The 143,447-nt window shown below is 43.9% G+C and overlaps 1 protein-coding gene, 2 long non-coding RNA genes and 2 pseudogenes across 4 annotated transcripts in view; 3 read left to right on the forward strand and 2 right to left on the reverse strand.

Moving 5' to 3' along the window:
- LOC137865334 (uncharacterized) overlaps window positions 1–9,883 on the reverse strand; it is a 22,195-nt gene extending 12,312 nt beyond the window's left edge. The window contains exon 1 of one of the 2 annotated variants that reach the window (XR_011101868.1): window positions 9,044–9,883. This is a non-coding gene — a long non-coding RNA (uncharacterized lncRNA). The remainder of the gene's footprint in view (window positions 1–9,043) is intronic. The other variant, XR_011101867.1, reaches the window with a different exon arrangement.
- A 1,640-nt stretch (window positions 9,884–11,523) lies between these two features.
- On the reverse strand, window positions 11,524–16,989 carry LOC137865335 (uncharacterized). The gene is made up of 3 exons (XR_011101869.1): window positions 16,403–16,989; window positions 13,012–13,074; window positions 11,524–12,172 (listed from the first exon to the last, which is right to left on the reverse strand). It is a non-coding gene; the product is annotated as an uncharacterized lncRNA (long non-coding RNA).
- A 423-nt stretch (window positions 16,990–17,412) lies between these two features.
- On the forward strand, window positions 17,413–29,470 carry LOC137865333 (serine/threonine-protein kinase RIO2-like; annotated as a pseudogene).
- A 2,720-nt stretch (window positions 29,471–32,190) lies between these two features.
- LOC137865362 (kinesin-like protein KIF27) lies at window positions 32,191–102,837 on the forward strand (annotated as a pseudogene).
- On the forward strand, window positions 69,134–75,648 carry LOC137865359 (zinc finger CCCH domain-containing protein 11A-like). Its single transcript, XM_068700370.1, has 7 exons — window positions 69,134–69,998; window positions 70,367–70,560; window positions 70,762–70,881; window positions 71,657–71,780; window positions 72,214–72,416; window positions 72,941–73,057; window positions 73,563–75,648. Exons 5-7 carry the CDS (start codon window positions 72,329–72,331, stop codon window positions 73,667–73,669), a joined length of 312 nt encoding a protein of 103 aa, XP_068556471.1. The 5' UTR covers window positions 69,134–69,998; window positions 70,367–70,560; window positions 70,762–70,881; window positions 71,657–71,780; window positions 72,214–72,328; the 3' UTR covers window positions 73,670–75,648.
- Window positions 102,838–143,447: the final 40,610 nt, after the last annotated feature.

The raw sequence follows: 143,447 nt of genomic DNA on the forward strand, positions 1-143,447 counted from the left end.
AACAGGCTGTGAGCTGTGTCTATTTTCAGATTAAAGTTTGCTATAAAAATACGAAGCCAGCATAAGTTTAAAGCCTTCAAATATATTTTGGGTATTTGCATAATTACACTTGCAAATTAAAATTCCACTATTAAATACATATACATACAAGCACACCTTTTTATTACTTTTTTTTTTTTTAATGGATTGGCACTGGACATTTTCTGTAACAAATCTTTAAATGATGTTTAGATGTAGAGCTTAGTGATATGGTTTAGTGGAGGACTTGTTAGTGTTAGGTCAGAGGTTGGAATAGGTGATACTGGAGTCCTCTTCCAACCTAGATGATTCTGTGATTTTGTAAAATATGAATGACCGTGATTTTACCACACTTATTACAAACAATTAAATATCATGCCAAGTTTATTACATCAAGGCACATATCTTTGTTGAAGAAGATAACCACAATGCAATTTTAACATTTAAATGATAGTACCCAGCACCTCAATTAACCTAGTGCTCATGGCACTGAAAGGAAAAAAAAAGACAAAGAACTCCATATGCATCTGCACATTTCTTAGCAAACAGCAAATTAATTCTGAGTGAGCAGTTTTGAAGTTAGATACATCATGCATTTGTGTCTCTTGGTATGAAGTCAGTTTCTCTCGTATGCACGGCTGAGCTACAAAATAAGGAATTACCAAGCACCTGACCTGTTGTATGTCCACACAGATATGGAAATCAAGCTGAATTGTTTGCAGTTTCTATCTTTTCTAGAAACCCTAACAGAACGCAATGAGGATAACACAGGTTTAATTCCTATTTTCCAGACAAATGGCAGTCCTCCCTCTAACATAGTCTATACTTACGGGTTTAGCTTTAGACAAGTGTACTTCAGAGAACTGAAAGGATTGGCCATCTTAATGGTAACAAAGGAATTTCTCAGAATTACTGACCACAGAGATTCATAGGAGCAAAGAGTAAGAAAAGATTTTGTAAAGGTTTGTGTACTCTAGGAGACCACAATCTCTTTGTCCCCTCCCCCCCCCCACCGCTATAGCCAGAATTGCAAATGGCTCTGTAAATGTTATGGAGAGCTTTTCTGAAATCAATTCTAATAGCTTTGAATATAACTATAATCAGATTTTGTTTAAAGCTCTTGATATGTTCTTTGCACAGGATGGCTATCGGGCACATATAATTGAACATTATATAATAAAGAAAAAATACATTGGCTTTTTGTTCTAGGCACTAGTTTCCATGGACTACTTCTCATTGTATATTACCATTTTCATAAAAGCAGCTCCAAACAGTTGCAAAGACTTATATATGTAGTCATTTTTTTGCAATGCCCACAAGCTTTAACATTTCAGTTGTTCAGAATCTTACTGGCCTATGCCCCTTTCCCCAACAAAGGAAATAAGGGCACAAAAATAATTTCTCTTCTTGTTTTCTAATGTCTTAGAACAACACATATTCTACCTACACCTGAAGAGGCAACAAGTCACCAAATTTCAGGAAGCATAAAGCATTTAAGCAGGGAAGTCATGCATACACTATTTGGCATGTGTGAAAACCATTCAATTTCAAACATTCTTATCTGTATGGAGAATTTAGGCACTTCAGCAATTCCATGCAAATGGTCCAATACTGCTTTCACCATGTTCTCTCTTAAATAATGTTAACCTCATTCATCTCCAGAATCACAAAATTGGTGCAGTTTACTAAAATTTTGAATGAATTCTCCACCTATTTCCAACACTTGCTTGGAAACAGAGCTGAGAGTGACACCTTACCAAATATGTTTCATTTAGAAAAGATTAGAAGACAAAACGTAAGTTTACTGCAAGGAAGTACATAAATTTTAAATTAGTTAGAAATATTAGTACACACAAAAAGCAATATACTATTTTGAATAAATTCCTGGTGCATTACTAAGTAACTTTAGGTAAAATCATGTTTATCTAAGAGAAACACGGAATTGCTTTACAGGCAAGGAGTAACCTGAAGAGGGGAGGCTTAGTTTAGATATAAAGAAGAAATTATTTGCTCTGAGGGTGGAGAGGTACAGCAACAGGTTGCCCAGAGAAGCTGTGGATGCACTTACCCACAGAGAAGATGTGGAACACTTCCCCACCCCTGGAAGTATTCAAGGCCAGGCTGGATGGGTCCTTGGGCAACCTGGTCCTTGGGCACCAGGGAGGTGTCCCTGCCCTTGTCAGGGGGCTTGGAACTCAATTATCTTTAAGGTACCTTCCAAACCAAACCATTCTATGATTCTGGGATTCTCACATCCTCTTTCCTTACTACCCTTTTGGAAGTCAGTACTCTTCAGACAGCTGCAGGCCCTCTTTCAACTTACATTTCTGGGAACAAAAACAAATTTTCATGTTGAATTTATGTCTCACTTTTGAGTATTTGGGCTCCTTAGTGTTGTATTTGTAAATATTTCATTTCTCTGAGTTTGCCCTTTAAAAACCAAGGGCATTAAAGATCTCTACCTGTTTACCCATTTAAGTTAAAGCAAATCAATGAAGATTCATAGGATCTAAAGTTCTTTTGTTTTTTCCTAAAATTTTTCTTAATCCTCAATATCAGATTTGTCATGGCAAAGAAATCAATGAAGATACTGGTTGAATGTCAGTACCTAGGCTCTTGGATTATTACTACCATTTTTTTCCCCATAATCCATATTTAGAAAGCTAAAATGTCATATATGACTAGAGTGATCACTCCTATCTACTTTTTTCCCTTTAATACTGTTGGAGAGATCTACAGTTTCCAAAAACTACCTCATCAGAAATTCCTTAGTATCTCTTCCAGACTTCACTGACTCAAGAAACAATGTTATTGACCACACATCTTAGCTTCCTTTCTATTTTCTCTGAACATCATCTTAATTTTTGTAATTACTTTCGTTAGTTAACCTATAGAGCTGGGGTTCAAGCAGATCAAGTTCCTATGTCTAGACATATGTTCCTATGTCTATGAGACTTCCCCCATTCCACACGAACACCTCTATAGTGGCATGCTGACCACAACTAATTAATAATCAAATCCATTCTTCAATGGAGTTACATATCTGGTTATCCCTATTATCAGTATTTATATCTTCCTTTTTCCCTTGCCATTTCTCCTATTACTCTTTTGCTATTTTTACTACATTTGCCATTTTCTTTTTTTAATTCTTCTTAAGTACTAAGTTAGTTTAAAAGAATTCATTACTTCTTCCGAAGTCTCATTTTTGACACTTTCTTTTACTATTTTTCCACTCTCAATTTGAAGATTACACTATTGCAGTGGAATCTATCCACCATGAAGAGCTTGATTTCGTTGAATGTTACCTTGTAGTCAAGTATTCTAAATGAATCTTGAAGTGATTTTTGTTTCTTTTTTAACTTTTATTTATTTATTTATTAAGGGGATTAAAATAATTTCACCCATATAGCCCCAGCACCTTTCCTAATCTTGGGCAATTACTCGTTAGAGCAAATAATTGTCATTTGTTCCAAGTACCAGTCTTTGCTAGTAGTGACATTGTTACCAGCTTACCATCCCCCTCCATACTAGACACCCAAAATTTTCTTTTTAAGTGAAAGAATGTCCTTCTAGAGAATGGAAGTTTTTACCCTGACATCTTTTAAGGCACTGATCCTTTATTTCCGTCTTACTATTCTAATCTTACTAATTACTATTTAACCCCCAAACTACTCTTTCCCATTATGTTTTTGTTTGTTTTTTTAACATAATTTGCAAATTGCTTTCAGCAAAGCATTAAAGATAATGTTATTTCATTAATTTAAAATTAGTCAAGGTGATTCTCATGATATTTTCTGTTGTTCTTATGCACAAATTGCAAAACACAACTTTTATTAGCCTCACACTGAATTACTTAATTACAGGATGAAATCATATTCAGTAATAACAACTAAAGCACTTAGCCGTGTTCAAGAATGAAGTGAAAATCATTTAGATTCTTGCAAGTGGGTTCTCAGAGTTCCAATACATTTTTAAAGATACTTTTATATCACATAAAACGCATTCTTTTATATGATAGGACAATCCATAACAGAAGAAAATGAAGATCTTCATCCACTACAGCACTCTTTACTCTGAAAGAGAATGTCATGCTATAACCATTACAAAGAATTTCATTATTCTCTCAACCACAGCAGCCACCCAGTGGCTACTCTTTTTAATACTCAGACACGCATAAAACCAGGAATTTAGGAGATGGTCAGAACCTGCAATTTTCAGTGATAGCCTCTTGCATTAAATAGTCCTTTTATGTGAAAGAGGAAATAAAGCCATCAACATTTTTTCTTTGGAAGCAGACTCTACACAAACATTCAGAAGAAGAGGAAGAAGAAAAAAACAAAGATATGGATGTAAATGTTGTGAGGCTCTTTTGTCATTACTGTTTATATATATATGTGTCGATATGCTCGAGGGTAGGAAGGCTCTGCAGGAGGATCTGGATAGGCTGCACCAATGGGCTGAGGTCAACTGCATGAAGTTTAACAAGGCCAAGTGCCAGGTCCTGCACCTGGGGCGCAATAACCCCAAGCAGAGCTACAGGCTGGGAGATGAGTGGTTGGAGAGCTGCCTGGCAGAGAAGGACCTGGGAGTGATGGTGGACAGTCGGCTGAATATGAGCCAGCAGTGTGCTCAGGTGGCCAAGAAGACCAACGGCATCCTGGCTTGTATCAGAAACAGCGTGACCAGCAGGGCTAGGGAGGTGATCGTCCCCCTGTACTCGGCTCTGGTGAGGCCGCACCTCGAGTACTGTGTTCAGTTTTGGGCCCCTCGCTACAAGAAGGACATCGAGGTGCTTGAGCGAGTCCAAAGAAGGGCGACGAAGCTGGTGAGGGGCCTGGAGAACAAGTCCTACGAGGAGCGGCTGAGGGAGCTGGGCTTGTTCAGCCTGGAGAAGAGGAGGCTCAGGGGCGACCTTATCGCACTCTACAGATACCTTAAAGGAGGCTGTAGTGAGGTGGGGGTTGGCCTGTTCTCCCATGTGCCTGGTGACAGGACGAGGGGGAATGGGCTAAAGTTGCACCAGGTTAGATGTTAGGAAGAATTTCTTTACTGAAAGGGTTGTTAGGCACTGGAATGGGCTGCCCAGGGAGGTGGTGGAGTCACCATCCCTGGAAGTCTTTAAAAGACGTTTAGATGTAGAGCTTAGGGATATGGTTTAGTGGGGACTGTTAGTGTTAGGTTAGAGGTTGGACTCGATGATCTAGAGGTCTCTTCCAACCTAGAGATTCTGTGATTCTGTGATATATATAAACATATATATATATATATATATATAGTGTCTGTTTGCTTTTCTTTAAATAAGAGACTGTTAATAAGAAGATATATTGTTAATAAAGTTTTAATGGGAAAATATTTCTGTGTGATAGGCTATTTTTTTTCTTTAAACTATAAATCTAGAGAGAAAAAAAAAGTTATTAAATGGAAAAAAAGTTATTAATGGATGTTAAAAGTATCAAGAAATTTAGACCAACAGCACTGACAGATGTTTCTGAACTACATTATAACTCGTTATGAAAGTTTTGCAACAGTTCTCAATCTTGCAGGAACATAAGAGAATTTATTTCATGCCTTATTTAAGTGTCTTTTTGCGTAGGTGCCAGAAAATGGCTTCATATCCAAAAGCTTGCCTGTTTTTTTTAACTGTATTGGTCTAGCTAAAAATGTTACTCTCCCTGCCATTTTTGCCTTGAAGATATCCGTAAACCTTCACAGTTTCAATATTAGTGATTATTAGACACTTTAATATTTATAAAGCAATTATATACAGCCAAAGAGGAACTTAAATAATAAAATTCATTTAAGATGACAAGAAGCATGAAGTTCTTCATCCACATTCTTATGATCTTCCAAATACTCTACTTGAAACCACTTCTTTCCATTTTCTAAGTTCCAAGTTTAACAAAATCTGTGTACATAATGTTTCAATAATGAGGAAAACCTCTATAAAATTCAAAAACTATAACAAATATAAATTATTATCAATGAATAATGCATGTTACTACCAGACAAGAAGTGACAGACGATTACAAAGAAAAGAACCAATACACTTTGTTGTAAATGGCATCGGTTTCTGCTGTGCATACCTAAGTATGTTGGAAGATATATACTTATTGTTACAGGAGTTCCCTCCAGCAATCTTAATATTTGGAAACTGCTATAGTGCACTCTCATTTCAATTGAATGAATGCCATTCTTTGATATTCCTGTATAAGAAACAGAATCAGGAATGATTCTTTGAAATATAAACTTGTGTAATAATTTTGCATTCTTTCACGTTATTACTAGCCTCTACAACTGTATTACTTGTGCTTTCAGTAAACTGATAAAAATTTTTGCCATTTCATCTATAATGATAATGATCTCTAGGAAACAAAATACATAATTAAAAAATCATAAGCTGACCTTCAATGTATGTTTGACCAAAGTCTGGAATTTCTCTTTGAACTGAATCTGATAATTGTGTTCTGTGCTAGAGACGATCACGTACAGTCAGGACTATGCTGCAGCTTCCTTGACACAAAGCTACACAGTCAGTGTCACCAGTCTTCCATACATGTGTAGGACAAGCCCACTTTCTGCATCAAGCTGAGTGAAGGTCTACATGAAGTCTTTTAGCAGCACCTACAGATTCCTGTTTTTTTTTTGTTTGTTTTGTTTTGTTTTTCTCTCAGAGATAGCCACTTCTTTTTGTCACATTTTCTGCTTACTTAAATTTCTTTTTCTTCTCCATCATTATTAGTCCCCAACTTCAAGATGACCCATTTATTTCTGCCCATTTTAATTTGTAGAGGGTTCAGAACCTCTAACTGAGAACCCAGGAATCAAACATTTTGACACATCTACTTGTTGGTTTGACACCTGGAATTTGATATTTAAGTTCAGGTTGAGGAACTGGTATGTTCTCCAAAGCAGACTGCAGGCAACACACAAAAAGTTAATGGAAATATGTAATTTCTTCATACATCATCCCTTCTCATGGAGGAAAGTAGTTACTAACTTATCTTTGTTCAACTCCTTAACCTGAAACTATTTGCTCTCAATAATTTATATTTGACTTTAATTACGTTTCAGTTCTAAGTTCCAATGAATTCTGATAGACCATATTACTGAAAACATTTGCTTAGTGTTTGCATCATTTAACCAAGGCTAGGGTAGATAAATATTAGCTAGCAGTAGGCCTACAGTCCTAATTTTTATTTTTTTTTAAATTCCTTCTGCTGGACTACAGTACTACCTGAAGCTATGACTTCAGTTTTTCCACTGCAACATGCTTAGCCACTGACAGACTAGGCTGTTGTATGGATAATACCCTTGCCAGAATTTTAAACCCTGCCCAGTGAGATTCAATTTTTATTGGACATTGGAATTAATAATGAAATCAGTTCTTAACTGAATTTAGCAAATCCCAAAGACCTTAAATTCTCTAATACTTGTTTTTTTATTTTCCACTTGGAGTTTCTGAAACAAAATGAGAATAATATTAATAAAGTAGTGGAAGTAAACAAAACCAAGCATTAATATTGGATTAATATTAATGATCCAATTAATGGAGCAGTTTGTCATTCACTGATGGATCATCAGATTAGCCATAAAACATGCAACGTGTTACAAAGAAGGGTTCAACATATCCACTATTTAGAATAAACAACTGATGTAGTGTATGCCTCTGTACCTGATGTACGTAGTGTATAAGTGAATGAGAAATTTGGAAGAAGCAATAAAGTAGAGTGAGCCAGAGCACAAGACGGTATGAGAGATGAAGAGGGACAATGTGACTGTGTAAGAAAAAGACTTGGGCAAGCACACAAGACTAAGCATGAAGAAGCACGTGTGAGAAAGACAGAGCAAGAGAGCACGTGCCCATGACTGAACACAAAGGAGCATACAGAAGACTGACGAACAGCAAGTGAAAGGGCAAGAGCCAAGACAATGAGAGACAGCAAGTGAGCCAGAGGTAAAATGAAGAGAGGGCGTAACAGAGGGCACACGGGGGAAGGGGTGCACACCCAATGATGGCATGAGAGCACAACAGAGATACAGAGCACAAGGTCTCTTCTCTGGTATCTCTTTTAAAAATCAGCGCATTATAGCATCCAGATATTTTCTCATATTAGGAAAAATCAGGCAATGTTACCCACATGAGTGATCACCACTCAAACACTGTAACTTCGCATAGCATTTGGCATGAAAGGCAAATTACTGGTTTGGAAGGTGGGGGGGTTAAATCTGACAGCGAGCTAACACACACACAAGTGAAAGAGGAACTCTTCACAAGCTACTTTCGTGTACAAACAAGAATTTCATCACAGTGGAGCAAAAACATATAGTAGCAATAGCACAGGTGTCCTATGATCAGCAATATCAACAATAAAACCACAATCTTACCAAAGACAGGAGAGAATATTTAAGGTTTTAAAAACAGAGTCAAAAGTTAGTAATTATTTAAAAAAAAAGACTCACCCACTCACCTAGTGCATTTTAAATTGGAGAGCAAAGTTAGGAGAAAGACAGCAGCTGTCTCTTTCACCAATTACCTGCCAGTGCTAAAGTACTACATTTGCATCCGCAAAATGCAATGCAAAACTAAATTTTACTGCATTAAGAGAACTGCTTAGTCTATCGCTTCACAGTTCAGAGAAAACATAGAAGACCCAGAACAGAATCTTGATGCACTTCTGTTTTAAAATGCAAGTCCTGACAACCTGACAATGTTTCATGTAGCCCCTTTATCTCAAAAAATATATAATAATAATAAAAATTAAAATTAAAAATCTCTCTCTCATATGAAACTTGAGCTATCCCAGAATGTATTGTTTCATTTCCAGCACACATGAAATGTAACAAGATATTGCACTTTGGTTGCCTTTTAAAAACAGAAGCACAGCAGAACTCAACATTATCCATAATCCTTTCATTCACATATTTCCTCTCACCTCTTTCATTTTTTAATCAGAGAATTGAATTATTATTGGCCTTAAAAGGCTGATACTTTACCACATCTTGCAAAGTACAAAAGCAACTTTACCTTTTCCCTGCTGCAGCCTGCCTTTTGTTCTTCTTAATCTTTAGATTAGTCATTTTTAAAATCTTCTCCACTGTGAAATCAAATAAATACAATTAGATAACATTTCATTTACTGGGGCTAGCATACTTTATTATATTAACATCATGCTCAAATTTTTATTCTAAAGTTTATTTTAAAAAATCCATTATTTCTAATGATAAAAGAACATAAAGTGAAGGCATCCAGTATCTACCACACTGTGTTGGGTTTATGAGGCAAGGTTTTGGCAGAGATTGCCCTCCAGACTGTGGAGAAGACCACAGTGAAGCAGTCCTCCTGCAGACCACGGAGGCCCCTGCAGCAGTTGGTTGTGCTCTGAAAAATGCTGCTGCCCATGGAGAGCCCACACAGGTGTTTTTTTGGCAGAACTGTGGCCCAAGTTGGGCCCATGCCTGAGCAGTCTGCTGCTGGAGGACTGCACCCCACTGGAGCGTTCTTGAAGAATGGCAGCCAGGGAGAAAGGGGAACTTGTTAGGAGGAAGGAGTGACAGAGGCTACCTGTTACGAAGAGACCACAACCTCCACTGCCAGCCTCTCACACCATTCAGGGCTCAGGGTGCTGAGGTGGAAGAGTTGGGAGTGAAGTTGAGCCTGGGAAGAAGGAGCAGGTGAGGGGCAGCTGTTTTTGTTTTGTTTCTCACCACGCTTCTCTATTTTTACTTGACAATAAACTATAATAAATTTCCCCTAGTCAAGGGTTTTTTGGCCATGATGGTAACTGGTGATTTCCATGTTCTTATCACAGGTTAGGAGCTTTTCCACCCTGCCCTGTCAAGGACAGGGTGTGGGAGGCTGGAGGAGGCTAGGTGGGTGTGGTGGTTTTACTCAGGTGGGCAGCCAAGCTCCACCACAACCGCTCTCTCACTCCCCCTCTCCTCAGAAGGAGGGGGAGAAAATACAACACAGAGAACTCGAGGTTTGTGATGAGAAAGGTTTAATTAAAGGGAAAGGGAATGGGCAGGAGAAACAGATGCAAAAGAAACAATCAGTCCGCGCGGAAGCACAGAGAGAGAGAAAAATTATTCTCTACTTCCCATCAGCGAGCGGTGTTCGGCCACGTCCTGGGAAGCAGGGCCTCAAACGCGTAGTGGTTGTTCAGGAGGAACAGCCCCCTCCCCCACGAGAGCCCCCCCTTTTATTGCTGAGTGTGACATCAGGTGTTATGGAATATCCCTTTGGTTGGTTTAGGTCAGCTGCCCCGGCAATATCCCCTCCCCATCACTTGCCCACCCCCAGCCTGCTGGCTCTTGGGGGCTTAGGAGTCCTGATGCTGTGCCAGCACTACGCAGCAATAGACACAACACTGGAGTGATATCAGTGCTGTTCCAGCTACGAGTGCAGAGCACAGCACTGTGCAGGCTGCTGTAGGGAAAAGGTGACTCCAGCTCAGACAGACCCAACACAGTGGGCACCTGGCAGTTGCCACGGTCAAGCTGTTTTACTGGTAAATAATATTCATGGTGTATTTGGGTGACCCCTGAAGAGACACTCCAGAATACAGACCCAGGTCTGTATTTCCATGAAAAATACATGCCAAAACAAGCTCATTTTAAAAATCTTACCCCCTTTGCAGAAACATACCTGTCTCTAAAGGGAAAGAGGAAAAAAAGAAAGAATTAAATGAAGCATTTGCCCTGCCAATAACCATTATTTATTAATGGCAACACCTCACACATAGTCTGAATTAATCATACTGCTTACAGAGTTTGCATTTACTGCAAGGTAAGTTTTAAATTTTTATAGATGGTTAAAATATAAATGTATCCTAAATTCTCAGAAAGTTGCAAGCATAGAGGAGTAATGACTCTAAATTTCTTTACGAGCATTACGTGGGCAAAAATATATGCTGGGTTTTGACTGCGGATTGGATTCTTGTTAGAGAGAATACTTTTCTTCTTTTTTTTTTTTTTTTTTTTTTTTTTGAGCAGAATAATAAGGGTGTATTCTTATAGCTCCCTTTCTACCTCTACAATTACTTTAAAATGTTGTGAAGACTCAGCTTCTCAGCACAAGCTAAATACGCAGTTCTTTGCCAAGATCCCTGTCCATTGTGCATTCATGAAAGCAAACATGAATGCCATTGATCCCAGCAGGAAGGCTTGCAGGCTTGACACACTCTGTGCCAAAGCAAGGGCTCTAATTAGTGATCCTTCCAGATGGACAGTAAAGGCCTTACCCTTCCTTAGGGAATAATAAGACAGGCAATGTCTGAAGTCCCCAAGTAAGCTTTATAGAATAGGGAGCATGCAGAGAACTGCATTAAAGGCACTAAACCAGCCGACACAGGTGACCGAACAGTGAACTGTGCACTTGGCAATGAACAGAAAAATGCCTGCTACACAAGCATCATCTGGTCTTTGGTTCCTCCTGTTTGCCTGAATTACTGTCAGAATTCATAGAACTGTAATGGATGTCGCAACTATTTAAAAGAAAGCAATAGATTTGTTGCAACAGTGATAGTTTTGAATATCTTCAAACCTTTTCTTCAAAAACAATGCTTGTTGACAATATAACATACCAATTCATAACATCACCATTCTTTGCAGAATAATGATAAAAAACTCATTAGCAGTAACAGGCTTTGAAAAATAGGCAGCATGTGTAATTTCAGCACTTCAAAACTGTTCGCAATAAAGTCACTTTAAATTATATTTCTTTATAAAGAAAAATTATCTAAAGGATTAAAAACAGAAAGTCCTTTCATAGTAAAGATTACTAGCACTAGACTGCAAACACTGTAACCAGAGAAAAGCACTTGTACATATATGCAAAGTGTACATCTAGGTTTCTGTATATAAAAGATCTTATACAACTTCTTTTATTGCATTGCTGCTTCAGAATTCTGACAACCACAATATTCAAAACGAGAGTTTCACTGAAAAAGCAGGATCTACTGAAAACAGTGGCTTATTTAAACATACTTTACATATAAGCGCATGAAATGTATAAAGAAGCATTGACATCTTGAAAGATTACAATGCCAAAAATTGCGTGAAGCTACAGTAGAAAAAAAATCCAAATGGTATATGCATATCCATTGTATACATCAATTATCTATCAACAAATTCCCAACGTAGATAAATTCCTCCTCTGTTAAAAAATAAAAATAAAAAAATCATAAGTTAACACTTTCAAAAATAAACTAGAACGTACAAGTTTGCACCCTTCTAATCCAACCACATTTGCTTTTTGAAAGCAAATGCAAATTCTAAAAGTGAAATATTAAAAGTATTTAAAAATGAAAATTTTTCACTTAGAATTATTATCCTACCTTGAGAACTGCAGTTTCTTTAGCCAAGCAAAATGCTTGGTCCTTCTGATGTTTGTTCCATTTTCACATCAAATGGATATTAATTTTAACTACTAGCTTTCACTGAGAATCTTTCATTCTTGAAGAGAAGTAAGAAAATTACTTATTGAAAACAAACAAGTCTCATTTCAAGATAGCAGCTTTTAGCCAATAGTTTTCTGATTTTCTACCTTTTGTTTAATACTGGTTATTCTTACTTGCTTGAAAGACTGCTACATTTCTCTTATCAGCAACATTATATTTTTTCTAAAAATAAGATTGAAAAAAGAGAGGAAGAAAGGCTGTAAACAAAAAGCTGTAGAATACAAAGGCAGTTACAAGTTGGCTTCACAGCTCCTCAAAATAAATACTGAAGGATTATGATTCTGTAACCACAATCAGGATCTTTTTTACATCAAAGCTAGAGAAAAAGTAATGATATTAGTGCTTTGGACTCTAAATGGAACATACTGTTATTGCTGGGCAATAACTGTCCTTGTGCTGAGTGACAAAAAAAAAAGGGGAAAAGGCGCACTTCCCCTCCCACATTCCCTGTATATCTCTAAAAATAAAGGACAGGTGAATATTCAAGGTGAAAATCAATATAATTTTTAAGATAGCCAGGAAGCCTTTAAATTACCTGAAGCACATTCTGTGCTCATTTAAAGAACATTCTGTATGCAGGCTGTAGTAAGAAAAGTATCTGTAGAATTAAGCAAAAGATCAATGAACAAATTTTCAGTGTACCACAAACACAAAGAATCCATAATGTAATAGTTATAAAACAATTGACTTTATGATTGTTTAATATTATCACAGGCTCATAGAGATGTATATTCAAGGTATTATAAGGTTGCATTAAAGAAGGTCACATTAAAGTGAGGACAATAGCTCTGAATCTCAAAGGATTTGGTCTAAGAATGTATTGGAAAACGAGAGATTCATAATAGTTTTTTCAGTCTGTTTTAGCATGTTTTCTAATACCATGAAGTCTTATGACATATTTAAAGTCAGTTTAAAGCTTATTTTTCTTCATTAAGACAATAAAGTGTGTTTTTCCTACATTCATGCTATCTATAGCACTTTGGTTTGCACTTCCGGATGCAGCCCAGCTACTATGCATTTTCTTCTACAATCACTAATGAGGTGGTACAAAAATAAAAATAAAAATCAGGGAATAAATTAGGAGACTAAAATGCAACCTACAGTGAGATGCAATCTACAGGTGGAAAAACATAAAAATTGAGAAGTATGTCAGCGTAAATTCATAGAATCATAGAATCATAGAATATCCTGAGTTGGAAGGGACCCTTAAGGATCATCAAGTCCAACTCTTGACACCGCACAGGTCTACCCAAAAGTTCAGACCATGTGACTAAGTGCACAGTCCAATCTCTTCTTAAATTCAGACAGGCTCGGTGCAGTGACCACTTCCCTGGGGAGCCTGTTCCAGTGTGCAACCACCCTCTCTGTGAAGAACCCCCTCCTGATGTCAAGCCTAAACTTCCCCTGCCTCAGCTTAACCCCGTTCCCGTGGGTCCTGTCGCTGGTGTTAATGGAGAAAAGGTCTCCTGCCTCTCGACACCCCCTTACTAGGAAGTTGTAGACTGCGATGAGGTCGATTGTTAATTGATTGTTAATTGATTGTTATGCTCTGGTAAAAGACGTATTCAAGTGGAGAGAATATCTGTCCAGGCTTGGAGTCAATCATATGCAGTCAGTAGAACCTGGCTCAAATAACAAAACCAGTTTCTGACACTAGGTCCTTACTGCTTCAAAAATGAGCAGCTAGGTTCATTTGATGCTAGACACTGCCCCTCTGGTAGTCTACCCAGGGCCTAGAAGGGACATACCTCCAATCTCTAATGACCTAATAGGTGGGCTGGCAGGAAACTGGCCATCCAGAAAATGACAGGTCCAAGTTTGAGGTTTGATAGGAAGGTTTTGAGAGCTCTCGCTTTGTCACAGCCTGCCAGTTTTCTATGCCCAGGAGAGAGCTCTACTCTTTTTCTTCTCATGGTTTTATTCTCCATCTGAACACATAGAAACTGGCTTCAAAGTCTCAATTCTCCCCACACTGTGATCAAATAAATGAAGTAGTATCAAGGCTCATTCTGATCTCTCCACTCTAATTTATGTACCAGAGCTCTCTAAATGGCATCTGACAGACAAACTCCCTCTGCACCCATGTCTCTGGCTGGACAGCAATTCAAATTCAAATAATAATAATAATAATAATAATAATAATAATAATAAGCTCTCTGTCTTTCCTTCCTTTTTTGAAAACTAAGCAGTTATCACAATGACAAAGAAAAATGACTGCCCTCCTTAAGACATATGCAACCAACAGATGATTGATGATTATAGAATTTGGCTTACAGAACCTTAGTAACCAGTCAGAAGAACTGCCAATGGCATATACATGTATACAATTTTACCACATGGCATCAACTTGTACCCACCTCTGACTGCCACACACCTTAAGTTAGCACCACTCAGTCTGCAGGAAGGGGCTGTTACCTGCCTTTAATGTTAAATGTTTAATGTCTAAAAAACACACTACTGTGTATAGAACTTGTTGGAAGTCTCTCACCAAACATAAGAAACTTAACTAGCTTAGAAAACGAGCCAACCTTTCAGACTTTATGTTTATCCCTACTACTGAGAGCAGTACCACCACGATGAGGCAGAGCTGAGAAGCCTGCATGTGTGGAAAGAAACCTCACTAATGTACTGCACGAGCACTAAGCTTTACATACTGCTCAACATGAGCATTAAAATAATGGTGTGCTTTGCAAGCCCTATAGTTTTTAACAAATAAAAGAATCTGAAAAGCTGAATTAGTAAGTATTTTAGGAAAGACTTAAGTGTTAAATATTCTGTATCACTGAATTAAAGCTGAAAGGTTCCCATGTTATCCACTCTAAAAATATTCACTACCCTGCTTTACAGCCTTTTGGAGGCTGTTTTCAGCTACGATGGGGGAATAGACCCCAGCTAGACCTCACACGTATCAGACAAGCCTCAACTCCAATGCAAATGGAGCTGTCTGACCACCAAATAAGGCTCATGAAGTGACTAAACACTTCCTTGACAAGTGCCAAATACTGATCTAAAATTCCAGATATAAACATGTAGGTAACATAGAGCCACCACTGTGGGCTCTTTATACATAGAGCAATTACTTTTTTTTTTTTTTTTTTTTTTTTTTTTACTAATTCAGACACCTTAGCAATTACCTAAACTATAAACTTTAACGCTCCCACAATCTATTCCCTTTAGGTTTATTACTAATTTTCATTTGAAACGGAACACCTGAAGCAATAAAACTGCTAAGCATTCATATCTATCTTGAGAACAGTAGTTTCCTAAAACTACTATGAAAGAGCCCACTATATGAACTGCACTGTTCAAACCTTACACTAACCTACAGCTTTTGGGGATTTATAAAACTCCTTGCAGAAGAGAATGTGCAGCATTTGTACACTTGGCATGGATTCTGCTATTCATTAGAAAAACTTTATAAACACTGAGTTTTTTCTGACACCACAATGATCATTCATGTACATACACATATACATGCATGCATATAAAATGGGTGAAACCTATAATGCTTAAAAATACAAAAAAATGAATGTACTTATGTGTATTCTTCATGATGTCAGCCAGGTCCTTAGAAGTATACTGACCAGTCAAAAATAACAGTATTTTTTACAGTGCTTATTAACAGTTACATCAGTACAGACTTCTAGAGAAGTTTCATGGTTAAACTTCTGACTTTAAGATCACATTTTGTTTTTTGCTTTTTTGTTTGTTTGTTTGAACTGTTCGTCTGTTCATGCTGAAATTTAAGATCTGATTTCACAAATTCAACTTTCCAGATGCCTTAAGAGCCAAGAATTAAATTCTGGATAGCCTTACTGTCCACTATATTATGCATATATTGAAACAGCCAGCCTCTTAATTAGCTGATTATACAGGGAGTTAACATCCCCTTTTTTCGCATGGAGTTACCTCATTTGGATACTCACGTTGCAGTCACATATTCCTCATGTTTCTAGCAAAAATACTTTATAGACTAGTCCATATAGGCAGCCTATAAGAAGGACTACACGAGGACCTACATGAGAAACCAGAAAATAATTTCTCTGCCATGCCATCTTGCAGGACGGAGGGGGAAGGGACCACCACCAAAAAACACTTCAGTTTCATCTCCTGTTTTCTAAAACACTGCCGCCCCCCAGAGGCAGCGGTTCGCGAGCTGCAGCTCTGTCAGCTAAAATTTGCAAAATTCGAGCAAAATTTGAGCGCCTGAGAAACATTGCTGGGCGTTTTCGCGTTAACCGGTGCAGACAGAGGTAACCGTGATAACATATAATGGAAAACCAGCCTCCGTGAGCAACATCACACCGCAGGTTAGACATGATTTGTTCCCAGGTATTGCTACCTAACCACACACGGCTGGGATGGCTGCAGCTGTATTTCTGCCTCTTTGGGCCCCGGTATTAGTTATGGCAATAACGGGGTGTCACGGCGAAGAAACGTGTCCGCCCCGGGACTCGAACCCGCAACCCCTGGGTCTGGAACCGCCCCGCCCCGCCCCACTGCCCTCTGCGTGCGCACCGAGCGGGGCTGCCAGGCGCATGCGCACTGGTAGCCTCCACCCCCCCCACACACACACGCCCTCATGGCCATGGGCGGTGGCCGCGCATGCGCAGTTGCAGCCGGGGCAGCGCTCTGGGTGTCTGGTGCCGTGGGTGGTGTTCCCACTGGATCGGTCTGGGCAGATACACATGCAACCCCATTAACTCTTTTAGAGTAGAGCGAGGGGTTAAGCTATCACCTTAAGGCTTATTCTGTCTCGATTCGTAGAGGCTTGTTTTGTCTCTATTTTGAGTTGTAAGTGACTTTGCTACTGGCTCGGTATGCGAAGATACATCGGAGGACACGCGTCTCTATGTAGCTGCCAGGACCCAAAACAGGCTCCGCCGGTAGGGCGAGGTAGGGGAGAGGGGGGCGTGCGTATGCGCGGTGTGTCCGCGTGAGGCCGGCCAGCCCTTTGAGGGGGGTGCGGGCGCGGCCGCCATGGGGAAGCTGAACGTGGCCGTGCTGCGGTACCTCAGCGGGCAGCACTTCAGGGTGCTCACCGCGGTGAGACGGGACGGGACGGGGACAGGGGAAGGGAAAAGGGAAGGGAAAAGGGAAGGGAAAAGGGAAGGGAAAAGGGAAGGGAAAAGGGAAGGGAAAAGGGAAGGGAAAAGGGAAAGGAAGGGAAGGGAAGGGAAGGCGCAGCTCCCCCCGCTCCCCTCCTGTCCCCTCCCCGCTGATGCCGCCGACCGTTCCCTCTCGCTCCCCGGCAGGTGGAGATGGGCATGAAGAACCACGAGATCGTGCCTGGCAGCCTGGTGGCGCCCATCGCCAGCCTGAAGCACGGCGGCTGCAACAAGGTGCTGCGGGAGCTGGCCAAGCACAAGCTCCTGGCCTACGAGCAGACCAAAAGTAAGTGTGGGGCCTGCGCTGGGAGCCTCCTCCCGGCCCTCCCGGTTCTTCAGCGCCACAGAAGTGCGGTAGCTTGGTCATTCGGGTATCCGGGGCGTTTGTGAGCCCCGTCTCGCCTTGGGGCTAGCTGGGGAATGTGAACTCCTTCAGCAACAAATGGTGTTGGTGATTTCTGAAATTCATGGATTCGTTCGTCCAAATTCGTGGATAAAATAAATAATTGTTAGCTAAGGTAGTATTTAAGTTCACATAGGGATCAGCCCAAATGTGTTACAGTCTTACAGCAGACAAACTGGAGCGGACTGCAAAAACCTTATACCTTCAGCCAGTCAGGAACGATCACTAAAGTAGTATTTATTCTGTCCCATTCTGTTAGTAGCGTTGGATTTCCTTTAGTCTTGCACTTGCATCTGGCTTTGCAAGCACAATGTGGGAGTCTTCATGAAATTCATCTCCTTTTTGTCTCCATTTTTCAGACCATTAAGGTTTGGTTTAGGTCTTTGAAACAATCCTGAATCCTTGCCGTGTCTCCTAAGTAATCATCTTTCAAAGTAATCCTATGCAATTTGAACCATTGTCACTGCCTGCGTTACCAAGGGGCTAACAAAATGTCTACTTTTTATCCAGTTAGTTTTCAAAAGGCTTGCACGAATTTAAACTTACTGTCAAGTTGGGTTGATACTAGCCAACAGTGAAAATACTATTTGAGTGTTGTGTACCATAAGCAGGAAAAAAAAAAAAAGAGAGACCAAAATGAAACTTCTTTTAAAAGAAATACATGCATAATATGGAATGAAATGTTGTGTAATTTATTTTTTCCTAGCTGTCCAGGGCTATCGGTTAACTAATGCAGGATATGATTACCTTGCCTTGAGAACTCTGTCTTCCCGGCAAGTCATCAGTTCTGTTGGAAACCAGATGGGTGTTGGCAAAGAATCAGGTAATTTAAAAAAGTGTTTTCAGTATATAATTTTTTTTTTAGAAGAAATGGGTCTGTATTTTTGTTAATTTGTTGGAAACTTGGTGAATTTACCTTTGGATAGTCATATCAGTTAATCTGTCAAACACCAAAATTTATGGTCACTTCAAGTTCTGTGTGAGTCTTGACTACATCTGATTTTTTTCACAAGTGTTGTTCCACTTTGACCATTTTGTACAATTCTTGGATGGTTCCTTAAAAGGTATTTTGCAAACAGGTGACAGTTGTCTTGTGACTTGCAAAGAATTTTGAAGCCTTCTGTCAAAAAAAAATAACATCAAATGTTTCATCCCACCTAAAAAAAAAAAAGTAATATACAGTCCAAACTATTGGAGTGCTATCTTGATTTCTCATGCTCATATGTTGATTGTAATTTGGCACAGCATGTCTTTTGACATTAAAAAACGACGAAAAAAAAAAAAGAGGATTATTGGGGACAAATGGTAAAAATGAAACATAGCCAATTGCTAACACTGTTTTAAAGTAAGAGGTACCTTGAGTTTTCTGTCCAGTCAAGAGAAGTCTTTTCTAGTGTGCAATTAAGTTACTTCTGATCCCCTAGTCTGAAATATGTTTCAGATCAGATGGATGGTTCAACCAGATGATCTTGGAGGTCTTTTCCAACCGTAATGATTCTATGATATTCTACTAGTGGAGCAGCATAATCTCTTCACCAATGACTTCTTCTTGTTCAGATTTGTAATACATAATATACAAATTTGGTTGTCTTTTCTGTTAAAAGAAGTGTAGTAGACTTTGCTATTCCAGAAATAGCAGTTACAAGAAGTCAAGTAACCGATTTCTCACTGCACTGTTGCATTATATACCTGTCAGATACCATTTATTTCTCAGATCTGTGCTGCTGTTTTTTCTCCTAGATATTTATATTGTTGCAAATGAAGACGAGCAGCAGTTTGCAATGAAATTGCACAGGCTTGGAAGAACTTCCTTTCGCAGCCTGAAAAACAAGCGTGACTACCATAAGCACAGGCACAAAATGTCATGGCTGTATTTATCCCGGCTAGCAGCAATGAAAGAGTTTGCCTACATGAAGGTAGGTGGTTGTTTGCACCATATTAACAACGATGTAATAGTCTGGAATGTACTTCTCAGATTATCTTCTCATCACTTCATATTTGCAGTATATGTTAGGATGTATGCTTTTTATTTGTTTTTTTTAGTGGACTTAAAGTATACATTTCAGAGAATGACAGTGCTGATGCATTTTGTATACTTTCAAGTGACAAAATCAAACTTTGCCATGGAAGTCGTATGGAACTGAAGCAATTTCCATAAAATTTCAGGTGAAGCTGTCCAGTCATCTGAGTCTTAATAAAGGCAGTGAATAGACTATCGCCATTTCACTTAACCTTGTCTTAGGAAAGACTATATGCTAGGGAAAATTCGTGAAGTATCTACTAGTATTTTAGTCTTGTCAATTTGGATCACTTCCACAAACATAATTACAGAGTATTTGTTAGGTCTGTAAGCGATGAGTTTCAAACTGGGGGGAGAGCACACTGAGAGCAGCCCTGCAGAGAAGGACTTGGATGTTCTGGTGGATGAAAAGCTTGACATAAGCCAGAAGTATTTGTTTGCATCCCTGAAGGCCAGCAGCCTCCTGAGCTGCATCAACAGAGGAGTGGCCAGCAGGTGGAGAGAGGTGATTGTCACCCTCTGCTCTGCCCTTGTGAGGCCCCACTTGGAGTGCTGCATCCAGGTTTGGGGCCCCCAGCACAAGAAGTATGTGGAGCTGTTAGAGTGGGCCCAGAGGAGGACCACAAAGGTGATCAGAGGGGTGAAGCACCTCTCCTGTGAAGAAAAGCTGAGAGTCAGGGTTATTTAGCTTGGAGAAGAGAAGGCTTAAGGGAATGCTAATAGCAGCCTGCAGTACTTAAGGGGGCCTACTGGTAAGCTGGGGAGGGACTCTTTCAGGGAGTGTTGTGATAGGACAAGGAGTAACAGTTTTAAATTAAAATAATGGTAGATTGAGATTAGATACTAGGAGGAAATTCTGTGCTCAAGATGGTGAGGCACTGGCATAGGCTGCCCAGAGAAGCTGTGGATGCCCCATCCCTGGAGGTGTTCAAGGCCAGGATGGATGGGGCTTTCAGCAGCCTGGTCTAGTGGAGGTGTCCATGCCCATGGCAGAAGGGGTGGAACCAGGTGGTCTTTAAGGTTCCTTCCAACCTGAGCCATTCTGTGAATCAAGTGAATGATTTGGTAAACATGGTTAGAGCAAGCTAACAGAGCTACAAAATACTATGGCCTACCTTTAGTTAATCTTTAATGTAGTGTAATACTGGATATTAATATTTAAGAAGAAATTTTTGCCTTACTGAGACTGAGTGTGGATTACCTGACCAGGCCAAACTGTATTTACAAGAACTGTTGAACCTTTTTCTAACACCCTATTCCCAATTATCTGCTGGTGGTTTCTTAAGCTAACAGACCAGATACGATTCTGCTGTTTTTCTATCCCGTTGTGTTTTCCTGCCACCTGCAGGATAACTAAACTCTGGAAAATACAGAAGCATAGTTAGTAGTGAAAGTTCAGATTGCTCTTCCTCCTTAAGCACATGATTTGACTTTTACAGTTAGCAGTTGAATAATGTGTAGGATGCTGCTTCCGCAATGGTGCTTAACTGCTTATCTTATATTTGTAGTTTGTCATGTATGTAATGTTTTCTTAATGGTTATCTTTTATTTTTCAATATGTTGTCTCTTTCCAGGCTTTGTATGACAGAGGATTTCCTGTTCCAAAACCTGTAGACTACAACAGGCATGCAGTTATAATGGAACTCCTTGATGGCTACCCTTTGTAAGTTTGGAAGCTTGAAGTCTGTTTTACAGAAACCCTAACAACGATAGGTTCAGTAAGACAGCAGGGATGACGTTTTTCCTTATCGTGTGAGTCAGTTCTGATCATGCTGAATAAAGCATGAATAAAGTCAGGCCCAGAACGGCTAGGGTTCTGCTTCAGTATATTTGGAGAAATTGGTGAGAGAAGGAAAACTAAAAACATACTCTCTTTGTCCAAAAAAGACTGGTGGAAATAGACTTTTTTTTTTTTTAAGTACGGAATACATCAGAGGAGCAATGTGATACAGAGGTTAGTGCTACAACCATTTTCTACACAGAAATTTTATGTTCTATATGTTATCTATTCAATGATATTCAATATTGATATATTCAGTATATCAAATATTCAGTATTGAGTTGTGTATCCTCCACGTTCTGAGCTCCAGTTCATGATCCATGTTGTGGTAAAGATTCAGGTAGGATTACAACTTGTACAGTTGCCGTTGTAGAACTTCTGTGTTGATTTTTTGGGGGGTGTTTGTTTTTTGTTTGTTTTATTTTTTATTTTATGTATTTGTGTGCATTGAACGCTGTTTTTTGCTCAAGGAAGATTACTTTTCTTCAGTTTTTCAACATCCAGAAACATGAAAAAATGTTGAATTTTGTATGTGAATGAATGGCTTGTTTTGTTTCCATAGCAGAATGCAAAATAGCTATTTCATAGAATCATAGAATATCCTGAGTTGGAGGGGACCCTTAAGGATCATCAAGTCCAACTCTTGACACCGCACTATTTGATACTCTATATAATGTACAGTAACAAAGGTTCAGTGTAATTAATCCCAAAGTATACAGTTGAAGAGTTACATTGAAGAAGTGCCTTTTAAGACTTTATTCTATCCCGTTTTCCCTTTGTTAAATAGTTCCACATCTGTCCTGTAGACAGAAAGCTTTAAAGTTACATGTGGGCATTGCAGGTGAGGCTTACCATGCTATCCCAGTTCTGCAATTTTAACTAAGCATTTCCTGAAGGAGATGCTGTACTAGATGAGAAATTATTTCAGGTGATCAGCATCTCAGAAGATACCAGTTTAGATGACTTCCAAATTCAAAGAACAAATGATATATTTTATGATACAGACCTCTGGCTATAAGAAATGTCACCAATTAATTTTGCTGTTAATATGAAAATATTCAACAGCAGCCTATTACAGAGCTGCTTGAATTCCATTGTGTTTTGTTTTTATGTGCAACTGATATGTTCTCATAACACTACAGTGTTGCATTCAGGCCAAAATATATCACAAATTAGCTGTAAATGACGGCTTCTTGACAGCTCCTGGTATAATAAGACAGCTGCCTATTCTGCTTGTAAAAATAAGGTGATGTCTATTCTGCGCACTTTTGGGGCAAAACATATACTTTGCTTTTATTCTGGAGTTTATGCTGGAGTATATTCTGGAGTGCTTTAAGCTTTTTTTTTTTTTTTTTGGCTTTGCCTTATCCCCAGCTTAGTCTTGAAAACACTTTTTTGTGAGACATTTGAATGGCATTTGAATACAAGAAGACCTAAGTTACCTAAAACAATCCAGACATAAAAATTCGCTGATCCATTGTTTAAATTAGGCAGCATAACCATCGTGTTTGATAGGAGTACAAGAGACAAAGGGCTTTAGTTAAAATGAGGGATTTAACCTGGAGATAGGAGAAGCTTTCTCCCCATGAGGGCAGTGTGGTGGAGATTGCACAGTATGTTTCCATCCCTGGAAACTTTCAAGCCCGCATTGGTAGAGCTCTGATTAGTCTCATCTAATCTCAGAATTGACATAGCTGTGAGCAGAGTATTGGACTAGTAACCTCTGGAGATCCCTTACGACTCAAATTGTGACCCTGTCATTCTCTCAGATGTAACTCGTATGCCTTGTCTATATTTTTAAATTAATTCCTTCAGGGTTCAGGATATTTTCTTTTTTATTTAACTTTCCAGATGCCAAGTACACCACATCGAAGACCCTGCTGCTGTCTACAGTGAATTAATGGATCTAATTGTAAAACTTGGCAATCATGGTTTGATTCATGGGGATTTCAATGAATTTAATCTCATACTGGATAATGATGATCATGTCACTATGATTGATTTCCCTCAGATGATATCAACATCACATCCAAATGCTGAATGGTACGTACAAATGATGTATGCAAAATAAACCAGTTAAGTGCTGATAACAACAAATAGTCAACCATGATTTGTTTTCATAAGCCTGCTTCAAATTCTTTTTCTACTGTTTTCACCATACATTACAAATGCAATTTGTTTCATGAATGAGTAGAAATCTCCTTAGGATAAATGTGTAATTAATTGCTTCTCAGTTAATATTATTTCTTTCAATTAAGAAATGAATAGAAATAATCTGCATTTATGTATGTATACCTACACGTGTACTTTCTCACTTCGAGTCACTGATGGTTATTAATATTCAAATAAAAGGCAAGAAAGTAGAGTAAAAGTTTGTCATACCAGTAGACTTAATTTCCTTGATTATTGCATTTTTACAATTCTGTATTTTTTAAACAGGTATTTTGACAGGGATGTTAACTGCATTAAGGAGTTTTTTAAGAAACGCTTCAACTATGAGAGTGAGCTCTTCCCATCATTCCAAGATAACAGGTAAAAAATGCCATCTGACTCGTAATTCCCCCATGTTATGGTAGTTACGTTGGTTTTCTGAGAAAAATGGATGCCTCTGAGAGATGATTTTAGAAGTGAACAGGGGGAAAAAGAGCCAATTTGAAATATTTTTGTCATTCTTACAGTAAAAAGGATCCATACTGTCTTCACTGGCAGTTACTAAAAGTGGTTTCCAAAAACTGAAGCACGTCTTAACATCTGCTGTCTCCTTTGTCTTACCTCTTGCAGCTAGGGGAAAGAGATACATCCAAATGCCGTAAATGTTACGGTGACGCAGAATTAGTTTCTCTGACTCTTAAAACCATATTTAACAGTCCTGGGGGATCAAGTATTAACTTAGTTTTTAATTTTAAATTTAATTTTCAAAATGCTAGTACATGTGGTGACTGCCTCTTCAAATATTATCTTCAAAATTTTTCTACTGTAGTTTGTCCCTTTTGAAAAGCAAACAATTTTCTCACATATTTTAAGAGCAAAGCTGATTCAGTTAAAAGGGTTTTATATCACTCTGAGCCCTTTCTCAAAGGGGAATTGTCTGTGTGTGTGTCAACATGTCCTTCATCGTTCTGTTTGCACAAGCATAATTTAAGTATTATATTTGTTAAAATCAAATTGTTTGCTTTCAGTAAGTGCTGATTATGAAGATGGAATCATCTTGTATGAAAGTCTGGTTCTGTCAGGCTACATTCTGCTAACTACCCAAAGCCCTGCACTGTAATATGTTACCTATGTTCCAATGGAGTATACTCTTTTTGTTAATAGCATGGTAATTATAGTCTAACTTGATAGTATTTTTAATCCAAAATACAGCATAATGATTTGATATATTAAAAGAAAGCTCACTTCTATTTCTTTCAGGAGAGAGAGTTCTCTTGACATAGAGATTGCTGCCAGTGGTTATACAAAGGAAATGCAGGAAGATGATGAGCTGCTTTTCCCAGAGTGCTCTGATGAGGATGATCATACAACAGAGGAGAGGGAATTTGTAGAAGATGCTGAAAGTAACGCCAACTTCCTCAGCCAAGATAAAGAAAACAATGCAGACTTCATATATGAAGTGGTTTCTGAAAGCATAACCTCTGAAGACTTGTTATCACAGTGAAGATGCTGAAGCCACAGAAAGTAGTGAAAATTCACAAGGACTGAGTATGTCAGAGTTGAGTTCAGCCTTAGAAAAGGTTGAAGGGCAGCCTGTGCTTTCGAAGTCCAGTGAAGATGCAGAGAGTTGTGCACTTGGTTTTTCTGAGCACAAAAGAATACCTGACAATGCTGCTGAAAATCAGACAGAGGGCAGCAGTGATAAGGACAACGATGAATGCCCTGATCTGGTTGACTTGTCAACTTTAAATAAGGAATTGAGACCTTACAGGTAAATACTTATATTTACTGTCTAGTGGTGTGGTGAAATTTTCTTCTTTTTTCTTTATTTGTAGTAATAATGTGAGTAAAAGTTTTTTTTTTTATATTAAAACGCTGCTGCTGCTAAGTAGCTTTGACAAGTGAGTTTATAATTAGAGTGCTCTTTCTCAGCCTCTGCCCCTCATTCGGCTGAAATTAGCAAGAACAAGCTCTTTGGAATATATTATTCAAATATATTTTACTGAACGTCATACCATGTGGCTTTTAATGCCTTTACTGACACACTTGGAAATTCCTTCTTACCTTTAAGCTAACCCCTTCTTATATAAAATTCAAACTATTAGTTTGCAAGCTCCCCATGTACCTGAATGCATATATAAAGTTCATATACCCTGTTTTCTTTTTGAATTTTTCCTTTTTCATGAAATTCTACGCCTAGGCAATGTACAGAATCTGAATTAATCTTTTTAGTGTTCTGAAGCTTCTTTTTCTTACACTACTTTGTGTAGTATGTATGTGGCTATTGCACTATAATCCTTCCTGTCATAAAATGTGTTTTTTGAACTAGTGTTAATATTTCAAATGTAAATGTTCTTTCTGTAGTACTCAAATGTTCTGCTAGCACTTTTGATTGTATATCAAAAAAAATGACTGAAACATGATGCTCACTGAATGGAATAAAACATTAATTTACATATTTTAGAAATGAAGACAGTATGGTTCATATTGCGGAGCACAGAACAAGAACTAAAAGTACGTCAGCCAGCAGTGTTGGGAGCTGTTCAACCATTCCACCGGTAATTATTACTGCTACTGTCTAGTTTACTCTGATACCATCTTAGGACGTAGCTGTTGAAGATATTTTTACAAATACCTAGTTAGCAGTAACTGTCTTTAATTGATTACTACTATGTACATCTTTGGTTTGTAGTTCCATGTTCACAGAAAATAGGTCTGATGCTTTCTACATGTTTACAAGTGAATTATATCCAGTGCTGTACTTCATGTGTTGTTCTTTGCTCTTTCACAAAAGCTCTACTCCGGCATTAGCAACTTTAATTTCATTTCTGTTGCTAGAAATCAATTCTGTTGCCCATAATTAATGTTTTTGTATTTTAAATTTGCATGCGTGAGTAAAGATTTAACTTGGCCTTTTTTCATCTGTCTTTTTAACACATCTCTTACGACATTTCTGAAACATAGATATGAATTCATTGTAGTCATGGTGTCTTTGGCAATATGAATTTGACTTTCAGCATTACATAAATCAATACTTTGTGGCAGAATTTTACATCTTTCTTCATCCCTACTCAGTATACTATCCATTATGGCTACCTCTATCACATTTTAAAGAGTGTGTCTAAATTTTAAATGGAAGAAAGGCCAGTTTTATGCATAAATAAATGTGTTAGGGAACAGCATGTTTGCAAGTTGTGTAAGACTTTTACAGGACTTCGTGTGAAGGAAAGAGAGACTTTTGTTAGTCATCCCTGTTCTTACTGTAGGACATGGCCTTGTGCCTTATTAAGGAGAAAAAGAATTGAATTATGAAATGAAGTAAAGAAGAGCTAGGATAAATGCTAGGATAAATGCTAGGAATCGCCTGGCTTCTGATCCATGCGATACATATTTTTTCCCTTTCAGTTTGCTAACCTAAATGTGTAGGATTTCTTTTTAAATCGCCTATAGATCCCTATTTGAAATTATATTTCTGTACACCAGTAGGTGGTAGCAGTGGTCACTCACTGTAGAAACCTTCCTGATTGTTTAGCGAACACATGTTTTTTCTGTAGGCAGACACATCAAACTTGTTAAAATATTCAAATGGCATTTAAGTACCTAATATTCTGTTCTAAAAGAAAGATAAAAGCAGAAGCAGCTTTCAAGAGATTCAGCCACATAAACATCCTGTGTCAATTTACTTTGTGTAATCTTTCCATTTATATGCTCTTACGCTAAGTAAAATGTTTCTGCCCATTGTTAAATCTTATTTGAACTTTTGAATACTAGAACTAAAGAAAGGATATGCATGATGAGCTATTTGTAACATCAGAACGTGATTGCAAAACTAAAAACACAAAAGGCACTGCAGTAAGACCCACTGAGCTGCTTAGAGCCAATGCCTGTTACTGCTTCTAGCACTTCTCTGTTGTTTATATAGCTTTCTCAATGAAGAAACACATTAAAACATAAGCAGGTTTCCAGATTAAACACACAGAAGGAATTCATATGGGCATGTATAAACAATAGCAGTAATAGCAGTAGGTGCAGTCATAGCTGGGTGACTGTGCCAAAAAGAAAGCCTTATGAGTTACAGACAATAAGCTATTCCAGACAAAATAAAATGTCTTGTTGTGCTTGTACAAATCTTTGTAGGGACTGCTGCAATTTAATTATAGGAAATAATGCAAACTATGCAAAAATTTAAATAATAAATGATAGATTTGTTTATTCATTTTGCTTACAGTCAGGCTTAGGATGATGGAGAGACTAGTGAGACTTGCATGCTGTGGTTGAGCAGTAGTATTTTGTGAATTTACATTTTTTGCATAGTGAAAATATCTGGTATTTGTATTGCAAAGTTTCTTCTAGCGAGCCTTGTATGAACTGTGAAGGAAGTCATCTGTCCACTGAAGTGGGAGAAGTAGAGAAGCCTTCTTTCAGAGCTCTGCCTATAAAAAGCAGAGGATGACAATTGTCTTACTGACAGAAGAAAAACATCAGTGGCCCAGTTTAAACTAGTTCTTACCAGCTTTCCTCAGGAATTTCTTCTGGAATATTTTTAAAGAGCATTCACAGATTTAATTTCCAAAATGCTCTTGTTTAAATACTGAGTTCTGCTAAGCTTCCGAGGAAAGAAAGACAGATCTTATACTACTCTTTTTATTCACATTTTTGATAGTCAACCTGCATGTGGTAAAGCTTAGGAAACTACTATTCAGGTGAATACTATGTAATTACTACAGCATTCTTACTGAAATCAGGATTGGGTACCTGGATTTATTTACTACCTTGTATTTGCATAATTTAGTTGTATTAGTCACAGCAGTTTTTAAACAGTGCCAAAAGAATTCTTTCTGGTTCCTGACTTAACTACCAACTTACTACTTAATGTGCTGACAGTATCATAAACAAAAAACAAGGCAAGAGAAATTGGGGTAAATGCAAAAGAAATGTTACTAGATTGTGGGGTAATTTTGCACCAGCGGGTCAAATTATTTATTTATTTAATTATTTATTTAATTATTTATTTAGGTCAATTGCCAGGGCAGGCCTGGGCAAACTCGAGTTAACCCTGGTGTGGATCACCAGCTGCTCAGCGCATGGTGGTTTTCTCGACAGGTTCACTACCACATGTTCATGTTAGTACTGAGAATACAGTATCATTATGGTAATGTTAGTACTAAATGATGTTCAAAAACTTTTGATACTGAATTGTTTATTTATTTGTAGGAACTGGTGAAAAGGAAGATAAAACGTCAGCTGACAAAACAGCAGAAGTCTGCTCTGAGGCGACGACTACAGAAAGGAGAGGCAAACGTTTATACCAAACAACGTCGAGAAAATATGCACAACATTAAGTCAAGCTTGGATGCAGCTAGTTTCTGGGGATAATTTATCATAGCTGCCACCGAACATGAGAAAACTCACAGTACATACAGCTAAAACAGTTACCTAATAACCAAGCATCCTTTTATACAGTGGAGGAAAAAGTTCTTAACAATACCGTGTATTTTTGGAAACTAATAAACATCATGCTGGTTCCTCTGGTTTTGTTTGCATGATTTTATTTTGTGTTCCTAGTTAAAAATATCGACTGTGATTTAAAATAAATTAGTAGTACTAGGTACGATCATTTAAGTACAGTATTTCCAACAGTATCTTGTTTTAGGTCAATTTTACTGTTTTTGTATAGATTAAGAATCTTCTGATGTGCAGAGGATTCCTCTTTAAAAATTTTCCTTTGTTCCTACAACATAAAATTTAAATGTGAAATTCTGCCCTCAGGTTACAAACAGATATTTGTTTGATTTAATTAAAAATCAAAAGGAAATAAAAACTGATAGCTTTTAACACTCTAAACTTTCTTTTGAACCTGTACAAGGATCATCAAACAACATGATAATGTACATTCTTTGAACCAAGCAATTCTTACTTGTTTTTCCTTTCACTCCAGGATCTTGTATAGATCTTGAAAAGATCTATAGATAAGAGAAAAGGAATAAATCAGTGCTGTAGAGATCTGGCAGTCACTCAGGTTTTGAATTTGGCTGTGCAGTTACCAATAAATCTAATTCATTTAACAATTTACATAAAGTGGTGAGCATTCTGAACTTCTCTTTTTAAAAAATATTACCATGTTTTTTTTTTTTTTTTGTTATTTTGGGTCTCTGAAGACCTAGAAAAACAAGTATCTTGATGTATCTGTGATTTAGGTGAAGAGCCTTCCTAGAGACGTATGACATGGTAAAGTTTGTCATCAACCCATAGTTTGCAACGTTTTAAATCTTTTACTTGGCTGGGGAAATGAGGAAGTTTGGATTTGAGGTTGATTTTTTACTCACACCTGATACTATCTATATTCTACTTTACCCTAACTGAAAATCAGCTTTTAGTCTATTGAGAATTACAGCCTCTGTCCTGTCTTGCAGCATGCTCTGCTTTGAAAGTTTTCAACTTCTGTCTTTTTGCTCTTACAATAAAAAACCTAGTCTTAGCTAGCAGCGGTATACATTCTTAAAAGCATGGCAGGCCAGAGCAGAGATGTAATAGATAAGTGTTTCTTTTAGCATCAAAGCTGCAGGAAGGTCTGGTGACAGAAGTAAGGAAGTCCAATTAAATCTTAAATGTGATTGTTATCAAGGTATGTAGGGCTGTTTCCTGATGCAAATAGCTCTTTTTAGCACGGGCAGAAAAGCAGCCTAATTGAATTTAATTTTATTTCCATTTTAAATGTAAAGGGAAAAGACATATTTTTATGTTTCTACACTCTTATCTGTTAAGGGGTTGTTTCAGTGACTGCTTAATAAGATTTCAGTTGAAGCTCTTTGCATAAGATGTGCACACACTTTTTGGCTTCTAATTTAGAGCTTTTCACAGTGGGTGAGTTCTTTCTGGTGCATGACCTTAAGTCTGTCTTGGTAATGGGTTCCAAAAATATACAAAGCCTGTCCCGTTTGATTGTGCTCCATGAGAATAGAAAGGATGGAATGATGGAAATCCATGCTGTTTATTTTCAAAATGTTCCTTTAAAGCATCCATTAACTCTTTTAAAGGTATTCTAATGGATGGCTGTAAGTTACCATTTTCATTTACTCTGCCAGACGAGACTTTTCAGAGAGTAGAGTAAGTGAGGGAGTTACAGCTTAATATATCTTTATTAAGCCTTTTTTTTTTTTTTTTCAAAGCAGCAGAATTCCTGAAATATCTGAAGTCATCAAAGGTCGCCACAAAGTTTACACATGGGATGAAGTTTAGAGTTCTCTTAGAGTGAACTTGGAAAATGCAGAGGTTAAGACAATAGCATTATTGATTATCTTAGCGAATTCACCTAGCAAGGAATGTGCGGGTAATAACAAAATGGGTTTTAAATGTTTTAGTAAACAAACACAATGTTATTTCATTAATTTGTAAACAAAACATGAAGATAAAGAGTAGATACACCTTGTGCAATGCACACTCTATAAATGAAACAGTATGTACTGAAACTTGCAAGTGATGGAGATAAAAGGTTGCCCAGCAGTTACTGCTGCATCTTTAAAAAGAAAAAAAGAAAAAAATAATTTTTCTTTGGGAAAGACTGTACAGTAATTAAAGAACACACATCCTTACTTTGGGATTTTTTCCAAATCAAAAAGAAGACTTTACTGGAATTGAAATAAAAGTAAGCTGAGCAAAGCAACTATTTTGTACAGTTTATGACTCTTACACAAATGTGTGTGACAGCAATGTATTTACATTCGTGCTTCAAGCTTTTGCCACTGCATCTGTGTTTGCCTTGATTGGAGTGCCTCTTCAGACCTCTGCATATCCCACAGGTCCTTTTAGATGTAAACAGTTTAATTCACTGGTATTTTAATACATTTATTGTATAGGGAGTAAGGAAACTGCTTTTCAGGAAACCAGATTCAAATTGGGTTAACCTAATATATCACAAGTTTAATTTTGCTCATCGGATTAATTTTCTATTTGCCATTAATATCCTTCTTCTCCAGTTACATAGTTACAGGAAGAAAAAAAAAAAAAAACACCATACTTTTTATCGAATTTGTTGTTTTTAAACAAGAGCCTGCATGCTGCTTTCAGGCTATCACGTTTAGTATAGCTTTACATAAGTATTTCCTTATATTTGCAATCTTTTCCATAATTTGAGGGTTTGGGTGAGCAAGAGAGTCTCTTTATTCATTTGGTATGAACCAGAGAGGTCTTTGCCTCAGCACATCGCCAATAAACCGATGAAACAAACTTCTTTCTGGTGATTAGCTTCTCTCCCTGGCCTGTAGGTGGGTGTGTTTAACAGAAGGAAGGAGTAGGAATGCGCCTGTCAGCCTGCCTTTGCAGCTAATTAGCTCAGCATACAGCAAAGATAAGCAGTCCGGGGAGGTGGACCCTGCGGAGGGTCGTGGGGTTTGAGGCAATGCCTGATTGGGAGACGTGGGGAGATTCCTCAGGAATCCAGCGCATCAATGAGCTGCGGAAAGTTGGTGCAGGACTTGCCTGACTCAGGCATGAGGGCAGCTTGTGGCTGCTTTCTGGAAAAGCAGAGCAGAGATGGACAGAACCTTGGAGTCTCTGCAACTTGTAATTGCCCAAGTTCTGCCTCATCGAGACCCTGCCCTGGTTTTTAAAGACTGTAAGTACCAAAGATAATGATTTTATTTCCCTGATAGTGAGTGTATTTAATTCAAATGTCTGTTGTACCCAACAAATTAAGAGAGAGAAGTAATTAACATGCTTGTACATGTATTCGTGTGCATACCACAAACTATCATTATTTTATCTTGCCTATTTGAAGGCAGTGTTGCTGCTTATTTTTTAAGTTTGCATTTCAGAAAACTGATTCACAACTTTTACCTAGGATATTTAATTACATTCTAATAACATGGTAAAAACTTTACTGCTTGACAATTTTGGAAAACTTTATGCCAACTCTCTTTCTGTGGTTAGTTTGTCCTATAAATTACCTTTCTTGACTGTAGTACTGCAAAATATCAAATATTGCAATCTTAAAACATAAGATGTTTTCCTGCAAGTATATGGAATGTGATTTCTCTCCCCCCCCCCCCCCATATCAGACTTGACTATGGATGCACTTTTTAAACCTGGCCAAAACACTTATTTATTCTCTCTTTCTCTCTCATTTTACAAACTATCCCTTGTGAAATGTTCTGAAGTACCTTTCAGTAGATGGCACATAATAAACTGGCCTGATGCATCCCTTGAAACAGAGTTCAATGCAACTCACATCACAGAAATAAGAGTATTTAAATTTGAATTTATGATTTGAGTGGGGCTATGCATGGAACAAAGTGCTATTTAATTAGTAATTTCTTAGAAAATACATCCACAGATTTCATACAATGGAAAAAACCCTCTTCAACAGATCAAATGAAACAATAGTTAAATTCCATTGTTCTCAGTTTTCTTCACAGGTGAATGAGATCTCTTGATGTCATGCCCCCAAATCCGATCCTACATAAACAATTTGATTGTAAAATTAGTATTTTGCTGGGTGTCATTTCAGTCTGAATCACCTAGTCAATCATTTAACATGCAAACAATGCTGGAACAATGTTAGATTTTTAGAAGGGAGTTTTATTTATTTATTTATTTAACATTCACTTCTAATTGTAATCTCCCGTGTGACCTGAGGCACACTGCAGAGACATTTATTTAATCTCCACTTCATTCTTTTGTCAACAGCTGTTAGAGTTAATAAAATCAGTCTCATACAGTCAACTGTTGCCTTCTAAACTTGCTGTAAAAGGAATAAAGACTTAAAGACATGGCTAGTGATGGACCTAGGGGAAAAACCCATGTACATCTGCATTAAACAACTCCACTTGCCAGATTCTTATGCTCATAGCCACACTGAAAAGTCAGAGGCTGACCCAGTAGTTCCCTGGAACTAAGTTGGATTTACTCTTGTAGAAGGATGCTACTCTTGTGTGAATGTAGCATAAGGATCTGTCCCAGAGCTTAGGAGTCTGACATCTGTTTCTCAGGCCATCCTGCAGGAGGTTTGTATGCTGCTGGGTAGGTTTGTATTACTGTTGCAGTCTTGGGACCTCGTGGAGCAGTCTGTGAATGTACACACATCACAGGAACAAAGAATTTGATCGGGGTGCAGTGTGGGGGGTGGGCTCAAGGAGAGGGGCATTCCCTTTCATAAGTTTCCACTGGTAACCAGTTCCTGCAGGTCTACTGACAAGGCTTTTATTGAAAGTGTACGTACAAGCTGCTTGGACAATGCATTTGTGACCACCCACAGATCTAAGGGAGGGAGAGATGATTAAATAGAAACAAAAGTGCGAGTGGATTCGAGTAGTTTTTTTTTTTTTCTACTTTAGATTTTCTGAGGTATGAAAAGAATTTTGAAGGCATTCTAATATAAATTTAACCTATACAGGCTTGAAGTTGCTGTGAGTGTGTGCCACTAATTCTGACTGGTGACAGACATTCATAGTGCTTTGTCTGTAAGTCAGATGAGAATTTACATGCATTCTTTTTATCTTCAGCAAAAAGTCATCTTTAGATCTAGGTGGTGTCCATCTCTGACTTTTAATCAGATTTAAATACAGCAAGCAAGTATTAGACTAGAAAGAACATAGTGTCTCATGTTTCCCCATGGGACCACGTCCACATCTCTTACAAACGCATTACTTTCAGACCTTATTGGAAAGAACAAAGTAAGAATGAAGTCCATTCAGGATCTACTTTGTTGCAGCAGCATCTACCCTTTTCACAATGTGGTGTGACTCAGTATGTCAACAGGACTGAGTTTTGCTAGGGCAAGATGTCAGAGCAAGTCTGCTCATCACTGCTCAGCACCACATACACTTTTTGTTCCCATTCCAACCTAGAGGTCTTGGCTTGCACTGTCCCAACACTTTGTTCTGTTGGGAATGTCTCACAGAGGGCTTTCTTCAACAGCAGCAGGGAGAGACAAGATGTTCAAAAGTCCCTGCCCTCCTGGGTGCAGCTTGCAGGAGCAAATACAGTGAGTGGTGCTGTGCCTGCTGCAGCAGTGCTCCTTCTGGGCTAGCATCTGCCCAGCAGAGGCAGAGATGATGGGATTTGGGAAAGATGCAAGATCATGGCTAGGTGCCCTGGCAACAAGACAGCAGGGATAATCTGTTTCTCACAAGTTCCTCCCTGCCATGAGAATGCTTTATCCTTATAGTGGTAGACAATCTTTGGCAGAGAGCAGGGGTCTGAGCAAGGCCCCGTGGTGCAGGCCTGTCACCAGCCCACCGATGGGGGACGGGGAACAGTGGGCTGCAGAGGGGCTGGCAGCTCCAGCAAGAATGGGACAGGCAAAGACATGGAGGAGGAAGGCAAGAAGAAGGAGCCCAGTGCTCAACTCATGCTACTGCAAGAGTGTTTGCTTTTTGGTGTGTGTGTTTGCCTGAACTGTGCGCTGTATGTAGCTTCCATCCCAGATAACATGATAAAAAGATAATGCTTTCTACCATGCAGACCTAATTAACCCCAGCACTGGTCTAATCCATATGCTGACCTTATTACGACTTCGTTTTCATATAAAAAAATATTATGGTATCAGGTAGGAGTTACGATAAAGCTTGGAAAAAAGCTAAGTACTTCCAGAAAGTCTTTTTAAGCCCTGACTTGAATTTATGGTTCCTAGCTGGATTGCTACTTGGTTGGTTTGTGAACATTTAGCAAAGTGATTTTACATCAGCTGAACAGCACTGTGTCTCCATTTCTTTTTACTGGTAGCAACAAATCGCACATTTTCCTTTGCACGTTTTGCCAGCAAAGATTTCAGGTCAGCAATAGATGGACAGGTTAGACTGTAGAGTTTTTAATAAGAAAGTATGTTAACTTATGGGGATCTGCCCATAATTTTTGGTAGAATCAGCCCAGCTCACTTTTCTTCATTTAACATTGAAATAGATTTGTCAGTGGGTACCATACTAGCTCTCTGATACAAGCTGTTAAATTGAAGTGCACTATAGCCAGAGTAAGTCAGTTGCCTTGGAGAAATATTACAAGATTAAAAGTTTTATCAAACAAACAGTCTTTTCCTTTCTAGATTAATGTTATTATTACTATACTATTCCTGTGCGAATCAGTTATACTTCTGATTATCACAAGAGATTGACCAATTTATAATTCTTTATTGCTATATTCAGATGCTGAAATTATACCAAAGTTCTTATCATTTTCCCATGTAATGCTACATAAGAATGTAGACCAAGCCAAGCTGTTCGGCAATGATTAACAGTTGTCTTCAGACTATCAGCTTAAAAACACCTGACTTTAGTATGTTTACTCATTCTGTTCCAAGTGATAACCTGCTTACTCAATTCATAACGCTGCAGGGATTGACTTTTTGCCTCAGTCCAACGGTGGTGTCAGTGAAACCCTCCCAGTCTCTACCCTTCCTTTCCCTAGCTGCATCTAAATCTGCTGTGACTACAAACATACCAATGGTTCACAAAGCCTACACCATTCTCTGAGCTGCTTGCCTCCAACATCTTCTTCTTTCTTCCTTTACTTGGTAACACGTTCAGAATGGCTCTTGAGGAGGCCATCCAGTTCATTTATTTAATTTTATTTTGTTCTTTTTCCAAATCCTTGAAGTCTAGGAACTGTCAGTCAGTGCTGGATTTAAGGTAGTCATTGCCAATTAAAGATGTTGCTTCTCACAAGTGGAATCTCACCCCACAATCAGATCTTCTTTTCCTGAAACAACATCTTGCTACTTTTTGTGCTTTTTAAGGGTTTTAGACAGAATCACCTAGTAGTCCACTGCTAGATCAGCTCACTCATATAGCATCCAAATCCATCATGGAGAAGGAAAAATGCCCCTGAAGTCCTCTCAGCATATTGTTGGTGTCCCAGTACATGATACTTAATAATGTTTTTATATATATTTAACAATATACCTAATTTCATTAGGTTTAGTAAGGATATGGGGCTTTTTATTTTTGTACATAAACATGGAGAACAGAATAGTATAGCATATGGACCAGAATATCCTAACAAAATCACTGCTAACATGCTAATACATAACATAATATATATGATAAATGCATAGTAAGATCATGGGAAAATTAATTGATATTGCCTACTCACATTTGTACCTTTTTTTTCCTAAAGCTATTATTTATATGTTTAAAAATATGCAAAATAAATCAAAAGAGAAGCAATAAAACCTTCCCTCAAAACAGCTGGATCCCACTCCAGTTGCTGCCTTTTTTTTTTTTTTTTCTAGAGATTTAAACAGTATCTCTTTGCTAGCCTGAGCCCAATTTAACAGCTTCCCTAAGATGTATGCATTAAGTTACAAGCCTTAATAGGCTGCAGCTGGGGAAGGGTGCACTTGTAACTTATGAACTTTGTTTAAACGATATAGTTTTACTGATTATGTGCCATGGCTTGATTTAAGACATGTAAGGGAACTTTACTAGCCTCTCACTGAAGAATCTTCTTTAATAGATTTCATATTACATATTTCTTTCATTCAAAAAGCTTGTATTTTTCTTCTGCATTCACGTATTAAATTAAATCCACGAAGGCAGTTAAAAGGACTTTTAGAAACAGCTGTTTTAAGTTTTAAAATGACAAAGTAGGTGGTTATCTTGTGTGTGTGTTCTTTATACTCCACTCTCTCGGCAGTGAGACGTTGTCAAGTATATGACTCCATTCCACTTCAGTGGCAGAGTCACTTGGCTCCCACTCCGATTTGCCCTTCCAGTCGTGGCCAAAACACCCCCCTCCCAGTTGGCCAGCCTCCTGTTTATGGCATTGTTTGTTTGCCTTGGTTGAGGTAAATGCCTAGCCAGTATTTTTAGCAGTAATTCACAGAAACCTGGTGCTATTTTTCTTCTGGCATCAATGCAGTGCAAACTTACTGACATAATCCAAGTTGGAGAGTTCTGTTTCCCACTTAGAATGATATTTAATTTGACTCACAGACTTCCTTGAGCAGAGGCAAGACAGTTGCTACTGAAAGGTGAGAAATTGTCTGGAAAACAATGTTGTGTTATAATAAATGTGTTATCATTTAATCCTCTTTCAAACACAGTTCACATCAAACTGTATTTCTGAACTCAGGGTTCATTTAGGGTAAAGAGCTCAGGGTTCATTTAGGGTAAATGCAGCTGTATAACCCACATATTTGTTGTTCCACAGAACTCGCAGCCTGTCCTAAATTCAAATACATATATATATAAATAAATAAATAATAAAAAGTCCTTAGAGTCTAGGAAAACTTCAAGAACTCTACCAGGATTTGCACTTGGGGACAGCTTCATTTGGTACAATGCTCAGCCCCTGGGCAAGAGGCTTTTCCAGCTGAGTAAGAAGCAAAGTAGAGAAGAAAAATCATCTTCTCACCTCGTAACTAGGCATTACAGCCAGCATCAAATAGACTGTTGTGGAACCATTAATATTCACAGATGGGAGAGTACTAAAGGAGGGTATATGGAATTCTTGCTCTTGAACTTGGTGATGCACGTACTACTATGAAACTCTAACTGAGAAAGATCTGAGGTATAAAGTGGATAAAATATTGTCTGAATGGGGTCTTGGCATTGCCTACAACAAAATCAATACTGTTAACTAATTCAGCAACTGACAGTGTACAAAATAAATTGTTTTAAAGCATGGATGATTTAATCCTGAAGAAAATTGTTTGTCGTTGCATACAAATACTATAAGCATTATCTTAAAAACTCAACCACATCATAGGCATCTTTCAAAATACGAAAGTCAATTACAATGAGAATGTCCTTTCAAAATGAGACGTAAATTACAGTATTTTGCTGCATTAAACCATGAATCTTGTTGTTTCATTTATGTACTTCTGAAAATTCTCATTGTTTTCCATACTGCATTTTTAGACTTAAGCCAGTTGGATGCCAAATACTGATATACAGCATAGAGACTGAACAACATTCTGCCTAGAATGTTTAGAAATGAAGGCAAACAATGCATGTGATTGCAGGAAAAATGAATATTGAGAGATCTTAATACAACATTAGTAATCATCATATTAGTAATCATTAGTTACTACCTTAGAATAGTAACTTAGTATATTTGATTGTGCATCTGATCATATGTATACATTTTTCACATCTTCCTAAACTACTACAAATCCATGTGATACATAATGAAGGAAAAAAAAAATAATAGTGGCTGTAGTGGCTGTTAGGCATAAATAAAATCTTTTTTTTTTTTTTTTTTTAGTAGAGAACTGTTTTCACACACACCGAATTTTTACAAGTTTAGCTGAAATTGTTTTAATTATATATTTGAGATTGATATGCTGTTTTAATTTAATGATGATAAACATACTGATTCAAGCTAAACAGTTGAGTAAAATAAAATTAATTAAATCAAAACATAAAGAATTCTTGGGGAAAAAAAAGTTTGAGGCTTTGATATCATGGCTGCATTCTGTAGTTTAACCTGATGCATCTTCATGTTCATCACTGTTTTGAGGTGCTAGTTTTGGCTAGGATTGAAAAAATCACAGCAAAAACTGCAGTGATAATTTGATGCTGCCACTACATACATACCACCAAGTATTTCCTGCTACCATCCTCACAGCTAAGCCAGGTTTTATGTTTATCCAATTCAGTACAAACCCAGGCACTTTTAATTACTTAATTACAGAGATATCCAGCTGCACTGTGGGATAGGCACATAGCTTTCATTTGACAGAAATTCTAAACAGAATAAAAATGATGCTGCTCAGCTACTGTTTCTGTGTTAGTCATACACGTATTAGTTTAATCTGTAGCAGCTACTCACTGCTTACTAGTCCTCTGGTAAAATATTGCTTTATCTGTAAAATTTGAGACAGCTTAAGGCATGTTTCAGGATTTCAGGAAAAGAAGGGAAATATATTTCTGTTGGTGTATTGCAGTGAAAGTAGATACCTCTCTATAGCTCTAAAAAGTCTTTTGAATATTAGTTTTCAGAGTGGAAACTTTCAGCCAAGTGAGAGATGCAGGCTGTCTAAATGCTGAATTACCATCGAAAGGACTCATGAACAAGAATGGAAATTAAAACAGAAATTTTACACTCTGAACTCTTAATTTCTGTAAAACTAACAACAGAAGAGAAGCAAGGATCAGACACACAGCAATTTAGGTCACTTATTGCTATCATTGGTACTAAACAGTTTAAATACCTGTTTCTTTTATAGACCACTATACCAGTATAATTTCCTCTTGGTAAGGAAAAGCACGCATGATATTTATGGGTAGTTTCCCCTCCATCAATGAGGGGCATAGGATACTAAAATCTAGGGACTTGGACTGGACAAAAAATGATCATGCTTGGGATTTCCCTGTGCAGCTTTGCCAATTGCATTGTACATCTTCTTAGAAGACTCAGCAGTTTATTACCTACAGAATAATCGATCTCATCATGATGTGGGAGAAATCAAGCTTTATTAAAATTTATTTATTTATTGTTTTACCAAAAGTTGTATCATACAGGCTGAATGATGAGACCAGAAAGAGTACTGTGGGTTACCTACACCACCAAATTCATTATTCCTGTGGACTTTGCATTATTGTTTTTAAGGACTGCACTCTTGGACAACAGTTGTTTCAAAAACCAAAGCACTTTATGGAAACATCCTAAATCAGTGATATTCTTAAAGCTGATACTTTCTGTTGCTATCTATTTCAATACCAGTAAAGGACTGAATGTCACCAATACCATTCTCACACTGAAGCAACAGCTCCTACTGAATTGTCATGTTTAAACTTGGAAATTTTACATTCATGAATTTTATGTTCAAATATCAGTTTTCACTTAATGGGTTTAAAATTAGATTGTTACCCAATGTGTGCATGCTCTGTGGAGCAGAAGGTCTCATAAAAAAGAAAAAAAAGAAGAAAAAAAAAAACACTCAGATGTTTACATCAGTGAGGTATTCAGCCAGAGACCAGTTTCTGAAGGTGGATTACCATTTGGAGTCCATACTGGTAGCAGTTTCCCTGGCTAGTAGACCAGTTTTTCTCCCACATTCATCATCATTTAGAAAAGCAGAAGTCAGTTTCTGTGGTTAAGAGTTCCTCAATATTTCAGTTTTTTCTCACAGCTGCACTGAGACAGTGGTTATCCCAACATGTTTCCTGTTACAAATACAAAATTTATTCAGATAGCTTTCTTCTTTACGGTGAAGCAATATTCCAATGCCATGAGAGTTCTGCAGCTTTAAATGCCCACAATGCCAGAACTGGTAGGAGCCAACACTGCTGCTGCATCCGTGACACCATCCAGTGGCAGACAGCAGTGTGCTCCAAACACCCTGCCTCGCCTCCCCAGAGCTCAGACCACGCCACCCGCACTTCCTCATGGCTTGAGCACAGCAAAAAGGGAACTGGTGATGACCACACTCTGTGTGTCTCCCCTTGTCATGGCTAAATGCCAAGAAAAGCTGTTGTCTGTGAGAGCAGTGCAGCTGCCAGAAGTCAGGAAACAGGCGGTGACAATATTGGAGCTCACATTGCTCACCCTGCAGCAAACAGAGCAATGCCCTGTCCATAGATTGCATGTGAGCTACCACCAGGGTGACACTGTCTCAAAATGGATCACTTCTACATTATTCCACTACTAACAAGGTCAGACGAGATGAAGAAAGAGGAAAATTATACATGTATGAGGAAAATTATCTCTGCCACTGATTCCTGTATGCACTAATACTTGATACTGAACCGGTATCAGTACTCTGAAGGACCCATACTGCTGCCTAGGGCTTCCATACTTCCACTGGAAGGTCCAAATTAAGAAACATACTTCTTACCTTCTGAATTTAAATTTTCAAGTGAGAAATGATGAACATCATACACAGCTGGTTTTTTTTTGTTTGTTTGTTCATTTGTTTGTTTTTGCATAGTGTTGTGGTTTAACCTATCAGGCAGCTAAGCACCATGCAGCCATTTGCTTACCCTCCTCCCTCCCTCTGTGGGATAGGGGAGAGAATCAGGAAAAAGAAAAAAAAAAAAAAAAAAAAAGGAAAGAAAGCCTGTAGGTTGAGATAAAGACAGTTTATTTGGAGAGGGAAAAAAAAAAAAGAAGAAGAAGAAAAAAAAGGAAAATAATAATAATGATGATAAGAGTATTAATACCACTAATGTGTACAAAACAAGTGATGCACAATGCAATTGCTCACCACCTGCTGAACGATGCCCAGAAAGAAAGAAAATTATCTCTAAGCTACACATGGCTCTGTAAAAGGAGTCTAGATAAACTATACTAAAATTCTTTTTGAGTCCAAGCTGAAAAGTGTTGAGAAAACCCCAACACAGAACGTAAAACTTTGGAGTACTGGCTCAATAGTCATGATGTCAATTGGATTTCTGGTTTTCACATTTCTATTTTCACATTAGCCTGCAACTATTATCATCATAATATACAACACCTTTTTTTCCAGCTACTTCATAAAGTTTTGCATTAAAAGTCAGCTGCTTTCCTTGCATGACCATGTGTTTTTGTTTTTGTTTTGTTTTTTTTTGAGAATGGAAAAGAGGAATCTGAGTATAACATTTTCTCATGTTTGAAAGTGAGCAGCTTAATGGCTGCTGTGATATCAAAGTTCCAACACATTGACTTAATAGTACAATATTGCTGACCTGCAATTTATGTACTACAGTAGCCTGCAATCCCAGAAAGTCCAAAATTGCCACAAAATCATATTTTTCACACCAGCAGAGATAATCACAGACATTTTATTATCAATAATAAATGTATCAAGCTCATATGTCTGCATTTCTTGTGTAACACAGAAAACACTAAGATCAAGGACATGTATGCATCCTACATTCAGCATTTTTATGTCTTTGACAGTGAATGTCGTAGCAATATTGCAGGAGTTCTGGGAAAGCAAACAGAAGCAGAAGGCCATATTCCCAAGCGAAGGCATCATTGTGTATGAATCACTGAGCTCCCTGGGCCCACCATTTGTGAGCTATGTTACCTTGCCGGGAGGAAGTTGCTTTGGTAACTTTCAGGTAAGTGTCAGCTTCCAATCTTTGCCAGGGGAATTTTATCTATTTATTTATATATTTATTCAGGAAAATTCTTTTGCCATAGAAGATACAGGACAACTACTTCTGTAACAATGAATACTACACTTGACTTTTCCAATCTCATTCTGTCCCAGCCCTCACCGACTTGAGAGACAAGGTACCTGAAGGAAAACAACACAGAGTTCTAGGAATGATTTTACCAGTCTTGTCTCTGGTTTCCAGTCATATCTACAATGAAGTGAAACATTATGAGTAACTCAAGCATTTCTGTCAGTTGAATCTAAGACCAAGGTGTTTGTAGTTTCTTTCTTTCAGAAAACAATAATATATTTTATGGTGGAGAAATAGCTTAGTATTTTATTTTATTTTATTTTATTTTATTTTATTTTATTTTATTTTATTTTATTTTATTTTATTTTATTTTATTTTATTTTATTTTATTTTATTTTATTATGTTTTCCTTCAAAACAAGGGTCTGATTTGCGATCCGTAAAGTAGAATGACACTGAATTTCTTCCTGGTTCTGTGCTTCGTTTCTTTTAAACCAAATATACTGTGAGGAATTTTGAGGAGGTTTGACCACTGGAAAGGACAACTTGAAACAAGGTTGTCACCCACTGTTGTTCATTCCACCTGGCTGCAGAGCTGCTTAAGCTGGCAGTTGCTTGTGCTACCAGCTGCTGGTAGCTGCTGTCCTTGCACAGCTTACAGGGGGCTACTCACCAATTACATGTAAGTCTAACCTTCAGAAGCTCCAGCTCGTGTTAAATTTCTGTTTTTGTAATAAGTTATGAACAATTCTTAGCTTTTTCAACAAGCAATGCTCTCCATGGGCCGCAGCCTCCTCCAGGCCACATCCACCTGCTCCACCGGGGGCTCCTCCACCCATGGGGGGGCTGCAGCGTGGAGATCTGCTCCATGGGGGACCCATGGGCTGCAGGGGGACAGCCTGCTCCACCGGGGGCCTCTCCCTGCACAGCCCGCAGGGGAACTGCTGCTGCCTGCCTGCAGCACCTCCTGCCCTCCTGCGGCGCTCACCTGGGGGGCTGCAGGGCTGCTTCTCTCACGCTTTCACAATCCTCTCTCCCAGCTGCTGTTGCACAGCAGTATTTTCCCCCCTTCCTTAAATCTGCTCCCCCGAAGCCCACCCAGCAGCACTCCCTGCCTCGGCTCTGGCCAGCAGCAGCTCCTTTTTGGAGCCATCTGGAGCTGGCTCTGCTCTGATGCTGACAAGATGGGGCTGCATTCATTTCCAAACTGTCTGTCATAAAGGCCTTCACCTTTGCATTACATTGAGGCAGCGGTGATCTCAGCCTTATTGTATTGCTCTGCGTAATGTAGCTCCCAAAAGAGATCCCAAGGTCCAGAACAGACATGGAAATAACTGGGGGGTTGTAAGGAAAACAATTGTATTCCATCCTACAGCAACACCAGAGCTGTCTGGAGAGTTTTGTTTCATTTGTTCTGTTCTGTTTTGTTTTCTCAGTAAGGTTTCTTAGAGAGAGAAGATTGAAGTGATCGTATTGCATGCCCATCCAGCCCTCCCCTTTGCTTGTCCAGAGCTTTTACCTTGTCTAGCACGATGCATGAACTTGGTCATAGGCACAGTTGTTTCAAAGACATTCTGCTGCTCGACCTGTTGTGAAAACAGAGAGCTAAGTATTTGGACGAGAACATGCTTCCACCTGCACTATGACCTCCACAACTAGATATGGAGCCATATCAGCCAGAAGGAAGTTTCCTTCACAGCTGCTGCTTCTTACACTATCTGGACTCTTACTTTTACTCTTACTTGCCTTTCCTGCATTAGCACAAAAAAAAATAAAAAAAATAAAAAAATTTGGGAGATTACCTTTGCCATCTGATGTCTTCGTTTCCAGAAACTACACGGAATCACCTTTATGAGAACTGTCCCACACTGCGAGCATGGGTGTTGCAGTCAGGCCAGATATGTCCCTTCCACGTCAATAACCAAACCTGTCAAGTTAAGAACATGGAATTAATGAAAAGGAAATCCTTCTATTTTGATCTGAGTTCACTTTTTTTTTTTTTTTTTTTTTTTTTTTTTTTTTTTCTAGACCAAGAAGAACCAGCAAAAGTCGGGTGAAAAATGAAATGAAAAATGTTAAGGCCAGGCAGCTTGCTCACTGCAAGTGCTAATCTGAAAGCAGATGGAGTGCATCTTCATACACTCCATCCTGAGACACTCCACTCAACAGGCCAGCCCAGCTGATGAAGTGCATTGCTGTCCTGAAGTTTAATGTGATGGGCTACTTTTAAGTCTCTTGTTTATGCTGTAGTACTTGAGGTCTATGGCAGGACCACAGCACACTCTTATTTGTCTACCCTTCTTTCTTGATCGTGTGTGGGAAAGAGAGAACGTGCAGAGGCCCTCAGCCACATGTTGCACCTGTCACTCTGTGCAGCTACATCCCTGAGCCAAAGTACCAAACTTCATGCTTGTGAAAGGACTTTACACAAACTACAGAAATCTAAAATGAAGCATCCAAACACTTACAGAAGGGTGGGCCCTCTCGATGCACCTCAACGTGGGATCCACAAGTCCTCACGTGGTTTCATCCAGCACACTTCTCTGTCCCTCCTCGCTAAACTTGCTCAGAGGCAGCTGTTACCAAGGTGTCACAGTGACATCATTCAATTCTGTTTCTGAAGTCATCACCGTAGGCCCCTGGCAGCGGCAACACAACACTCTCTGTTGCTAATGCGAATGTCTCAGAAACAAGTAGAGAAGTACCACTCTCCCCAAGCTGACTTTAATTGGAGTAGTTCCAAAATTATTCTCTGCCCCCCTACATCTGGGGAAGGTGTGTGAGAAATCTTTTCCTTAAGAAAGGATTACAAGCCAAAAAAAGCTTGCTTCTGATATGTTCCCCTTCCTTTTAGAGCTGTTCACCTTTGATTTCCAAGGAAGAAAAAAGAAAGTGAAATCAACAATTCTCCTCCTCCGAGTTGGGAATATGAAATAAGCCCAATTATTTAGGAAGCCTGAAAAAGGAAACTATACGTGTCCTTGTTAAACACCTTGTTGCTTCTGAAAACTTTTCCAGTACTTTGCAGCTGCAGTGCTTTTCGGTGGGTGGGCAGCCGAGCTCCATCACGGCCACTCTCTCCCTCCCCCTCCTCAAAGAGAAAGGGAGAGAAAATACGATGCAAAGGGCTCAAGGGTTGAGACAAGGACAGGGAGATCGCTCAACAAGGATCGTGATGGGCAAAGCAGACTCAGCATAGGGAGACAGTAAGATTTCCTGCCTAACTACTACTGCTACCAGGCTAGACAAGTGAGAACCAAAGGAAAGAAACCAAAAACACCTTCCTTCCCCCCATCTGAGCTCTTCCAGCTCCTCCCCCCGTGCAGCGCAGGGGAACAGGGGGACTGGACTGGGGGTTGTGGTCAGTCTGTAGCACTTCATCTCCACCACTCCTTCTCGGTCCCTCTCTGCCCCTGCTCCACGTGGGCTCCTCTCCACGGGCTGCAGCTCCGGCCCGGGGCCTGCTCCTGCGGGGGCTCTCCATGGGCCGCAGCCTCCTCCAGGCCACATCCACCTGCTCCACCGGGGGCTCCTCCACCCATGGGGGGGCTGCAGCGTGGAGATCTGCTCCATGGGGGACCCATGGGCTGCAGGGGGACAGCCTGCTCCACCGGGGGCCTCTCCCTGCACAGCCCGCAGGGGAACTGCTGCTGCCTGCCTGCAGCACCTCCTGCCCTCCTGCGGCGCTCACCTGGGGGGCTGCAGGGCTGCTTCTCTCACGCTTTCACAATCCTCTCTCCCAGCTGCTGTTGCACAGCAGTATTTTCCCCCCTTCCTTAAATCTGCTCCCCCGAAGCCCACCCAGCAGCACTCCCTGCCTCGGCTCTGGCCAGCAGCAGCTCCTTTTTGGAGCCATCTGGAGCTGGCTCTGCTCTGATGCTGACAAGATGGGGCTGCATTCATTTCCAAACTGTCTGTCATAAAGGCCTTCACCTTTGCATTACATTGAGGCAGCGGTGATCTCAGCCTTATTGTATTGCTCTGCGTAATGTAGCTCCCAAAAGAGATCCCAAGGTCCAGAACAGACATGGAAATAACTGGGGGGTTGTAAGGAAAACAATTGTATTCCATCTACAGGCTTGGGTGTTATTAACAGAGCTTTGTATACTGAGCTGGTGCTTGGTAGGAGAAAAACCATAAATCTTCCCTGGGAAAGTTGGACCCTCTCAGCTACATACTGCTATGAGCAAACTCAGATGTAAGAACATACTTCAAAAATTGGTGCTCTCTACAAACCGGTTAAGGGTTTGGGACCTGCAGGTGCTGCCTACACCTGTGTGCGTTGCAGTCGTGCCTGTTGCCACTGAGCAAAACGGGGAGAGCTGCTTTGTCGAACGCGGCGTGTTAAAGCACGTGCCGCTGCCTGGAAGAAAAGCACGGACTTCTTCCCTCGTGTGGGACTTCTTCCCTAGCGATCTGTGGTTTACCTGATGGTTTCCCATAAGCTGTGAATGTTTAAAAGAAAAAAAAAAAAAACAAAACCAAAACCCAACCCCAGCGTTGAGAGTGGTGAGGCAGATCCTCACCTGGGGACTCAGAATCAGCGGTGACATCACCATGCGAAGCATTGTGTGCGCTTCGGGTCGGGGCTGCTGCGAGCCTCGCAGCGGGGAGGGAGAGCGGATCCGGGGTGCCTCTGTGTCAGGCCTGTGCCCTGGTGGCTTCGTGAGCACTGAGAGTTTGACTCCTGTGTTCCCAGCTTTTGCTTGCGCACCTGCGGTGTGGCAGAGCCAGCGAGCTGCTTCCTCAGCTGGAGGAGGAAGAGGAGTGACCTCAACGTTGCCGAGGTAAAGCACAATTATTGAAAAGATTTGGCAAAGATGTGGGTTGTAGCAGCGCGGCTGCTGCAGCTGCAGCAGATCCTGGAGTATTGGAGAAGATAGAGAGGGGTTTCTTGGTGAAAAGAATGCTGTTAAAAGTGTTTTCATGCCAGAAATTAGGAGAAACGCCTCTGTTGTTTGACATCCTCTATTGACCTGGCACATTGGCATTACAGCGTACCCTGGCACGCTGTTTGTATGGAAAAAAAAGGTCTTTTAGTCAGGGCAGGCCAGAAACCTGCCTTGGCACTTCCACATCGCAGCAATGCTTACAGACCCTGCATCCTGGCTGCCAGGCCAGGATCTAAATCCGATGGTGCTGTTGGTAAACTGAAGCTCAGGAAGCGCTTCTGGGTTTTTCTGTACTTCCATGTGAATTTTTACCCTCTGAAGATGGTGTATTAAGCTATTTTTGTAACAACAACTAGGTTTAAAAGCAGTTTCAGTTTAACATCTACATGCTTGGGTGTTATTAACAGAGCTTTGTATACTGAGCTGGTGCTTGGTAGGAGAAAAACCATAAATCTTCCCTGGGAAAGTTGGACCCCCTCAGCTACATACTGCTATGAGGAAACTCAGATGTAAGAACACACTTAAATAACACATCAGCAGAGCTGTTGTGCTCCTGACCACCAAAGGCACCTTTTTCCAACACCGTTGTACTGGAAGTTGATGCAGCTGGTTCCATCCTTAACGTGGGACTGTACAGTGCTGTAAAAGAAATATTTTTTCACAGCTTTGGAGAAAGTGAAGCAGAGAAAACCCCACCTAACCACTGATACCTGGACCCCAAACTGCCACAGACTGACAGCGATGCCCACTGGATATCTCCTGCTGCCTTCTGACTGCTCCAGCAGAAGTCCCGTTTGAATTAGCCAGCAGGTCCCTCTGAGTGGCTTTGCTGAAACTCCTGCCGTAGGAAGTATCCTACGGGAGCCAAGTTGCTAAACTGATGTGTGGTTTTCCCTTAACCCCCTCAGCCCTGACTTTGCAGCTCCTGACGACACTGCCAACGTGTGCAGTGTCACCGTGTGCCAACTAGGTGCCAGCTGCCATGGTTTATAGATTGTAAAATGAGTGATTTGGGACTCGTGAGCACTGAGAACAGGTTAGCAATTGCTTAAGAGCTTTACTTGTGTCGCTCTGGGGCAGGGAGATGGGTGAAACATCTTAGGCTTGAAAGTGATTCCCTGCAGAGGGACGTGCTCAGATCTGCACAACAGATCTGTCGTTTTGGTCACCTTATTAGATCCCTGCTTGAGAGGTTGCTTGCAAGAATCGATTCCTCTTCACCTTGATGTGTCAAGCTAAAGACAAATCTGTGCCGAAGCACTGTCTGCTCAGACGAGTGCCTCAGTTCAGGATTGTTCTTGGACAGCTCCAGAAACACCAGGACGATCAGCGCCTTCAGGAACAGATTAATTGGATCTCGAGGCTGTCATAAAACAGGTCCCTGAAGTTTGAAGACTCTTCCAATAGTTTGGGCCAGCAAGGAGCAGCTGTAGCTGGCGGCTGCGGTAACTCGGGGCTCAGAGTCTCAGAGAGCGTGCTGAAAGGTGACCCCCCGCTGGCTGCTGGAGGAAGCTGAGGCAGCGTTCAGCTCTAACCTTTGCCTTCTTGGCTGTCATCTTTGCACTCCTGCTGGCAGTGGGTGTTGAGTGTCCTTCCCCCCAGCCTCAGCACGTGCCCTCAGATGTAGGCAGCGTTTAGCAGCTAGAATTCACTCCAATATAAAGAGTACAAATCATGCGTTTTCTGCTTTTGCTTTGGAACTCTTAGCTTGAGGTTTTCCTGCAGGCCATGAGGTTTCTTGCAGCAGCAGGGATGAGTTCTGTTAGCAAGAGGCTGTTCTGTGCTTTGACTGTGGGAAGATGAATGGTTACCCGTGCACCGTTAAATAGAACTTGACACCTAGCACACCGCACTTGCAGCCTGTGGGGTGCTTTAACAAGCAGGTAAATCAGCAGAGGCTGTTTTGCAGCCGGGGTGATGCTGGGTGATTAAAAAGCAGGGGCAGAACAAGGAGTTTCTAGTGTTTGTTCTTGCTTGTCATCTGACTCTCCACTTCCACTGTTCGTTAGAAAAAAGAACAAAAACAAAACAAAACAAAACAAAACAAAACAAAAAAAAAAAAAACAAGGGGTAAGCATCTTAATATCTTTATTATAAATGGAAGGCACAAAACAGACCAGCTACAGAGACTGTCCAAGAGAAATACTTGGTGCTTTATAAACAAACAAGGAAGTACCCTTAGGTGGGTGTGATAATCCTCCTCTAATGCGTTTTTGGAGTGCAAAAATAGATTTGTTCTTGCTCTTCTCTCCAGGACAAAGGCAGAATAGGCAACTGCAAAGTTAGACCAGGGAGGTCAGTTTGTTCCATACTGAGAAAGACAAGCCTGTAAAACAAACTAGACAGATTTTCTTGGTACTATTCATCTTCCTTCAGCAAAGGCAAAGCTTATGACACTTGTTGGTGTGTGTATATATATTTATCCAGTGCTCTCACAACAAAATTTTGATTTGAAGAGGGCACACAGATCTGATTTTTTTTTTTCTTTTCCAGTAACTAGTATAATAAGCACTGGTATTTTTGTATAAAAACAGAAAAATACAAAACAAAAGACTGAATATTATGTGGTATGCATGACATTAAAAAAAATGGTGGTTTCAAAGCAATATGTACCCTGGTGTGTTTGCCATATCCTAGAGTCCAGCTTAAAGTGCATCTGATCTGTATTGCATTTTGATATTAATCTCTGTGTACAATGTTTTGCATGTAATTTATATAGTTCTTGGGAGAAAAAAAAAAAAAAAAGAATGAATTGTCAGTTAGCTTCTTCTGAGAAAACAGACTCCAAGCAGAGATATTACTCAAATCAGAAGTGGACGAGCAGTTGAGGGGTGGGAAAAGGGATACATATACAAAATTTAAAAATAAATAAATAAATAAATAAAACATGCTGGGGGTGGGGGAGAAGGGAAATGGTTTTGAATCAATAAAGCTTTGGCTGTTGAGCAGAAACAATGCGCGAGTGCATCCAGAGAATAAAATGTGCCCACATGTAACTGTGACGTCCTCAGTGTGTCCACCAGCTTGTGAAATCAATCCCACATCTTCTCGTGGTGCTGGATGAATGGCTGAGCTTCCCATCTGAGCAAGGCAGAGCGTGCAAGTAGGGCCTGCAGGGTGGAAAGAGGGATGGGGCTCAAGAAGCAAGCCCACTGCTATGACAGAGTCCCTATAGGCAGTGTGGGTTTTCTCTCTATGCAAGCCTCATTATTCAGAGGCAGAGTATGGCTTCGTCCATTCAAGGTCCAGAATCAGTTGTCAAATGCTAGCCAAAGCCAGTGGCTCCTGGGCTATGTGACAAACTAACCCTAGAGCAAAAACCCTCCTTGTCCTCTTACCTGGTGCCCTTTCTGCGATGCCTTTAGGGTGAGTCAAGGCTATGATCTCCACCTTCTGGGGCTGGTGTTTGAGCTATGTCCTACCTCAGTGCTGAGACTCTCTTGCCTCTGTAGAGGCCCTTTGCCATGACACGAGTGACGATGAGAACTAAAATCAACTAGCCTCTGAAACGTTCTTGTTCCCAAGCACAGCTTTTTCACTGGATTGCTTGAACTCCTAGTTTTTGGCCGAGAAGCTATTGTTTCTCTGTGCCTTTAATAAGAGGCTTTCTCTGGAGCCAAGTCAGGATGGCAAGATTGAGCTGGGCAAGGCTATCGAGGAGGAAATTCAATCTTCCCAGCTGGGTGTCTGACCCTTGGAGCCCGGGCCAACTGATCTGAAGCGGCTGTAAAAGCTTTATTTCACAGCATCGCTGTCTTCCCTACCCACATTCTAGGCACGGTGTTTCTGCTGACAGCATCTTCCACCTCCTCAGCAGAAGCTGCTTCTGTCTTTAAACATAGTACAGGCTGGACGCAAAGAAAGAAACTGCTAGCGGTGCTTTTAGCTATTTAAATGGGGAGAAAAACAGCCACTGTTTCTTTCTTTGTCCAGGGCAGCCACGAATGCTTGCGTGACGTGGGCTCCTCTCCCACGTCCTTAATTGCCAAGCCGATAGCGGCTCTGGTGACGTGTCCCATGGGTGTCTGCGCAGTGACGGGGCTGCCTCACCCCTGTGTACCCCAGGACAGACATTTGGGGGGCTCTTTGCTGCTACCACAGGGCGCAACCTGCGGGTCCTGGGGCAGGCAGGATGAGTGCTGCTGGGCCCGGAGGGTAGGCCTGGCCTGAGAGGAGACAGTAAAGGAGGCAGGTTTGGGGCTTAAAGCAGGCTTGTCCTGCCCCAGCCTTCTCCAGAACCTGTGTGCCTGGCTCTGGAAAGCCGTGACAAGACATAAAATGACTCGCAGCTTGCCAAGAGAGCTGCGGTGGTGGAGGAATGGCCGCCTCAAGGGGCTGAGGCCAGGCACCATCACGGGCAGGACTCGAGAGAGGAGGCACGATCTTGGCACAGACAGAGAAGGGAAGGGGAAGCACTGCTCTGCTGGCCCTGAGCGGTGCAGCCCCAGGAGAAAAGAAAAATCTGTGTTTCCTTCCGCTGATGTCCACGCTGAAGGTGCAGAAGGGTTCCGTGCTGTTGCTTGGGTCAGCCTTGTTGCCAGGTTGGGAATGTTTAGCCTCCCGGTGCTTCGGTGCTGTTGGGCTGCACTCAGAGTGTGAGCTCTGGGCGTTATTTCTCAACTACTGCGTTATTGGAGCGTACAGACCCGAGATATTCTGCGGATAGGTGATTTAAGCCACGTCAGAAACACCGCTGTGGCATGTGCCAGCGTCGGACGCTCGTTCGACTGATCGGGCGGAGCAGGTGAATTGAATTTGGTGCTGGATGGCAAGGTGGTGTTGGGAGAAGAGCTAGGCTAAGGAGAGCTTCCTCTTGCTCTACCCCTTCCCATCTCAAATGGCCGCTTCCTGGGGAGATGGGTTCGTTGGGAGGTTAACTACAACATTACAGTGAGGATGAGGAATCCTCTTTAGTCCCGTAGGTATTTGCTGCCAGGCGGCAGCGTTGATTTCAGAAATTGTATTTCAAAAGGGAAAAAGAAAGGAAATCTGTATTCTTTGACATACTCTCTTTTCTCGGAGAGTAGATGTAGGAGCTTCAGCAGTGCCCTTCCTCCAGAAACAATTCCCAGTGTCTGCTCAGACACTGAGGAGGAAAATGGAGGAGAGCCACCCGCTATAAATAAAGGAAAGAAGGGGTCATGGATTAAGGGAGAGCCACTACTTCAAAAATTGGTGCTCTCTACAAACCGGTTAAGGGTTTGGGACCTGCAGGTGCTGCCTACACCTGTGTGCGTTGCAGTCGTGCCTGTTGCCACTGAGCAAAACGGGGAGAGCTGCTTTGTCGAACGCGGCGTGTTAAAGCACGTGCCGCTGCCTGGAAGAAAAGCACGGACTTCTTCCCTCGTGTGGGACTTCTTCCCTAGCGATCTGTGGTTTACCTGATGGTTTCCCATAAGCTGTGAATGTTTAAAAGAAAAAAAAAAAAAACAAAACCAAAACCCAACCCCAGCGTTGAGAGTGGTGAGGCAGATCCTCACCTGGGGACTCAGAATCAGCGGTGACATCACCATGCGAAGCATTGTGTGCGCTTCGGGTCGGGGCTGCTGCGAGCCTCGCAGCGGGGAGGGAGAGCGGATCCGGGGTGCCTCTGTGTCAGGCCTGTGCCCTGGTGGCTTCGTGAGCACTGAGAGTTTGACTCCTGTGTTCCCAGCTTTTGCTTGCGCACCTGCGGTGTGGCAGAGCCAGCGAGCTGCTTCCTCAGCTGGAGGAGGAAGAGGAGTGACCTCAACGTTGCCGAGGTAAAGCACAATTATTGAAAAGATTTGGCAAAGATGTGGGTTGTAGCAGCGCGGCTGCTGCAGCTGCAGCAGATCCTGGAGTATTGGAGAAGATAGAGAGGGGTTTCTTGGTGAAAAGAATGCTGTTAAAAGTGTTTTCATGCCAGAAATTAGGAGAAACGCCTCTGTTGTTTGACATCCTCTATTGACCTGGCACATTGGCATTACAGCGTACCCTGGCACGCTGTTTGTATGGAAAAAAAAGGTCTTTTAGTCAGGGCAGGCCAGAAACCTGCCTTGGCACTTCCACATCGCAGCAATGCTTACAGACCCTGCATCCTGGCTGCCAGGCCAGGATCTAAATCCGATGGTGCTGTTGGTAAACTGAAGCTCAGGAAGCGCTTCTGGGTTTTTCTGTACTTCCATGTGAATTTTTACCCTCTGAAGATGGTGTATTAAGCTATTTTTGTAACAACAACTAGGTTTAAAAGCAGTTTCAGTTTAACATCTACATGCTTGGGTGTTATTAACAGAGCTTTGTATACTGAGCTGGTGCTTGGTAGGAGAAAAACCATAAATCTTCCCTGGGAAAGTTGGACCCCCTCAGCTACATACTGCTATGAGGAAACTCAGATGTAAGAACACACTTAAATAACACATCAGCAGAGCTGTTGTGCTCCTGACCACCAAAGGCACCTTTTTCCAACACCGTTGTACTGGAAGTTGATGCAGCTGGTTCCATCCTTAACGTGGGACTGTACAGTGCTGTAAAAGAAATATTTTTTCACAGCTTTGGAGAAAGTGAAGCAGAGAAAACCCCACCTAACCACTGATACCTGGACCCCAAACTGCCACAGACTGACAGCGATGCCCACTGGATATCTCCTGCTGCCTTCTGACTGCTCCAGCAGAAGTCCCGTTTGAATTAGCCAGCAGGTCCCTCTGAGTGGCTTTGCTGAAACTCCTGCCGTAGGAAGTATCCTACGGGAGCCAAGTTGCTAAACTGATGTGTGGTTTTCCCTTAACCCCCTCAGCCCTGACTTTGCAGCTCCTGACGACACTGCCAACGTGTGCAGTGTCACCGTGTGCCAACTAGGTGCCAGCTGCCATGGTTTATAGATTGTAAAATGAGTGATTTGGGACTCGTGAGCACTGAGAACAGGTTAGCAATTGCTTAAGAGCTTTACTTGTGTCGCTCTGGGGCAGGGAGATGGGTGAAACATCTTAGGCTTGAAAGTGATTCCCTGCAGAGGGACGTGCTCAGATCTGCACAACAGATCTGTCGTTTTGGTCACCTTATTAGATCCCTGCTTGAGAGGTTGCTTGCAAGAATCGATTCCTCTTCACCTTGATGTGTCAAGCTAAAGACAAATCTGTGCCGAAGCACTGTCTGCTCAGACGAGTGCCTCAGTTCAGGATTGTTCTTGGACAGCTCCAGAAACACCAGGACGATCAGCGCCTTCAGGAACAGATTAATTGGATCTCGAGGCTGTCATAAAACAGGTCCCTGAAGTTTGAAGACTCTTCCAATAGTTTGGGCCAGCAAGGAGCAGCTGTAGCTGGCGGCTGCGGTAACTCGGGGCTCAGAGTCTCAGAGAGCATGCTGAAAGGTGACCCCCCGCTGGCTGCTGGAGGAAGCTGAGGCAGCGTTCAGCTCTAACCTTTGCCTTCTTGGCTGTCATCTTTGCACTCCTGCTGGCAGTGGGTGTTGAGTGTCCTTCCCCCCAGCCTCAGCACGTGCCCTCAGATGTAGGCAGCGTTTAGCAGCTGGAATTCACTCCAATATAAAGAGTACAAATCATGCGTTTTCTGCTTTTGCTTTGGAACTCTTAGCTTGAGGTTTTCCTGCAGGCCATGAGGTTTCTTGCAGCAGCAGGGATGAGTTCTGTTAGCAAGAGGCTGTTCTGTGCTTCGACTGTGGGAAGATGAATGGTTACCCGTGCACCGTTAAATAGAACTTGACACCTAGCACACCGCACTTGCAGCCTGTGGGGTGCTTTAACAAGCAGGTAAATCAGCAGAGACTGTTTTGCAGCCGGGGTGATGCTGGGTGATTAAAAAGCAGGGGCAGAACAAGGAGTTTCTAGTGTTTGTTCTTGCTTGTCATCTGACTCTCCCCTTCCACTGTTCGTTAGAAAAAAGAACAAAAACAAAACAAAAAAACAAAACAAAACAAAAAAAAACAAGGGGTAAGCATCTTAATATCTTTATTATAAATGGAAGGCACAAAACAGACCAGCTACAGAGACTGTCCAAGAGAAATACTTGGTGCTTTATAAACAAACAAGGAAGTACCCTTAGGTGGGTGTGATAATCCTCCTCTAATGCGTTTTTGGAGTGCAAAAATAGATTTGTTCTTGCTCTTCTCTCCAGGACAAAGGCAGAATAGGCAACTGCAAAGTTAGACCAGGGAGGTCAGTTTGTTCCATACTGAGAAAGACAAGCCTGTAAAACAAACTAGACAGATTTTCTTGGTACTATTCATCTTCCTTCAGCAAAGGCAAAGCTTATGACACTTGTTGGTGTGTGTATATATATTTATCCAGTGCTCTCACAACAAAATTTTGATTTGAAGAGGGCACACAGATCTGATTTTTTTTTTTCTTTTCCAGTAACTAGTATAATAAGCACTGGTATTTTTGTATAAAAACAGAAAAATACAAAACAAAAGACTGAATATTATGTGGTATGCATGACATTAAAAAAAATGGTGGTTTCAAAGCAATATGTACCCTGGTGTGTTTGCCATATCCTAGAGTCCAGCTTAAAGTGCATCTGATCTGTATTGCATTTTGATATTAATCTCTGTGTACAATGTTTTGCATGTAATTTATATAGTTCTTGGGAGAAAAAAAAAAAAAAAAAGAATGAATTGTCAGTTAGCTTCTTCTGAGAAAACAGACTCCAAGCAGAGATATTACTCAAATCAGAAGTGGACGAGCAGTTGAGGGGTGGGAAAAGGGATACATATACAAAATTTAAAAATAAATAAATAAATAAATAAAACATGCTGGGGGTGGGGGAGAAGGGAAATGGTTTTGAATCAATAAAGCTTTGGCTGTTGAGCAGAAACAATGCGCGAGTGCATCCAGAGAATAAAATGTGCCCACATGTAACTGTGACGTCCTCAGTGTGTCCACCAGCTTGTGAAATCAATCCCACATCTTCTCGTGGTGCTGGATGAATGGCTGAGCTTCCCATCTGAGCAAGGCAGAGCGTGCAAGTAGGGCCTGCAGGGTGGAAAGAGGGATGGGGCTCAAGAAGCAAGCCCACTGCTATGACAGAGTCCCTATAGGCAGTGTGGGTTTTCTCTCTATGCAAGCCTCATTATTCAGAGGCAGAGTATGGCTTCGTCCATTCAAGGTCCAGAATCAGTTGTCAAATGCTAGCCAAAGCCAGTGGCTCCTGGGCTATGTGACAAACTAACCCTAGAGCAAAAACCCTCCTTGTCCTCTTACCTGGTGCCCTTTCTGCGATGCCTTTAGGGTGAGTCAAGGCTATGATCTCCACCTTCTGGGGCTGGTGTTTGAGCTATGTCCTACCTCAGTGCTGAGACTCTCTTGCCTCTGTAGAGGCCCTTTGCGACACGAGTGACGATGAGAACTAAAATCAACTAGCCTCTGAAACGTTCTTGTTCCCAAGCACAGCTTTTTCACTGGATTGCTTGAACTCCTAGTTTTTGGCCGAGAAGCTATTGTTTCTCTGTGCCTTTAATAAGAGGCTTTCTCTGGAGCCAAGTCAGGATGGCAAGATTGAACTGGGCAAGGCTATCGAGGAGGAAATTCAATCTTCCCAGCTGGGTGTCTGACCCTTGGAGCCCGGGCCAACTGATCTGAAGCGGCTGTAAAAGCTTTATTTCACAGCATCGCTGTCTTCCCTGCTCGCATTCTAGGCACGGTGTTTCTGCTGACAGCATCTTCCACCTCCTCAGCAGAAGCTGCTTCTGTCTTTAAACATAGTACAGGCTGGACGCAAAGAAAGAAACTGCTAGCGGTGCTTTTAGCTATTTAAATGGGGAGAAAAACAGCCACTGTTTCTTTCTTTGTCCAGGGCAGCCACGAATGCTTGCGTGACGTGGGCTCCTCTCCCACGTCCTTAATTGCCAAGCCGATAGCGGCTCTGGTGACGTGTCCCATGGGTGTCTGCGCAGTGACGGGGCTGCCTCACCCCTGTGTACCCCAGGACAGACATTTGGGGGGCTCTTTGCTGCTACCACAGGGCGCAACCTGCGGGTCCTGGGGCAGGCAGGATGAGTGCTGCTGGGCCCGGAGGGTAGGCCTGGCCTGAGAGGAGACAGTAAAGGAGGCAGGTTTGGGGCTTAAAGCAGGCTTGTCCTGCCCCAGCCTTCTCCAGAACCTGTGTGCCTGGCTCTGGAAAGCCGTGACAAGACATAAAATGACTCGCAGCTTGCCAAGAGAGCTGCGGTGGTGGAGGAATGGCCGCCTCAAGGGGCTGAGGCCAGGCACCATCACGGGCAGGACTCGAGAGAGGAGGCACGATCTTGGCACAGACAGAGAAGGGAAGGGGAAGCACTGCTCTGCTGGCCCTGAGCGGTGCAGCCCCAGGAGAAAAGAAAAATCTGTGTTTCCTTCCGCTGATGTCCACGCTGAAGGTGCAGAAGGGTTCCGTGCTGTTGCTTGGGTCAGCCTTGTTGCCAGGTTGGGAATGTTTAGCCTCCCGGTGCTTCGGTGCTGTTGGGCTGCACTCAGAGTGTGAGCTCTGGGCGTTATTTCTCAACTACTGCGTTATTGGAGCGTACAGACCCGAGATATTCTGCGGATAGGTGATTTAAGCCACGTCAGAAACACCGCTGTGGCATGTGCCAGCGTCGGACGCTCGTTCGACTGATCGGGCGGAGCAGGTGAATTGAATTTGGTGCTGGATGGCAAGGTGGTGTTGGGAGAAGAGCTAGGCTAAGGAGAGCTTCCTCTTGCTCTACCCCTTCCCATCTCAAATGGCCGCTTCCTGGGGAGATGGGTTCGTTGGGAGGTTAACTACAACATTACAGTGAGGATGAGGAATCCTCTTTAGTCCCGTAGGTATTTGCTGCCAGGCGGCAGCGTTGATTTCAGAAATTGTATTTCAAAAGGGAAAAAGAAAGGAAATCTGTATTCTTTGACATACTCTCTTTTCTCGGAGAGTAGATGTAGGAGCTTCAGCAGTGCCCTTCCTCCAGAAACAATTCCCAGTGTCTGCTCAGACACTGAGGAGGAAAATGGAGGAGAGCCACCCGCTATAAATAAAGGAAAGAAGGGGTCATGGATTAAGGGAGAGCCACTACTTCAAAAATTGGTGCTCTCTACAAACCGGTTAAGGGTTTGGGACCTGCAGGTGCTGCCTACACCTGTGTGCGTTGCAGTCGTGCCTGTTGCCACTGAGCAAAACGGGGAGAGCTGCTTTGTCGAACGCGGCGTGTTAAAGCACGTGCCGCTGCCTGGAAGAAAAGCACGGACTTCTTCCCTCGTGTGGGACTTCTTCCCTAGCGATCTGTGGTTTACCTGATGGTTTCCCATAAGCTGTGAATGTTTAAAAGAAAAAAAAAAAAAACAAAACCAAAACCCAACCCCAGCGTTGAGAGTGGTGAGGCAGATCCTCACCTGGGGACTCAGAATCAGCGGTGACATCACCATGCGAAGCATTGTGTGCGCTTCGGGTCGGGGCTGCTGCGAGCCTCGCAGCGGGGAGGGAGAGCGGATCCGGGGTGCCTCTGTGTCAGGCCTGTGCCCTGGTGGCTTCGTGAGCACTGAGAGTTTGACTCCTGTGTTCCCAGCTTTTGCTTGCGCACCTGCGGTGTGGCAGAGCCAGCGAGCTGCTTCCTCAGCTGGAGGAGGAAGAGGAGTGACCTCAACGTTGCCGAGGTAAAGCACAATTATTGAAAAGATTTGGCAAAGATGTGGGTTGTAGCAGCGCGGCTGCTGCAGCTGCAGCAGATCCTGGAGTATTGGAGAAGATAGAGAGGGGTTTCTTGGTGAAAAGAATGCTGTTAAAAGTGTTTTCATGCCAGAAATTAGGAGAAACGCCTCTGTTGTTTGACATCCTCTATTGACCTGGCACATTGGCATTACAGCGTACCCTGGCACGCTGTTTGTATGGAAAAAAAAGGTCTTTTAGTCAGGGCAGGCCAGAAACCTGCCTTGGCACTTCCACATCGCAGCAATGCTTACAGACCCTGCATCCTGGCTGCCAGGCCAGGATCTAAATCCGATGGTGCTGTTGGTAAACTGAAGCTCAGGAAGCGCTTCTGGGTTTTTCTGTACTTCCATGTGAATTTTTACCCTCTGAAGATGGTGTATTAAGCTATTTTTGTAACAACAACTAGGTTTAAAAGCAGTTTCAGTTTAACATCTACATGCTTGGGTGTTATTAACAGAGCTTTGTATACTGAGCTGGTGCTTGGTAGGAGAAAAACCATAAATCTTCCCTGGGAAAGTTGGACCCCCTCAGCTACATACTGCTATGAGGAAACTCAGATGTAAGAACACACTTAAATAACACATCAGCAGAGCTGTTGTGCTCCTGACCACCAAAGGCACCTTTTTCCAACACCGTTGTACTGGAAGTTGATGCAGCTGGTTCCATCCTTAACGTGGGACTGTACAGTGCTGTAAAAGAAATATTTTTTCACAGCTTTGGAGAAAGTGAAGCAGAGAAAACCCCACCTAACCACTGATACCTGGACCCCAAACTGCCACAGACTGACAGCGATGCCCACTGGATATCTCCTGCTGCCTTCTGACTGCTCCAGCAGAAGTCCCGTTTGAATTAGCCAGCAGGTCCCTCTGAGTGGCTTTGCTGAAACTCCTGCCGTAGGAAGTATCCTACGGGAGCCAAGTTGCTAAACTGATGTGTGGTTTTCCCTTAACCCCCTCAGCCCTGACTTTGCAGCTCCTGACGACACTGCCAACGTGTGCAGTGTCACCGTGTGCCAACTAGGTGCCAGCTGCCATGGTTTATAGATTGTAAAATGAGTGATTTGGGACTCGTGAGCACTGAGAACAGGTTAGCAATTGCTTAAGAGCTTTACTTGTGTCGCTCTGGGGCAGGGAGATGGGTGAAACATCTTAGGCTTGAAAGTGATTCCCTGCAGAGGGACGTGCTCAGATCTGCACAACAGATCTGTCGTTTTGGTCACCTTATTAGATCCCTGCTTGAGAGGTTGCTTGCAAGAATCGATTCCTCTTCACCTTGATGTGTCAAGCTAAAGACAAATCTGTGCCGAAGCACTGTCTGCTCAGACGAGTGCCTCAGTTCAGGATTGTTCTTGGACAGCTCCAGAAACACCAGGACGATCAGCGCCTTCAGGAACAGATTAATTGGATCTCGAGGCTGTCATAAAACAGGTCCCTGAAGTTTGAAGACTCTTCCAATAGTTTGGGCCAGCAAGGAGCAGCTGTAGCTGGCGGCTGCGGTAACTCGGGGCTCAGAGTCTCAGAGAGCGTGCTGAAAGGTGACCCCCCGCTGGCTGCTGGAGGAAGCTGAGGCAGCGTTCAGCTCTAACCTTTGCCTTCTTGGCTGTCATCTTTGCACTCCTGCTGGCAGTGGGTGTTGAGTGTCCTTCCCCCCAGCCTCAGCACGTGCCCTCAGATGTAGGCAGCGTTTAGCAGCTGGAATTCACTCCAATATAAAGAGTACAAATCATGCGTTTTCTGCTTTTGCTTTGGAACTCTTAGCTTGAGGTTTTCCTGCAGGCCATGAGGTTTCTTGCAGCAGCAGGGATGAGTTCTGTTAGCAAGAGGCTGTTCTGTGCTTCGACTGTGGGAAGATGAATGGTTACCCGTGCACCGTTAAATAGAACTTGACACCTAGCACACCGCACTTGCAGCCTGTGGGGTGCTTTAACAAGCAGGTAAATCAGCAGAGGCTGTTTTGCAGCCGGGGTGATGCTGGGTGATTAAAAAGCAGGGGCAGAACAAGGAGTTTCTAGTGTTTGTTCTTGCTTGTCATCTGACTCTCCCCTTCCACTGTTCGTTAGAAAAAAGAACAAAAACAAAACAAAAAAACAAAACAAAACAAAAAAAAACAAGGGGTAAGCATCTTAATATCTTTATTATAAATGGAAGGCACAAAACAGACCAGCTACAGAGACTGTCCAAGAGAAATACTTGGTGCTTTATAAACAAACAAGGAAGTACCCTTAGGTGGGTGTGATAATCCTCCTCTAATGCGTTTTTGGAGTGCAAAAATAGATTTGTTCTTGCTCTTCTCTCCAGGACAAAGGCAGAATAGGCAACTGCAAAGTTAGACCAGGGAGGTCAGTTTGTTCCATACTGAGAAAGACAAGCCTGTAAAACAAACTAGACAGATTTTCTTGGTACTATTCATCTTCCTTCAGCAAAGGCAAAGCTTATGACACTTGTTGGTGTGTGTATATATATTTATCCAGTGCTCTCACAACAAAATTTTGATTTGAAGAGGGCACACAGATCTGATTTTTTTTTTTCTTTTCCAGTAACTAGTATAATAAGCACTGGTATTTTTGTATAAAAACAGAAAAATACAAAACAAAAGACTGAATATTATGTGGTATGCATGACATTAAAAAAAATGGTGGTTTCAAAGCAATATGTACCCTGGTGTGTTTGCCATATCCTAGAGTCCAGCTTAAAGTGCATCTGATCTGTATTGCATTTTGATATTAATCTCTGTGTACAATGTTTTGCATGTAATTTATATAGTTCTTGGGAGAAAAAAAAAAAAAAAAAGAATGAATTGTCAGTTAGCTTCTTCTGAGAAAACAGACTCCAAGCAGAGATATTACTCAAATCAGAAGTGGACGAGCAGTTGAGGGGTGGGAAAAGGGATACATATACAAAATTTAAAAATAAATAAATAAATAAATAAAACATGCTGGGGGTGGGGGAGAAGGGAAATGGTTTTGAATCAATAAAGCTTTGGCTGTTGAGCAGAAACAATGCGCGAGTGCATCCAGAGAATAAAATGTGCCCACATGTAACTGTGACGTCCTCAGTGTGTCCACCAGCTTGTGAAATCAATCCCACATCTTCTCGTGGTGCTGGATGAATGGCTGAGCTTCCCATCTGAGCAAGGCAGAGCGTGCAAGTAGGGCCTGCAGGGTGGAAAGAGGGATGGGGCTCAAGAAGCAAGCCCACTGCTATGACAGAGTCCCTATAGGCAGTGTGGGTTTTCTCTCTATGCAAGCCTCATTATTCAGAGGCAGAGTATGGCTTCGTCCATTCAAGGTCCAGAATCAGTTGTCAAATGCTAGCCAAAGCCAGTGGCTCCTGGGCTATGTGACAAACTAACCCTAGAGCAAAAACCCTCCTTGTCCTCTTACCTGGTGCCCTTTCTGCGATGCCTTTAGGGTGAGTCAAGGCTATGATCTCCACCTTCTGGGGCTGGTGTTTGAGCTATGTCCTACCTCAGTGCTGAGACTCTCTTGCCTCTGTAGAGGCCCTTTGCGACACGAGTGACGATGAGAACTAAAATCAACTAGCCTCTGAAACGTTCTTGTTCCCAAGCACAGCTTTTTCACTGGATTGCTTGAACTCCTAGTTTTTGGCCGAGAAGCTATTGTTTCTCTGTGCCTTTAATAAGAGGCTTTCTCTGGAGCCAAGTCAGGATGGCAAGATTGAGCTGGGCAAGGCTATCGAGGAGGAAATTCAATCTTCCCAGCTGGGTGTCTGACCCTTGGAGCCCGGGCCAACTGATCTGAAGCGGCTGTAAAAGCTTTATTTCACAGCATCGCTGTCTTCCCTACCCACATTCTAGGCACGGTGTTTCTGCTGACAGCATCTTCCACCTCCTCAGCAGAAGCTGCTTCTGTCTTTAAACATAGTACAGGCTGGACGCAAAGAAAGAAACTGCTAGCGGTGCTTTTAGCTATTTAAATGGGGAGAAAAACAGCCACTGTTTCTTTCTTTGTCCAGGGCAGCCACGAATGCTTGCGTGACTTACCTCTCCTCTCCCACGTCCTTAATTGCCAAGCCGATAGCGGCTCTGGTGACGTGTCCCATGGGTGTCTGCGCAGTGACGGGGCTGCCTCACCCCTGTGTACCCCAGGACAGACATTTGGGGGGCTCTTTGCTGCTACCACAGGGCGCAACCTGCGGGTCCTGGGGCAGGCAGGATGAGTGCTGCTGGGCCCGGAGGGTAGGCCTGGCCTGAGAGGAGACAGTAAAGGAGGCAGGTTTGGGGCTTAAAGCAGGCTTGTCCTGCCCCAGCCTTCTCCAGAACCTGTGTGCCTGGCTCTGGAAAGCCGTGACAAGACATAAAATGACTCGCAGCTTGCCAAGAGAGCTGCGGTGGTGGAGGAATGGCCGCCTCAAGGGGCTGAGGCCAGGCACCATCACGGGCAGGACTCGAGAGAGGAGGCACGATCTTGGCACAGACAGAGAAGGGAAGGGGAAGCACTGCTCTGCTGGCCCTGAGCGGTGCAGCCCCAGGAGAAAAGAAAAATCTGTGTTTCCTTCCGCTGATGTCCACGCTGAAGGTGCAGAAGGGTTCCGTGCTGTTGCTTGGGTCAGCCTTGTTGCCAGGTTGGGAATGTTTAGCCTCCCGGTGCTTCGGTGCTGTTGGGCTGCACTCAGAGTGTGAGCTCTGGGCGTTATTTCTCAACTACTGCGTTATTGGAGCGTACAGACCCGAGATATTCTGCGGATAGGTGATTTAAGCCACGTCAGAAACACCGCTGTGGCATGTGCCAGCGTCGGACGCCCGTTCGACTGATCGGGCGGAGCAGGTGAATTGAATTTGGTGCTGGATGGCAAGGTGGTGTTGGGAGAAGAGCTAGGCTAAGGAGAGCTTCCTCTTGCTCTACCCCTTCCCATCTCAAATGGCCGCTTCCTGGGGAGATGGGTTCGTTGGGAGGTTAACTACAACATTACAGTGAGGATGAGGAATCCTCTTTAGTCCCGTAGGTATTTGCTGCCAGGCGGCAGCGTTGATTTCAGAAATTGTATTTCAAAAGGGAAAAAGAAAGGAAATCTGTATTCTTTGACATACTCTCTTTTCTCGGAGAGTAGATGTAGGAGCTTCAGCAGTGCCCTTCCTCCAGAAACGATTCCCAGTGTCTGCTCAGACACTGAGGAGGAAAATGGAGGAGAGCCACCCGCTATAAATAAAGGAAAGAAGGGGTCATGGATTAAGGGAGAGCCACTACTTCAAAAATTGGTGCTCTCTACAAACCGGTTAAGGGTTTGGGACCTGCAGGTGCTGCCTACACCTGTGTGCGTTGCAGTCGTGCCTGTTGCCACTGAGCAAAACGGGGAGAGCTGCTTTGTCGAACGCGGCGTGTTAAAGCACGTGCCGCTGCCTGGAAGAAAAGCACGGACTTCTTCCCTCGTGTGGGACTTCTTCCCTAGCGATCTGTGGTTTACCTGATGGTTTCCCATAAGCTGTGAATGTTTAAAAGAAAAAAAAAAAAAACAAAACCAAAACCCAACCCCAGCGTTGAGAGTGGTGAGGCAGATCCTCACCTGGGGACTCAGAATCAGCGGTGACATCACCATGCGAAGCATTGTGTGCGCTTCGGGTCGGGGCTGCTGCGAGCCTCGCAGCGGGGAGGGAGAGCGGATCCGGGGTGCCTCTGTGTCAGGCCTGTGCCCTGGTGGCTTCGTGAGCACTGAGAGTTTGACTCCTGTGTTCCCAGCTTTTGCTTGCGCACCTGCGGTGTGGCAGAGCCAGCGAGCTGCTTCCTCAGCTGGAGGAGGAAGAGGAGTGACCTCAACGTTGCCGAGGTAAAGCACAATTATTGAAAAGATTTGGCAAAGATGTGGGTTGTAGCAGCGCGGTTGCTGCAGCTGCAGCAGATCCTGGAGTATTGGAGAAGATAGAGAGGGGTTTCTTGGTGAAAAGAATGCTGTTAAAAGTGTTTTCATGCCAGAAATTAGGAGAAACGCCTCTGTTGTTTGACATCCTCTATTGACCTGGCACATTGGCATTACAGCGTACCCTGGCACGCTGTTTGTATGGAAAAAAAAGGTCTTTTAGTCAGGGCAGGCCAGAAACCTGCCTTGGCACTTCCACATCGCAGCAATGCTTACAGACCCTGCATCCTGGCTGCCAGGCCAGGATCTAAATCCGATGGTGCTGTTGGTAAACTGAAGCTCAGGAAGCGCTTCTGGGTTTTTCTGTACTTCCATGTGAATTTTTACCCTCTGAAGATGGTGTATTAAGCTATTTTTGTAACAACAACTAGGTTTAAAAGCAGTTTCAGTTTAACATCTACATGCTTGGGTGTTATTAACAGAGCTTTGTATACTGAGCTGGTGCTTGGTAGGAGAAAAACCATAAATCTTCCCTGGGAAAGTTGGACCCCCTCAGCTACATACTGCTATGAGGAAACTCAGATGTAAGAACACACTTAAATAACACATCAGCAGAGCTGTTGTGCTCCTGACCACCAAAGGCACCTTTTTCCAACACCGTTGTACTGGAAGTTGATGCAGCTGGTTCCATCCTTAACGTGGGACTGTACAGTGCTGTAAAAGAAATATTTTTTCACAGCTTTGGAGAAAGTGAAGCAGAGAAAACCCCACCTAACCACTGATACCTGGACCCCAAACTGCCACAGACTGACAGCGATGCCCACTGGATATCTCCTGCTGCCTTCTGACTGCTCCAGCAGAAGTCCCGTTTGAATTAGCCAGCAGGTCCCTCTGAGTGGCTTTGCTGAAACTCCTGCCGTAGGAAGTATCCTACGGGAGCCAAGTTGCTAAACTGATGTGTGGTTTTCCCTTAACCCCCTCAGCCCTGACTTTGCAGCTCCTGACGACACTGCCAACGTGTGCAGTGTCACCGTGTGCCAACTAGGTGCCAGCTGCCATGGTTTATAGATTGTAAAATGAGTGATTTGGGACTCGTGAGCACTGAGAACAGGTTAGCAATTGCTTAAGAGCTTTACTTGTGTCGCTCTGGGGCAGGGAGATGGGTGAAACATCTTAGGCTTGAAAGTGATTCCCTGCAGAGGGACGTGCTCAGATCTGCACAACAGATCTGTCATTTTGGTCACCTTATTAGATCCCTGCTTGAGAGGTTGCTTGCAAGAATCGATTCCTCTTCACCTTGATGTGTCAAGCTAAAGACAAATCTGTGCCGAAGCACTGTCTGCTCAGACGAGTGCCTCAGTTCAGGATTGTTCTTGGACAGCTCCAGAAACACCAGGACGATCAGCGCCTTCAGGAACAGATTAATTGGATCTCGAGGCTGTCATAAAACAGGTCCCTGAAGTTTGAAGACTCTTCCAATAGTTTGGGCCAGCAAGGAGCAGCTGTAGCTGGCGGCTGCGGTAACTCGGGGCTCAGAGTCTCAGAGAGCGTGCTGAAAGGTGACCCCCCGCTGGCTGCTGGAGGAAGCTGAGGCAGCGTTCAGCTCTAACCTTTGCCTTCTTGGCTGTCATCTTTGCACTCCTGCTGGCAGTGGGTGTTGAGTGTCCTTCCCCCCAGCCTCAGCACGTGCCCTCAGATGTAGGCAGCGTTTAGCAGCTGGAATTCACTCCAATATAAAGAGTACAAATCATGCGTTTTCTGCTTTTGCTTTGGAACTCTTAGCTTGAGGTTTTCCTGCAGGCCATGAGGTTTCTTGCAGCAGCAGGGATGAGTTCTGTTAGCAAGAGGCTGTTCTGTGCTTCGACTGTGGGAAGATGAATGGTTACCCGTGCACCGTTAAATAGAACTTGACACCTAGCACACCGCACTTGCAGCCTGTGGGGTGCTTTAACAAGCAGGTAAATCAGCAGAGGCTGTTTTGCAGCCGGGGTGATGCTGGGTGATTAAAAAGCAGGGGCAGAACAAGGAGTTTCTAGTGTTTGTTCTTGCTTGTCATCTGACTCTCCCCTTCCACTGTTCGTTAGAAAAAAGAACAAAAACAAAACAAAACAAAAAAACAAAACAAAAAAAAACAAGGGGTAAGCATCTTAATATCTTTATTATAAATGGAAGGCACAAAACAGACCAGCTACAGAGACTGTCCAAGAGAAATACTTGGTGCTTTATAAACAAACAAGGAAGTACCCTTAGGTGGGTGTGATAATCCTCCTCTAATGCGTTTTTGGAGTGCAAAAATAGATTTGTTCTTGCTCTTCTCTCCAGGACAAAGGCAGAATAGGCAACTGCAAAGTTAGACCAGGGAGGTCAGTTTGTTCCATACTGAGAAAGACAAGCCTGTAAAACAAACTAGACAGATTTTCTTGGTACTATTCATCTTCCTTCAGCAAAGGCAAAGCTTATGACACTTGTTGGTGTGTATTTCCAGACCCCCAGCTACTGGCACTGTAGCGCATCTCTAATTCTTTGGTAGAAATGGTTCAAAATGTCTTAATGCAAACATTTTACCAGCACCCTGGAGCAAAAAAAAAGAAATCTAAAAATCTTACCAACTTCTATTACAGACCTGCTGAATGCACCAGAGTTACTCATTTTTATTCAGGCTTTCAGGGACAACTTCAGCTGGTTTAGCGCCCGGATTGCCGTGTTAGCAGGTGTCAGTTTAAAAAAAAAAAAAGCTTTTGAGGTCCTTTTTAAAATGAGACTGCTTTTTTGGAATTTAGGGCTGCGAGGTATGCTTGGTTTTGCTTTCTTCCTATTCCTTAGACCAGATCTATTCAGATTCTGAACAGTGTTCCCGGTCTGTTCAGGAAACTGGAAGGCAACAAGCAAAATGATGAGCTCCTTGGGCAGTCAAAAGAGCTAAATCTGGAGAGTGTTTTGAGTCAAACTTCCATGCTAAGGAGCACCAGTAATTGTTAGAAGTAGATGCAGAGGAACCTGCATGGCACTGGGTGTGTTTCTGAAGGTGCTAAAGGTGTGAAGTGACGATTCCTATCCATAGTAAAGAAGAGAAGGAAAGCTTGCACTTAACTACTGTTTTTATTCCCTTTGCCCAGCAGTCAAAAGCAGTAACTAATATGAGAAGCCAACTTTTCCTCTCTTTATCTTAGATTTGGGAAAATTCCCTGCCAAAAAAATATTTCCTGGAAAATTCAGTAGTGTTTGTGTGAGTAAAAGGTTCCAACCTTTGATTATTAATTTGTAAGAACTATTTCATCCACTTTTGTCCAGAAGAGTCAGAAATAATTTGCACAGAAATGTGCAGCGTTTTAATGAAAGGATTCAGAATCACTCTAATTTGAACTTTATCTGGTCTGGTTGCAGGTTTTGTGTTTAGTGTCTTTAAAAAAAATAATAATTAAAATTTCTGACTTCATCTCAGAAAAAAGAAAAAAAAATGCTTGTGGCTAAATAAAATCTGTTGCAGCTCTGCTCATCGAAAAATCATTGGCTGTTAAATTGGACCTAAGTCGTCTTCTCTAACCTTTCATGATCCTGAAGCAATGGATGAGGATGGATATATGGATTAGGGAACAGCACCTGGTGGCAAACCTGTGGTATTTGCTACAGCGCAGAAAGAAAAACCCAATTGCTTCCAAAAAATCCAACTAATTCAAAATCCTTGGCATCATGCAGTCATGCCACTGGCAAAGTGAGCATTCCCCTGCCTCTCAAAGCTTGCTGTACCCTTGATCTGCTGTCTTCCTGCTGTTAACTGATTGCAACTCTACGTGTCTGATCAGGGCTGATCAGGGCTACGAGTTGTTCTCGCTATGGAGATCATACAACATATACTGTGCACGCTTGTGTGTATAGATCTGTTTATCCTGTATGCATGTACATACGTCTGCATATTTGTGTGGTGGCCCCCAGATCACTCATGTTACAAAGCATCGGCCTCGAAGGCATACTCATCAAAATCTTTTGTAGAGCCTCCATTTTTTTCTAGTTCCCTCAAAATGAGAGAATTTTTACGCGCTCTCTGTGTCGAAAAGGCAAAAATTCTGATTTTCACTGTCGCTCTCGCTAACTTTCTCTCACTCCCTCCTCGTGTGTGTATAAACACAGATGTGTGTATGCGTATGCACATCTGTGGATTTATATGCACTGGTATGTTTTTTGCTGTACAGGTAATAAAGACGGGGAAAGGTTTTTGTGTTTTCTTAATAGGTGAAGAAATCTTGAAGACCAGAGATTGGAACATACCAAATTTTAAATTAAAAAAAAAAAAAAAAAAGTTAAATTGTCCGGCTGTGGAAGATGGAGCCTCATTTTTGCAGCCACTTTGAATCACGAGTTCATCTCTAAATGCGCTGGGTTTTTTGTTTTTGTTTTGTTTTGTTTTTTGGTTTTTATTTTTTTTAAGAGCTAACTAACCCTGGCTGTCTCCAGTCTGAGAGAGCATTCAAATGGACTTGCTTCCTCTATTAGTTATAAGCTGTTTAAAAGCACATCCTATGTTTGAATTGTGGATGAGAGGTTCCCTTGGCAAAGTGAGGAGGAAAATTCTTCCTACCCCTTTATTATTAATTCACGGATTCAGTCTTGGTTTGGCCTACAGGAGAAGTTAACTGGAAGTCTTTGAAGATCGATAACTTTGCTGAGGTTGTCCAGGTAGGTGAAATGGAAGACCCACAGTGCCTGGAACGTGCTGTTTAATGCGTCCTAACTGTGTTCTAGAGAAGTTATTTGTAGCCAGAGTTGATTATTGACTTGCATGTATGATCAGGTGGTTTTTTAAGGAGTGACTCCGTTTTCAGGCTTCCAGATGTGCTCCAAGTCATCTTACTGAGGATGTGGAAGAGAACACTTGCTGACAAAGCTCCTGGCAGCTTTACGGAACTTTCATATTTAGTTAGTTCATGTAACAGCTGATTTCAAGGCTTTGCTCTCTTCGAGAGACTGATAACTTGATTTGATGAACTGAAGAAAGCTGGAAAAATGCTGGTTCCTCATTATTTTTCACTTGTTACTTTCTTTAGGGTTACTTTTCAAAAGAAGATTTCCCTGCTCACAAGCCAGTAGAAAACTTTCAGCCCAAGCAAGGGTGAAGACAGCTCTCTCCAAGAGCAGAGGAAGGCCCTGTGGAGAGAAGCCGAGCTTGTTAGCAGAACTCGTCGGCATGTCTAAACAAGGAGACGATTGCTACTTCTATTTCTATTCTACCTGTACCAAGGTATGGCTGGCTTTCCTTTGCTTTGCTTTTTTTTCCCATTTTTTTTCAGGAAGGAGTAGATTAGGAAGAGGAAGCACGCTGGTCTTTGGTTAACTTGAGAACCAGATAGATTCTGAATTCAGTTGTAGCAACATTAGGCAGCAGCATGGCCATTTTTGAGGCTGTACTCTATTTTCCTCGTTGGTTTCCTTTTGGTTCCAGGGAGACAAATGTGCCTACCGCCACTGCGAAGCTGCTCTGGGCAATGAGACGGTCTGCAAGCTGTGGCAGGAGGGTCGTTGTTTCAGGAACGTCTGCCGATTCAGACACATGGAAATTGACGTGAGTGCATAACGATGTGTTCTCAAAATCAATCAACAAAAGCATTTTTCAGTGCCGTAGGTGTACTGATTGTGCTTTTGCAGGATAGATTTGTTTGCTTCAAAATCATACTGGTTTCTGTTACCAAGAGAGGGGGTGGGAGGAAGCAGAGGAAAATAAAATCAATGCCTTAGGTATGTCTTAGCAATATATATATATATTTTTATTAGATGCTGACAGTTTTCTCAACAGATGCAGAATAGCTGTTAAATAGACTGCTAAAACCTGCTGGAGCAGGGGGGTAATAAACAGGCTGTTCTATCGTCATGGGAGCAGGCTTGATAATGAACTCTCAGGTCTCTTCTGACCCACAGTCCTTCTGATAACGCTGTTCTAGCTGCCTGGGGTAGGAAGTGGGGAAAGTTAAAGGTGCAGAAGAACTAAGTCTCCAAGAAGTAGTTCTAGACAGGGTTAACCTAGGCAATTTCAGATGTTCTTTTTCCCTCTGAATAATGTTAGTATAATCCTAGGTGTATTAGTTTAACCCACCCTCAACTGGTGTCTGAGAGTGCCTGTCTTCTCTAACTGAATGATGACAAATCTAAATGTGCATAGTGGTTGCAGCTTATGCAAACTTTGTGAATATGCCCAGAAATACTCCACTGAACTGAGAAACTGACCTTTGGAATGATGTTTCAGCACTGTGTTGTGACAGCTGTCATGATCTGGAGCTGCGCATCTCTTTGCAAGCCTCAGGTGCATGTTATCACAAGCTTTTCTTTCTTTCTGTCTTCAGAAAAAGTGCAGTGAGATTCCTTGCTACTGGGAGAAGCAGCCGGGAGGCTGTCAGAAAGCCAACTGTGCTTTTCATCATGCAAAGGGATGTTACATCGATGGACAATTCTTCCCACCAAGCAAGAGTGAGTTTAGGTCCTTTTTCTTTAAGCGCTGAAGACTTAATTTGGAGTATTACTTAGTGGGTGCCAATCCTGTAGGGGGCATCAGGTAACTGTTCATTTGTGAGTGCAGGAAAAGGTCTGCAGTCATAGGTGTACTGCACCGAGTGTACTGCTGGTGTTTGTTTTCTGCTTTTGTGCTCAGCTTCTCTTGGCTTTGTGTGATGTTTGCCTTGCAGTTTGCTTCCTGTTGTTTCATCTTTTGCTGGGTGGTAGGGAGATGTGTTGTTGTTCGAAGGGAAGTCATTGTTGACGGTGTAAACAGTGATGGGATGGGCAAAAGGAGATGCTGAATTCGTTGTCTGTGCGGGTTATCTGCCTTTCCTACCACCTCTTTGCTAAATTGTGGTCAAAGTTTTAAACTGTCATATTACCGATGATCCTCCTCTTCCTCTAGCTACACTGCCAAGTCCGCCTGAGTCCACGGACGATGCTTTGAAAGTGGCTCAGATGTCACTGCAGCAAAACAAACTTTCTGTCCAGTCAAATCCCTCTCCACAGCTAAGGGGGTGATGAAAGTGGAAAACTCTGAAAATGTCCCAAGCCCTACACACCCTCCAGTTGTAATCAATGCTGCAGATGATGATGAAGATGATGATGGTGAGCATGTTTTGGTTCTTGGAAGGAATTTGTGCTGTAAATGATTGTGTAAATCTTTGTTTCTTGAAGGAATCTGTGCTGTAAAGGAATGTAGAAATCACAGATGACCTGAGGTCTGACTAGCGATAGGGCAGGCAGTGTGGCCAGGTCACTGGTGGCTTTGTCCGGCAGTCAGTGGACAGAACCTGAAACGTTGGAGGAAAGCTTGGAACCACTCCTGGCTTTAGCTGGTCTGTTGTGTAAAGTTCTATGTGAAACTAGGAAGGAAATTTCTTTTTTCTGTCTGAAGAGCAATGTGTTGTGTAGTAGTTAAAGCTGCAGAGAGAATCTAGAGTCCTAGATGTTTTGTCCTAGTGTATTCTACTTAGGAGTTCATCAGGTCAACGTAGCTCTTTAAAAAACAAAACAAAACAAAAGAGCAACAAAGTTTTTTATATGAAGCATGGGCTGAAGTGTCACTGCATGAGCTACGTAATCATGAACAATCTGGTCTATGCATAACTGAATAGATTTTTCCCCTTCAGACCAACTTTCTGAGGAAGAAGAAACTAAAACTCCCGTCCAGCAACCAGCTGTGGAAGGCAAAAATGGATTACGGGTGATTTCCACTCGCAAAGGCAGTTCTACTGCTACTAAACAAGGTATTCCAGCACCTTAGTAGGATAAATCAGAAGAACTTGACAGTTAACTCAAAAGCAGTGTGGTGTAAAAACACAACAAAATGTAGGGGTGCTGAATGGACTCGGTTATTTCCATGATCTCATTTCTGCCATGAATACCATCACGTGCCCATTGGGTCAGAAAGGTGAACTCCTTTTCTTTACTTTTGGAGAACAAAACAGGGCCACAGCATGGAGTTGAAATGGCCGCACGTGCAGCCTTGCAACCACTGTTGATAAGCCATATCTAACGATAGAGGGATCTAATATCGTGTAAATGGATTAAAATTAAAACTACATTTTTAAGCCTGAAGGATGAAAGGAGGGGCAAAATGCCCTTGGTTCTCTGGCTCTTTCACTTGTGAGGAGTGTTGCCAGGCTTTATTCGAAATACTTCAGAAAGTTGCTGAGCGCTAAGAAGCCTGAGGAGCTGTGGTCCTCAGTGAGTGCCTCTAAGCCAGTCTCATGAACTGTTTCCTATTTTCAGAGGGCAATCTGAATTTTGGAATAAAAACACTTGAGGAAATCAAATCTCAGAAGATGAAGGAAAAAAATAAGAGACACAGTGGTGAGTTAGTACAGTCAGTACTTTAGGTGTTAGCTGAGCACGTGTTTCGATGATAGATGGTGGCAAATAAGCATGTTAGTAATAGACACAAGGAGACAGCGTGTGGGAAGATGCTCTTTTCAAAGTTCTTGGAAATCTGTGGCTTTATTAGTTTAGTTGAAGATGGAAGTGGTTCAAGAAGAACTGAGTTGTGTTTTTGGGCTATTCAGCGTATTTTCCTTGAAACAGTAGATCACCGTATTTAAAGCTATGTGGTTATTCCACAAATGCTTGAAAGTCTGCTCCTAACGTCAGCCTAGAGTCCTAAATTGTGATGTGCTGCTCATTTCTTTGTGGTGTTTGAACATTTGCCAGTTAACTGTAAATTCATGCATGTATAAAAAGCTGTACGCAGACCAGGAAGCTGCTGATGCTCCAACTGAGTTTCTGGGTGTGCATTACGCTCCTCTTAACATGTGTGTTGGGGGCTTACAGCAGTGCTTACAGTAGAGCTATTTGACCTGCAGTGTGGGTTAAGGTGGGTAACATAGAAAAGGGATTCGGTGTTACTGAAACACTGGATATGTTACTTTTATTATAGTTAGCTTTGTTACATCATGTCTAAAACTAGACTGAAGCTCTTCAGGGCATTGTCCTGTCTTCTGTTTCTGAGAAGTACTTAAATGCTTTAGGGAACTGAAGCTAGAAATACACCCTTTTGTTTCAGTCATTTCACAGTTTAGCTTTCTAAATGTCTCTTTGTTTATCAAGTCTTTAGGGTGGAGTAAGCTCTGTGTACTTACAAATTGCTGCATCAGACATGCTAAAGCAGTGTTCCATGTCATTAGTGGGACCGACTTGGTCTTATCTGTTGTTTTAATATAAAAATCTGAAATAATCCATTCACGTATGCTGACATGGTTTGTAGAAAAGCATGACCTACAAATGAGTAAAGCACTAAATAAATAAATAAATAAATTACTACTTGCTAGAAATAACCATTGCTATAATGTTGCCTTAAAATTATATGGTACATGTATATAATGCTCATCTTCTGTTGGTGATGCATGAATCTGAGTAACAGGTACTTTTGGCTGCAGGAGCTGTGTTCACAACTCTTACTGCTTGGAGCAGACTGCACAGAGAGTTGCACTAACAGCCTGCTAGTGATATGCAGATCAGAAAGTTTGGGAACTGGGTCATTTATGGGAGCTGTCAATCCATGCCATGATGGTGTTGCAACTTGGATTATTGAGGGCTCTTTTTGTAACGGGGTTACTTACTTCCTTGACACATTAGTGAAAGTCTTCTCTCAAGACTATGGCTCTTGCTAATATATAACACAAATGGAAACAATTTCAAATACTTGCCAGCAGGCTTTGCTTCCTTTTACCTTCATGCGGATTTTTCCTGTAGCCTATGTAGTAGGGAATATTGTGTTCAGATAAATAGGGTTTGGGCAACAGGCTGTTATTTACTTCCAATATTTTACCGCACTTCAAAACTCTTCCTTGAAAACTACTGTAGAAGTTGAAATAATGCTTCAGGTCATAGTTTGATCTGTGGAATTATGAAACTCCTTGTGGTATTTGATTAAGGAGGCAGTGGGGAGGCATTGGGGAGGCAAGGACAATCCCCAGACAAGGACTGTATATCTCGAAACAAGACGCTGCAACTCATGATAAGGAAGCGGTAGACAGACAGAGAAACAAATGGAAGGACTATAAATCTCAAAACTGGACATTGGAATTCATTATAAAGATACAACAAATGGAAGAATTAGCAACAACCAGCGCTTGCAATTAAGAAACATGCCAGCTCAGCAGATTCCTGACCAAAGGTGAAAAGTACACTGTGAGGAAGACTCGGGGTCTTCCTCCCAAAGACTCCTGCCCACGTTCCAAAGACCCCTGCCCACAATTCTTGGGAGGCTCTACGCAGGCGCAAGGTGCCAAAAGGCTAATTAGCATGAGAAGCGAGGGAAGGCAGGGATAGGTAAGGAATATGTATAGGCGCTTGTAGAATATTGATAGATTGATTGTATAAATTCAAGACTGCTTTCCACCTTGGGTATGCACGACAGGTGGAGAGATCCCCTGTGCATCATCCAGCGCTGCAATAAAGAATATACCACTTAAGGAAATTTCGGCTTTGATCTTTAAATCAACAGCTTTCTTATTTGACGCTTCAGGAGTAATTAAAACATTCTTCCCCAGCCATTCACAGACACATCTATAGCAGTGTTAAGTTAATCTCGAAGAAGACAGGAAAAAAAGGCTGTAACTGTTAGAAATAGAAGTCCAGAATAACAAAAGCAAACAGGTTCATAAATTTAAGGAGTGTTTTCTGAAGACGTGATAAATTGACTAGAATGAGGGGGAGACTGGGACACACTGCATCTGTGGTTCAAGAATTAAATTGCCAGTGCAGGACCCAGAGGCAGACAGGATTCAAACAGAATTGTTCTTTATGGACACGAATTGTTAACACATTCCTCACAATGCTCATCTTCTGTTGGTGATGTATGAATCTGAGTAACAGGTACTTTTGGCTGCAGGAGCTGTGTTCACAACTCTTACTGCTTGGAGCAGACTGCACAGAGAGTTGCACTAACAGCCTGCTAGTGATATGCAGATCAGAAAGTTGGGAAACTGGGTCATTTATGGGAGCTGTCAATCCATGCCATGATGGTGTTGCAACTTGGATTATTGAGGGCTCTTTTTGTAACGGGGTTACTTACTTCCTTGACACATTAGTGAAAGTCTTCTCTCAAGACTGTGGCTCTTGCTAATATATAACACAAATGGAAACAATTTCAAATACTTGCCAGCAGGCTTTGCTTCCTTTTACCTTCATGCGGATTTTTCCTGTAGCCTATGTAGTAGGGAATATTGTGTTCAGATAAATAGGGTTTGGGCAACAGGCTGTTATTTACTTCCAATATTTTACCGCACTTCAAAACTCTTCCTTGAAAACTACTGTAGAAGTTGAAATAATGCTTCAGGTCATAGTTTGATCTGTGGAATTATGAAACTCCTTGTGGTATTTGATTAAGGAGGCAGTGGGGAGGCATTGGGGAGGCAAGGACAATCCCCAGACAAGGACTGTATATCTCGAAACAAGACGCTGCAACTCATGATAAGGAAGCGGCAGACGGACAGAGAAACAAATGGAAGGACTATAAATCTCAAAACTGGACATTGGAATTCATTATAAAGATACAACAAATGGAAGAATTAGCAACAACCAGCGCTTGCAATTAAGAAACATGCCAGCTCAGCAGATTCCTGACCAAAGGTGAAAAGTACACTGTGAGGAAGACTCGGGGTCTTCCTCCCAAAGACCCCTGCCCACGTCCCAAAGACCCCTGCCCACAATTCTTGGGAGGCTCTACGCAGGCGCAAGGTGCCAAAAGGCTAATTAGCATGAGAAGCGAGGGAAGGCAGGGATAGGTAAGGAATATGTATAGGCGCTTGTAGAATATTGATAGATTGATTGTATAAATTCAAGACTGCTTTCCGCCTTGGGTATGCACGATAGGTGGAGAGATCCCCTGTGCATCATCCAGCGCTGCAATAAAGAATATACCACTTCAAGGAATTTCGGCTTTGATCTTTGAATCATATTTGAACACTTTCTTTCTGTGATCAAAAAGCTTCCTTAAACACAGCCTCAAGCTCAATTACACCAGTGTGTTTTTAATTTTCTACGGCTGGTTATTTCTATAGCAATACAGAATAACACTGCTCATAATTCCTGAGGTGGGGGGAACTATACCAGCCTCTGAAAGGGTGCTAGCAAGCACCTCTAATTAGCTGAAAGCTTTTGAGGTATCAGCCCATTGTTTTTTCAGGGAGGGGGGAATGGGAGCCATACTTTGAAACTGAAGTGCTAGGTGCTTAATAAAATGGGTCTGCCAGAATTGTAGGTGTGGTGCTAAAATATGAAGCCTGGCATGGTGGTAGGCCTTGGTGAATCACTGGATCCATCTTTAGGTGTTGCAGAAGTGGGATAATTTGATCCTGCTGTAATATGAATAGTATTGAAATGTCCTACCAACTGAATTAGCAATGTTAACAACTATCTGCGACTCAACTAGAAAATAACCTGCAATCTCATGTATTTGCAATTCACTTTATAAACTCATTGCCATCCATTATGATGATGATGATGTAGAAACACCGAATTCAGGAATAAGGTTTTGTAAATTGATATCATGTTGTCACTGTAGTATTTCAGTGAATTGGAACAGCAGAATTCCATGGGTAGTACTTGTTAAATGTACTTGTCAGCTGGGCTCTTAATTGCATGCCAACTACGATAAGACAGCAAAGGTATACTTACTGGTGTATTTATATTGGTGTATTTATAGACGAAAGAAGGGAGTTTGCAGCCACTTTATGTACCTGTGTAGAGGTTCAGCTACGTGTAATTGTTTTCAGATTGTATGTGCAAAAAGAAGGATTTGGCAGCATTAGCCACTGCTGCCACTGTACAAATAAAGACTGTTGTGCCGTTGTACTGTTTACATTAACTATAAATACACCACAGTAGAGAGAGACTAGAAATTCCAAGCTTTTACTGAAGAGTCATACTATAGTTCTTTTTTTTTTTTTTTCTTAAGCCAAGCACAGCAGGGAGTCTGCAGACAAAACTTTGAGTGTTGTCTGCTTTAGAGCAACATCCAGCATCATAAGTTCTTGTGGAACATGACTGAGCACTTTTATCTGGTGCTTTTTCTTGCTGTAAAGATGCACCTGTAATCTTTTCTCTGAGCTTCAAGTTTCAACATATTTTGTGTCCAGCTAGTAAGAGCATGAAGTCTCTCAACTTTAACTAATTTCCTCAGCTGGTTAACTATATAGTTATTTAGCATTAAAATATTTGTCAATGTATGCACACGTGTGCATATGTGCACAGTCTTGTCTGCACAAAAATCCAAATGTATCCTGTTCTGTCATTTAAAGAGTGACAAATATGAATTACTTATGATGTAGATATGATTGACCTGTATTTTCTAGATACATAGTTGTGGTCTGATCAGCTAATCTGAATATCAGCATCAAGTAGATTCACAGCTCAATGGCCGTTTTCTCCTAAGAATGACCAGCTTCATTTTCTCTTCTTTTGAGAGAAATGGAGTTGAGTAACTTTGTGTGATGAGAATGCTCTTTTCTGTAACCTTTTTGTCTCCTGTAAACTTAAGAGTAGAGCATGGTTCTTTCATCTCTGGTAAGTGAAATGACATATTCCTTTTAAATCATTATTTTGGGGAATGGTCTCTGCCATGCTATTGTTGCATGTTGACATACCTGAGTATATATGGAGCACCTATACAATTTTGGACTGGAGAAATTCTGGAGTTAAGTGGTAAAGAGAGCCTGTGGAAACTTCTGCAGAGTCTCATGTTCTTTTGTAATAGTACTTAATAAGGAACAGATTTGTAGGTTATCTAAGCAGATAACTCAAGAACTTGTTTCAAACTCTAAAGATCCCTTTTGAACAGTAATTTCAAGAAGTATGTATTATCTCACTACACCTCTGTCATAATATGTCAGCATATCTAGATGTCTGTTTTCTATGAAATTTGTAATCAGAGATGGATATCATCACTTTCAATACTCTGCTAATTGACCAAACTCTGCATGGAAAAACTGCAGTTGGACAAACATAGATATACCCAGGATCTAGCTTTAATGCTAGGTAAATGATTTGATCTTTAGAATGGTGCCCCAGGGATGTACATGTTGCTTTTAGCTACAGGCAACAACAGAAGGCATAAGTGTTACTTAGTTCTGTCTCCTCCCAACGTATCCTCTGTGTCTTGCTGTAAGAACAGGTGAACTTGATGTTTGTGGATGGTACCAGCTGAAATGCTGGGTTCACCTCCCTGTGGAGAAAACTGCTTGCTGAATCTCCAGTGCATTGCAAACAAAATTAAAACTTCTTGTAAAAGAAGAGATAAGGCTCCTTACCCCAAACTGGAGCTTGCGTATGTGTATTATCTACTTCATTTTTAAATTGTGTTTGTCGAGGCTCTGGGGATGGCATCTGAAATAGTTTTTAAGCACTAAATTATTCTATTCTATTCTATTCTATTCTATTCTATTCTATTCTATTCTATTCTATTCTATTCTATTCTATTCTATTCTATTCTATTCTATTCTATTCTATTCTATTCTATCTATTTCCACCCAGAACATGAAGACCAGCTTCTTGTAGAGCCACCTTTTTTCCACGAAATCTCTCAAGAGCGAATGTATTAGCCTAAAATGTGTTTGGTAGACAGTTTTGTTTTTTTTTTTTTTTTTAATGTAATTCTTCTTTAGTTACCTAAGGTAATACAGTGTAGTCGGTTAAAATATAAATAAATTATACTGTATCTTTTTGATTTCTCCCTCATTCCCCCAATTCCAGCCCTGTCTTATGCTTTCTGAGCCAAAAAAAAGCCACTTCTGTGGTTTAATGATATGAATTATTGCTTGTTTGATCAAACAATGTTTTCATTCTACCTTCTGTGCTACTTTCCCAGGAAACTGATAATTAAAAGAAGCCAGCTCCCTAGAATTTCAGACAATGGCAATGGAATCTGCTCTAATCAGTTCAGTCCCTACCACTGCATCTCGTTTTGCCTTACTACAACTGGAAAGTGATACTGATTCAGAGCCTGGAAAAGGCAGAAGTGGCCGACGTGCTGGTAAATCTCTAGCTTCAGGGTGTAGATCTATAAATGTGAAGAAAAGAGAGAAAAGAAGAAAAAGGAGAGAACAGCAGCAGAGTGAGGTCAATGATGTAAAGGGATTGTATTTTCAACAGTGAGTAAGGTTGTTGTCTCATCAAGAGTTTTTGCTGTCCCTGAAAAGTCATTGGTTTTGGTTTTCCCTGTGAAAGAAGAACTACTTAATCGCAGATTACATCTTTACATTGTCCTGTCTTATGTTTCTGAGAAGTACTTACACGCTTTAGGGAACTGAAGCTGGAAATACACCTTTTTGTTTCAGTCATTTCACAGCTTAGCTTTCTAAATGTCTCTTTGTTTATCAAGTCTTTAGGGTGGAGTAAGCTCTGTGCACTTACAAATTGCTAAAGCAGTGTTCCATGTCATGAATGGGACCGACTTGGTCTTACCTGTTGTTTTTCATATACAAATCGGACAGAATCCGTTCGTGTTTTGCTCCTTGAGCTCTGTCGGCATTGTGTCTACAGATGTGTCTGTGTGGACGTGTGCCTGGGCACTCCCGGCGGCTGCTGGGCCAGCAGCTGCGAGCAGTTGTGAGCGTGGCTCGCCTACTTGGAGACCGCTTGTGTTTGAGGGAAAACTCAGCCTTTACCGCTGAGCTCCACCGGAGCCGTAAGGAGACGCTCTCCTCCATGACGAGCGCGGCGATGGAAGCCGCATTTCGCACCCCTGCTTTGACCACAAGCAGACGGCCCCCTCCACCCTCCCCAGGACTCGAGGGCGAGCTGTGCGCGTCCCTGGGGGCCGGGGGCTGCCCCCCGCTGCCCTCCGGTGTCCCCTCACACCCACCCCTCAACCCCCGCTCCGCCCGCGCCCTCCTGCCGCGGGGGGCCGCTGTGCGCGGCGGGGCGGCGCCGCCGAAGGTTGCGGCCGTTGCCTAGCGAGGCGCTGTCACCAGCAGCTCGGGCGGCCCAGGCGCGGCCCGCCGGCCCCTCAGCCCGCCCGGAAGCTGCCTCCCGCCGCCCGGAGCAGGTTTGGAGCGGGGAGCGACGGGGCCGGGGCTGGGGCTGGGGGGAGCCACCCCACAGCGCCGCTGAGCCGGCATTTTGCTTGGTGTTTGTTTGAGGAAGTAGGAAATGGGATCTCTCCCCTCCTCCGCCCCTCCCCTCCCGCGACTGGTTTGGGTGTCATTTTGGGAGGGGGGGGCGGGGGGGGGGAGTCAGTAAGTTTTCAGTATGTGCTCGTGATTGCCGTGCCCTTTCTGAAATGAGCAGGATTTCAGGCTCTTGCTTCTCTTTCTTGGTTTCCCTTTGCTCTGTTCTGTACAACAAGGCTTTTTGTCAGCTTCCAATGTTTCTCAGCTCTGAATGGACAAGCCCTCAATGCAAATGGGTGTGAGTGAAATGCCAAAACTCTTCTCTTTGCAACCACAGAAGACTTGTGTTTCAATCTGGTTGCATTTTCATGCAGGCTGAATTTGATGTGCTTAGCTGGTGAGTCCTGCCAGTTGGGTAACAGAGCAAAAAGGCTGCGTGGGAGTTGAGCAAGAAGGAAGTTCAGCAAACTTTCCTTTGCATGGCAAAGCCTCCTTGACTGAGAATCAGCAAGAGCAGAAGATGTGTTTGGGATCCGGCAGCATTTGATACCCATCGAGGCTTTGGAGTGTTTCTGGTAGACATTTGTAAAGAAATCCTATTCGATGCTTCTTCTTGTGCTTCAGAATTAATAGATGGGGGGCAGTATAAGGAACCATGGTTGCTGAAATATATAACTAATAAAAAATAGTTCCATATGGGCATAAAGAGACGGATTAAAATCAGAGGAATGCTTGGTGTGTAGTAATCACAACTATTTAAAATCATACCCACCATGTAAGCAACACGACAGCTTTCTGTGCTTCTGAAATTCTAAATACTTGGCCCTTGTAAGCAGAAGATGGCTTTCAAGCACGTGTGTGTCTATAGGTATAAATTCAGGATAAAAAGGTTTTGTTTGAATAATTTCTGTTGCCTATGCATCGGTACTGTAGCAGTGAGAAAATAAGGTTCATTGTAAGTCTATGCTTTATCAAGAGTTCATTAACAAGATCTTACAATATTGTTGCTTCATCCGGCAGTATAACATCCAAACAGAAAGTCTGACCACTTTCAGACCAAAGGTTAAGTCTGCTAGCTTAGAAGGTAATAGAAGCAAAATTAGTTTCTGCACTGGTTTAACAGTTGTTAACATATCTGCTTTTTTATCACAGTTCCTTTCCAGGGTGTAATGATGCTTATGTATTCTTTGGGAAACTCTTCAACATTCTGTTTCAGCAGGGAGTTAATTCTTTATTATTTAACTCGGAGAACATTTTTTCTTAGGTGCAGAAAATTGCAAATGAGGTGAACAGAGGAATTGTAACAGATCTCGTAATGACTTCCTGAATACCGAGTGGGGAGCACAGAGATGGAGGCCGGCATGGAGGAGATCCTGGTTAAAGTTGCAGTAAGGGTCAGACCTCTGCTTTCCAAGGAAGTACTTCATAACCACCAAGTATGCGTGAGATTAGTCCCAAATACACAACAAATAATCATTGGGAAAGACCGTGTCTTCACTTTTGATGTTGTATTTGGCAAAAACTCAACCCAAGAAGAAGTTTATCCAGTTTGCATTAAACCTCTTCTAGTGTCTTTGGCTGAGGGATATAATGCTACAGTATTTGCATACGGACAGACAGGTTCTGGGAAGACTTACACCATTGGAGGTGGTCACATTGGTACGTTGTAAAAAGTCTTTTTTTGTGTGTGTGTGAACAATGTAGTTCTGCAAATTAAGTATTTAATACATAACAGATGATGCTTGAGAATTTTTAAGAGATAATGAAAAAATGTATAGCAAAAAAAGACATATATATTCCAAAGTTTATGTGATGGTTGTGTTCTAAACACAAATTCTGTGTCCGTTAGGCTATACCAAAAGTATGAGAGAAAAAAAAATAAAAAAAAATTAAAGTGCTCTTTCCCATTCTCTATTCTAACAGGCAACTTACACTACTTTCTGAAACACAGTGCTTTAGAAATTTTGGCTACATTTATCCTACTTAGAAAGTATCTGCTTTAGGTAATTGTATGAAGCAAACTCACTCTTGGACTTTTTTCAGAGTCTGACAAAGAGATTTCATAGATAAATTTCATGGAATAGAATCCTAGAATGGTTTGGGTTGGAAGGGACCTTAAAGACCACCCAGTTGCAACCCCCCGCCACGGGCAAAGATGTCACCCACTAGACCAGGTTGCCCAGGGCCCCATCCAGCCTGGCCTTGAACACCCCCGGGGATGGGGCATCCACTGCTTCTTTGGGCAACCTGTGCCAGTGCCTTGCCACCCTCTGAGTAAAGAATTTCTTCTGAATATCTAATCCAAATCAACCCTCTTTTAGTTGGAAAGCCATTCCTCCTTGTCCTATCATTACACCACCTGCCAAAGAGTCCCTCCAGAGTCCCTCCCCAGCTTTCCTGTAGGCCCCTTTTAGGCACTGGCAGGCTGCTGTGCCTAAAGCCTCTTCTCCAGGCTGCACAACTCCAACTCCCTCAGCCTGTCTTCGTAAGAGAGGTGCTCCATCTCTCTAAGTATCCCTGTGGCCCTCCTGGACTCTCTCAAATACTTCCACGTCCTCGTGCTGGGGGACCCAGAGCTCCAGGTGGGGTCTCACGACAGCAGAGCAGAGGGGGACAATCACTTCCCTCCCCCTGCTGGCCATGCTGCTTTTGATGCAGCCCAGGATATGGTTGGCTTTCTGGGCTGGAAGCACACATTGCTGGCTCAGGTGGAGATTCTCATCATCCAACACCGCCAGGTCTTTCTCCTCAAGGCTGCTCTCAATCTGTTTTCTGTCCAGACTGTAGTTGTGCTTGGAACTGTTCCAGCACAAGTGCAGAACCTTGCATATTGGCCTTGTTGAACTTTATGTGGAATTCAAATTTTGCTTTTTTAAAGGCAGATATCTGAAACTCTACTATTCGACTTACTTGGTATTTCCAAGTCAGTGTTTCTCAAACACCTGAGACTGGAAACTACTATTTTTCTGTATTAGTTCGCAGAAGAATTCTTCAGCTTCTGCATGTATACAATTTTGCTTTCTGACTTTCCCTGAAATCCTGTATCACCAGCTCTGGTTATCTTCCCTTCCGTATCGAGAAGTCACAATTTGTTTGTCTGTTCTGCTGAATAAGAGAGAAGAAGTGGAGTAGCAGGAATTAGAAGACTACCTGGATTTTTCTTGGTCCTTGATTCTGAATTTGAAACCCTGAAAATTATGTATTCGTTCTTTTTGCATAAAGGATTTGAAGTTTTATCATTAATTCATTAGCAAGTTCAAAATATTTTTTTCTTCTAGCGTGATTTTTTACTAATTTAATTTTCTTGTAGTCTCGTACCCGCAGAAAGTAGTAAAGTTCTGTATCATTTCCATGCATTTCTGATCAACAGAAAAGCAAATCTTTACATGAAAACTTGGGAAAACTGAGCTCTTCCTATTCCTTATTATATTGAGTGATAAACCTCGTAGACTTCTCTTTAGTTTTAGTCTTTGTAATTTGTGTGACAGAATGACTGCAAGTATCTGTGACATCTGTGTTTATATTTTAGCATCATTTTCAGAGGATGAAAAAGGCATAATCCCACGGGCTATTCAGGAGTTATTTCAGCATATTTCTGAAAACCATAACATCAATTTCCGAGTGAAGGTATCTTATATAGAGGTTTACGAGGAAGAACTTTGAGATTTATTGGAGTTGGAGACCTCTGTGAAAGATTTACATATCTGAGAAGATGAAAAGGGAAATACAGGTAGGATTTCAGCTCTAGAACTTTGTGCATTTGATTTCTGTTGTGTGCACAAATTATTGTTTCCATCTCTTGAAAAGAGAGCTTACCGATGACTAATACTAGACGAAGTCACGTTTTCAAAATATCAATTCAGTTTAGCTGATCTGAAGCAGCCTTCATTTGAGATTCCTATGAACAATATCAATGTTCCTCCAGAAGCAGCATCAGGTGGTAAGGTAGTACTGTTACTGTTTCTGCAAATTCAGCATAGAAACACAATTGTGCATGATTATTCAGTTGAATGAATGCTTTAAGATTAAGCCTTTGCTTCTCACTTCAAAGTTATATTTGTTAAGCTACTTATGCTGTAAATATCTGCTTCCATTCCACTAAGAACTATGTTCTTAACATAGGCTGGGAGTCACTTTTACTACAAACTTTCAAAATTTCTGTCTTTTTTTTTTTTTTAACTGACAAAGTAAGCTTTGAGCTAGGTTTGCTCATACTTTTTTTCTAGATAGCACTAGGTTGCAAATTGCATAAGACGATGTGTAAACACCTAAGTGTATTCTGTGTATTCTGTTTACAATACTGTTTCAAATGGTGTGACAAAATACACCCATATATTCTATTTCTGCAGGTTTCAGATGTGTTGTACTTCATGCTTTCCACATACTGTTTTATTTTATTTAGCTATGTGCTACGACCTTATAATAATGCAGGCTGGTATGCTTCTGTGATTTGTGTTTATAGATTGACTCTTCATAATTGCAGTAAACTTTTACTGAAAAGTTTAAAATTAATGTAATTATTCTGATTTTCTTTTGGTGTTTGAAGTGATTGTTGGTGCTAAGGAATTCCTAGTAGAATGTGCAGATGAAGTGATGAGCCTGTTGGAAAGTGGCAATGCAGCTCGTCACGCAGGCACAACACAAATGAACGAACACTCTAGTCGATCACATGCCATTTTTACTATCAGTATTTGTCAGAAACAATCTGCAGAGTCTCAAAAAAAATAGTGATCCACAGGATTCATCTTGGAAATCAGTCCAGATGATTGCTTCAAAGTTCCATTTTGTGGATTTGGCAGGATCAGAGAGGGTGACAAAGACTGGAAATACCAGTGAAGGATTCAAAGAATCAATTCAAATCAATAGTGGTTTGTTGGCCTTGGGAAATGTCATCAGTGCTCTTGGAGACCCAAAAAGGAAAAGCGTACATATTCCATACAGGGATGCTAAAATCACTCGCATTCTGAAAGACTCCCTAGGAGGGAACGCCAAGACTGTCATGATAACATGTATAAGTCCATCCTCATCAGACTTTGATGAATCTGTAAATTCGCTCAAATATGCAAACAGAGCCAAAAACATTAGAAATAAACCAGTTGTCAACTACAACCCTGATCAAGACCGGATTGATGAAATGGAACTTGAAATCAGATTGCTCTGAGAAGCTTTGCAGAACCAACAAGTTGGTAATCAGTGTTGACATGACTTAAATCAAGAAAGAACCTGAATCAGTTTGCTAGAAGAACAGCTCACCCAGCTTCAAGTTCAGTGCTTCAGCTACAGAAACTGTTTGGACGAAGCCTTCCCATTCCTGGTTGATTTGAATGATGATGTTAGCTTAAAAAGCAGGAAGCTCTCACCGTGCAGCAAATTGACACTGGAACTGGCACCATGCAAGAGCCCCATCATATCACAATTCTTCAGCTGAGGAGAGAACTAAAGAACTGCCAGGTATTTCTTTCTAAGTTGATTGTTTAGGTACCTATGAACAAATCAGGAAAGCTAATGTGTCTGTCTTGTAGGAGGAGGAGATAGAGTTCCAACAAGCTAGAATTTTATAAAATCAACCTATTTTCATTTTTCACACTGAATTCTGGTAAGCCTGTAGATTGTTACCTCGCAATCGCATACACAAATTCTGGCTTTTCTTGGTTCTCATCATCCTAAATTACAGCTCTGTTATTTATTCTTCATTTTTTTTCTCTGGCTTATTGTAAAGCTCTGCTTCCCAGGTTCAAAACAGTGTAAGAGCTGGGTAAGAGCTGGATACACTTGGTGGGTGATGCAAAAGAACGGAGAGGTGCGGTGTGTACCTCAAGGAGACTTAATACTGGGTGAGAATAGCCCATGAACTGAATTGTACCATGTTAATTAGTATATTACACTGTATGTTATCACTACCATGATTACTATAGGTGACTAATTAGAATGTATGGAAAAGAGTGTAACCTGAGCATGACATAAATGGTATGGAATAAGGGGTGGATAGATGTCCTGGTTTCAGTTAGCACAGAATTAATTTTCTTCCTAGTAGCTGGTGGAATGCGGTGTTTTGGCTTAGGATGAGAAGAGTACTGATAACACCCCGATGCTTTAATTGTTGCAGAGCAGTGCTTATACTAAGCCAAGGACATCTCAGCCTTTTGCTCTGTCCTGCCAACGGGCAGGCTGGGGGTGCAGTAAGAGCTGGGAGGGGACAGACCCAGGACAGGTGACCCAAACTAGCCAAAGGGGTATTCCATACCATCTGACGTCATGCTAAACAATATATAGGGGTGGCTAGCCGGGGGGGAGGGGGCCGGACTGCTCGGGGTTAGGCTGGGCATCGGTCAGCGAGTGGTGAGCAATTGCATTGTGCATCACTTGTTTGTATATATTATTATTATTTCCCTATTATCACCATATTATTATTATTGTTATTATTGTTATTATTATTTTCCTGTCTTATTAAACTGTCTTTATCTCAACTCACGGGCTTCACTTTCCATTTCTCTCCCCCGTCCTGGAGAGGGAGGGGGGAGGGTGAGCGAACGGCTGCGTGGTGTTTAGCTGCCGGCCGGGTTAAACCACGACAAAACTGAAAGATACCCAGGTAAGCATGCCATCCACAGCTCGGAGGAGATGGTTAGGGAGATGCTAAAATAAACAGGGCAATAAAGGCTCTTGAGCAGCTCTTAAGAGTTGTATTTACTTGAAAGATATAGGTTGTACAGAAAAGATAGAGTTGTACAGAAGTATCTGTCTTTAGAATAGTAAGACATAGTGTGTCTATACTTTGCATTTCGCTCCTAAAGGTTTTCTGGAAGGCCAACTACATTTGGAAGTAACCTTCAATCACTATTGGATCACTTACCCAGAAAAACATCTGAAAAAATATAACATTATAATTTCTTTAATCTTTAGGCTCTTCTTTGAGATGAAAAATGAGGAGGGCCATCCTTATTTTTTTGTTTGAGAAGTGCATTAATATTATGATTGATGCTGAGATTTTACAGCCAAATCTCACAGCACACCGAAGAAAGTAATTGGATTTAAATACCCACTTTGTAAGGTAGTGTTGGTTATGGGTCCATTATTTCCTTTGGGAGAAAGAAACTTGTCAAAACAAAATCAATAGATGAGAAACAGAAGTAAAGAAACGACTGGTGGAAACCACTTTTGAAGGGAGCAGCTGATTCCCCAGAGGGCCATGCTGCCATAGCCACAGGGACCTTGACAGCCTAGAAAGGTGGGCTGACAAGAACCTCATGAAGTTCAGCAAGGGCAAGTTCAGAGTCCTGCACCTGAAGAGGAACAACTGCAGGCACTAGTGCATGCCGGGGGCCACCCTGCTGGAAAGCAGCCCTGCAGAAAAGGAGCTGGGCGTCCTGGTGGCCACCAAGTTGAACATGAGTCAGCCATGTGCCCTTCCTCCTAAGAAGGCTAGTGGTTTTGTTGGCTGCACTAGGCAAAGTGTCACTAACAGGTCAACAGATGTGATCCTTCCGCTCAGTGAGGCCACAGCTGGAGTAGTGTGTCCAGTTGCAGTTGCAAACTGTATTTTGTGGTGCGTTATACACAGCATAGGCAGCCAGTCAAAAGAGGTGATTCTCCCACCATATTTAGCATTGATGTGGCCTCACCTTGAGTATCGTGTGCTCAGGGGCACCCCAGTTGAAAAAAGGATGTGAAGATAATTGAAAGTGTGAAGAGGAAGGCAACAAAGCTGGTAGAAGGGCTGGAAGGCAGGTCCTATGAGGAGAGACTGAGAACACTTGTGTTGTCCAGTCTGAAGAATAGGAGGCCAAGAGGCGACCTCATGGCTCTCAGCAACTTGCTGAGGAGGGAAGGTGCTGGTCTGTGCTGCTGGTAACTGAGGGAAGAATGCATGGGAATGGCACAAAGCTGTGGGGGATGTCCAGTTCACGCTGGACATCAGGGAAAATTTCTGTACCATGAGGATGGTCAGACACTGGCACCGGCTTCCTAGCGAGCTGTTTGGTGCCCCATGCCTGTCAGTATTCAGGAGGCGTTTGGGCACTGCCCGCAATAACATGCTGTAACTTTAGGTTAGTCCTGAAGTGGTCAGCCAGTTGGACTTGATGATCTTTGTAGGTCCTTTCCAACTTCTCTACTGCATTCTGCTTGATTCTGTTCAGTTCCGGGCTCCCCCATGCAAGAGATTCAGGGACATAATGGAAAAAGTGCAGCAGAGGGCCACAAAGATGCTTAAGGGACTGGAGCACCTCTCCAATGAGGAAAGGCTGAGAGAGATGGGACTGTTCAGTTTGGAGAAGAGGAGGCTCAGTGGGGGATTTTAGCAATGTCTTACAAACACCTGAAGGGAAGGTGCAGTGAACGTGCAGCCAGGACAAAAGGCAGTGGGCATATACTGGAACACAAGAGCTTCTAGGCAAACATCTGGAAGCACTTGTGTACTGTGTGGTGGCCGTGGCTGTGCACTGGAACAAGTTGCCCAAAGAAGTGGAGTCATCCTCTGAGACCTGCAAAAGCCACCTGGACATGGTCCTGGGCAACCTGCTCAAGGTGGCCTTGCTTGAGCCAGGGGTTAAACCAGGTGACCTCCAGAGGTCCTTTCCAGCCTCAGCTGTTCTGTGATTCCATGGTGGGAGAATTTGCCATATATACGTCACAACTTTGCAGTTACACTCACATCTTTGAACAACAAATAAATATATGTATGTATTTAATTTTCCAACGTCAAGAATAACAATGCCTGCTTTTCCACTGGCTGAATTTTCCTTTTATTATCTAGCAGGCTCTAGCTATGGATGAAGAAGTATTCAGCCAGAAGGATCATGAATTGAAGATATTGCAGAATCAGATAAAGACATTAATACAGGAAAATGAAGAGCAACTGGAATCTTTAAAGAAGGCTGAAGAAAGACATAGATTACAGGTATTTTTCCTCTGGCATATATTACATATATCTATATCAAACCATCCGTCCACCATAGGAATGTACTCATGATTTCAAGACAGATCCTTCAGAATTTTTTTGGATGTAAACACCTACCAGTCTTACAAGCACCTTGTTTGAATTAGAGCTGTATTCCCTAATGAGCTGAGATCATCTAGTGGGTGAATCACAGTACTGTGATTCCTGAAGTTTGTGTATCAGCCTAACTGTGCCACAGCCTTCCTGTATGATATTAAGTGGTTCATTCACCCTCTCTTTGCTTCCTGCCTTCCTCCAGATCTGTGTTGTTGCTAAGTTGTTTCAGGACGATTCATGATTTAGGACTTGAAAGGCTTTAAAAGATTGTTTAGAATCTCAAAAAGACCATCAAGTTCCTACAGAATGCTTTAATTGAAAGGCTGTGTAGAAACATGCTTTGTTATATCTTTATTCAGTGTGAGAGTAAAGTATTGTTGACTTTTGACTTTTTAAGACAGAATTTCATCCTAGTATTCTGAGAGTTTACTATTACAAGAAGCTGAGTGACACAGTGGAAACACTGCTTGCCTCCTTCCCTCTCTAGATCTTGTATATGCTAATGAAATTGTAATGGGTAGTAAGTGAATAGCATTTCAAGATCCAGGAGACCATATATAGGATAGTTGATAGATCTGACTTTATAGGATGATAGATCTGACCTTTTTTAAAGAGAACAGCATAAACATGGCTAGTTAGTACTCTTCTCCTTTTTCTCCTTTTTTTTCCTTATTCTCCTTTTCCTCCTTATTCTCCTTTTCCTCCTTTTCCTCCTTTTTCCTCTTCTTTGCTGATGGCTTGGGGAGAGTCAATGAATGAAAGGTAAGTACACTGGTCACCATCTTTTCCTTCCCTCTGTAACTTTTTTTCTGTTCTGTCATTTCTGGATAGGCTTTTTTTGTGTGTTTTCCCTTTTTAACCCATACTGCATATTGTCAGCTTATTAGACTAAAACAATCCATGCTTCTAATACACATAGATGCTTATATACGATTATGCTTATAATTGTATCCTATGGAGGATACGAGGCAGATGTTATGAACAGAAACAGTTGTACTGTAGGCAAAAGATCGCAGCTCTCACTTTTACTTAAAAACAGAAAAATCAGTATAATAATCAAATCAAATGCTTGTGTCAAATGGCTTAAAGTTGTATGCACAGGAAAGTGTCATTTCAATGATACATGACAGAATAAGAACTGTAAAAGTAGCATGTAAATGTTTGTACCCATGTATTTATGTAACAGGTTATGCACTATGGGGTTGTATGTACAAGGGCATAAGGGACAGAGTCTTATAGGGATTAAAAAAATAAAAAAGTTGTAAGGTGGAGTTGCCCATTACTACTTCCACAATCATAAAATGTATGGTATTGACATATATATTCTTTTTGGTATGACACAGAAATATTATGTATTGTATTCCAACAAAATGTCAATTTGTGGGGCATTGTCTATGTATGGGGAAAGGACTTGCAGTCTAAGAAGATGAGAAAAAAAGAATAAATAAAAAATATATGATTCAAAGTAGGAGAATGCATACTTTAGTTAACTATCTCTAGCTGTTATTCAAATTTCCTGTTGGTGGGCAAGATTTTCGATGTATTCTGAAAGGAACAGAGAAGACTGAAAATTGTATGGTCTTGGCCTTATGGATAAATCAGTTCAGTGAAGATATGTAATTTTGAACAATGCACAGAGATTGCTGTAGGAAAGGCAAGTAAGTTCTTCAAACTAGCATTACCGACAAATTTGAGGCTGGGTAGAAAAGAAAGTAACGGTTGATACAGGGGATCCTGGGGTCACGTACAATTTTATGAATGTTAATTAATAAAAATAATCTTTCAAGTTGGACCACTCCAAGAGGAAGAGGAAGCCTACATGTATGTACATTTCATTCTTTAAACTCAGACCATGTGCTTCATTTGAACATTTTTCTTGAATTACCGTTTTATTTATCCATGAACACACAAATAAGGCAAGCAAGGGCTGGTAAATATGTCATCTACTTCTCACTAGATGTCTAAATCTAGCTGACATAATTTATATAGGACAGGTCCTTTAGAGACAAAAATGTCTCAAAAAAAATGATTGGAGTTTGGGGAGAGGTAAGATTCTACCTGTCATGCCAGAGAATTTTCAGTTTGTTGCAGAATTTGCCTGTGCACTGCAGAAGAATTTAGAGTTAGTGAATGATATACAAGAAGACTGACCTTTATAATGAATTTAGAAAGGTATGATGCAAACCTGATGATCAGCAACCGTTTTTGTTTTTGTTTTTTTCATATGAGAATGAAAAAATGGTGGAACAGCAAATCCTTATTGATCAGCTAAAAGAAAAATTAGAGAAGTTTATGGTTGTGAAAACTTGGGACTTCTCAAGTGCTTGTGGAGATGGGCCTGCTGTTACGGCATCTGCAAGAAGGCCATACAGTGTCCCACTCACAAAGAGTCTGCTACACTCGCTTTACCCATCTTCAGGGACAGAGACACGAAAGGTAAGGTCTACCTAAGCATTACATTTTTTTTAACAGTTATCGTTCAATAATTCAGTTTGGCGTGACAAATTATGGTGACCTATTGTCAGCTGCTGTTTAGCTTTGAAGCATTTTAGCATGGAAGACTGAAAAAGTACTTTTGAATGTCTTGCAACACACGCTATGTCCCAGTTGTCCAAAATCTATGGGCTTACATTTTGAATCCCAGAATGGCTGGAGTTTGAAGGGACCTTTAAAAATCATCTAGTCCAACTCTGCCATGGACAGAGACACCTTTCACTAGATCAGGTTGCTCAAAGCCCCATACAAATTGACTTAAAACACAGAATTTATCACAGTCATAAAGCTGTAGTCTTTAGTGATCTTTTTGTGCAATGTTTAACAGTTCAGATAGGAAGCATTACCAAAATGAATGATTATTCTGTACTGATAAACTGAACATTTTGGGTAATAAGTTGGTAACAGTACCTTCTTTTGCACTTGGGACAAGTGTTCTAAGCAGAACCTTCTCTTGCAAAACCTTCTGGTACACAGGTACTCAGAAATATTATTTAAACACCTGCAATTCTGCATACAAGGTCAGGTAGTGAAAGACTTTTAAACTGAAATACTATTGGAATATCAATAAAGAATTACTGAACTATTCCAAGTGTTTTTTTGGTGCTTTTTGGCAGGTGTATACCAGTCCCCCTGCTTTTTCCCTGGCTCGGATGATGGCAGGATTCCGTGCTCGTAGCCAGATGATACTGAGCTACATAGAAGATCAAGATGAAGTCCTTCACTGCCACCTCTCTATCAGAGTGATGAAGAGAAAGAAAATACAGACAGTCAAAAGTAATTTATTTTTTTTTTTCTCATTTAGGTAATTTTTTCTTTAACTTTTGTTACAGATAAATATATAGCAAATACAATATTACTGCCTAATCCTACTGTAATGTGAGGCCATTTGTGATACTACTTAAAATAAATTTGCAGGACCAACTAGGCATATTATGAAACTAGTTTAAAAACCACGTTTTTTTGATGCGATAAAGATTGCATGATCTTTGTTTTGGGGACATCATCCAACAAGATCAAGCATGGGAAGAAGAAGGTGCAAATGCTTATGTAAGCTTTCTCAGTTTGGCACTCTTCTCTTTAATATCATGTACTTTATATAAAGTTAAAAGAAAAAAAAATCCCTTTGTGTTTAGAATGTATCATGTTTTCCATTCTTTCTTAGGCATTCAATAAACCAAAAATGGACACGAAAACAGGCTTCTCTGTGCTTTCCCTTTGAGCAAAGTGACATGAAATGTCAAGTTGACAAGTCCAGCTTATGTGACAAATCTGTGCCACAGACTGATACAGCCACAGGTAAAATGGAAGTCATGAGAGTAAATTGTGTTAGATATAGTACTAGAATATGCAATAATGTCTTTATCACATGTAATTATTTTTCTCATCAAAATGTCTTTATTTGCTACAAATACTTTTTTCATTATAGCTCAACATAAATTTATTTTTTAATTATTTTCCTTTTCCCTTTTCTGAAATTGACATCAGTGACCTTAATGTTTGAGTACTACTTACTAGCGAGAAAGCACTTGACCTACAAATCTAGTACTAGTTCAAGAAAAGGAAACATGCTATTATTTCATCAGAGATGCACTGAAAATGCTTAAATTAAATATGTTTTTTCTCTCTCAGATTAGCATTCATTAGCATTCTTTAAATGCTAATGCATGCTGTCATTTCCGTATTTAGATGGCAGGGAAAAGACTCTTTGCAATACTCTCTCCTTTTGGCTCTTTCGCTTCATCTGTAAGAATTCTATACATACTATATTTCAGATCACTGTCTTTTGGCTAAAGAGTGTATTCCTTTTATTCCATTTTTATTCCTTTTTTTTTTGGTTTCCACATTGCTTTGTTTTCTTTCAAGGTGAAGAAATCGACTGCCTCCAGAAAAGTCATGTTTTTAACATGCAGAAGTTAAAGAATTCAGAGTTGAGACTCACTGAGGCCAAGCAAAAAATGGGAGAACTTGCACTTAACATCAAAATGAAAGAAGAACTTATTAAGGAATTAGTAAGAACAGGTAAGTGACTGAAAAATTGAAATGAAGACATTCAGAAATAAGCAAGAAAAAAGACACAAAACTTCTGAAGACCTGCATATCTTAGTTTTTGGGTAATTTTCTTCTGCGGGAATACTTCTGGTAACTTACAGTTTCCTAACTTCTATGAATTACTTGCTATGAGTGCATTGAAGGCTGCAAATTTTTATTGTGTCCTACTCAGCTGTGATCTGCAGATTTGTTTGTTAAATATTTTTTTGTGTTTTGTAGCTTATTGTGTTTGTCCACCTATAGTGTAATTTTTCATGTATGCTTAGTGCAACTGATCTCTTCATGGACATGTGTTTGTCACCCAGTGTCTGGGATAGGAGAGAAGATACGACACTGTGCTGGGAATGCTTGCATTGCCATCATAGCAGTAGAGAAGCAGGAGTCAGAAGTGGATGAGGGAAAAGGTCAGTGTCCCTGTTAGCCTATATCATTACACACCTGTCCTGATATATATATGCTTGCCAGAAACTTATCATTGTGATGACCCTAAAGATCTGTGCTTACCTGTTTCAATCACACTCTTCTAGTGTGTACATATTCTCCTGAGGCAGTCTTTTGGCATTGAGAAACATTGTGCGCCCCCAGTAACAGTACTCACGGAATCCCAAACAGAGCAAATCAGATTGCCCGAACAGGGCAAATCAGTAGAAACACAATCGAGAGTTTTTTGCTGATTACCAAGTTGAAAGCTGAGAAATATGTAGCATATTCTTCTGGGGAACAAAGAAACAAACATACAAACAAACAACAAAAAACATAATAATACAGGCAAGCTATTTTGTCAAGGACTGCAGTAGGCAGAAAATTTTCACTTGATGTGGCACTCAGGTGTTACTTTCTTTGGTGACATCAGATGATTTATGAAGAGTTCAGATTTAAGATTCCTTTGTTCATCTATATTTCAGTGTTATAAGGGAGCTGTTTGTTTAGGTTTGGAAAATGTCTCAGAAATTTTTGGTTTAATCAGGATGAAGTAAGTAACGATTCAATTACAGGTTTAAGTGATACATTGCAAATTATTAGCTTGCTGTTTTAAAACTATTTGGATATGATGTCTTTAAGGTAAGGATGCAGAGTGTGTAAGCAGGCAATATTCTTTGAAGATAACTAAACCGGAACAAGAATCCCAGCAGGCCAAAATGGAACTGGCCGAAACTCAAAAGCAGCTTCAGGAGCTGGAGAATAAGGAGCTGAGAAAGCCAAGCTGCAAAGAGAGTTCCGAAAGAAGATGGATGCAGCTAAGCTGAAAGTGCAGGTATTTCCAATATGACCATTAGGATTTGCAAATTCCTGTCTCAGCATCACCTTTGAAATCCGTACACTCTGATTGTGAAACTCTCACCAGCTTCACACAATTGAAGCTAGTTGGATTGAAGTAGCCAATGAGAACCTTCACACAGTTATACCCACTACTATTTAACAACTAAGTAGTTAGATAGTTCTGTCTTTGATGATTTTACGAAGGCTCAGAGACCTTAGAGATAATGTGTGATTGTTGTGGCAAAATGTAGCAAGTCTTGCTCACTGTCCTAACTCAGTGAAATAGAGAATTAACCTGAGTCGGGTTTTAGTTTTAAGTTTTCCTGTTGTTAAGCTGAAATTTTCCGTGAACATTCAGGCCTTACAGAAGAAGAAGCAAGACACTAAGAATCTGACTTCTCTATCTAACCAAAGTGAAAAACGAGCAATAGAACTTGAGCAGAACGTGGCTCAGATGAAGCATCAGCAGACCCTGCTAGAGAAAAGACTGCGTGAGGAGAGTGAAAAAAAAGAAGCAACTAGAAGCAGAGCTTCAGCGGGACCAGCTACAAATTAAAGTAGGATTCTTTCTGTTTCCTTATGACAAAGAATAAGATCAACCAGTTTGACCTTTGTTTTCCCAAAGGCAATGTACTATACTACCAGATTTTGTCCTTTTAAGTAATTGCTTACTTGACACTGAAGAAATTGTGTATAAGTATTTTCACAGAAATCTTCATTCTTCCTTTCTCTTCAGCTATTTTTTTGAATGTTATTATGTGATGTCTAGCCCTGAGTTGCAATTTTGCATGTAAATTAGTTCAATATTTCTGATTTCATGATTGTGTAGATTCTGTCATTAAATGTGTTTGAAAAACACACTGACTGAGGCAGAAAGAGTTTTGTTTGTTTGTTTTTGTTTAGAGGAACTTCAGCTTAAGATGGAACAGCAACAGAAGATTCTTAAAGACAGAGAGATTGCTGCATTTAAAAAGAAGAAAAATAACTCGGTGTGGACTTTACAGAAATCAGAGGTAGCTAATCTATTCCAAATCTGTGTGGACACTGAAAAGAAAGGTGTCTTTATTCACCCCGTGTCATCTTTGTAAAGCGTTTGGAAGAAGAGTATTCCGTCCTCCCTCCCCTGTTTTTTTTTTAAATTGTTATTTTTTTGTTGTAGCAAAAACTGAGACAAGTCAAGAAGCTCTTTAACTGGTTTTGAATGAACGAAAGGAGAGGGCTGTAATGTCTTTGTTTTTTCTATGACTTGTCAAAGGTAGTAATGCAGATAGCTGGAAATTCAACGAGTTTGGTTGTCTGGTAGGTTTGAAGGTGATTCTGATGAGCTCTGTTATAAATGTTGCATGGTTTGTTTGTTTATTTCTTTTCCCATCTGACAAATATGACAAATGGCTATGGTTTTGGTTGTTCATGACAGTGTTAGAATAGTAGGTTTCCTGTGCAACAGTGCTACCTGCATGATTTCAGAACTAGACATTGGAACATGAGAGTTTCATGAGTTAACCAAAGTCTTTAGAGGTGAAAATCAATTTAAAAAATGAAATAAAAGCAACTTCTTAGCCATACCAGCAATATGCCCACTGATAAACCATTGCTTCAGAAGAGACTTATAATAGACTCTGCTAGCAGGATCAGAACTCCCATTTTTTCTTTCTTTCAGCATCAGAGTTTCTCATCACGATGTGTTTTTCCACAAATCTTGGTCTTGGGCAAGAATCATGCAATGAGGATGGGCTAGCTGATTTCTTGTGGTACCTTTCAAACTTAGTTGTTGTCATTCTATATATGACATCTATTTCTATAACTGTTTTTAGGAAAATAATACATTTCCTTAAAAGCATCTGATAAAATTGTTTGCATAAGATGTAGTAATATAACATTGCTGAGCCTCTCCTTAAGTCAGTCCTATTTCTGTATTATCCTGAATCAGGATTCTGTTGAACACTTAATGTTAAGAATTGAAATGTTGATTTCTCACGTTTTATCAGTTACTCTAAAAGAGGAAAAACATAGTCATAAAATTCTGACCCAAATAGTCCTCGTTAATGCTCTCTGGATCTCTGTTTAAATTGTAGAAGTTAGAAGAGCAAAAGAAATGGCTGGATGAAGAAATGGAAAGAATTCTGCAACAGCACCAACAGTTAGCGGAACTAGAAGAAGATTTAAAGAAAAGAGAAGCCATTGTAGCTAAAAAAGAAGCATTATTGCAAGAGAAGAGCCTCCTAGAAATCAAGAAACTGAGATCTAGCCAGGTGATTTAAGAAATAAAAAAAAGAAAGAAAGAAAGAAATTTAACACAATTGTAGAGCTGCCTGAAAAGACTATGGGAGGAGGGCAGCCGGATAACAGAAGAGGTTTAAGCCATGCAACTTGTATCTCTAGCGCTGCCATTACATTATTGTGTGGCTTGATCAAATGAACATTTTAAACATGAATAATAGAATGTAATAACCTTTATTTACATGATATCCCCGAAATTCTAACAACAAAACAAAATCTGACTTCCAAAGTTCTGTTATTGCAGCACATTAAATAACGATATCTAAAAAATTGCTCAGTGCCTGCAAAGTAGAGAACATGGCAGAGAAACATTCTGTATTATTTACTTTGGCTACTGAGAAACAGAAATTGAAGTGTCATTGTCACCGTAATGACTAACTCATGTAAGATATGTAGAAAACTGCACATTGCTTTTCTTTGTTTTCTTTCATCTTTTGATTAAATAGTAAATTTTATGGTAGCTGTCTACTTAGCCTAAATGGCGTCCCTTTACAAGAAGTAGACAGGTCTTCCACTTTAGGATGCGACAGTCTCATGTACATGTTTATGGGGAAGGAGTTTTATACTTACGGTTTCTTTCATTCTTCCTCTTATTTCTTTCTCTCTCTCTCTCTCTCTCTCTTTTTTTTTTTTTTAAAGGCTTTAAACAAAGATAGTATGAAATTGTCTACTCGCTTAAGTATGCTGGACCAGGAATTGTGTGATAAAGGTATGCAGCTTCAGGACAGCACTACTGAAGATAAGACAGACATTCTGGAAAAAATTCAGGTTCTTCAGAAGGAAAGGGATCAGCTACTCAGGAGAAGAAATAGTGTGGATGAGAAACTGAAAGAGGGTAACTGAAAAGTGTTGTCAGCTGAAGTAAGTAACTATCTCTGAGATACATCAAAGTTTTAGGCAATGTTGTATAATAAAGTATTCCAATCATGACCTAAAATGTCTCCCAGTATTAGACAGTAGAGAATCAAGGAACTGAGGTTGGGTGTTTTTGTTAACAGCCGACATGAAAGTACTGCTATAATGGCACTACTTCCATAACAGGGAACAACATATACTTTCAGAGGAACTTACTTACTTTAGCTAGAGTCCGGACAAATGTCGCTGGCCTAACAATTCTATAATTAGAAATAATGAAACAGGATGTCCATCAATTTATCTTAGGCAGCTATTTTCCTATCAGGACATAGAACAAGGTGAAGTACTCTAATAGTGATGTCCCTTGATTTTTTTTTTCATAGGCTTTTGTGAAAGACCAAACCTCACCTGAAGGCCTCCATATAGTTACAATGAAAATAAGCCATATTATGGATGTTACACACTTGAATTGATCAGTATAATTAAGTTGAAGATTGAATAAATTGATGTCAAATACACAGTTTTGTTTTAGGTCTTGAGAAGCAGCAGTTGGGGCCTATTACTGAGCTGATAGCATGCCAGAAAGAATCCTATTTGCTTCACTCCACAGAATCTTCTGCAATACTTCAGGGCATGAATTTCTGCCACCTTCCTGCACAGATAATGGTCACCAAACTGCTTACAGATCTGATTGGTTCATTAATCGCTAATTAGAAAACTAGTTCAACTGAAAAAGTAATAGAAGTCATCAAATTGTGGGGAGGGGAAAATGGAGGAAGAATAGAATGTAGGCTTTTGTGGTGATGAACCATTTGTTTGAACTCTGGTCTGTGGAAGGGATATCAAGACATTTCCTGCTTGCTCCAAGCAGGTTCTAGATTTGTACTCTTCCTCTTATTTTTCCCATTCCATTCTCTGTACTACTACTAGTTAGTCTTGCTCTTCAATTTAGATTCACCTTTGAGAATGAAGTTAATGTCTTATGCACACAAAGGTTTGTTTTGTACTTTTTTTACAATCTCACTCCTGTGTTTCTGTGTAGGAAGAACATGTCCTTTTGCAGCTGGAAGAAGGAATTGAAGCCCTGGAGGCTGCTATTAATTACAAGAATGAAAGTATTCAGAGTCGCCAGTACTTGCTTAGATCCTCTTCACAGATCCTTTCACAGAGTGAGGATAATGCAATAGGAAAACTAGTTTCCTTGTCTGCTGATGAGCTCAGAGCTATCCTCTTCAAATACTTTAACAAGGTTTGCTTTGGCTAATGATCAATATTTTAGCCTATTACCTGTTATTGCGCTAAATAGTTAAATGAAATAGTGTCAAGAAGTAAAGTCAATTTAATCCACTTTCCTTGAAAGCCTGCTTAGGTTACTCACATCTGTTGTTAATTTGGATATTTTGCATCTTGACATCAACATAAAAAAGGATGCTTTTCTATTACTTGTTTGTATCTTGTTTTGGTGTCATTAGCTTAAAAGGTGTTGCAACTCTGGAAATTTCCTTGCTCCTTTCCACTGCTTTATGCTGCTAACTTCTCAAGTAGCAACATATTTAAACAGTGGTGTCATATTGAAATTCTTCCCACCTGCAGTCTTTATTAACCTCAGGATAGTATTTCTTTTTTCCAAATCCATTATAAAATCTTTCTGCAAACAAGCGCTTACCACCATATACTGAAGAATCGTAATGACACCTGGAAACATAAAAAAGAAATGCATTAGGACTTGGTGTCTCTCTTTGCCCATGGGTGAACCTTGGGTGATTTTGTGAACAAGTTGTCTGTGGTACACAAATTGGCAGTTTTCCAGAAACAGGAAAAAAACTCTTGTATCAGTTTAAGTTCTGCACAGGGCATTAAAAAATCCACTAGTCCATGTGATCAAAATCTACAGAGCTCAATTCTGAAGTGTGAACTCGTGTCAGCAGGCAAATCTGTTTCCAGTATAAGCTTACAGCTTATACAGACAATTGCTTTTGTATCCATTCATCTATTAAGCAGAACTGTAAAAGCATTTGTTGAAATGGTTTGATAGAAGTGTATTAGATTGTCTTAGATTGTTGGCCTGCGAGAGTCTGAACGTAAATTACAACTGCAGACTGAAGAACAGGAGATGAAGGTCATAGACCAGGAAAATATAATACGTAATTGGAATCTGCACTTGAGCACATCAAGTTGCAGTGTGACAGGCAGCTGACGCTACAACACAGAGAACATGAGAAAAAACTACAGTTGATACTGCATCATTTCAAGGGTGCTTGTTTGTTTTCCAAGGGGAATTGTACAGCAGATATTATCTTTAGTCACTGTTGAGAAATACTGTGTTTCATATGAAAGAAAAAAGAAGATATGAGGTAGAAAGATAACATTTTGGCTGTTACTAATTCTGATGTCGTGTAGGATGCTGATGAACAGACACAAGGTGCTTGTATAAAAGAAAAAAGCTGACCATTTTTAAAAAACGGTCAGAATTGTCACATTTTTATATTCAATTTGTTGACATTGGAAAGGTGAAAGATAGCAATCCCATTGATCTTTATCCTCTAAATGCTCCTATTAAAATGGAGAATTGGGGTTGGCATGGGCTTTTTGATCCTCTGTCATACTAGTTTAAATGTACACCCTGAAAGCAGAGTGTCAGCAAAATACAGGACATTCTCTAGCTGGGCATCTTGATTTTGGCACAGAGAAGTGAAGTGAAGATTTGATTCTCATACTAGTTTTACTTGCCCTAGAACAAGATGGTGAAGGTATTGCAGAAACCTTGAAAGAGTATGAAGTAAAAGTCCAGCAACTGGAAAAAGACTTCTTTTATTCTAGAGAAAACCAGCAGAGAGCTGAAGAAGAAATTGAAGGGCTTTTTTGGAGAGTCACCCCATCAACTAATGGCACCTACTAAATGTAAGTACATGATCTTAAAATGCTTTTGTGTTTGTCAGTAGATCATTTGAGGGGTAGCAAACAGACAGAAGTATATCAGATAGACATAAAACTCATATTTTTACTGAACTAACTCTTATCCAGGAAGGTACTACATCTCCCCACACTTGCAAAGGAGAGACAACATCAGTTTGTAATAGAGGCAGTGGTATAACACTGTTCTAAATTCGTGTTTGGTTTTCTGTGGATTCGAGCATAATTTCAGAAGCTACAGTCTCACACTGTTGTGGTTGAGAAAACGGTATTTTATGATCTGAAAGACTCTGAATGGCATTATAATTAACAAATGTGTAATATGCTATGCTTTTAGATGCCAGTATTTTAAACAATCAACTTGATTTTGCTGCCAGCACTTGATTTCATAGAAGTTATTTCTTGGAAGATTGTCAATGAGGAGGTCCATACTTCCAGTTAACTAAAATCATTCTTTATTAAGGTTAAAAGACCTAGATATTTGTAGTAAGAAGATAAGCTTCCTAATGTGATCTATGCTTTGACCAAAAAAAAAAAAAAAAAAAAAAGGACCAACAAACAACTATGAAAAGTTTTTTTGATTGTTCCAGGTCCTACTAACCACAACTCAAACTTAAAATGAAGTAGTTCTAGTGTAGAAGCAAAAATGGTTTAATCATTGTCATTATCTTGGTTGTCTTACACCTCACACTGCCACCACCACCACTTCACACGCACAGTGCAGCCTTCTTGGCCCCGTGTTTCGTCTTAAGGCTCAGCGTGACTCATTCTTCCTCTTAATTGATGGTTCTATTTCGTCACACTTGAGGTAGTGCCATGTCTTTGTAACACGTAGATGCTGGTCACATATGCATCTGTTGCTACCAGAGTGAATTGAGGTTTAGCTCTCCAGGCAGGATAATAAGCCTAGAGGTTCATTACTCGAAAGTATGCTGTGGCGGTGTGAACATGAATATTGCACAGGTTGGACTGTAAATGAGCATGGGGAAGATTATTCTGTGTCTAATACACAAAGAAGCATGTAGTCCAGGACATGTTTTGCTGTGAAGAAACATCCATCGCAGCCAAACTGTAGCGAAATGTAGAAGGGTGAATGTCCCTGTGAATTTCTAACTTTTTCAAATCCATATGTTTGTAACGTTTGTAAGAAGCGCTCAGTATTTTTGTATAATTACCTTTAGTTATCTTTCCTCTGAATATATTTTGGGGCATAATACAATGTAATAAAAAAGTGATGAGCTTTAAAAATAACAAAAATCCCTGTGTACATTAAAGTCACATTCAAAGACTATGTTTTGTGTGTTCTGCTAATGAAATTGCAGACTACTTTTGAAAATACGAAGAATTTCATATTTTACTGTCATGGTTCAGTTGTTTTAAGATTGCCTAAATTGCAAGTTAGAATGGTGAAGCTTGTATTACAAGCAAAGAGCCAGCGGAAAGTAAAAGACACAGTCTTTTACTTCCTCGTCTTTCGGGTCCTTAACATACAATGGTGCTAGCTCAGACCTAGGAATCACCAGTCTTTATCTTGTTCCCTGTCTCAAGTCCCCCCTTTTCTTGAGCCTAAGCAAATTCTTTGGCTTATTACAATCCTTCTTGATTAAAAGTTTTCATTAAATTCTTACCAGTTTTGACTTGGTGCTTGTTTCAGTTACACTTCCAGGTATCATAATCTAGTCCTTCATACAGCACCAAAATGCACATTGTACCACTACACAAGTCAAGACTACTACTCTTAAAAAGAAGATCAGGATTCCTCTAAACGATTGCTTAAGCCAAGAAAAGTTGGGTAACCAAAAGGTTATTTTGTTGCATAATTCTCGAAAACCCCAGGAGGTGTCATCTTGAATTACCTTACGTAATCACCTTAGACTAATCACCTTATTACCGTAGTCTTTCCTCAAATGTTTTCGTGCTCAGTCTCAATTCCTCCTGCCTCATTTACACACATACAGCAACTAATATTGATTAAAGTGCATCCTTCCCCTTGGGAGGCAAATAAAAGGTCTAGTGCCTAAAACATTGATTTGTTCTAGTTGCTTGCACCAAACTGTAAGATGTTGTTGCAAATATTGGTTTCCTAAATGGGTTAGATCTTCTCCTTTGTCCGGCATTTGGTAAGGCCTGCCATACAATATCTCCAAAGGGGCTTAGTTTGACCAAGTTTGCTCCTGGGGGATGGATGGAGCCCGTGGTAGGGAGCCGTGTGGGAGCAGTGCTTGAGGAGCTGCTGCCTTTGGCAGCCCCTGCAGGCTCACTTCAGGAATCCCGTGTGAGGGATGAAGTTCTGTGTTTTTTGTTTTGTTTTTCTTTTGTTTTGTTTTGTTTTGTTTTTCTGAAGAAACCGGGTGTTTAAGAAGGAAATGCAGAGTTGCCTTTGTTTGGCACTCGATGGTCTTGAGGTCTCTTCCAACGTAGACATTCTGTGATTCTGTGAAGTCACAAACGCCAAGGCATCACACTGGCTGGCTCTGCAGCACAGATGCCAGGAGTGCCGCTTGGCATGGCGGCGGCGGCGCGGTGCCCCAGCCCCAGGCCCGTCCCAGCCCCAGCGCACATTGCCCTCCGCTCCCCCATGGAGCCCCCCGCCGCCTCAGCAGCCCCGCGGTGGACGCCCCATGGCAGAGCCGCCCCCGAGGAGAAGGAGCCCGCAGCCCTCTGCCCACACCGCACCGCACTGCACCAAGCGCCGCGCAACGGCTGCCACCACCGCGGGGGCTCCTGGTGTGAGTGGCAAGCGGTGGCAAGGGGGGGCTGCGCTTCCTGAGTCGAGCTGCTGGACACCGGCTTGCCTGGGCAATTGCCCATGTTGCTGAGGAGGCAACAGAGCCAAAGCCCTTGGGGCTGAAGATCCAGCACAGCTGGGGAGGCTTTGGTATTTCTGCACAATGCTGCTCAATCCTGCTTGGGAGCCCAGCCTCAGGTGCGGAATGAAGCCAAGCAAGCTCGAGGGAAACTGTGTGCTGGTAAGTTGTCAGTTCTTGCTTTCTTTTTCATTCCTCACGCCTAAGAAAACCTAACTCTTTCAAGCACCTGTTTGAAGACACGGTTTGATGGACTTGATTCTGGGTGTGCTCCTTAAGCTTGTTTGGCAGCTGTTGAACCCCGCTACACTTGCAGGAGACCTATGCTCGAGTTGATGCTTGCTGTGATCAAGCGGTGTTCTTTTGCTCTTCTTTGCTTTGGGGATGGCGGGTGAGGTTGCAAAGAGTTTTCAGGAGGATTCTTCTTTTCCTTTGCAGAATCCCAGACTGCGTATTAGAGCTGATCTTCATCTCTGCTCGGAAAAGCTTCACGGGCCAAAAGAGAATGGAGATGAGGAAGGCAATGGAGAATGATGAGGACTATTTGCAGTCAGCACCCGTAAGCTTTGTGAAAGAATCAGGTGCATTTCTGTAGTGGTAGAAAGCGTAGCTGGAAAGACTTCCTAAGGACGTCAAGTCCAATTCATTGTTCTCAGTTAGAGCAATCCCGTAGTTTAGACTCCTGATAAGGTATTTGTCTGTAGGCAGCTGCCAACTTGTCCAGCTAATCCAATTCAGCCTGGAAAACAAGCAAGCAAGCAAGCAAGCAAAAAGCACAGAAACCTGCAGTTTATGGAGTGCAACTGTCTCCTTTCTAATCTCATGGGTTTCACCAAGTTTTGGGTGACTCCAGGGCTGGCTTGCCAGGGAGACTTTCTTGAATTGCTGGCAGATCAGCCAGAAGGGCAATACAAGGCCCTGGCTAAACACAATCTGTAGGCTGCTTCTAGATCAACAGTTTCCTTGGTTACTCCACAACCTCCACAATCTCCACTTGCTTCGAAGCTGTGAAGATTGCAAGTCCACTTTGTGTTTTTCAGCCACTCTGTGTCAAATGGTAAGAGTTTTCACTGGCTGTTAAAACAGAAAGGACAAAGAGCCCCTCCTCTGGGTCTTCAGAAGGCTCCTAAGATCCCCCAGACTGGCTAAGTAGCGACACTCTAGTATAGATGCATCTAGATGCAGTAGAGCTAGATGGTGGGAGAGAGGCTCTAGCATGGACGTGACACGCTTTGACAGCATCTTTTCTCTGACAGCAACTTCTGCCTTGGCTCTTCCCATCAAGCCAGAGCAGTTTCTTGGCCTGCGCAACCTGCAGACTGACCTCTCGTGTGTATCCGTGCTGGACTGAGGGTAATGTTTGGAACACACACTGATGCTGTATTCACTAGAACTTTGAGAAGAGAGCGCAAGAAGCTAACCTGCATACGAGTTTCTTAGGTTTCTGTAGAGAGAGAGAGATGTACATGCATGCATATTTACTTCTGTCTTTACTTCTTTCAAGATATCTTTTGTTCTCCAAAATGAATCCTCTGACTGTTACTAACGTATGGGACACACCTTGACACTCTAATGGCATAGAAATACTTTTCAGCTCATCCTTGCTATTGTTTCTGGATTGAAAAAATAATTGTGAATATGATTACCTGCTTGGAATCTTTTTTTTTTTTTTATTTAGAATATATCTATTCTATTATGAAATCCTATAAAAAGGAGTGAACTCAAGAGGAAAAAAAAAAAAAAGAAAACAATTTTATATCCACTTCTAAATTAGCTCAACAAATGAAACAGTAAAAAATGCACATAATATTTCTTCTATCCCAAGATTTCATGGTACAATAGTTCTTTGCCTAACCCTGCAATAGCCCCATAGGCATTGCAATTGCTTACTTGTGTTCTTCTCCTTTGCTTGTGTTTAGTGTTTGCTTTTCTAATGTTACAACATTGGATTGATTTACCTCTTTAGGTATCAAGAGAAGAAGGCATTTGCTTCAGAGGACAGTACTTTGATGCTTTCCAGGGCTAATGGCCAAAGTTCTCAAAGCACTTTTTTTTCTTTTTTTTTTTTTTTTTCCCCATCAGTGATTTATACATTTGTCAATCTTTCCATCTTCATTTACAACTCCGAATTTAGGTTTTAGGTGAACAAGAACCCTGAAACCAGCTGAAGCCATATCAGACATGAAGCCATATCAGACATAGTAAGGACATGTGTCTGTGAGGAAGTAATTCAGAGTGATTCTCTGGTGTCCTTTGGACAGCTTTCCTCTGGTCCTCTGCACTAAGCATCCCCAAGGGATATTTCAAAGCTCTCGGAATGATCTGTCATTCTCTCTTCCACTGGAGTCTCTATTAGAAAAGCGTGACTATTCCTTGCCCATGTGGAAAAGAAGTCCTCCTTGCGTTGTTTCTAAGCAAAACCTCTTTCTTGTGTTCTATGGACAGAAACCACTTGGCTAGACAAACTCAATCATTGCAAATGGAAGGAGTGGAACTACTTCAGCACCGTGCTTCGGCTTCTAAGCAGAACTGTAATGTAGGTGGGGACGTAGCAAGAGGACATGGCCAAGCCAGGGTGGACTTGAAAGTGCCGTGTCCGAGCCACAGCAAGAAGTCCGTGATTGCCCCTTGGAGACTGCTGCTCACCTAGTAGCACAGCAGCTGGAACGCTTCTGGATACTGCTGATGGATTGCCATGAATCAGGCAGTGACACAAGCTACGAGAACGACGGAAGTGACTGGAAGTGATGCTTCTCCCTGTTCTCCATTGCAATTTGTGAAAGAAAGGAGAAGAGAGGAGAAGAAGAAAGGAGAAGATGGGAGGGAAGGGGAGGGAATGAAGAGAACGGGAGGGAGGGGAGGGAAGGGTAAAAACGAGAATGGGAGGGCAGGGGAGGGCAGGGGAGTTCTGGGGAGGGCAGGGGAGTTCTGGGGAGGGCACGGGAGGGCAGGGGAGGGCACGGGAGGGCAGGGGAGGGCAGGGGAGCAGAGTGTAGTGGAGTGTAGGGTAGTGTATGGTAGTGTAGGGTAGTGTAGGGGAGGGGATTGTTTGGTGAGGAGAGTGTAGGGGAGCGTAGGGGAGGAGAGTATAGGGGAGTGTAGGAGAGGAGAGTGGAGTGGAGTGTAGGGAAGGGGAGTGTAGGGGAACTGAGTGAAGGGGAAAGTAGGGGAGGTGTGTGTAGGGGAGTGTAGGGGAACTGAGTGAAGAAGAGGGTAGGGGAGCAGAATGTAGGGGAGGGTAGGGGAGCAGAGTGTAGGAGAGTGTAGGGGAACTGAGTCAAGAAGAGGGTAGGGGAGCAGAATGTAGGGGAGTGTAGGGGAACTGGGTGAAGAAGAGGGTAGGGGAGCAGAGTGTAGAGGAGTGTAGGGGAGCAGTGTGTAGGGGAGGTGTGTGTAGGGGAGTGTAGGTGAGGAGAGTGTAGGGGAGTGTGTGTGGGGGGAATGTATGGGAGTATAGGGGAGGAGAGAGTCGGGGAAGGAAGTGGAGGGGAGGAGAGGGAAGGGGAAGGAGGGAATATTGCCTTATTTGTTACCTTTTTACTGTCTTCGTGTAGAGCCGTGACAGGCAAAATAAACTATGTTGGTGAAAAGGACGTCTTTGTCTGGTGTGATTCCCGCTCCCCCAGTTTAAATTAATCAAGAATAATCTGCTCCTGATTGAGGTCTTCCCTTACTAGTGCAGTGCTAGGACCTACGTGCTCAATGTGCTGAGGATGTGCAAGAGTCTTAGAAAACAGTCAAGTTTTCCTCCCTCCTTGCTTCTTTATGAAATAAACATGATATCATACAGCACCGGGCTGTTTTTCATGATGGAAATTCACTTCTACCCTGCACAACAAAGCTTATGATATATCCAGACCAGAGCTAAGCCGTCAGCTTGGGCAGCCACTGTCAGGCGTTCGCTTCTGGCCAGTTGCCCCTTGGGGAAGCCACTTGCACTGGTTGCTTTCCTCACAAGTTTACCAAGTTTGCGTAAAGCTCCAAAGCTCAGGCCTATGCAGACACAGACCTGCTGCTCCTTTAACACACAAGAGGGGGCTATTGTTCACAACAGCTTTTCCAGTGCTTCTCTCCGTTTTTTGTTGGAAATCCAGTCCTTGCTTGCAGATTGGCTTTTTCAATTCAGTGATTAGTGGGTACTGGAAGGTTCAAAAACAACACCTGACAATCTTGTCCATACGTAGGTAAGGAGAGATCTAAGGAAGGAACAGGTTGCAATACCTAAGGCTTATGCATCGCTCAAGCTTCCAGTTGAGCTGTGAAATCCACACCTCAGGTCACTTGAGGTACCAGGAGTCCCTGTAGAACATACAGGGGTCTCCAGCAGTGAGGTTCCCTGAGCAGAGGGCTTCAAGAGCTCCACAGGGAATGAAAAGAAGACTTGTGATATCCATGAGGAATGTGGCTTGCTCTCGGCAATAGAGACAAATTCCTTTCTGATTAATGCTCCACCCTGCTCCACTCCAGGGACAGATGCCTATGGCAACCTGGTCCCAGTACGTAGTACTAGGATGAGGTGGCAGGGACTGTCCCCATTCATTTTATTTCTTCAGGGTGGCCATGCCTCCTCTCTGGCTGAAGGTGGGCTTCATGGACCGTGTGAAGGGGAGAGGTCTGGGGAAGGACTGAAAAACTTGAGAAATACTCCGAGGATAAATCAAAAGTTGGTTGCACTGAAGTAGATAGGAAGTGCAAATGATAGCCTGGGTAGATTTGCTGCAAAGAATCTGAAGAATCTGGGTCTGCTTGCCAGAGCACTCATCCCAGTGGCTCATGATTTCTTTTGCACAGTTTTGGTTTTTTGTTCCCCAAGTCAGGACGGAATTTTGGTAATGCTCTTACACTTACCTCATGAAAGAAAGACATGTTCTTTACTAGGTATGATTTTACCTGCTTAGATTTAGGGTACTTAGGCTATGCTATACAACTCTTCTTCACAAGAATAGTCTTCTCTATACAACTCTGTATAGTTGGTCTAATGAAATGAAAGGAACAGTGTCAATTTACAGGAACAGTGTCAATTCCAGCATTTGAAGCAGTGCTGTGGCTTCATAATTAATAGACAGCTTTTAGAAGAACAGACAAAAATGATTCTATCTATCTTTATTTCCTGTGTAGATTTACTTATGTGGTTCTTTCCCATTCATACTAATCCAGCTATTCACATACAGACTGGAGTTATGCACTAAAAAATTATGTCACTCTGTCACTTTCTGTCATGATGTAATTATTGCTTACAAGCAGCAGTCAATTGAACAAAGCCTTTCACATGACTGGCTGTCTAACAACTATGCTGCTGTTGTATTTCCCAGGTGAACCACTTCAGAATTTCATAGAAGTGAAGAAGGATGCCTATATGGTATGCTATCTGGCTACCCAGGTGTAGTCTGTTGGTTCCAAAACTGCCTGTCTTCACCTTGGGCAAAAGAACACAAGGTACTCAATATTGAAAAGATACCAGATAAGCATTAGTATCTTGAGTGTCGTAAGTACTCCAAGCCCGAAGGGAATTGCCACATTTCCTCTTGGCCAGCACAGCCGTGGTGTTTTTAATATCTTGGAAAACAAAATGATCAGGTATGCTGTGAATCAGCTGGCAATTTGCTTTGTGGCTTTTCTCATGAATTCTGCATGCTTCCTTTCTTTGGAGATACTTGACTTGTACATCCAGGTCTTTCTTCTTTAAGAAAGTAGAAGCATCTCAAAAAGCAAAAAGTTACCAAGGTGTTTGAAAACAGGAGTCCAAATCTAACAGATGTAGGGATTTATAACAGAGGAAGTGGAGACAAAGATCAGCCATGAAATAGATCTGAGAAAAACACAGGTAGCAGTGTCACGTGCGGATAAAGGAAAAGAGATAACCAAATGTCTTTCCTGAAGTGGAAAAATAATGGGGAAAACAAGACTCATGGGAAAAGCAAACATCTTAGCTGGGATTGACAATAAGTAAAAAGCTACTACGCAGAAGTCTGTAGCTGTTGTAAAGTTGCCATGCCATTTTGCAGAGCAGAACGCAAACACATCAACGTGCATTCTGGGCTTAGAGGAAGAAGCTCGTGAATTCTTGGTAGTTCTCATTCTGAAGTGAAGGGTCTGTAATGTGCATATTGAAGCAAAAGTCACACTTGTACAATATGTATAGAATTCCCTGGAGCATTTAACAAAAACGCCTGACTGGTAAGGTAGGACTGGTTAGAAATGCTCGCAAGTTGGATGACAGCTGATGACTAGGTTACAGTGCAGAGTAACCTTGGATTTCAGATGACAACATTGCGGTTGTGCCAGAAGATAAGCTGTAGATCACCTTACACGAGCATGACATTTATTTCACCCATTCTTGTAGAAAAAGGGAAGGATTAATTCATTAGGAGGAAAGAGGCACAAGAATACAGTGTGCCTCTTTGATTTGTTCCGTACCTAGTTGACATCAAGAAATACAGACCTAGAAACCCAATGACAATCTTATCTACATCTATGTCCAAAACCTAATTTGATGGAAATCTCAGAGCATGTGCTACTACAAGACTAACAATGAAGATCCTCTGCCCAGAAGAGTCTTTCAGAAAATGCTTCTCTCTACTCCAAATTGTCTCAGAGCAGAAGCCCCTGAAAGAAAAAAGAGCCTTGCTGCAGAAACACATAGCTTTCCCAGTGAAGATTGCTCAAGACTTAGTGCTGGAAGCCTGTTGTCCGAACTGAGCAAATGACTGCTTGAACAAGAATTTGTTTCCAGCAGCCTCTGCTCCACAGTGGCAACATCTGGCCAGAGGAAGACAGGAAGCCAAGAGGAGACTTGCCTTTGTATGTGTGCCAGCCTCAGTCAATCCTTCTGCACACAATTCAGCTGTCACCCCCATGGAAGACAAACACCTGCGAGGAAGTACAGAAACTGCTGGGATTGGAGGTGGTGGTATTGCAACCAGCTTTGGCTGCATTCTTCGACAAGTCCGGCTGTTCTACTGGATGGAAATGGGAATGCAAATTCTGGCATGACAACTAACACCCTGGGATGAAAGAGGACATCCAACAGGAGACTGCAAGACAAACTTTCTTTCAAAGGAGGAAAGAACAAGGACAAGATCATATTTTTACAGATTTGTTGTTGCATTGCTTCACTCTCTCCAGCACAGTAAAATGGTGACACTGATGGACAGTAAAACCAGTTCATTTTCTTCCTATGAAAGTTTCTCTTCGGGTCTTCTTCCCAGACTCCACTCTTTTCCAGTGGCTATGGCTTGAAAGCAAGACCAAGGACATAAAGACAAGATTCACTTCAACAATCAGGTTTGCTTATGGACAGAAGAAGTAAGGTTAAGACACGGCTGAAGATGAGTGAGAAATTACCAGAGAGGTGGGCTAATCAGAGAAAGGCTGTAGCAAAAACCAGTCTGTTGGGTTAGCTCTTACTCTACATTTTTAAGCACTTGTAACTCATCTTGGTGCCAGGAACTGCAGTTTACTTTTCAACTTCTTTTTTATAATTTGTGATAGTTACACATTTTCAGTCCAAAAATAAGATAAATTGAAAGCTGACTATAGGGTAAAAATACATAAAAAACAGAGCTGTGTATAGAAATTAAAATAAAATAAAATAAATTAAAATAAAATAAAATAAAATAAAATAAAATAAAATAAAATAAAATAAAATAAAATAAAATAAAATAAAATAAAATAAAATAAAATAAAAAAGGATTCTGACCTACTTATTATATATTTTTAATTTCCTTCATAACTTACCAAGGAACAGACTGAATTTTAATAAGAGCTTTCTTTCTCCACCTCTCAGCCTTTCGTGTCTTTGACAGACTTCCGCAGTCAGCCAGTTCTTGCTGTTTCCGTGATCTCTGCAAAGAGTCTTGTACTCCCTTATCTTCGGGTCGGTAACCTACAATGGTGCTCGCTCAGACCTAGGAATCACCGGCCTTCATCTTGTTCCCTGTCTCACTACAGAGCTCACCCTGACATCCCTGTTGGAAGGAGAACGCTTTCTTACCGGAGAGGACTACTGTGCATGGCTGCCCTGTGTCTCCATTGATCAGACTCACAGCAAAGTAAACCACATGAGGATGAAACGGATTTCCCTCTGGACGTATCAGAGTATGTATCGAAATAGGACCTGGAAGAACAAAGGGCGTTCTCAAGAGCCTTTCCCATTCATTTGCTTAGTCATTGGGAAACTCTTTCAGAAAATTCAGGCAAACAATTTCCCTGCATGGAAACCTCATTTTGTCTGTAGAGCTAAGCATTTATCCGAGGATACCCAGTTTTCTTGACATGGTATAAGCCTTTCTGCTCTAACTTCCCTCGGATTTTCTTTTCTTCTAAAGTTCATTTCTCTGGAAAAGCAATGCAATCCTTGAATTCAGACACCTGTGGAAAACTTCAGAAACTTCCTGGTCAAGAACTTTCTTCAGAAAGCATCAATGATATCACAACAACAGAGACTTCTTTAACACATCCTTTAAAATACCCACAACAGACTCTGTATCATTTACATGCAGACCAATCCCCAGCTTGATCATCTACATTGAATTTGTTGCATATTAAACGTATTTCTTTTTTGTTATTATTATTACAGCAGATGTCATACATACAGGCCCGGTTTTTCAGTCTTCTCCTACACCGGCTAGGGCTACGTTTAGGTTTGCTCGGAAAGAGCGAACCCGGAGGGTCCAGTTGCATGTGGGGCTGTGTAAAGACTACCCTGGGGAGTTCACTTGTACCCAAAGCCTTCCTCTGGGGGCACTTTAGGATGGGCGAAAGGGGCTCGGAACGCGTTTTCTGGGTTCTGACTTTTCAGTCGTCTCTAATACCGGTCAGGGTTATGTTTCGAGTTGCTCGGAATGACTGAACCCGGAGGGTCCAGTTGCATGTGGGGCTGCGTAAAGGCTCCCCTGGGGAGTTCACTTGTACCCAAAGCCTTCCTTTGGGGGCACTTTAGGATGGGTGAAAGGGGCTTGAAACGCTTTTTCTGTGGCCCGAGTTTTCAGTCTTCTGCCATGCTGGCTAGTGTTATATTAAGGGTTGCTCGGAAACAGCGAACACGGAGGGTCGAGTTGCATGTGGGGCTGCGTAAAGGCTCCCCTGGGGAGTTCACTTGTACCCAAAGCCTTCCTCTGGGGGCACTTTTGAATGGGCGAAAGGGGCTCGGAAAGCGTTTTCTGGCGCCAGAGTTTTCAGTCGTCTCCCATGCTGGCTTGGGCTATGTATAGTTTTACTCTAAAAGAGCGAACCCGGAGGGTCCAGTTGCATGTGGGGCTGCGTAAAGGCTCCCCTGGGGAGTTCACTTGTACCCAAAGCCTTCCTTTGGGGGCATTATAGGATGGGTGAAAGGGGCTTGAAACGCTTTTTCTGTGGCCCGAGTTTTCAGTCTTCTCCAAGCTGGCTAGGGCTATATTTAGGGTTGCTTGTAAAGAGCGAACACGGAGGGTCCAGTTGCATGTGGGGCTGCATAAAGGCTCCCCTGGGGAGATCACTTGTACCCAAAGCCTTCCTCTGGGGGCACTTTTGGATGGTCGAACGAGACTTGCAATGCGTTTTCTGAGGCCCACTTTTTCAGTCGACTCCCTTTGCGGCTAGGGCTATATTTAGGCTTGCGTAGAAAGAGTGAACACGGAGGGTCCAGTTGCATGTGGGGCTGCGTAAAGGCTCCCCTGGGGAGTTCAGTTGAACCCAAAGTCTTCTTTTGTCGGCACTTATGGATGGGTGAATGGCGCTTGAAACGCTTTTTATGTGGCTCGAGTTTTCAGTCTTCTGCTATGCTGGCTAGTGTTATATTTAGGGTTGCTCGGAAACAGCGAACCCGGAGGGTCCAGTTCCATGTGGGGCTGCATAAAGGCTCCCCTGGGGAGTTCACTTGTACCCAAAGCCTTCCTCTGGGGGTACGTTTGGATGGGCGAAAGGGGCTCGGAATGCGTTTTCTGGGGCACGAGTTTTCAGTCGTCTGCCATGCCAGATAGGGCTATCTTTACTGTTGCTCGGAAAGAGTGAACACGGAGGGTCGAGTTGCATGTGGGGCTGCGTAAAGGCTCCCCTGGGGAGTTCACTTGTACCCAAAGCCTTCCTTTGGGGGCACTTTTGGTTGGTCCAAGGGGAATCGCAATGTGTTTTCTGAGGCCTGCTTTTTCAGTCTTCCCCCATTGCGCCAAGGGCTGTATTTAGTCTTGCGGTGAAAGAGTGAACCCGGAGGGTCCAGTTGCATGTGGGGCTGCATAAAGGCTCCCCTGGGGAGTTCACTTCTACCCAAAGCCTTCCCCTGCGGGTACATTTGGATGGGCGAAAGGGGCTCGGAATGCGTTTTCTCGGGCCCGAGTTTTCAGTCGTCTGCCATGCCGGATAGGGCTATCTTTACTGTTACTCGGAAAGAGCGAACCCGGAGGGTCCAGTTGCTTGTGGGGCTACATAAAGGCTCCCCTGGGGAGTTCACTTGTACCCAAAGCCTTCCTTTGGGGGCACTTCTGGATGGACGAATGGGGCTTGTAGCGCTTTTTCTGGGGCCCGATTTTTCAGTCGTCTGGCATGCGGGCCAGGGTTATATTTAGGATTGCTGTGAAAGAGTGAACCCGGAGGGTCCAGTTGCATGTGGGGCTGCATAAAGGCTCCCCTGGGGAGTTCACTTGTACCCAAAGCCTTCCTCTGGGGCTCTTTTGGATGGGCGAAAGGGGCTCGGAAAGGCTTTTCTGGCGCCCGAGTTTTCAGTCGTCTCCCATGCCGGCTAGGGCTATGTATAGTTTTGCTCTAAAAGAGCGAACCCGGAGGGTCCAGTTCCATGTGGGGCTGCATAAAGGCTCCCCTGGGGAGTTCACTTGTACCCAAAGCCTTCCTTTGGGGGCACTTCTGGATGGGCGAATGGGGCTTGAAACGCTTTTTCTGTGGCCCGAGTTTTCAGTCTTCTGCCATGCTGGCTAGGGCTATATTTAGGGTTGCTTGTAAAGAGCGAACACGGAGGGTCCAGTTGCATGTGGGGCTGCGTAAAGGCTCCCCTGGGGAGTTCAGTTGTACCCAAAGCCTTCCTCTGGGGGCACTTTTGGATGGGCGAATGAGACTCGCAATGCGTTTTCTGAGGCCCGCTTTTCAGTCTTCTCCCTTTGCGGCTGGGGATATATTTAGGCTTGCTGTGAAAGAGCGAATAAGGAGGGTCCAGTTGCATGTGGGGCTGCATAAAGGCTCCCCTGGGGAGTTCACTTCTACCCAAAGCCTTCCTTTGGGGGCACTTTTGGATGGGCGAAAGGGGCTCGGAATGTGTTTTCTGGGGCCCGAGTTTTCAGTAGTCTCCAATGCTGGCTAGGGCTATATTAAGTGTTGCTTGGAAAGAGCGAACCCGGAGGGTCGAGTTGCATGTGGGGCTGCATAAAGGCTCCCCTGGGGAGTTCACTTGTACCCAAAGCCTTCCTTTGGGGGCACTTCTGGATGGGCGAATGGGGCTTGAAACGCTTTTTCTGTGGCCCGAGTTTTCAGTTTTCTGCCATGCTGGCTAGGGTTATATTTAGGATTGCTCGTAAACAGCGAACCCGGATGGTCGAGTTGCATGTGGGGCTGCGTAAAGGCTCCCCTGGGGAGTTCACTTGTACCCAAAGCCTTCCTTTGGGGGCACTTTTGGATGGGCGAAAGGGGCTCGGAATGCGTTTTCTGGGGCCCGCTTTTTCAGTCTTCTCCCATTGCGCCGAGGGCTATATTTAGGCTTGCGGTGAAAGAGTGAACCCGGAGGGTCCAGTTGCATGTGGGGCTGCATAAAGGCTCCCCTGGGGAGTTCACTTGTACCCAAAGCCTTCCTTTGGGGGCACTTCTGGATGGGCGAAAGGGGCTTGAAACGCTTTTTCTGGAGCCCGAGTTTTCAGTCTTCTGCCATGGTGGCTAGGGGTATATTTAGGGTTGCTCGTAAACAGTGAACAAGGAGGGTCCAGTTGCATGTGGGGCTGCGTAAAGGCTCCCCTGGGGAGTTCAGTTGTACCCAAAGCCTTCCTCTGGGGGCACTTTTGGATGGGCGAATTAGGCTTTTAACGCATTTTCTGGGGCCCGAGTTTTCAGTCGACTGCCATGCGGGCCAGGGCTATATTTAGGCTTGCTGTGAAAGAGTGAACCCGGAGGGTCCAGTTGCATGTGGGGCTGCATAAAGGCTCCCCTGGGGAGTTCACTTGTACCCAAAGCCTTCCTTTGGGGGCACTTCTGGATGGGTGAATGGGGCTTGAAACGCTTTTTCTGTGGCCCGATTTTTCATTTTTCTGCCATGCTGGCTAGTGTTATATTTAGGGTTGCTTGTAAACAGCGAACACGGGGGGTCCAGTTGCGTATGGGCCTGCGTAAAGGCTCCCCTGGGGAGTTCACTTGTACCCAAAGCCTTCCTCTGGGGGCACTTTTGGATGGTCGAATGGGGCTTGTAGCACGTTTTCTAGGGCTCGAGTTTTCAGTCTTCTTCCATGCGGGCCAGGGTTATATTTAGGCTTGCGGTGAAAGAGTGAAGCCGGAGGGTCCAGTTGCATGTGGGGCTGCGTAAGGGCTCCCCTGGGGAGTTCAGATGTGCCCAAAGCCATCCTTTGGGGGCACTTTTGGATGGGCGAATGGGGCTCGTAACACATTTTCTGTGGCCCGAGCTTTCAGTCGACTGCGAGGCGTGCTAGGGCTATATTTAGGCTTGCGGTGAAAGAGTGAACCCGGAGGGTCCAGTTGCATGTGGGGCTGCGTAAAGGCTCCCCTGGGGAGTTCAGTTGTACCCAAAGCCTTCCTCTGGGGGCACTTTTGGATGGGCGAATTAGGCTTTTAACAGTTTTTCTGTGGCCCGAGTTTTCAGTCGACTGCCCTGCGGGCCAGGGCTATATTTAGGGTTGCTGTGAAAGAGCGAATACGGAGGGTCCAGTTGCATGTGGGGCTGCGTTAAGGCTCCCCTGGGGAGTTCACTTGTACCCAAAGACTTCCTCTGGGGGCACTTTTGGATGGGCGAATTAGGCTTTTAACGCATTTTCTGGGGCCCGAGTTTTCAGTTGTCTACCATGCGGGCCAGGGTTATATTTAGGGTTGCTGTGAAAGAGCGAATACGGAGGGTCCAGTTGCATGTGGGGCTGCATAACGGCTCCCCTGGGGAGTTCACTTGTACCCAAAGCCTTCCTTTGGGGGCACTTCTAGATGGGCGAAAGGGGCTTGAAACGCTTTTTCTGTGGCCCGAGTTTTCATTCTTCTGCCATGCTGGCTAGTGTTATATTTAGGGTTGCTGTAAAGAGCGAATACGGAGGGTCCAGTTGCATGTGGGGCTGCGTTAAGGCTCCCCTGGGGAGTTCACTTGTACCCAAAGCCTTCCTCTGGGGGCACTTTTGGATGGGCGAATTAGGCTTTTAACGCAATTTCTGGGGCCCGAGTTTTCAGTTTTCTGCCATGCTGGCTAGGGTTATATTTAGGATTGCTCGTAAACAGCGAACCCGGATGGTCGAGTTGCATGTGGGGCTGCGTAAAGGCTCCCCTGGGGAGTTCACTTGTACCCAAAGCCTTCCTTTGGGGGCACTTTTGGATGGGCGAAAGGGGCTCGGAATGCGTTTTCTGGGGCCCGCTTTTTCAGTCTTCTCCCATTGCGCCGAGGGCTATATTTAGGCTTGCGGTGAAAGAGTGAACCCGGAGGGTCCAGTTGCATGTGGGGCTGCATAAAGGCTCCCCTGGGGAGTTCACTTGTACCCAAAGCCTTCCTTTGGGGGCACTTCTGGATGGGCGAAAGGGGCTTGAAACGCTTTTTCTGGAGCCCGAGTTTTCAGTCTTCTGCCATGGTGGCTAGGGGTATATTTAGGGTTGCTCGTAAACAGTGAACAAGGAGGGTCCAGTTGCATGTGGGGCTGCGTAAAGGCTCCCCTGGGGAGTTCAGTTGTACCCAAAGCCTTCCTCTGGGGGCACTTTTGGATGGGCGAATTAGGCTTTTAACGCATTTTCTGGGGCCCGAGTTTTCAGTCGACTGCCATGCGGGCCAGGGCTATATTTAGGCTTGCTGTGAAAGAGTGAACCCGGAGGGTCCAGTTGCATGTGGGGCTGCATAAAGGCTCCCCTGGGGAGTTCACTTGTACCCAAAGCCTTCCTTTGGGGGCACTTCTGGATGGGTGAATGGGGCTTGAAACGCTTTTTCTGTGGCCCGATTTTTCATTTTTCTGCCATGCTGGCTAGTGTTATATTTAGGGTTGCTTGTAAACAGCGAACACGGGGGGTCCAGTTGCGTATGGGCCTGCGTAAAGGCTCCCCTGGGGAGTTCACTTGTACCCAAAGCCTTCCTCTGGGGGCACTTTTGGATGGTCGAATGGGGCTTGTAGCACGTTTTCTAGGGCTCGAGTTTTCAGTCTTCTTCCATGCGGGCCAGGGTTATATTTAGGCTTGCGGTGAAAGAGTGAAGCCGGAGGGTCCAGTTGCATGTGGGGCTGCGTAAGGGCTCCCCTGGGGAGTTCAGATGTGCCCAAAGCCATCCTTTGGGGGCACTTTTGGATGGGCGAATGGGGCTCGTAACACATTTTCTGTGGCCCGAGCTTTCAGTCGACTGCGAGGCGTGCTAGGGCTATATTTAGGCTTGCGGTGAAAGAGTGAACCCGGAGGGTCCAGTTGCATGTGGGGCTGCGTAAAGGCTCCCCTGGGGAGTTCAGTTGTACCCAAAGCCTTCCTCTGGGGGCACTTTTGGATGGGCGAATTAGGCTTTTAACAGTTTTTCTGTGGCCCGAGTTTTCAGTCGACTGCCCTGCGGGCCAGGGCTATATTTAGGGTTGCTGTGAAAGAGCGAATACGGAGGGTCCAGTTGCATGTGGGGCTGCGTTAAGGCTCCCCTGGGGAGTTCAGTTGTACCCAAAGACTTCCTCTGGGGGCACTTTTGGATGGGCGAATTAGGCTTTTAACGCATTTTCTGGGGCCCGAGTTTTCAGTTGTCTGCCATGCGGGCCAGGGTTATATTTAGGGTTGCTGTGAAAGAGCGAATACGGAGGGTCCAGTTGCATGTGGGGCTGCATAACGGCTCCCCTGGGGAGTTCACTTGTACCCAAAGCCTTCCTTTGGGGGCACTTCTAGATGGGCGAAAGGGGCTTGAAACGCTTTTTCTGTGGCCCGAGTTTTCATTCTTCTGCCATGCTGGCTAGTGTTATATTTAGGGTTGCTGTAAAGAGCGAATACGGAGGGTCCAGTTGCATGTGGGGCTGCGTTAAGGCTCCCCTGGGGAGTTCACTTGTACCCAAAGCCTTCCTCTGGGGGCACTTTTGGATGGGCGAATTAGGCTTTTAACGCAATTTCTGGGGCCCGAGTTTTCAGTCGTCTGCCATGCGGGCCAGGGTTATATTTAGGGTTGCTGTGAAAGAGCGAATACGGAGGGTCCAGTTGAATGTGGGGCTGCATAAAGGCTCCCCTGGGGAGTTCACTTGTACCCAAAGTCTTCCTTTGGGGGCACTTCTGGATGGGTGAATGGGGCTTGAAACGCTTTTTCTGTGGCCCGAGTTTTCAGTCTTCTGCCATGGTGGCTAGGGGTATATTTAGGGTTGCTCGTAAACAGTGAAGAAAAAGGGTCCAGTTGCATGTGGGGCTGCGTAAAGGCTCCCCTGGGGAGTTCAGTTGTACCCAAAGCCTTCCTCTGGGGGCACTTTTGGATGGGCGAATTAGGCTTTTAACAGTTTTTCTGGGGCCCGAGTTTTCAGTTGTCTGCCATGCGGGCCAGGGCTATATTTAGGGTTGCTGTAAAGAGCGAACACGGAGGGTCCAGTTGCATGTGGGGCTGCGTAAAGGCTCCCCTGGGGAGTTCACTTGTACCCAAAGCCTTCATTTGGGGGCACTTTTGGGTGGGCCAATGGGGCTCGTAACACATTTTCTGTGGCCTGAGCTTTCAGTCGACTGCCAGGCGTGCTAGGGCTATATTTAGGCTTGCGGTGAAAGAGTGAACCCGGAGGGTCCAGTTGCATGTGGGGCTGCGTAAAGGCTCCCCTGGGGAGTTCAGATGTACCCAAAGCCTTCCTTTGGGGGCACTTCTGGATGGGTGAATGGGGCTTGAAACGCTTTTTCTGGAGCCCGAGTTTTCAGTCTTCTGCCATGGTGGCTAGGGGTATATTTAGGGTTGCTCGTAAACAGTGAACACGGAGGGTCCAGTTGCATGTGGGGCTGCGTAAAGGCTCCCCTGGGGAGTTCAGTTGTATCCAAAGCCTTCCTCTGGGGAACTTTTGGATGGGCGAATTAGGCTTTTAACAGTTTTTCTGGGGCCCGAGTTTTCAGTCGACTGCCAGGCGGGCCAGGGCTATATTTAGGGTTGCTGTGAAAGAGCGAATACGGAGGGTCCAGTTGCATGTGGGGCTGCATAAAGGCTCCCCTGGGGAGTTCAGTTGTACCCAAAGCCTTCCTCTGGGGGCACTTTTGGATGGGCGAATTAGGCTTTTAACGCATTTTCTGGAGCCCGAGTTTTCAGTTGTCTGCCATGCGGGCCAGGGCTATATTTAGGGTTGCTGTGAAAGAGTGAACCCGGAGGGTCCAGTTGCATGTGGGGCTGCATAAAGGCTCCTCTGGGGAGTTCACTTGTACCCAAAGCCTTCCTTTGGGGGCACTTCTAGATGGGCGAAAGGGGCTTGAAACGCTTTTTCTGTGGCCCGAGTTTTCAGTCTTCTGCCATGCTGGCTAGGGTTATATTTAGGGTTGCTGTAAAGAGCGAACACGGAGGGTCCAGCTGCATGTGGGGCTGCGTAAAGGCTCCCCTGGGGAGTTCAGTTGTACCCAAAGCCTTCCTTTGGGGGCACTTTTGGGTGGGCCAATGGGGCTCGTAACACATTTTCTGTGGCCCGAGCTTTCAGTCGACTGCCAGGCGTGCTAGGGCTATATTTAGGCTTGCGGTGAAAGAGTGAACCCGGAGGGTCCAGTTGCATGTGGGGCTGCATAAAGGCTCCCCTGGGGAGTTCAGATGTACCCAAAGCCTTCCTCTGGGGGCACTTCTGGATGGGCGAAAGGGGCTTGAAACGCTTTTTCTGGAGCCCGAGTTTTCAGTCTTCTGCCATGCTGGCTAGGGGTATATTTAGGGTTGCTGTAAAGAGCGAACACGAAGGGTCCAGTTGCATGTAGGGCTGCGTAAAGGCTCCCCTGGGGAGTTCACTTGTACCCAAAGCCTTCCTTTGGGGACACTTCTAGATTGGTGAATGGGGCTTGAAATGCTTTTTCTGTGGCCCGAGTTTTCAGTCTTCTGCCATGCTGGCTAGGGTTATATTTAGGGTTGCTTGTAAACAGCGAACACGGGGGGTCCAGTTGCGTATGGGCCTGCATAAAGGCTCCCCTGGGGAGTTCAGTTGTACCCAAAGCCTTCCTTTGGGGGCACTTTTGGATGGGCGAATGGGGCTTGTAGCACGTTTTCTGGGGCCCGATTTTTCAGTCGTTTACCATGCGGGCCATGGTTATATTTAGGGTTGCTGTGAAAGAGCGAATACGGACGGTTCAGTTGCATGTGGGGCTGCATAAAGGCTCCCCTGGGGAGTTCACTTGTACCCAAAGCCTTACATTGGGGGCACTTCTGGATGGCGAAAGGGGCTTGAAACGCTTTTTCTGTGGCCCGAGTTTTCAGTCTTCTGCCATGCTGGCTAGGGTTATATTTAGGGTTGCTGTAAAGAGCGAACACGGAGGGTCCAGTTGCATATGGGGCTGCGTAAAGGCTCCCCTGGGGAGTTCACTTGTACCCAAAGCCTTCCTTTGGGGGCACTTTTGTGTGGGCGAATGGGGCTCGTAACACATTTTCTGGGGCCCGAGCTTTCAGTCGACTGCCAGGCGTGCTAGGGCTATATTTATGGTTGCGGTGAAAGAGTGAACCCGGAGGGTCCAGTTGCATGTGGGGCTGCATAAAGGCTCCCCTGGGGAGTTCACTTGTACCCAAAGCCTTCCTTTGGGGGCACTTCTGGATGGGTGAATGGGGCTTGAAACGCATTTTCTGGAGCCCGAGTTTTCAGTCTTCTGCCATGGTGGCTAGGGGTATATTTAGGGTTGCTCGTAAACAGTGAACAAGGAGGGTCCAGTTGCATGTGGGGCTCCGTAAAGGCTCCCCTGGGGAGTTCAGTTGTACACAAAGCCTACCTCTGGGGGCACTTTTGGATGGGCGAATTAGGCTTTTAACAGTTTTTCTGGGGCCCGAGTTTTCAGTCGACTGCCCTGCGGGCCAGGGCTATATTTAGGGTTGCTGTGAAAGAGCGAATACGGAGGGTCCAGTTGCATGTGGGGCTGCGTTAAGGCTCCCCTGGGGAGTTCAGTTGTACCCAAAGCCTTCCTCTGGGGGCACTTTTGGATGGGCGAATTAGGGTTTTAACGCATTTTCTGGGGCCCGAGTTTTCAGTTGTCTGCCATGCAGGCCAGGGCTATATTTAGGGTTGCTGTGAAAGAGCGAATACGGAGGGTCCAGTTGCATGTGGGGCTGCGTAAAGGCTCCCCTGGGGAGTTCACTTGTACCCAAAGCCTTCCTTTGGGGGCACTTTTGGATGGGCGAAAGGGGCTCGGAATGTGTTTTCTGGGGCCCGAGTTTTCAGTAGTCTCCAATGCTGGCTAGGGCTATATTAAGTGTTGCTTGGAAAGAGCGAACCCGGAGGGTCGAGTTGCATGTGGGGCTGCATAAAGGCTCCCCTGGGGAGTTCACTTGTACCCAAAGCCTTCCTTTGGGGGCACTTCTGGATGGGCGAATGGGGCTTGAAACGCTTTTTCTGTGGCCCGAGTTTTCAGTTTTCTGCCATGCTGGCTAGGGTTATATTTAGGGTTGCTCGTAAACAGCGAACCCGGAGGGTCGAGTTGCATGTGGGGCTGCGTAAAGGCTCCCCTGGGGAGTTCACTTGTACCCAAAGCCTTCCTTTGGGGGCACATCTGGATGGGTGAATGGGGCTCGGAATGCGTTTTCTGGGGCCCGCTTTTTCAGTCTTCTCCCATTGCGCCGAGGGCTATATTTAGGCTTGCGGTGAAAGAGTGAACCCGGAGGGTCCAGTTGCATGTGGGGCTGCATAAAGGCTCCCCTGGGGAGTTCAGTTGTACCCAAAGCCTTCCTCTGGGGGCACTTTTGGATGGGCGAATTAGGCTTTTAACGCATTTTCTGGGGCCCGAGTTTTCAGTCGACTGCCATGCGGGCCAGGGCTATATTTAGGCTTGCTGTGAAAGAGTGAACCCGGAGGGTCCAGTTGCATGTGGGGCTGCATAAAGGCTCCCCTGGGGAGTTCACTTGTACCCAAAGCCTTCCTTTGGGGGCACTTCTGGATGGGTGAATGGGGCTTGAAACGCTTTTTCTGTGGCCCGATTTTTCATTTTTCTGCCATGCTGGCTAGTGTTATATTTAGGGTTGCTTGTAAACAGCGAACACGGGGGGTCCAGTTGCGTATGGGCCTGCGTAAAGGCTCCCCTGGGGAGTTCACTTGTACCCAAAGCCTTCCTCTGGGGGCACTTTTGGATGGTCGAATGGGGCTTGTAGCACGTTTTCTAGGGCTCGAGTTTTCAGTCTTCTTCCATGCGGGCCAGGGTTATATTTAGGCTTGCGGTGAAAGAGTGAAGCCGGAGGGTCCAGTTGCATGTGGGGCTGCGTAAGGGCTCCCCTGGGGAGTTCAGATGTGCCCAAAGCCATCCTTTGGGGGCACTTTTGGATGGGCGAATGGGGCTCGTAACACATTTTCTGTGGCCCGAGCTTTCAGTCGACTGCGAGGCGTGCTAGGGCTATATTTAGGCTTGCGGTGAAAGAGTGAACCCGGAGGGTCCAGTTGCATGTGGGGCTGCGTAAAGGCTCCCCTGGGGAGTTCAGATGTACCCAAAGCCTTCCTTTGGGGGCACTTCTGGATGGGTGAATGGGGCTTGAAACGCTTTTTCTGGAGCCCGAGTTTTCAGTCTTCTGCCATGCTGGCTAGGGGTATATTTAGGGTTGCTCGTAAACAGTGAACAAGGAGGGTCCAGTTGCATGTGGGGCTGCGTAAAGGCTCCCCTGGGGAGTTCAGTTGTACCCAAAGCCTTCCTCTGGGGGCACTTTTGGATGGGCGAATTAGGCTTTTAACAGTTTTTCTGTGGCCCGAGTTTTCAGTCGACTGCCCTGCGGGCCAGGGCTATATTTAGGGTTGCTGTGAAAGAGCGAATACGGAGGGTCCAGTTGCATGTGGGGCTGCGTTAAGGCTCCCCTGGGGAGTTCAGTTGTACCCAAAGACTTCCTCTGGGGGCACTTTTGGATGGGCGAATTAGGCTTTTAACGCATTTTCTGGGGCCCGAGTTTTCAGTTGTCTGCCATGCGGGCCAGGGCTATATTTAGGGTTGCTGTGAAAGAGCGAATACGGAGGGTCCAGTTGCATGTGGGGCTGCATAACGGCTCCCCTGGGGAGTTCACTTGTACCCAAAGACTTCCTTTGGGGGCACTTCTAGATGGGCGAAAGGGGCTTGAAACGCTTTTTCTGTGGCCCGAGTTTTCATTCTTCTGCCATGCTGGCTAGTGTTATATTTAGGGTTGCTGTAAAGAGCGAATACGGATGGTCCAGTTGCATGTGGGGCTGCGTTAAGGCTCCCCTGGGGAGTTCACTTGTACCCAAAGCCTTCCTCTGGGGGCACTTTTGGATGGGCGAATTAGGCTTTTAACGCATTTTCTGGGGCCCGAGTTTTCAGTCGTCTGCCATGCGGGCCAGGGTTATATTTAGGGTTGCTGTGAAAGAGCGAATACGGAGGGTCCAGTTGAATGTGGGGCTGCATAAAGGCTCCCCTGGGGAGTTCACTTGTACCCAAAGCCTTCCTTTGGGGGCACTTCTGGATGGGTGAATGGGGCTTGAAACGCTTTTTCTGTGGCCCGAGTTTTCAGTCTTCTGCCATGGTGGCTAGGGGTATATTTAGGGTTGCTCGTAAACAGTGAAGAAAAAGGGTCCAGTTGCATGTGGGGCTGCGTAAAGGCTCCCCTGGGGAGTTCAGATGTACCCAAAGCCTTCCTTTGGGGGCACTTCTGGATGGGTGAATGGGGCTTGAAACGCTTTTTCTGGAGCCCGAGTTTTCAGTCTTCTGCCATGGTGGCTAGGGGTATATTTAGGGTTGCTCGTAAACAGTGAACACGGAGGGTCCAGTTGCATGTGGGGCTGCGTAAAGGCTCCCCTGGGGAGTTCAGTTGTATCCAAAGCCTTCCTCTGGGGAACTTTTGGATGGGCGAATTAGGCTTTTAACAGTTTTTCTGGGGCCCGAGTTTTCAGTCGACTGCCAGGCGGGCCAGGGCTATATTTAGGGTTGCTGTGAAAGAGCGAATACGGAGGGTCCAGTTGCATGTGGGGCTGCATAAAGGCTCCCCTGGGGAGTTCAGTTGTACCCAAAGCCTTCCTCTGGGGGCACTTTTGGATGGGCGAATTAGGCTTTTAACGCATTTTCTGGAGCCCGAGTTTTCAGTTGTCTGCCATGCGGGCCAGGGCTATATTTAGGGTTGCTGTGAAAGAGCGAATACGGAGGGTCCAGTTGCATGTGGGGCTGCATAAAGGCTCCCCTGGGGAGTTCACTTGTACCCAAAGCCTTCCTTTGGGGGCACTTCTAGATGGGCGAAAGGGGCTTGAAACGCTTTTTCTGTGGCCCGAGTTTTCAGTCTTCTGCCATGCTGGCTAGGGTTATATTTAGGGTTGCTGTAAAGAGCGAACACGGAGGGTCCAGTTGCATGTGGGGCTGCGTAAAGGCTCCCCTGGGGAGTTCAGTTGTACCCAAAGCCTTCCTTTGGGGGCACTTTTGGGTGGGCCAATGGGGCTCGTAACACATTTTCTGTGGCCCGAGCTTTCAGTCGACTGCCAGGCGTGCTAGGGCTATATTTAGGCTTGCGGTGAAAGAGTGAACCCGGAGGGTCCAGTTGCATGTGGGGCTGCATAAAGGCTCCCCTGGGGAGTTCAGATGTACCCAAAGCCTTCCTCTGGGGGCACTTCTGGATGGGCGAAAGGGGCTTGAAACGCTTTTTCTGGAGCCCGAGTTTTCAGTCTTCTGCCATGCTGGCTAGGGGTATATTTAGGGTTGCTGTAAAGAGCGAACACGAAGGGTCCAGTTGCATGTAGGGCTGCGTAAAGGCTCCCCTGGGGAGTTCACTTGTACCCAAAGCCTTCCTTTGGGGACACTTCTAGATTGGTGAATGGGGCTTGAAATGCTTTTTCTGTGGCCCGAGTTTTCAGTCTTCTGCCATGCTGGCTAGGGTTATATTTAGGGTTGCTTGTAAACAGCGAACACGGGGGGTCCAGTTGCGTATGGGCCTGCATAAAGGCTCCCCTGGGGAGTTCAGTTGTACCCAAAGCCTTCCTTTGGGGGCACTTTTGGATGGGCGAATGGGGCTTGTAGCACGTTTTCTTGGGCCCGATTTTTCAGTCGTTTACCATGCGGGCCATGGTTATATTTAGGGTTGCTGTGAAAGAGCGAATACGGACGGTTCAGTTGCATGTGGGGCTGCATAAAGGCTCCCCTGGGGAGTTCACTTGTACCCAAAGCCTTACATTGGGGGCACTTCTGGATGGCGAAAGGGGCTTGAAACGCTTTTTCTGTGGCCCGAGTTTTCAGTCTTCTGCCATGCTGGCTAGGGTTATATTTAGGGTTGCTGTAAAGAGCGAACACGGAGGGTCCAGTTGCATATGGGGCTGCGTAAAGGCTCCCCTGGGGAGTTCACTTGTACCCAAAGCCTTCCTTTGGGGGCACTTTTGTGTGGGCGAACGGGGCTCGTAACACATTTTCTGTGGCCCGAGCTTTCAGTCGACTGCCAGGCGTGCTAGGGCTATATTTATGGCTGCGGTGAAAGAGTGAACCCGGAGGGTCCAGTTGCATGTGGGGCTGCATAAAGGCTCCCCTGGGGAGTTCACTTGTACCCAAAGCCTTTATTTGGGGGCACTTCTGGATGGGTGAATGGGGCTTGAAACGCATTTTCTGGAGCCCGAGTTTTCAGTCTTCTGCCATGGTGGCTAGGGGTATATTTAGGGTTGCTCGTAAACAGTGAACAAGGAGGGTCCAGTTGCATGTGGGGCTCCGTAAAGGCTCCCCTGGGGAGTTCAGTTGTACACAAAGCCTACCTCTGGGGGCACTTTTGGATGGGCGAATTAGGCTTTTAACAGTTTTTCTGGGGCCCGAGTTTTCAGTCGACTGCCCTGCGGGCCAGGGCTATATTTAGGGTTGCTGTGAAAGAGCGAATACGGAGGGTCCAGTTGCATGTGGGGCTGCGTTAAGGCTCCCCTGGGGAGTTCAGTTGTACCCAAAGCCTTCCTCTGGGGGCACTTTTGGATGGGCGAATTAGGCTTTTAACGCATTTTCTGGGGCCCGAGTTTTCAGTTGTCTGCCATGCAGGCCAGGGCTATATTTAGGGTTGCTGTGAAAGAGCGAATACGGAGGGTCCAGTTACATGTGGGGCTGCGTAAAGGCTCCCCTGGGGAGTTCACTTGTACCCAAAGCCTTCCTTTGGGGGCACTTCTAGATGGGCGAAAGGGGCTTGAAACGCTGTTTCTGTGGCCCGAGTTTTCAGTCTTCTGCCATGCTGGCTAGGGTTATATTTAGCATTGCTCGTAAACAGTGAACAAGGAGGGTCCAGTTGCATGTGGGGCTGCGTAAAGGCTCCCCTGGGGAGTTCAGCTGTACCCAAAGCCTTCCTTTGGGGGCACTTTTGTGTGGGCGAATGGGGCTCGTAACACATTTTCTGGAGCCCGAGCTTTCAGTCGACTGCCAGGCGTGCTAGGGCGATATTTAGGGTTGCGGTGAAAGAGTGAACCCGGAGGGTCCAGTTGCATGTGGGGCTGCATAAAGGCTCCCCTGGGGAGTTCACTTGTACCCAAAGCGTTCCTTTGGGGGCACTTCTGGATGGGTGAATGTGGCTTGAAACGCATTTTCTGGAGCCCGAGTTTTCAGTCTTCTGCCATGGTGGCTAGGGGTATATTTAGGGTTGCTCGTAAACAGTGAACAAGGAGGGTCCAGTTGCATGTGGGGCTGCATAAAGGCTCCCCTGGGGAGTTCACTTGTACCCAAAGCCTTCCTTTGGGGGCACTTCTGGATGGGTGAATGGGGCTTGAAACGCTTTTTCTGTGGCCCGAGTTTTCAGTCTTCTGCCATGCTGGCTAGGGTTATATTTAGGATTGCTCGTAAACAGTGAAAAAGGAGGGTCCAGTTGCATGTGGGGCTGCGTAAAGGCTCCCCTGGGGAGTTCAGTTGTACCCAAAGCCTTCCTCTGGGGGCACTTCTGGATGGGCGAATTAGGCTTTTAACAGTTTTTCTGTGGCCCGAGTTTTCAGTCGACTGCCCTGCGGGCCAGGGCTATATTTAGGGTTGCTGTGAAAGAGCGAATACGGAGGGTCCAGTTGCATGTGGGGCTGCGTTAAGGCTCCCCTGGGGAGTTCAGTTGTACCCAAAGCCTTCCTCTGGGGGCACTTTTGGATGGGCGAATTAGGCTTTTAACGCATTTTCTGGGGCCCGAGTTTTCAGTTGTCTGCCATGCAGGCCAGGGCTATATTTAGGGTTGCTGTGAAAGAGCGAATACGGAGGGTCCAGTTGCATGTGGGGCTGCGTAAAGGCTCCCCTGGGGAGTTCACTTGTACCCAAAGCCTTCCTTTGGGGGCACTTCTAGATGGGCGAAAGGGGCTTGAAACGCTTTTTCTGTGGCCCGAGTTTTCAGTCTTCTGCCATGCTGGCTAGGGTTATATTTAGGATTGCTCGTAAACAGGGAACAAAGAGGGTCCAGTTGCATGTGGGGCTGCGTAAAGGCTCCCCTGGGGAGTTCACTTGTACCCAAAGCCTTCCTTTGGAGGCACTTTTGGATGGTCGAATGGGGCTTGTAGCACGTTTTCTGTGGCCCGAGTTTTCAGTCGTTTGCCATGCGGGCCAGGGTTATATTTAGGGTTGCTGTGAAAGAGCGAATACGGAGGGTCCAGTTGCATGTGGGGCTGCGTTAAGGCTCCCCTGGGGAGTTCAGTTGTACCCAAAGCCTTCCTTTGGGGGCACTTTTGGATGGTCCAAGGGGAATCGCAATGCGTTTTCTGAGGCCCGCTTTTTCAGTCTTCTCCCATTGCGCCGAGGGATATATTTAGGCTTGCGGTAAAAGAGTGAACCCGGAGGGTCCAGTTGCATGTGGGGCTGCATAAAGGCTCCCCTGGGGAGTTCACTTGTACCCAAAGCCTTCCTTTGGGGGCACTTCTGGATGGGTGAATGGGGCTTGAAACGCATTTTCTGGAGCCCGAGTTTTCAGTCTTCTGCCATGGTGGCTAGGGGTATATTTAGGATTGCTCGTAAACAGTGAACAAGGAGGGTCCAGTTGCATGTGGGGCTGCGTAAAGGCTCCCCTGGGGAGTTCAGTTGTACCCAAAGCCTTCCTCTGGGGGCACTTCTGGATGGGCGAATTAGGCTTTTAACAGTTATTCTGGGGCCCGAGTTTTCAGTCGACTCCCAGGCGGGCCAGGGCTATATTTAGGGTTGCTGTGAAAGAGTGAACCCGGAGGGTCCAGTTGCATGTGGGGCTGCATAAAGGCTCCCCTGGGGAGTTCAGATGTACCCAAAGCCTTCCTTTGGGGGCACTTCTGGATGGGTAAATGGGGCTTGAAACGCTTTTTCTGTGGCCCAAGTTTTCAGTTTTCTGCCATGCTGGCTACTGTTATATTTAGGGTTGCTGTAAACAGCGAATACAGAGGGTCCAGTTGCATGTGGGGCTGCGTTAAGGCTCCCCTGGGGAGTCCAGTTGTACCCAAAGCCTTCCTTTGGGGGCACTTTTGGATTGTCCAAGGGGAATCGCAATGCGTTTTCTGAGGCCCGCGTTTTCAGTCTTCTCCCATTGCGCCGACTGCTATATTTAGGCTTGCGGTGAAAGAGTGAACCCGGAGGGTCCAGTTGCATGTGGGGCTGCATAAAGGCTCCCCTGGGGAGGTCAGTTGTACCCAAAGCCTTCCTCTGGGGACACTTCTGGATGGGTGAATGGGGCTTGAAACGCATTTTCTGGAGCCCAAGTTTTCAGTCTTCTGCCATGGTGGCTAGGGGTATATTTAGGGTTGCTCGTAAACAGTGAACAAGGAGGGTCCAGTTGCATGTGGGGCTGCATAAAGGCTCCCCTGGGGAGTTCAGTTGTACCCAAAGCCTTCCGTGGGGGGCACTTCTGGATGGGTGAATGGGGCTTGAAACGTTTTTTCTGTGGCCCGAGTTTTCAGTCGACTGCCAGGCGGGCCAGGGCTATATTTAGGGTTTCTGTGAAAGAGTGAACCCGGAGGGTCCAGTTGCATGTGGGGCTGCATAAAGGCTCCCCTGGGGAGTTCACTTGTACCCAAAGCCTTCCTTTGGGGGCACTTCTGGATGGGTGAATGGGGCTTGAAACGCTTTTTCTGTGGCCCGAGTTTTCAGTCTTCTGCCATGCTGGCTAGGGTTATATTTAGGATTGCTCGTAAACAGTGAAGAAGGAGGGTCCAGTTGCATGTGGGGCTGCGTAAAGGCTCCCCTGGGGAGTTCAGTTGTACCCAAAGCCTTCCTCTGGGGGCACTTTTGGATGGGCGAATGGGGCTCGTAACACATTTTCTGGCGCCCGATTTTTCAGTCGTCTGCCATGCGGGCCAGGGCTATATTTAGGGTTGCTGTGAAAGAGCGAAAACGGAGGGTCCAGTTGCATGTGGGGCTGCATAAAGGCTCCCCTGGGGAGTTCACTTGTACGCAAAGCCTTCCTTTGGGGGCACTTCTGGATGGGCGAAAGGGGCTTGAAACGCTTTTTCTGTGGTCCGAGTTTTCAGTCTTCTGCCATGCTGGCTAGGGTTATATTTAGGGTTGCTGTAAAGAGCGAACACGGAGGGTCCAGTTGCATGTGGGGCTGCATAAAGGCTCCCCTGGGGTGTTCAGTTGTACCCAAAGCCTTCCTCTGGGGGCACTTTTGGATGGGCGAATTAGGCTTTTAACAGTTTTTCTGGGGCCCGAGTTTTCAGTCGACTGCCAGGCGGGCCAGGGCTATATTTAGGGTTGCTGTGAAAGAGCGAATACGGAGGGTCCAGTTGCATGTGGGGCTGCATAAAGGCTCCCCTGGGGTGTTCAGTTGTACCCAAAGCCTTCCTCTGGGGGCTCTTTTGGATGGGCGAATTAGGCTTTTAACGCATTTTCTGGGGCCCGAGTTTTCAGTCGACTGCCAGGCGGGCCAGGGCTATATTTAGGGTTGCTGTGAAAGAGTGAACCCGGAGGGTCCAGTTGCATGTGGGGCTGCATAAAGGCTCCCCTGGGGAGTCCAGTTGTACCCAAAGCCTTCCTTTGGGGGCACTTTTGGATTGTCCAAGGGGAATCGCTTTGCCTTTTCTGAGGCCGCGTTTTCAGTCTTCTCCCTTTGCGCCGAGGGCTATATTTAGGCTTGCGGTGAAAGAGTGAACCTGGAGGGTCCAGTTGCATGTGGGCCTGCGTTAAGGCTCCCCTGGGGAGTCCAGTTGTACCCAAAGCCTTCCTTTGGGGGCACTTTTGGATTGTCCAAGGGGAATCGCTTTGCCTTTTCTGAGGCCCGCGTTTTCAGTCTTCTCCCATTGCGCCGAGGGCTATATTTAGGCTTGCGGTGAAAGAGTGAACCCGGAGGGTCCAGTTGCATGTGGGGCTGCGTTAAGGCTCCCCTGGGGAGTCCACTTGTACCCAAAGCCTTCCTTTGGGGACACTTTTGGATGGTCGAATGGGGCTTGTAGCACGTTTTCTGTGGCCCCAGTTTTCAGTCTTCTGCCATGCTGGCTAGGGTTATATTTAGTGTTGCTGTAAAGAGCAAACACGGAGGGTCCAATTGCATGTGGGGCTGCGTTAAGGCTCCCCTGGGGAGTTCAGATGTACCCAAAGCCTTCCTTTGGAGGCACTTTTGGATGGGCGAATGGGGCTCGTAACACATTTTCTGTGGCCCGAGCTTTCAGTCGACTACCAGGCGTGCTAGGGCTATATTTAGGCTTGCGGTGAAAGAGTGAACCCAAAGGGTCCAGTTGCATGTGGGGCTGCATAAAGGCTCCCCTGGGGAGTTCAGATGTACCCAAAGCCTTCCTTTGGGGACACTTCTGGATGGGTGAATGGGGCTTGAAACGCATTTTCTGGAGCCCAAGTTTTCAGTCTTCTGCCATGGTGGCTAGGGGTATATTTAGGGTTGCTCGTAAACAGTGAACAAGGAGGGTCCAGTTGCATGTGGGGCTGCGTTAAGGCTCCGCTGGGGAGTTCAGTTGTACCCAAAGCCTTCCTCTGGGGGCACTTTTGGATGGGCGAATTAGGCTTTTAACGCATTTTCTGGGGCCCGAGTTTTCAGTCGACTGCCAGGCGGGCCAGGGCTATATTTAGGGTTGCTGTGAAAGAGTGAACCCGGAGGGTCCAGTTGCATGTGGGGCTGCATAAAGGCTCCCCTGGGGAGTTCAGATGTACCCAAAGCCTTTATTTGGGGGCACTTCTGGATGGGTGAATGGGGCTTGAAACGCTTTTTCTGTGGCCCGAGTTTTCAGTTTTCTGCCATGCTGGCTACTGTTATATTTAGGGTAGCTTGTAAACAGCGAATACGGAGGGTCCAGTTGCATGTGGGGCTGCGTTAAGGCTCCCCTGGGGAGTCCAGTTGTACCCAAAGCCTTCCTTTGGGGGCACTTTTGGATTGTCCAAGTGGAATCGCTTTGCCTTTTCTGAGGCCCGCGTTTTCAGTCTTCTCCCATTGCGCCGAGGGCTATATTTAGGCTTGCGGTGAAAGAGTGAACCCGGAGGGTCCAGTTGCATGTGGGGCTGCATAAAGGCTCCCCTGGGGAGTCCACTTGTACCCAAAGCCTTCCTTTGGGGGCACTTTTGGATTGTCCAAGGGGAATCGCTTTGCCTTTTCTGAGGCCCGCGTTTTAAGTCTTCTCCCATTGCGCCGAGGGCTATATTTAGGCTTGCGGTGAAAGAGTGAACCCGGAGGGTCCAGTTGCATGTGGGGCTGCGTTAAGGCTCCCCTGGGGAGTCCAGTTGTACCCAAAGCCTTCCTTTGGGGGCACTTTTGGATTGTCCAAGGGGAATCGCTTTTCCTTTTCTGAGGCCCGCGTTTTCAGTCTTCTCCCATTGCGCCGAGGGCTATATTTAGGCTTGCGGTGAAAGAGTGAACCCAGAGGGTCCAGTTGCATGTGGGGCTGCGTTAAGGCTCCCCTGGGGAGTCCAGTTGTACCCAAAACCTTCCTTTGGGGACACTTTTGGATGGGCGAATGGGGCTTTTAGCACGTTTTCTGTGGCCCGAGTTTTCAGTCTTCTGCCATGCTGGCTAGTGTTATATTTAGTGTTGCTGTAAAGAGCAAACACGGAGGGTCCAATTGCATGTGGGGCTGCGTTAAGGCTCCCCTGGGGAGTTCAGATGTACCCAAAGCCTTCCTTTGGAGGCACTTTTGGATGGGCGAATGGGGCTCGTAACACATTTTCTGTGGCCCGAGCTTTCAGTCGACTGCCAGGCGTGCTAGGGCTATATTTAGGCTTGCGGTGAAAGAGTGAACCCGGAGGGTCCAGTTGCATGTGGGGCTGCATAAAGGCTCACCTGGGGAGTTCAGTTGTACCCAAAGCCTTCCTTTGGGGGCACTTCTGGATGGGTGAATGGGGCTTGAAACGTTTTTTCTGTGGCCCGAGTTTTCAGTCTTCTGCCATGCTGGCTAGAGTTATATTTAGGGTTGTTGTAAAGAGCGAACACAGAGGGTCCAGTTGCATGTGGGGCTGCGTAAAGGCTCCCCTGGGGAGTTCACTTGTACCCAAAGCCTTCTTCTGGGGGCACTTTTGGATGGGCGAATTAGGCTTTTAATGCATTTTCTGGGGCCTGAGTTTTCAGTCGACTGCCAGGCGGGCCAGGGCTATATTTAGGCTTGCGGTGAAAGAGTGAACCCGGAGGGTCCAGTTGCATGTGGGGCTGCATAAAGGCTCCCCTGGGGAGTTCACTTGTACCCAAAGCCTTCCTTTGGGGGCACTTCTGGATGGGTGAATGGGGCTTGAAACGCTTTTTCTGTGGCCCGTGTTTTCAGTTTTCTGCCATGCTGGCTACTGTTATATTTAGGGTAGCTTGTAAACAGCGAATACGGAGGGTGCAGTTGCATGTGGGGCTGCGTTAAGGCTCCTCTGGGGAGTCCAGTTGTACCCAAAGCCTTCCTCTGGGGGCACTTTTGGATTGTCCAAGGGGAATCGCTTTGCCTTTTCTGAGGCCCGCGTTTTCAGTCTTCTCCCATTGCGCCGAGGGCTATATTTAGGCTTGCGGTGAAAGAGTGAACCCGGAGGGTCCAGTTGCATGTGGGGCTGCGTTAAGGCTCCCCTGGGGAGTCCAGTTGTACCCAAAGCCTTCCTTTGGGGGCACTTTTGGATGGTCCAAGGGGAATCGCAATGCGTTTTCTGAGGCCCGCTTTTTCAGTCTTCTCCCATTGCGCCGAGGGATATATTTAGGCTTGCGGTGAAAGAGTGAACCTGGAGGGTCCAGTTGCATGTGGGGCTGCATAAAGGCTCCCCTGGGGAGTTCAGATGTACCCAAAGCCTTCCCTTGGGGGCACTTTTGGATGGGCGAATGGGGCTCGTAACACATTTTCTGTGGCCCGAGCTTTCAGTCGACTGCCAGGCGTGCTAGGGCTATATTTATGCTTGCGGTGATAGAGTGAACCCGGAGGGTCCAGTTGCATGTGGGGCTGCATAAAGGCTCCCCTGGGGAGTTCACTTATACCCAAAGCCTTCCTTTGGGGGCACTTTTGGATGGGTGAATGGGCCTTGAAACGCATTTTCTGGAGCCCGAGTTTTCAGTCTTCTGCCATGCTGGCTAGGGTTATATTTAGGGTTGCTGTAAAGAGCGAACACGGAGGGTCCAGTTGCATGTGGGGCTGCGTAAAGGCTCCCCTGGGGAGTTCAGATGTACCCAAAGCCTTCCTCTGGGGGCACTTCTGGATGGGCGAATTAGGCTTTTAACAGTTTTTCTGGGGCCCGAGTTTTCAGTCGACTGCCAGGCGGGCCAGGGCTATATTTAGGGATGCTGTGAAAGAGCGAATACGGAGGGTCCAGTTGCATGTGGGGCTGCATAAAGGCTCCCCTGGGGTGTTCACTTGTACCCAAAGCCTTCCTCTGGGGGCACTTTTGGATGGGCGAATTAGGCTTATAACGCATTTTCTGGGGCCCGAGTTTTCAGTCGACTGCCAGGCGGGCCAGGGCTATATTTAGGGTTGGTGTGAAAGAGTGAACCCGGAGGGTCCAGTTGCATGTGGGGCTGCATAAAGGCTACCCTGGGGAGTCCAGTTGTACCCAAAGCCTTCCTTTGGGGGCACTTTTGGATTGTCCAAGGGGAATCGCTTTGCCTTTTCTGAGGCCCGCGTTTTCAGTCTTCTCCCATTGCGCCGAGGGCTATATTTAGGCTTGCGGTGAAAGAGTGAACCCGGAGGGTCCAGTTGCATGTGGGCCTGCGTTAAGGCTCCCCTGGGGAGTCCAGTTGTACCCAAAGCCTTCCTTTGGGGGCACTTTTGGATTGTCCAAGGGGAATCGCTTTGCCTTTTCTGAGGCCCGTGTTTTCAGTCTTCTCCCATTGCGCCGAGGGCTATATTTAGGCTTGCGGTGAAAGAGTGAACCCGGAGGGTCCAGTTGCATGTGGGGCTGCGTTAAGGCTCCCCTGGGGAGTCCAGTTGTACCCAAAGCCTTCCTTTGGGGGCACTTTTGGATGGGCGAATGGGGCTTGTAGCACGTTTTCTGTGGCCCGAGTTTTCAGTCTTCTGCCATGCTGGCTAGGGTTATATTTAGTGTTGCTGTAAAGAGCGAACACGGAGGGTCCAATTGCATGTGGGGCTGCGTTAAGGCTCCCCTGGGGAGTTCAGATGTACCCAAAGCCTTCCTTTGGAGGCACTTTTGGATGGGCGAATGGGGCTCGTAACACATTTTCTGTGGCCCGAGCTTTCAGTCGACTGCCAGGCGTGCTAGGGCTATATTTAGGCTTGCGGTGAAAGAGTGAACCCAGAGGGTCCAGTTGCATGTGGGGCTGCGTTAAGGCTCCCCTGGGGAGTTCAGTTGTACACAAAGCCTTCCTTTGGGGGCACTTTTGGATGGGCGAATTAGTCTTTTAACGCATTTTCTGGGGCCCGAGTTTTCAGTCGTCTGCCATGCGGGCCAGGGTTATATTTAGGGTTGCTGTGAAAGAGCGAATACGGAGGGTCCAGTTGCATGTGGGGCTGCATAAAGGCTCCCCTGGGGAGTTCACTTGTACCCAAAGCCTTCCTTTGGGGGCACTTCTGGATGGGTGAATGGGGCTTGAAACGTTTTTTCTGGAGCCCGAGTTTTCAGTCTTCTGCCATGCTGGCTAGGGTTATATTTAGGGTTGTTGTAAAGAGCGAACACGGAGGGTCCAGTTGCATGTGGGGCTGCGTTATGGCTCCCCTGGGGAGTTCAGTTGTACCCAAAGCCTTCCTCTGGGGGCACTTCTGGATGGGCGAATTAGGCTTTTAACGCATTTTCTGGGGCCCGAGTTTTCAGTCGACTGCCAGGCGGGCCAGGGCTATATTTAGGGTTTCTGTGAAAGAGTGAACCCGGAGGGTCCAGTTGCATGTGGGGCTGCATAAAGGCTCCCCTGGGGAGTTCACTTCTACCCAAAGCCTTCCTTTGGGGGCACTTCTGGATGGGTGAATGGGGCTTGAAACGCTTTTTCTGTGGCCCGTGTTTTCAGTTTTCTGCCATGCTGGCTACTGTTATATTTAGGGTAGCTTGTAAACAGCGAATACGGAGGGTCCAGTTGCATGTGGGGCTGCGTTAAGGCTCCCCTGGGGAGTCCAGTTGTACCCAAAGCCTTCCTCTGGGGGCACTTTTGGATTGTCCAAGGAGAATCGCTTTGACTTTTCTGAGGCCCGCGTTTTCAGTCTTCTCCAATTGCGCCGAGGGCTATATTTAGGCTTGCGGTGAAAGAGTGAACCCGGAGGGTCCAGTTGCATGTGGGGCTGCGTTAAGGCTCCCCTGGGGAGTCCAGTTGTACCCAAAGCCTTCCTTTGGGGGCACTTTTGGATGGTCCAAGGGGAATCGCAATGCGTTTTCTGAGGCCCGCTTTTTCAGTCTTCTCCCATTGCGCCGAGGGCTATATTTAGGCTTGCGGTGAAAGAGTGAACCCAGAGGGTCCAGTTGCATGTGGGGCTGCATAAAGGCTCCCCTGGGGAGTTCAGTTGTACCCAAAGCCTTCTTTTGGGGGCACTTTTGGATGGGCGAATGGGGCTTGTACCACGTTTTCTGGGGCCCGATTTTTCAGTCGTCTGCAATGCGGGCCGGGGTTATATTTAGGGTTGCTGTGAAAGAGCGAATATGGAGGGTCCAGTTGCATGTGGGGCTGCATAAAGGCTCACTTGGGGAGTTCACTTGTACCCAAAGCCTTCCTTTGGGGGCACTTCTGGATGGGCGAAAGGGGCTTGAAACACTTTTTCTATGGCAAAAGTTTTCAGTCTTCTGCCATGCTGGTTAGGGTTATATTTAGGGTTGCTGTAAAGAGCGAACACGGAGGGTCCAGTTGCATGTGGGGCTGCGTAAAGGCTCCCCTGGGGAGTTCAGATGTACCCAAAGCCTTCCTTTGGGGGCACTTCTGGATGGGCGAATGGGGCTCGTAACACATTTTCTGTGGCCCGAGCTTTCAGTCGACTGCCAGGCGTGCTAGGGCTATATTTAGGCTTGCGGTGAAAGAGTGAACCCGGAGGGTCCAGTTGCATGTGGGGCTGCATAAAGACTCCCCTGGGGAGTTCAGTTGTACCCAAAGCCTTCTCTTTGTGGGCACTTCTGGATGGGTGAATGGGGCTTGAAACGCATTTTCTGGAGCCCGAGTTTTCAGTCTTCTGCCATGCTGGCTAGTGTTATATTTAGGGTTGCTTGTAAACAGCGAACGCGGGGGTTCCAGTGCGTATGGGCCTGCATAAAGGCTCCCCTGGGGAGTTCACTTGTACCCAAAGCCTTCCTTTGGGGGCACTTTTTGATGGTCAAATGGGGTTTGTAGCACACTTTCTGGGGCCCGATTTTTCAGTCGTCTGCCATGCTGGCTAGGGTTATATTTAGCGTTGCTGTAAAGAGCGAACACGGAGGGTCCAGTTGCATGTGGGGCTGCGTTATGGCTCCCCTGGGGAGTTCAGATGTACCCAAAGCCTTCCTCTGGGGGCACTTTTGGATGGGCGAATTAGGCTTTTAATGCATTTTCTGGGGCCCGAGTTTTCAGTCGACTGCCAGGCGGGCCAGGGCTATATTTAGGGTTGCTGTGAAAGAGCGAATACAGAGGGTCTAGTTGCATGTGGGGCTGCGTTAAGGCTCCCCTGGGGAGTTCAGTTGTAGCCAAAGCCTTCCTCTGGGGGCACTTTTGGATGGGCGAATTAGGCTTTTAACGCATTTTCTGGGGCCCGAGTTTACAGTCGACTGCCAGGCGAGCCAGGGATATATTTAGGGTTGCTGTGAAAGAGTGAACCCGGAGGGTCCAGTTGCATGTGGGGCTGCATAAAGGCTCCCCTGGGGAGTTCAGTTCTACCCAAAGCCTTCCTCTGGGGGCACTTTTGTATTGGCAAATTAGGCTTTTAACGCATTTTCTGGGGCCCGAGTTTTCAGTCGACTGCCAGGCTGGCCAGGGCTATATTTAGGCTTGCTGTGAAAGAGTGAACCCGGAGGGTCCAGTTGCATGTGGGGCTGCATAAAGGCTCCCCTGGGGAGTTCAGTTGTACCCAAAGCCTTCCTTTGGGGGCACTTCTGGATGGGTGAATGGGGCTTGAAACGCTTTTTCTTTGGCCCGAGTTTTCAGTTTTCTGCCATGCTGGCTAGTGTTATATATAGGGTTGCTTGTAAACAGCGAACACGGGGGGTCCAGTTGCGTATTGTCCTGCATAAAGGCTCCCCTGGGGTGTTCACTTGTTCCCAAAGCCTTCCTTTGGGGGCACTTTTGGAGGGGCGAATGGGGCTTGTAAAACATTTTCTGTGGCCCGAGTTTTCAGTCTTCTACCATGCTGGCTAGGGTTATATTTAGGGTTGCTGTAAAGAGCGAACACGGAGGGTCCAGTTGCATGTGGGGCTGCGTAAAGGCTCCCCTGGGGAGTTCACTTGTACCCAAAGCCTTCCTGTGGGGGCACTTTTGGATGGGCGAATTAGGGTTTTAACGCATTTTCTGGGGCCCGAGTTTTGAGTCGACATCCAAGGCGGGCCAGGGATATATATAGGGTTGCTCTGAAAGAGTGAAACCGGAGGGTCCAGTTGCAAGTGGTGCTGCATAAAGGCTCCCCTGGGGAGTTCACTTGTACCCAAAGCCTTCCTTTGGGGGCACTTTTGGATGGGCAAATTGGTCTTGAAGCACGTTTTCTGTGGCCCGAGTTTTCAGTCGACTGCCAGGCGGGCCAGGGCTATATTTAGGGTTGCTCGTAAACAGTGAACAAGGAGGGTCCAGTTGCATGTGGGGCTGCATAAAGACTCCCCTGGGGAGTTCACTTGTACCCAAAGCCTTCCTTTGGGGGCACTTCTGGATGGGTGAATGGGGCTTGAAACACTTTTTCTGTGGCCCGAGTTTTCAGTTTTCTTCCATGCTGGCTAAAGTTATGTTTAGGGTTGCTTGTAAACAGCGAACACGGGGGGTCCAGTTGCGTATGGGCCTGCATAAAGGCTCCCCTGGGGAGTTCAGTTGTACCCAAAGCCTTCCTCTGGGGGCACTTTTGGATGGACGAATGGGGCTTGTAGCACGTTTTCTGTGGCCCGAGTTTTCAGTCTTCTGCCATGCTGGCTAGGGTTATATTTAGGTTTGCTGTAAAGAGCGAACACGGAGGGTCCAGTTGCATGTGGGGCTGCATAAAGGCTCCCCTGGTGAGTTCAGATGTACCCAAAGCCTTCCTTTGGGGGCACTTTTGGATGGGCGAATGGGGCTCGTAACACATTTTCTGGGGTCCGAGTTTTCAGTCGACTGCCAGGCGGGCCAGGGCTATATTTAGGGTTGCTGTGAAAGAGCGAATACGGAGGGTCCAGTTGCATGTGGGGCTGCATAAAGGCTCCCCTGGGGAGGTCACTTGTACCCAAAGCCTTCCTTTGGGGGCACTTCTGGATGGGCGAAAGGGGCTTGAAACTCTTTTTCTGTGGCCCGAGTTTTCAGTCTTCTGCCATGCTGGCTAGGGTTATATTTAGGGTTGCTGTAAAGAGCGAACACGGAGGGTCCAGTTGCATGTGGGGCTGCGTAAAGGCTCCGCTGGGGAGTTCAGATGTACCCAAAGCCTTCCCTTGGGGGCACTTTTGGATGGGCGAATGGGGCTCGTAACACATTTTCTGCGGCCCGAGCTTTCAGTCGACTGCCAGGCGTGCTAGGGCTATATTTAGGCTTGCGGTGAAAGAGTGAACCCGGAGGGTCCAGTTGCATGTGGGGCTGCATAAAGGCTCCCCTCGGGAGTTCAGATGTACCCAAAGCCTTCCTTTGGGGGCACTTTTGGATGGGTGAATGGGGCTTGAAATACATTTTCTGGAGCCCGAGTTTTCAGTCTTCTGCCATGCTGGCTAGGGGTATATTTAGGGTTGCTCGTAAACAGTGAACATGGAGGGTCCAGTTGCATGTGGGGCTGCATAAAGGATCCCCTAGGGAGTTCACTTGTACCCAAAGCCTTCCTCTGGGGGCACTTTTGTATGGGCGAATTAGGCTTTTAACGCATTTTCTGGGGCCCGAGTTTTCAGTCGACTGCCAGGCAGGCTAGGGTTATATTTAGGGTTGCTGTGAAAGAGCGAATACGGAGGGTCCAGTTGCATGTGGGGCTGCATAAAGGCTCCCCTGGGGAGTTCAGTTGTACCCAAAGCCTTCCTCTGGGGGCACTCTTGAATGGGCGAATTAGGTTTTTAACGCATTTTCTGGGGCCCGAGTTTTCAGTCGAGTGCCAGGCGGGCCAGGGCTATATTTAGGGTTGCTGTGAAAGAGTGAACCCAGAGGGTCCAGTTGCATGTGGGGCTGCATAAAGGCTCCCCTGGGGAGTTCAGTTGTACCCAAAGCCTTCCTCTGGGGGCACTTTTGGATGGGCGAATTAGGCTTTTAACAGTTTATCTTTGGCCCGAGTTTTCAGTCGACTGCCAGGCGGGCCAGGGCTATATTTAGGGTTGCTGTGAAAGAGCGAATACGGAGGGTCCAGTTGCATGTGGGGCTGCATAAAGGCTCCCCTGGGGAGTTCAGTTGTACCCAAAGCCTTCCTTTGGGGGCACTTCTGGATGGGTTAATGGGGTTTGAAACGCATTTTCTGGAGCCCGAGTTTTCAGTCTTCTGCCATGGTGGCTAGGGGTATATTTAGGGTTGCTCGTAAACAGTGAACAAGGAGGGTCCAGTTGCATGTGGGGCTGCAGAAAGGCTCCCCTGGGGAGTTCACTTGTACCCAAAGCCTTCCTCTGGGGGCACTTCTGGATGGGCGAAAGGGGCTTGAAACGCTTTTTCTGTGGCCCGAGTTTTCAGTCTTCTGCCATGCTGGCTAGGGTTATCTTTAGGGTTGCTGTAAAGAGCAAACACGGAGGGTCCAGTTGCATGTGGGGCTGCGTAAAGGCTCCCCTGGGGAGTTCAGATGTACCCAAAGCCTTCCCTTGGGGGCACTTTTGGATGGTTCAAGGGGAATCGCAATGCGTTTTCTGTGGCCCGACCTTTCAGTCGACTGCCAGGCGTGCTAGGGCTATATTTAGGCTTGCTGTGAAAGAGTGAACCCGGAGGGTCCAGTTGCATGTGGGGCTGCATAAAGGCTCCCCTGGGGAGTTCACTTGTACCTAAAGCCTTCTTCTGGGGGCACTTCTGGATGGGTGAATGGGGCTTGTAACGCATTTTCTGGAGCCCGAGTTTTCAGTCTTCTGCCATGGTTTCTAGGGGTATATTTAGGGTTGCTTGTAAACAGTGAACAAGGAGGGTCCAGTTTCATGTGGGGCTGCATAAAGGCTCCCCTGGGGAGTTCACTTGTACCCAAAGCCTTCCAGTGGGGGCACTTTTGGATGGGCGAATTAGGCTTTTAACGCATTTTCTGGGGCCCGATTTTTCAGTCGTCTGCCATGCGGGCCAGGTTTTTTTTTATGGTTGCTGTGAAAGAGCGAGTATGGAGGGTCCAGTTGCATGTGGGGCTGCGTTAAGGCTCCCCTGGGGAGTCCAGTTGTACCCAAAGCCTTCCCTTGGGGGCACTTTGTGATGGTCCAAGGGGAATCGCAATGCGTTTTCTGAGGCCAGCTTTTTCAGTCTTCTCCCATTGCGCCGAGGGCTATATTTAGGCTTGCGGTGAAAGAGTGAACCCGGAGGGTCCAGTTGCATGTCGGGCTGCATAAAGGCTCCCCTGGGGAGTTCACTTGTACCCAAAGCCTTCCTTTGGGGGCACTTCTGGATGGGTGAATGGGGCTTGAAACACATTTTCTGGAGCCCGAGTTTTCAGTCTTCTGCCATGGTGGCTAGGGGTATATTTAGGGTTGCTCGTAAACAGTGAACAAGGAGGGTCCAGTTGCATGTGGGGCTGCGTAAAGGCTCCCCTGGGGGTTCAGTTGTACCCAACGCCTTCCTTTGGGGGCACTTCTGAATGGGCGAAAGGGGCTTGAAACGCTTTTTCTTTGG

The sequence above is a fragment of the Anas acuta genome, chromosome 16 (assembly GCF_963932015.1).
Source record: "Anas acuta chromosome 16, bAnaAcu1.1, whole genome shotgun sequence".
NCBI lineage: Eukaryota > Metazoa > Chordata > Aves > Anseriformes > Anatidae > Anas > Anas acuta.

Bases quoted from the DNA above. Each gene is read 5' to 3' on its own strand.
- LOC137865359 (XM_068700370.1), top strand. From the start codon at position 72,329: ATGAAAGTGGAAAACTCTGAAAATGTCCCAAGCCCTACACACCCTCCA. The intron at 72,417-72,940 runs GTGAGCATGTTT...TTTCCCCTTCAG, and splicing joins TGATGATGAAGATGATGATG to ACCAACTTTCTGAGGAAGAA. The intron at 73,058-73,562 runs GTATTCCAGCAC...TCCTATTTTCAG, and splicing joins TTCTACTGCTACTAAACAAG to AGGGCAATCTGAATTTTGGA.